This window comes from Pleurodeles waltl, chromosome 2_1 (genome assembly GCF_031143425.1).
Source record: "Pleurodeles waltl isolate 20211129_DDA chromosome 2_1, aPleWal1.hap1.20221129, whole genome shotgun sequence".
Taxonomy (NCBI): domain Eukaryota; kingdom Metazoa; phylum Chordata; class Amphibia; order Caudata; family Salamandridae; genus Pleurodeles; species Pleurodeles waltl.
Window position 1 is genome coordinate 909,263,088 of NC_090438.1, and position 144,179 is coordinate 909,407,266.

The following is a 144,179-nucleotide window of genomic DNA, read 5'->3' on the forward strand; positions in this document are numbered from 1 at the left end:
CTAAGTCCTTCAAATTTTGGGTCACTAAGATACCCAGGTACCGTATTTCCTGCTTATTTGTTATTGACCCTACTTCCATATTCCACTGCATAGTTTCTGTTTTCCCCACATTAATCCGGTACCCTGATATCCTTCCAAATTGTTCAGCCAGATCTTTGATTGTGTTAAAGGCGAGGGGCAGGTTGTTAGTATATATTAGTAGATCGTCTGCATATAAAGAAATTTTCTTTTCCCAGCCATTGCAGCAGAAGGGCGAGATAAGAGGGTTTTGACAGATTTTTCTAGCAAATGGCTCAATATACAGATTGAACAGTACCGGCAACAGGGGGCAGCCCTGCCTCGTACCTCTTGAAATAGTAATAGGGCCCGTAAGTTTACCGTTCACCAAAATCTTAGCACAAGGGGATGTATAAATCCGGTCAATTACCCCACAAAACTTGGAGCCTAAATTGGCCTGCCTCAAAACCGATTTCAAAAAATTCCAACTAACTTGGTCGAAAGCCTTCATTGCGTCTAAAATAATAACTGCCAAAGGCGACCCAAACGTTGTGGCCATATCTATTGCCCCGATCAGTTCGAAAGTTAATTCATGCAAATATCTGCCTTTAGAAAAGCCTTTTTGATCGGGGTGCACTAGATTGTTCGCTATCCTACTCAACCTATCCGCTAGAAGCTTAGCTAGCAGTTTATAATCTCTGTTCAGCAATGATATAGGCCTGTATGAGGCACACTTCGCTGGATTTTTATCCGGTTTCAAAATTAAGGAGATCACCGCTTCATTCCATGAAAGAGGAATATCATTGCCAAATTCCAGGATCCCTCCAAACAAATCTGTCAATACTGGAATAATTGAGTCCCCTAATACCTTATAAACTTCCACTGGAATACCATCCGGGCCTGGCGCCGTTCCCGACTTACTTCTAGTCAGGATTCTCCTAATTTCCTCAGCCGTTATTGGGGCGTTCAATGTTTCCTTCTCCTGCAACGATAAACCTAAAGATCTATCAGCCCCCATCCAATCCGTTACCATACCTTCATCCACCTCTAGCCTTTCCGAATACAGTTGTGAATTTTTTTTTTGAAAGGCCGATTCTATTGCCGCCTCATCTGTTCTTTTTTCACCTGAATGCTCCACTTCAACCTCCTTAATGTAGTTCCTAACACGATCAGCTTTGCCTTTCCAGGCTAACAACTTCCCCTCATTTTCCCCGTATTCGAAATGGGCCAGTTTGCTTGCTTCCCATTTGCTTTGAATTCTTCCCTGTAGTATCTTTTCCAACTGGCTTCTCAACTCATCCCAGCTAGCCCTCAAAGCCTCCGTCTCCCCTGCTTCAATTATTTTAGCTTTATATTTTCGCATTTCCTGCTCCAGCGCATAAATCTCTTCTTTCTGCCGTTTATGTTTCTGGATGGAACAACTCCTTAACTCCCCACGGATGACCGCTTTAAACGTGTCCCATACTAAAGATAAAGGAGCGGAGCCCAAGTTTACACTAAAAAAGAAATTGGCTTCCTTACGCAGCTTTAGCAATACCTCCTGATCTAATAACAGTGTCCGATCAATCGTCCACCGGTCACTACAACTTGTCTGACGAAAGCACATATTTAACACCATCGCAGAGTGATCTGCTAAATGCGAGGGAAGGTACGCAATATTCTTCACCTCCTCTCTCAAACGCATATCTAATAGAAAATAATCAATTTGCGACGCGTGTCTATATTTCTTATTAAAAAAAGAAAAGTCCCTGCTATTCCCTGCCTTTTGCCTCCAGATATCGCACAAACCAAATTCCTTCATCATTCTCCTTAAATACTGTTGCGACTTAGGTGTACCTCGTGATTTACAGTTATGCCTATCCAGCTCATTGTCTAATACCACATTGAAGTCACCCATCAAAATCACCGGGTCCGAAAATTCCAGAAGCTGAGAAAAAAGCTGCTTTAAGGGTTCTATATCATCACAGTTGGGCCCATAGTAACCTGCTAAGACCAGATTCCGACCCCCAAATTGTATTTTAGCTATCACCCATCGCCCTGCTAAATCTGATCTAGACTCCAAGATTGCCACACCCACCTGCTGTGCATGTTTAACTAAAATTGCCACCCCTTTATTATGATAGTTGTGTTCTGTACATGCAAATGTTCGAACCCATCTTAGTTTTTGTATTATGTTAGTACACTCCACCTTTGTGAGGTGCGTTTCCTGCAAAACAAAAATTTGTGCCATAGAGTCCTGCAGATACTGTAATATTCGTTCCCTTCTTCCTCACACCCTTAAGCCATTGACATTCCATGAAAGAATTTGAAGGTCTCCAGCCCAGCGGTCGTCTCTGCCCCGGCGGCCGGAACGGAGAAGCGGCGGATGATCATGGCGGTAACCGCCATGGTCATAATCCTCAAAAAAAGACCCGCCAGCCTGTTGGCCGTCTTACCGCCGCTTTAACACCGTCCGCCAGGGTTGTAATGACCCCCTTAGTCTCTTATCGGTTAACAGCTTTATCTCCAATCGGTTTCAAAGTCAATCAAGTTAGCAATGTCTTATCCAGTTAAAAGTCAATCGGGTTTGTCAATGTCTTATTCGGTAATGTTCATGGAGTCTTCACTTCTCAAGTGCCAAAGTGACGCTGTGCTTCTTCGTTCTCAAGACTGAGAGATAGGAATTCGTCTGACTAGTCGTTAGAGGCTATGTATGCCCACTCTGGGCCAGAATATCTTCTGCTCTGTATTCTTTTCCTTTTCAATTTTGCATCTCCTTTTGATTCTCTCTCGCTGGTGCCTTGTTCCTTGGCTGGGTCTTCCTCTTCACTTGGTGTTGTTATTGCTACAGACACTTCTTTTCTTTTCCCTTTCAACTTTGGCCCTTCGCTCTCGTTTGATATTTCTTTAGTCCTTAATTTCACTGGTGATATGCTTTGTCTCTGTTTCACACTGTTTTCACCTGAGGGACCTGCAACCGATTCTGGAAGAGGCTGAACAATTTCACTCTGTCCCGCCTCCTTTTTTTCCCCCAAGGAGGTCTATCAGGTTTTCCTTTTCTTTTCCTGTATCGTCTGCTTCTGGGAGAGCCCTCCTCTGATCAGGCTCTCCTTCTTCTTCACCTGTCGCAGGCTCTTCGCCACCTTCAGGATCTTCGTCACTTTCTGATGTTTCTCCTCCGTTCTCCTCAAATGGATCAGCTGTTTCTTCCTCAGAAAATATTTCCCCTTCCTCTATTTCTGCCTGTTCGCCTCCAGGTTCTCTTTGTCCTGTCTCGGTACCTGGTACTCTTTTGTCAGCAGCTGGTAATTTCAGCGCTTCGACTTCCTCTTCTGTGGGGCACATCACCCTTTTCGTGTGACTGGCGTGAATCCAGTTGGGAACTCCCGCACACTTCACAGCTGTGGTAGTTGTCAGAATCACTTGGAAAGGTCCTTTCCAACGGGGTTCCAGACACGATTTCCTCACATGCTTCTTTATCACGACCCAGTCACCTGCTTTCAGGGTGTGTCCTGGACCTTGGATCGGTGGTAAGGTGGTTGCCTCCACCTGGTGAGAAAAAGAGCAGACCAAATTAGTCAGACCTTTGCAGTAGTCCAATACCATATCATCAGTAATATTTACAAGTGCATTTGCAGGGACTGCTGGGAGTCTCGTGGCTCTGCCCATGAGGATCTCATGCGGCGATAGTCCAGTCTTTCTATCAGGTGTGTTTCTCATTGACATTAACACCAAGGGCAGTGCGTCAGGCCATTTCAAGTTTGTGGATGCGCATATTTTCGCCATTCTCGATTTCAATGTGCCATTCTTTTGCTCCACTAGTCTTGATGCTTCAGGGCGGTAGCTACAATGCAACTTTTGCTCAATGTTCAGTGCTGTACACAGCAATTTGGTTACTTCATTATTGAAGTGACTTCCCCTATCTGATTCAAAAGAGATCGGGAATCCGAAACGTGGTATCAACTCTCTCAAGAGTAGTTTTTCAACTGTGAGACTGTCATTCCTACGTGTAGGGTATGCTTCAATCCAGTGACTAAAAATGCACACAATTACCAACACATATTTCAAGCATCCATGCACAGGCATCTCAATGAAATCCATTTGCTTCCTGCTGAATGGCCCCCCTGCTCTTCCAATGTGACTCAAATTTACTACTGTTCCCTTCCCTGCGTTCATTTGTTGGCAAATGACGCAACTATGGCAAACTGCTTCAGCAACTTGACCGAATTTGGGATTAAACCAATCAATTTTGAATAGCCTAATCTTGGCATCCCTTCCAAGATGGGCTTGTCCATGATACAGTCTGGCCAATTGCGTTAAAAGACTGTCTGGCAGAACCAATTTCCCTTCACTTGAAACCCACAAATCATCTGGTTTCTTTATGCATTGTAATTTACTCCATGAGAGTTTCTCCTCCTTACTGACATTATTTTGTAGGAATTTCAATTCATCAATCGTATCTACAACTTTTAAAGCAAAGGCTTCACTTTGTTCAAGTTCTGGCTCATTGATCAAGTTCCATTCGTCTCTGAGCAATATACAGTTCAATGCGCAAAACCTTGCGACTTGATCTGCATATCCATTTCCCAGAGAAACGAAGTCCTGTGATTTCGAGTGTCCACTGCATTTGACCACTGCCACTTCCCCTGGCAACTGGATAGCGTGTAACAGTTCTCTTATTCTTTCACCATTTTTCACTGGTGACCCCGAAGAGGTCATGAAACCCCTCTGTGACCACAGTTGTCCAAAGTCATGCACTATTCCAAATCCGTACTGACTGTCAGTGTAAATGGTGACTTTCATTAGCGAAAAGTTGTCAAGCTCTAGTAAGGGCTACTAGTTCCGCTACCTGTGCAGAGTAAACTCCTTGAAGCCAAGATGCTTCCAGAACACCTGTTATTATACATACAGCATATCCTGCTTTCAATATTCCTAGTGCATCTCTTAGACATGAACCATCAACAAAAATAATTTGATCATTTTCTTCCAATGGGGTGTCTTTAATATCAGGTCTTGGCTTTGTACAAAATTCAGTCACCTGAAGACAGTCGTGCTCGATGTCTTCAGCGTTCTCAATTTCGACATTTTCACTGGGAAACAAAGTTGCTGGGTTCAACGTAGTGCACCTTTTCAGCTGCACATTAGGTAACCCCAAAATGATTGTCTTGTACCTTGTAAGCCTAGCACCGGTCATGTGCTGGGTTCGGGAACGTGTCAAAAGTATTTCGACTGAGTGGGGGACCATGACTGTTAAAGGATGTCCCATCACTATTCCTTCACTCTGATTTAGGCTGATACCAACTGCTGCTACAGCACGCAAGCATCCCGGTAAGGCTGCTGCGACTGGATCCAAAGTAGCTGAAAATATGCTACTGGTCTGTTTACGCCACCATGGGCTTGAGTCAAGACAGACAAGGAACATGCATCACGTTCATGACAAAACAATGTGAAAGGCTTTGTGTAATCAGGCATACTTAAAGCTGGAGCTCTGAACATGCATTCCTTTAATTCAATAAAAGCATCCATTTCATCTCTTTTCAACACTATTTCATCCAGTGCCTCTCTCTGGGTCAGTTTCAGCAAAGGTTTGGCTAGAGCCGAGAAATTGGGAATCCATTGGCGACAGTAGCTCACCATTCCCAAAAACTATCTCACCTCCCTCCTCGTTTTGGGTGGACTCATTTGAAGTACACTTGTTATTCTTTCTTTCATTATTCTTCTCGACCCTTTCTCTATTTGGTGACCCAAATATTTCACTTTCTTGTGGCAGAACTGTAGTTTTGAAGGAGACACTTTGGGGGTCATTCTGACTCCCGCCGGCCGCGGTAACCGCAGGGCCGGCGGGAGCCGCTAGAATACCGCTGCGCGGTCAGAAGTCTGCCGCGTTATTCTGGGTTTCCCGCTGGGCTGGCGGGCGACCGCCAGAAGGCCGCCCGCCAGCCCAGCGGGAAACACCCTTCCACGAGGATGCCGGCTCCGAATGGAGCCGGCGGAGTGGAAGGGGTGCGACGGGTGCAGTTGCACCCGTCGCGATTTTCAGTGTCTGCATGGCAGACACTGAAAATCTTTTTGGGGCCCTGTTAGGGGGCCCCTCCAGTGCCCATGCCATTGGCATGGGCACTGCAGGGGCCCCCAGGGGCCCCACAACACCCCATACCGCCATCCTGTTCCTGGCGGCCGAAACCGCCAGGAATAGGATGGCGGTATGGGGGTCGGAATCCCCATGGCGGCGCAGCAAGCTGCGCCGCCATGGAGGATTCCCCAGGGCAGCGGAAAACCGGCGGTACACCGCCGGTTTTCCGTCACTGACCGCGGCTGTACCGCCGCGGTCAGAATGCCCATGGGAGCACCGCCAGCCTGTTGGCGGTGCTCCCGCGGTCCCCAACCCTGGCGGTCTCGGACCGCCAGGGTTGGAATGACCGCCTTTGTGTCCATTCCTTCCCAAGTGGTTCAATAGGGCAATAGTGTCAACCGTACAGTCATTCTCTGTCTTGGATGCGATTAGTAAATCGTCAATATACTGTACCAAGGTTGATTCGAAAGGTAATTCCAAGGATTCCAAATCTTTCTTTAGGATCTGATTGAAAATTGATGGTGACTCCGAAAACCCTTGAGGAATTCGACACCAACTATAGACTCTGTCCAGGAATTTGAAGCAAAAGAAAAATTGGCTGTCCTCGTGAAGAGGCACAGAAAAGAACGCTTGTGACAAGTCAATGACTGAGAACCACTCTGCATCACAGGGAATTTGAAACATTATCACAGCTGGATTTGGTACTACGGGACAACATTTGACTATTATGTCATTTCTTTTCGTCAAATCCTGAACAATCTGGACCTTTCCACTCGGTTTTATTAGTCCCATGATTGGTGAATTACATGGACTACTTAACACTTCTTTCAGTACCCCCTGTTTCACAAACTCATCAATGAGTTGGGCGACTTTCATGAGGGTGTCTTGCGACATATGGTATTGTGGTGTCTGGGGAAAGTTTGCATTGGGTTTTACAGTCACTTTCACTGGTTCTGCTCCTTTAACCTAGCCCATTTCTTCCCCTGTCATGTCCCACACTTCCTTTCCTACTGTTTCCTGTAACTCAGCTGGAATATCTGCTTCAGTGAGTATCGGATAAAGAGTAATCAGGGGATACTCTTCGTCTACAGTTTCCACTTCGTCCCCCCCTAAACTGTCCTCTTCTTCCTCATCACTGTTCGTCTGAATTTTAATTCCATCATTTGAACACATAATCGAGCATCCCAATTTACACAATAAGGCCCGTATTTATACTTTTTTTGCGCCGCATTTGCGTCGTTTTTTGACGCAAAAACGGCGCAAACTTGCAAAATGCCATTGTATTTTGTAGGTTTACGCCATTTTGCGCCAAAATGCGGCGCAAATGCGGCGCTAAAAAAAGTATAAATACGGGCCTAAATCTCTTCCTAACAGGGATATTGGACTCGAGTCACACACCACAAATTTATGCAACCCTTGATAGTTGCCAATTCTGACTTGCTCTGGATCTGTGATTGGGTTTGTCAGGTACCTATTTGCTACTCCCACTACTTGAACTGTTCTCCCTGAAAGTGGCAAATTTGGTACTTCGATGCTTCTGACTGTAGAGCTTGTAGCTCCTGTGTCAACCAAGAATGAAACTCTGTGACCCATAACTCTTCCTTCCACATACGGTCCCTTTTGATCAACTTCCAAAGATGCTTCAAGCATACAATTTCCCTCCTCATCTGAACTTTCACTCTCCCATTCATTGTTTATTCCATTCTCACTGTGTAACGGGAATTGGTGTACTGTGTCATTTTTATTTACTCCTTGACCCGTGACCTGTTGAGGAAGCATTACCTGTTGCTGATTCATCTGTGCTAAGGGTATTTGCATTTGCTGATTAGGTACCATGGGAAACTGCTGTTGCATTGGCTGCAACTGTGCCATTTGTACATGGGGCATTTGCACCTGCTGTGGTTGTATGGGTTGTAAACCCTGCATCTGATTCATATTATTTTGAAAATTTGGATTTGGACCTCCCATTTTCGGTCCTCTCATATTCTGAAATGAATTGACATCATTGTTTTGCTGACCTACACTCTCCTGCACCATCATTGGGCACTCCCGTTTCCAATGCCCGACGATTCCACATGTGTGAAATGGCATCACCTTCTTCATTCCCTGTATACCATTTGGGACTACGGCAGTATTCAAATCAGGACCATTATTCACAAAACCTCCTCGACCTCTGCCTCTCCTCTGTGGCTGAAACATAGCATTTCCCTGCTGTTACAACTGCGGCAACTGTTGTTGGAAACCTTGCAAACCTTGTAAACCTGTCTGAGCTGCTCTAAGCTGCATCACCATCACATTTTCTTTCAACCTTTTCTGCTTTGTCTCAATCTCATCACTGCAGTACTTTGCATAATTCAACACCTCATCGATCGACTTTGACTGCCAACAAATCAAATGCATTTTAATCATCTGACTGATTTCAGGTCTCAATCCTTCCACAAATCTGAACATAAAGTGGAGCATGTCCTTTGCCTCAATCGCTTCCGTACCACTGTAATTTTTAAATGCCTTCAACAATCTCTCATAGTACGCATGTATTGACTCTTTAACTTCTTGTACTGTTCTGTCAATCCTCTGCCAATCTACATTTTTCGACGCAACCTTTGTTTTCAAATGTTCAATCACTTTATGTATAAACTCATTACCATGGGCGATGGTGCACCTGTGTCTCTGTCTCTTACTGGTTCACTTGTTGGCCAACCTACAGCCCTCTTACAATCTTCCCACAAATCAGCCGGAACTACGGTTTTGAATAAAGTGTTCAGGTCTTCCCAAAGACATTTTGCGAGTTTCACATATCTATCTGTTTGTTGATACCATTCGATCAGTTTCTCTCTTAATTTGGGGAAATCATCCGGAAAGGATTGAATATCGCACCTGTGCCACGGTATATGTACAAGTTTTCCCCCTGCTGTTTCTCTCATTGGCAACATGGTTATCAGATCATCATTCTGTTGTGCTTTTTCGTTCCGATCTGGTGTACTTTCCTTCTTTTTGTCCTTTTTCTTAACCCACCTGCTCTCCCACTTATCTAAACATCTACATACCTGCACACTTTGCAGTATCTCTTTAAGGTGTGTTTTCATCCCTGCAGATCTCATGTGTTCAAAATCCTTTGTCTCAAAGTCTAGCCTGTAACTTCTGCTCAAGTGTTTGGTCTTACCTATATCGATCTCGTTTCTGTCTGCAATTTCTTGTAACTTCTTATGTATGCTGCTTACTTCTCTTGTAATCCTAGGGCACATGTATCTCAGCTCCTCTTCTGTGTATGATTCTAGCCTGTTCAGACCCATCGTTCCCTCTACTAGTTCATCTGCTTCCATGCCCAATCTTATTTTATTCAAATACTCTTCTACCTTCCCGCTGGGTGTACTCTGTGGGGGGTTCAGACTGTTGAAGCATTGTGTTAGCTGTTGTGCGTTCAGTCCCATCAATGTAGCACTTACATCAACTGCTACTTATGGTTGCTGTAACGTTTCAGTTTTTGAAGTTAGCGGTATTATTAATGGTGGATTTGACCTTACTACAGTTGACGGAGCACAAGCTGGAATTGGACTGAATTCCAACTGGGACCCAGATCTGTTTAGCAGTGTACCCACTGGAGTCGTTTCTTGGGTATATTCTATGCATCTCCTTCCTGTCTCGTTTTGTGTCATTACCCCTTGGTCGCAGACATTCGGCTTTGCCTGTATGTACAATGGTACTGGCGGACCTACAGTGATAGGCAGAGATATTGCGTCTGGATTCTGTCTGTTCCCCGAATTCTGTGGCATGTTAATTCCCACATTATGGTTCATCATTGCTGGCATATCTAACTGGTTTTCTGCTGTTTGAATGTACCTCGGCACTTCTTGCATCTGCTTTTGAGGCATCAAAATTTGCGCTGATTCGGCTTGAATCAATGTCGGTCTTTGATAATTCTGTCCTCTCTGTGTCATTAACCTAGAAGTCATTTCCATATTATGCTCATCGCAACAGCGCCTTTGAACCTGCGGTTGATAATTATAGACAGGTTTCAATTTAGGCACGTCAGGATATATTCTCTGAATTTGTGGTATTTGTGATGAAAAAGGCATATCGGAACTACTCTGCATCTGTGATATTCTCAAATTCGGTGTTACATTACCCTGTACTGGTTCTGGAGGGGCAGTGCTGGTGCTTGGGCCATTTTCGCTCTCCACATATGGTGGTGGGCGATCATTTAGCAATTGTATAATGAACTTCTCATCGTCTGACTCGTCTGACCTTTTCGAATTTCTGTAGTTTTCTCTATCTCTGGACTGACTCCTGTTTGTTTTATAGATAGCTTTCCTTCCTTCCATCTCTGCTTCGTCAGTAATTGCTGGAAACATTTTAATTCCCTGCAATACATCTGATCTCCAAACCTTTTGAGTACTATCCTATCTAGCATCCGCAAGAGTCTTTTCTACTTTTCTCACTCTTGTCTCAAATTTCTTTTGTTGTTGATTTCTAGCCATTAGTTCCCAAATTGCTAATGCTTCAAATTGTGATGGTCTTGGAGGTACTTTCATGTCGTATATTGCGAATTTTAGATTCTCCAAAACTCTCAGGTTAAATGACCCATGGATAGGGAACGCTACACTTCCATGCTTTTCTGTTAACTTACACCATTGCTTTAACCAAAGCATGGTGCGACACCCTTTTCTTCAATCACGATGTAAGCTGGTGTACCCTCAGGTGGTGTTTCTTCTCCTACATTTGCTTTAATATGTACATCTCCCCTCAAGGCACTCTTAAATGCTTTGAAAAATGTAATCTTTCCGTCTTTTATTTTTTCTAAAATGTGTAATCAATAAGTCTCTTAAACTCCCGGAATACTCTTCGCTTGCCTTTCCCCACCAATTGCGCTTCATGGACTGCGTCCAATCCGTGCGCGACCCTTCTCGCCAACCAACCTATCCCAGCACGGCTCCTAGTGACGTCACACCAACACACTGCGGCTGACAAAGTCCCGCGGCTTGTCCTCCTTCATTCAGCTTCACTCAAAACTAATTTCTGCAATATATCGTGAGCACTAACCAAAAAGAAGAAAACAAATCTGTTGGTTTACTACAGGAAGGATAATACAATCGCTTCAGAAACCTTAGGGATTTTTCACTAGCCTCAGCAGTTATTCCATCTTTCTCGGTTTCCCACTTTCGCAAGTAAAATTTGACCCGCAAATTTTACTCTCAACTGATCAATGAACTATCCTAGCGTGCCTTAGTATTCGTCAAATCTCAAAGTCGAAAATTTTCTTTCATTCCTCAATATTCATACTGACTTGTTGACCACGCCCGATCAACCTACTAAACCGAACAGATTACAACATCAATCAAGTGTCTCATACACTTTTCAACATACTCCGGAGTCTCTTGGCCTCGCAGGGCCCGTCTCAACATCAACAACCACGTGGACAATTTTTCCTGCACAAAGCGCTACACACATATGAAGTTCGACGACTTCCCTACTCTCACCCACGACACCCCATACCGCCATTCTGTTCCTGGCGGCCAAAACCGCCAGGAACAGGATGGCGGTATGGGGGTCGGAATCCCCATGGCGGCGCAGCAAGCTGCGCCGCCATGGAGGATTCCCCAGGGCAGCGGGAAACCGGCGGTACACTGCAGGTTTTCCGTTTCTGACCGCGGCAGTACCGCCGCGGTCAGAATGCCCATGGGAGCACCGCCAGCCTGTTGGCGGTGCTCCCGCGGTCGTTGGCCCTGGCGGATTTTACCGCCAGGGTCAGAATGACACCCTTTATCTTTAATGTCTTTGTTGTCTGCACCTGCAGAAACTGACCTTGCTTGAAAAGGGATGAAACCGGCCTACTACGAAACCTTGAGATAAATGTATTAGTCATCTCTACTGGAAAAATACAACCTTTAAAGTAAAATGCTGTCTTTATTTAATGCAAATGAAAACTACGCAGTTAATTTTGAGACCAGGCAACTAGGCCTAAGCATATAACAGTTTTGACAAGACAAATCATAGAATACATTTGCAATTATGACGGATTACTACATTTGTCAATTCTTCATGATTAATTAAACTTGATTATAATATTGGCGAACTACTCCATGGGCACAGTTTCCCACGTACATTATTTTCTTTGCTAAAATCACACTACCTTATACGATTTTGATTATATAGTATATGAATATTTGTTAGACCATCTTTTCTACGTCATCACCATCAACACAGCCAATTACATTGGGGAACTGTGATACACTAGAGAACATAATTTTGGTTTGTTGAAATAATTGGGGGTTTGGGAAAAGATATATATTCATCAAGTTTGCTCACCCTGATGTCCACAAACCAGCAGGAGAACCTGGAAAAAAGCATTTTGTACAATGCCACGGCTGCAACATCCTGGTATCGGCCAGAAACTAAGAGGTGTAGGCAACAAAATATCTGCACATGTGGTGGGATTGCATTGCTTCTCAGTGATGGGGCCTGTAGCTGAAGTTGTAACCCAGCAATTAAATCAAATTTACCTGACTACTGAGTCTGTACCTTTCATAAATCTCATCCTCAGTCTGATCAAACAGGGTGACACTCACCCTAAAAATCCTCACCTGTCTCTTCGTCCTCTGCCTCCCTGACAAAATCCTCATCCTCCTCGCCAAAAGATACGAAGCCGCCATTGTGAAAAAGCCTGATGCATTTTGGATGTTTTTTTATATTTTACACTTGGTTACCACCTGATCTGAATCAATGATAACTGCATTTCCTAAATGTCCATTTTGAGACTAGTTGTAATAAGGAAATCTGTTGTACATGCAGTTAGAGAATCACAATTTTTAAATGCCTCTTTGCAAGTTCCGAGTTTGCTTTTTCCAAAATGCAATTTCTAATAGGTAGGAATCACATTTTGAACCACTTGAAATGCCTTTCGTACATTTTGCATTGCCTAACAGCCCAAAATTGCAATTCACACTGTTAGGAAATGCAAAATGCCTTTCTACATATGGCCTCATATTGTGCTTGACAAAGTGATAACTCAAAGGCCATTATCTGACCTTGTACGATTCTCTTGAGTGAGCATTACTTCACAAGACACACTCAGTATGACTGTAACCTGAATAACAAAGCCTCTCCTGTACTCCAGGGCCAGCACATCTAAGACCCATAAGGCACTAAGGGGCATATTTATACTCTGTTTGCACCAAATTAGCGTAATTTGTTTTTACTCTATTTCGGCGCAAAACTAACTCCATGTTTATACTTTGTTGCTAGACCCGTCTAGCGTCAAATTTATGGAGTTAAAGTCATTTTCTGGAAGTGGAGACCTACCTTGCCTTAATGAGATGCAAGGTAGGTGTTCCCGTGCAAAAAATGACTCTATGGACTTAACGCCACATTTAGGGGCATATTTATACTCTGCGGCATATTTAGACTCTGTTTGCACTGAATTAGTGTCATTATTTTTACTCTAATTCGGTGCAAAACTAACTCCATATTTATACTTTGATGCTAGACCCGTCTAGCACCAAGGTCCTGATTTATACTTCTTTGCGGCACATTGACATTATTTTTTTACGCAAAAGTGGCGCAAACTTACAAAATATTGGCCCTTATTTATACTTTTTGGTGCAAAACTGCACTAAAGCAGTTTTGCACCAAAAAGTTTAGCACCGGCTTGCACCATTTCTGTGCACCAGCAGGGCACCATATTTGTGGCCTGGTGCAAGCCAGTGCAAAGGTTAGGCTGGAGTCAAAAAAATACTGTCGTCGGGTGGGGCTGGCGGTATATAAGAAGGGGGTTTAGCACCAAAAAATGACTTTAGGCACGTTGAAGTAAAAAAAAATTACTAACCATTTCAGGGCCCCCTGTGACACTTGCAAATGCAATACTTACCTGTACTTATCTGTACTTACCTGGGATGGGGTACCCCATCCTCCGCAGTTCCTCTGGTGTGGGAGGGGGTGCCGCTGGGGCCTGGGAAGGGCACCTGTGGGCTTATTCCATGGTGTTCCTTGTTAAACACACAGCCAATGGCACTGATGTTAATAGTTACCTAGGGCAATTGTTTGCCTGACACTCGCCCTTAAACCTTTTTGAACAGTAGGTCTATTTTACTGTTTATAGGTATGTGCATATATGTATTTATGTTTCTAGAGCTACATGTTTAGTGCAGGCCAAGCTGTGGAGTAACAGAGTGGTGAACAGTAGGGCAGGCCCATGAATACAATTTGGAATAATTTCCAGTAAAGCAAATAATATTAGTAACATTAGATTCTTCTTGTGTACTATGGTCGTTTTCTTTGCTGAGATACATTTGTAGTTGCTTGCTGACTTTTAGGAGGTGAGAGAGCCATTTCTGCTGTTGATGGACATGTTCTAGTTCGTGGGTTTTTTAATGTAGCAGGACTGTTTTCTGTTTTGATGCTACCAGTATGGACTGGTTAGATTCTTGGCAACTTATGCAGTTGTTTTTTTCTTCTGGCATAGTGCGGTAGGTCTTGAAAAGGATGTGTATCTAAGAGGGGAGCCTAGGTGATTCCTTCAATGTTGAAATTTTAGTTTTTTCAGGTACTTAATGAAAGGTGCAGCATATAGGATAAGTTCAAAGTGTTTGGGATGCCATTGATCAAAGAATTACTTCCATTCACAAAGGAGTAGATCAAACAATGAAAGGTTATTGTAAAGTTGTATTCAAGTGGGAAAAAAATATTTTTTTCAGAAAAGAGAAGGTACCAAGATGTCTTGGTTTGCTTTCTGATGTATAAGGAGAGGTTTAAGTCTATCCCTACGGTGGGTATAAGGTGTTTTTTTATTGTCAACTAAAAGTGAAGCAATCAAAGTTCATGTCACAAAACAAACTTGAATCTCTGCTTGTTTGATGCACTTACTGACACAGAGGAATTTATTATATATGCCACATTCTGAAGCATACCTCTGTTTCTTCTCAGCTTTACAATCTTCATTTGCTCACTGTAGACAAGTGTATTAAGTTTAAAGATCTGTGCAACATGCACAAATCCATGACGCAGCCAGGACCTACATTCTTAAGGATGATTCTTAATCCTTACTCTCCCAACCATTCTCTACGCTCAAGCTGCCAGAATGTAACAGTGATTCCCAGAGTCAACGTGGAGAGACAAGAAGGATACTCATTCACTTTTTTGTGACCTAAATTGCAGAATTCTTTTGCTCCTTCGGTGAGACTATGCATCTCCTTTGTGAAGTTGTGTAAACTCTTGAAAACCTGGTCATTTTAATATCCATTAGTATGCATCAGCTGTTATGTTAACACTGCAACACCCTGTGGGCAGCCATTCATACAGATCAAACTAACATAACATATGCTTGACCTCTAATTCTGGATTCACTCAAAGCATGTGTTAAGAGTTAAAAATAAGGATGCAGTAAACTGAGTTTTTTTATAAACAATTTTTATTGAATTTTTCACACAGAAGTGCACATCAGGACACTGTAGGAAAGTAACATCTTTCTTGGCATGTTACCCCCATTTTTACCTGTATGTCAGCACGTTTTTGCCTGACTCCCTGGGATCCTGCTGGTCACGACCCCAGTGTTCATAGTTTATGGCCTAATGTGTGTGCCTGTGTAGTGCTTAACTGTGTCACTGAGACTCTGCTAATCCGAATGCTGTCTCTGATTTTAAATTTGTCACTGTAGGCTAGTGACTTAAATTATCAATTTCAATTGGCACACTGGACCCCCCTCATAAGTCCCTAGTCTATGGTACCTAGGTACCCAGGGCATTGGAGTTCCAGGAGATCCTTGTGGGCTACAGCATTTCTTTTGCCACCCATAAGGAGCTCAGAGAAACCCTTTCACAGGACTGCCAGTGCAGCTTGCGTGAAATAACGCACACATTATTTCACAGCCATTTTCACTGCACTTAAGTAACTTATAAGTCACCTAGATGTCTAACCTTCACTTGCTGAAGGTTAGGTGCAAAGTTACTAAGTCTGAGGGCACACTTGCACTAGCAAAGGTGCCCCCACATAGTTCAGGGCCATTTCCCGGGGCTTTGTGGATGCGCGGACGCCGTTACACGTGTCTACTACATATAGGTGAATACCTATATGTAGCTTCACAATGGTAACTCTGAATATGGTCATGGAAGGTGTCTAAGATCATGGAATTGTCCCCCTATTCCAACTTTGGTATTGGGTAGCCATTTCCATGCATGCTGGGGGCTCCACGTTGGACCCCCACTACTGCCAAACCAGCTCTCTGAGGCTTGCACTGCAGCTACAGCTGCGGCCATCTCACTGACAGGGTTCTACCCTCCTGGGGTCTGAGCAGCTCAGTTCCAGGAAGGCAGAAAAAAGCATTTCCTTTGGGTGCAGGGTGTTACACCCTCTCCCTTTGGAAATAGGTGTTACAGGCTGGGGAGGGGTAGCCTCTCCAAGCCTCTGGAAATGCTTTGAAGGGCACAGATGGTGCCCTCCTTGCATATGCCAGTCTACAACGGCGCAGGGACCCCCTGTACTCTGCTCTGGTGTGAAACTGGACAAAGGGAAGGGGAGTGACCACTCCACTGTCCATCACCACCCTAGGGGTGGTGCCCAGAGCTCCTCCAGTGTGTCCGAGACTTCAGCCATCTTGCTTTGCAAGGTGTGGGGGCACTCTGGAGGGCTCTGAGTGGCCAGTGCCAGCAGGTGACATCAGAGACCCCTCCTGATGGGTCTTTACCTGATAAGGTAGCCAATCCTCCTCTCAGGGCTATTTAGGGTCTCTCCTGTGGGTTCTCTTCAGATTCTACTTACAAGTTTCCAGCAGGAATCCTCTGCAACTACTACTTTATCCTCTGACCTCGGATCAACCGCAGACTGCTCCACAAGGGATACTTTTCTTCTGCAACTTCAGCTCCAGCCAGCAACTGCAACAATTTCCGCAGTGTGCACTCTCTGAGGACTCCCTGTTGTCACCCTGCACCAGAAGGACCAAAGAAATCTCCTGTGGGGTGACGGAGTCACTCCCCTGCTGAAGCAGGCACCTTCTAAGTCAATGACGAGTTCACTTAGACTCCTGTCACAGCAACAAGCGTGTTCCTTGGAAAACAGGGGGTCAACCCCATTGGCACAGACTGTCCTGAGGTCCTGCTAACTCAATTTGGAGGAGGTAAGACCTAGCCTTCATTGAGAGCGACAGTACCCCTGCGCAACGCGTCTTCTTCACCTCCTGAGGCCTTTGTGCACTATTTGCAAAATTCCTTCATGCACAGCCGGGCCCAGGTCCCCAGCACTCTATCATGCGATGCTCAACATGCTGATTTGACCTCCGGCGGCGTGTGCCCCTTCTTTGCAGTGTTGCACCAACTGTGTTTTGCACCTCTTTTGTCCCCATGTCCTGGAACTCCCGAGGGTGCTGTCTGGTGTCCTGAGGGCTCCCTAAAGTGCTGATAGCCCCCTCTTCCTCCTCAAAGAGAGTGGAGGCACCCAGCTCCCTTCTGGGTCCAGCCAGCACCATTTTGAAGCAAAACACAACTTTTTCGTAACCAAGGCTTGTTGGAGACTTCCAACACAAAATCATGTCTGCATCCATCTTCACACTGTGGGACAGCCATTGCATCATGCATGAACCCACTGGCATCTTCCTAGGGTGCATTTCTGCAGTCTTCGTCCAACCGGGGGCTCTTCTTTTGCACCCTCTTCTGGGTTGGCAGGGGCTCCTGTCCTTCCTGGAACTTCTTTCAACTTCTGGACTTAGTCCCCTTCTTTTGCAGGTCTTTAGGTCCAGGATTCCAGCAGTTGTTGTTTACAGATTTGGTTGTTTACTGCAATAATTCAAATCACACGGTGTAGTGTGTCCTAAGGAAACTTGCAATACTTTACTCCTGCTTTTCTGGGCTCTGGGGTGGGGTAATTTACTTACCTTTACCTTATTCTTACTCTTCCAGCGATTCTGCACACATTACACTTGTCTAGGGGGGAATTTGTGATATGCATTCCACTTTCTTAGTATGTGGTTTGTGTTGCCCCAGACCTATTTTCTCACATTGCATTCTATAGCATTTCCTATTGTTTGCACTATCCTATGTCTAATTACTTGCCTTATTTTGGTGTCTAGTGTATATATTGTGTATAATACTTACCTTCAGAAGGAGTATTGCCTCTAAGATATTTTTGGTACTGTGTCACCCAAATAAACTACCTTTATTTTTGGTAACATTGAGTATTGTCTTTACTTGTGTATGAGTACTGTGTAACTATAAGTGGTATTGCAGGAGCCTTGCAAGTCTCCTAGTTCAGCCTAAGCTGCTCTGCTATAGCTACCTCTATCAGCCTAAGCTGCTAGAACACCACTACATTTCACTAATAAGGGATAACTGGACCTGGTATAAGGTGTAAGTACCCAAGGTACCCACTACAAACCAGGCCAGCCTCCTACCGACACTCAAATAGTACAACAACATTAGGCATAGCAAGTAGGCAGGGTACCGGCCAAATGAAGAGGACAATATCATTATCCGGTGGACAGATAGTAGCAAAAATACAATGGATCACAGGCTCAGTCCAACTGTCTGGACCACTTCCCCCAGACTCATCCACGTTTCAAGCGACAACCCCTGGCTTCGTACACGGGTCATTGCTATGTGTCTTTGGTGCGGTGATGCATTATGATGTTACCATTAAATTCTCATCAGTATTAAAAAATACCCGGAAATTATGTTTCATAAAAGTACACTCTAACACCCCTGACCTTTTGTAGTTGAACTCTCACTCTGAGGAGAGACTGCTGGTTTAGGGATAACAACACTTTTGTTTATATGCGGCTGAGTCCCTCCTACAACAAGTCACAACTTTTCGGCCTAACTATACCGGCTCACAAGCAGTACCTCACCAAAAACCCAGACAGTAAAAGGTGATTTCTGGCAGCCTTACACATGGGCTCTAGAATGCGACATCTCAGGGGAGTTGTGGTGGCACCAAAGTTACCCTTTTCTTATGTTAGTAATAAGTCTCAGTCAGACAGAAGTGATGAAGGAGATGAAAGAAAGTTTTCAATAGGCTTATTGAAAAGACTGCAATCTAAAATAAAATGCATGAGCTGCAATGATTAGGATAATGCATATTAAAAGAAGCATTATTGTAAAGATGAGATTCGTGAATACAAGAACCCCCACCATCTTGCAAAGAACATGAAATGTAAAATCACTTGCAGAGAAAACGTAATTTCTAGCCCAATGAGAGCTCGGCATGATAAACCTAATCTGCCAGTACCATGTCCAGGAGAAGTGCCCCCCCAACCCTCATTACCTTGAAATGATGTCTAGGTCAGACTTGATGGTAACACGAAGACTGAGTTCTGCAGCAAGGTGTAGTGCAGCATAGGGTGGTGTCAATGGTATCTGATAGGAATCCCTCTGATAACTCTGTCTCTGTGAGGTACATTTATACAGATCATGTGGGACCCCTGAAGTAGATATGTTCCAAAACAATAGATAAGGAGGCTTACTGGTGGCAGTAATTATGTAAACAATCCCCAACATGTATATATTATGGGCCAGATGTAGCAAGCAGTTTTGCCCATTCTGTGTCTATGGGAAAATGTGTTCGTACATATGGCCCTATGTTCCTGTCACCCATAATTGAGAAGAGGACATGATGTGCCTACATATGTACTTCACTTGATTATGACGCTGATAGTGACACCTTCACAGAGTGACAGTGATAATGCAAAATCCAAACGTTTCTCTAACTATAAACATGTCAGCCATTTTAAAAGAAATAATAAAATAAATGGGCTAAAACAGAACAAACTAAGTAGGTTAAAAGTCACTAGGTGACGGGGACACAGACCTGCAAGCCAAAAGGCTAAGCTAACCTACTGGGTCACATTAAATCAACCAGGAACCAATACAGACCCAAGTCCATGCAACTCTTGTAATGAGACTCCATGAAACTGAGCCACAGAAGCTAAGACACCACTTGTTCATCATCGTTGTTTTTCCTAGTACTGAACCCTCCTGTCCTGTGTGTGCCAGTGGAATGATTGATGTAATCCTTCTGCATATGTCATTCCTCCTCACCTTTACCTGATAGACAAAACTCACAAAAAATGATTTAATCTCCCAAATGCACTGAACTTATCAAGATAAATTGACAAAGCTCTTTTAACATCCAGATAATGCAATAAACTTTCTTCATCCGAAGAAGGTGGTGGAAAGAAAGTTGGTACCGTGATTTTCTGGGAAACATTATGGGAAAAGGCATAATTTTCACTCCATCTTTTAGAAATATTAGTAAAGGAGGATATCATAACATAGCCAGTAGCTCACCTACTCTGCAGAGTAATGAGATAGCTTCTACAAAAGCCACCTTTTAGGAAGGGAATTTCAAATCAACAGACATCAGAGATGCAATATCATGTAACTGAAGATATCTAAAGCCTGGCAGAATGTTGCTGAGCAGAGATGTTTGATGAGGAGGTCTAGAGAGAGAACAATTCTTGAAAAACCAACATAAAAGGAAATCAGCATCCTGAAATGACTTGTCAAATGACTTCACAAACGTATGAAAAGCCTTTGTCACTAATTATTCAAGGCATATAGGGAAAGATTAAAGTAGGACCCAGCACATAGAAACTGTAAAATAGAAGAGAAAAAGAACATAAGACTCCATATGCCAAATTCAAAGCACACCATTTCTGCAAAGAAGCCCAATGCTTGGAATACAACTTCAAAGTGGGATTCCTATACCCTGGTATAGCCGCCACAAGATGTTGTGGGAGATCTTACTTCTGTAACCTAAAAGTTCAACTTCCAAAAGGAAGTAGGCAGTTTGAGATGTAGAGGTAGAGTCAAGGTACTGATAGGAGACAGAGACTGTAGAAAAATACTAAGAGGAAGAATAGCTAGACACTGACAGAGGGGAAAACCAAATGCAAGGCTAAAGGGAACTATTGCTATCACCTCTACTCAATCCTTCTGAACCTTGTAAAGGAGGTTTGGTATTAGAGGAAATTTAGGAAAAGAATATTTCAACCTCATGTGCCACTTCACCAGTACTATCCACTGCCAAGCTTCTGTTTCCGCATAGAAGGAAAAGAATCTGGGTAAACAGCAGTGTTATTTGAAGTGCAAGGTTCCACAAATGGGGTGCCAAACATCCTGCAAACCTTCCTAAATGTTTTTGGGGGAAAGATTCTCAGAATATGGGAATAATAAGCTCTGCTACTCTGCTTGCTCATTGTCCAGCCCCTTCCTGTGCACTTATAAAAGTACAATAAGGTGTGTTTCTTCCTAGGATCCCAGCTGCCTCAGAGTTTAATGACTTGGAATGTTTGCTTCTCTGTGGTATATATACCACAGTCATGCTACTGTTGAATCTCCCTAGGATATTGTAAAGACATAACTCCTTCTGAAAGTATTGTAAAGCTCGCAATACTGCTGTGAGTTCTTTCTAGTTTAAGGATGTGTAACTATCCACTGGTGTCAATCTGGCTTGCAAAAGGCCAAATGTCGAATGTTGCCTCCATCTTAGAGTCCTGACACCATAGTGAGCATGATCAGAGATGCTGGATGCATCAGGAACCCCTGGACAAATTTGATGTCTCTACTCACCACTGAATTTCATCTTTGGTGCTACAGGAATCAGAGTGTGGACTGTCAGAGAAACAGGAGACCTTGGCAGATGCTATAGCAGAGGGTGAAAGTGAAGTCATGCCCATTGCACAGTTAATAAACTGGCTGACATGTGAAATTGAACCTCTATCCATTTCTATGCAGCACTATACATGGATGGACTGTTCTTTCTTCGGGAAGGACAACTTTTCCTAGGTGTGTCTGCATTCTGGTTCCATTGTAAGTCATGTCTGTGGAAGGGTTGTGCTGGCATTTAGCAATATTCATTAAAAAATCAAATTGGTTCAGTAGTGATTTTATCATTCTCAGCAATTGCAGAGCTTAGATTTCTAATTTAGCATGGATCAACCAGTCAGAGGTAGGATTAAAGGGTCATTCTCTGGAGATAAAGATGAGCTACAGTTGAAGCCTCCACTTTTTAGTACTCTTGGAGCTCACCGGAAGCTAAATGGGAGAACCTTGAACTGTCAGTGTTGGGTCTGAATAATGAATCTCAGAAGGTGGTGGTGGCAACTTGTACAGGTATATGGAAACAATTGTTTTTCACTTTTGTGATAACCTTCAAGTGATTTTTAGGAAGAAGAAGAATTCTTCAAAGAGTTTCCATTGTGAATGGCATGTTCTTCACCCATCTGATCACTTTCTGAAGTTCTCATATAATCAAATATCCCCAGTCACCTTGACAAATATAATGACAATAGGATAGACAACCTTCCCTTTCTCTGTGTCTGAAATGCAATGATTGCATTCTTCTCTACTGATGTATGTATTTCTTTGCTCAGTGCTCTCCTCTTGATAGGATGTCTTTTTCATGGCCCCAAGACCCACAAATTGGAAGCTAATTCTTGCAATTCATTAGAAAGTGGTGAATTCACCCACCACCCTCAGCCAATATCTGCATGAACAGAAACATGGTTCTTTCATGGAGACTCTTGCTTTTGCTGCTTTGGAAAATCAACTAGAAAAGGATTTTCCCTATTGTTTGGAAAATTGATTAATGGATTTTTGACTTCCTGACAGTTGTCTGAAAGATGACTTCTGTTTAGATGATCCAAAAGGATTTTGATGCTTTGTGAAAGAATATGAATGACTCCTCTCCTTAAATATGTGAAGCATCTTGTCTTCCATTCGGTACCATAAAGCTTCAAGAGCAGTATACTTGTAAGCAGTGTTGGTATTGCACTCTTTCAAGAAATTGTTACAAAGAGCTGCAATAGTTGCCGCACAGGAATTCTACTTGCCATTCCAAACCTTTAGGTAAATAAGAGCATTCAGTCCCATCCTGAAATGCTTGAAGTTCTGAAGTCTGAAATCAAAGACTGCACAGTAAAAGCACTATAATGTCTGCATAAAGTGCCAAAAGAGAGCCTGAATATATCTTCTTGAAGGTGAAATCAGCCATCTACCAAATATTCTCTCCCATCAATGAATATCTTCTACCTAGCCTTTCAACCATCGAATCATATTCACATGTGCCATTTCTGGCAATTCATTTTTGGATTGAGATGCATGGCCAAACAATTGTGGCAGGATCATTTCACTCTTTCCAGACCAACATACAGATGGAGGGGCCCACCAAAATTAGAATCTTCTAAATCTACTACAGAAGAATGGCTTCTGAGGCCTGGTTTTTAATTGCAGCAAAACCCATGTTTTCACTAACATGGGGCAAAATGCCAGGGAGCATATTCTTGAAAAAGTATTTTCTTTTCTGGTCCCCAGGCAGCACTGCCTCACTGCTGTCATCCGATCCTGACACATTTGAATATAAATCATCAAGATTGGTGTACCTTCTATTTGCCAGAAACTCCTTTCAACTTCTAAGGAGATTCAAGACTCCATTTTTTTCTCTCCTCTTCATCAGTACTCTTGACCTGTCTGGATTATTTGGATGAGGGTGACCTTGACGAGGTAGAAGAAAATAGGAAAATATGGGGCATATTTATACTCTGTTTGCACCGAATGTGCGTAAAAATTTTTGACGCACATTCGACGCAAACCGTGCACCATGTTTAAACTTTGATGCCCGAGACCGCGGACGTTAATGTTCCTCAGTGTGCATCATTTTTTGGATGCGGGAAACTGCCTTGTGTTAATGACATGCAAGGTAGGCGTTCCCGCCCAAAAAATGACTTTAAGGCCTGTGCGCCTTATTTATACTCCAGCGTCATTTTGACGCACAGGAGGGGGCGGGCCTTAAAAAATGGCGCACAGCCTGATGTGCGCCGTTTTTTAATGCCTGTGTCAGGGCAGGCGTTAAGGGACCTGTGGGCTCACGTTCATGGTCTCTGACCATGGAAGGAGTCCAGAGGTGCCCTTCCCTGCCCCCAGGGATTCCTCCTGCCACAGTCTATCTCAAGATGATTTAAGGTAGGTCTGAAATGTCCTTACAAATTAACTTGTCAATCAGCTACATACTACTAGGCTCTTTCACTCTTCGTGTTCCCCAGAATTGTCTCCTCTCCCCTCAGACACACTTATCTTATTAGAGCATTTTGAATAATTGACCCCAGGGAACTCTGAGTTAGATCCCTGATCTTCAGACTCAAAAACAAATCCAGTGCATGAGGGGAGACTTCCTACTACTATGCATATGTTAAACCGAGCCACTTCCTTTCTGTCCAAACAAGGAAGTCAATCAGGTAGGAACCACAATCTACATTGAGGGTCATGAAAAGCTACCTTCTTGTGCAATGCTCCAACCAAAGCTAGTTCAAATCATCATTCCCCATGCCTGTTGTGCCTCCAAAGAATATAAGGTTCCCCCAAAAGTCAACCAGGGAAGGAATATAAAGGTCATGGGCGAGGCCCTTCCCTGGCAGGGAGCTCTACACCTCTACTGCCCTTGTCTCACTTGCGATAGGAAAAAACAGGAGGGTGCTAGGAATGCTAGTTCAGTTATGATGCCCATCTTCAGCTGGATGGGCTTGCATTTTCCCCACTCATGATGATTCCTGTCTGGAGCACCGTTGGTAGACAAACATCAAGAATCCTGGTTTACCTTGTAAATTAAGACCAGATTAAGTGACAACTTTATTACTTCAACCTTCGATATATGTTAGTGGTTATCAATTAAGGCCCTTTCATGACAATTGAGCAGCCATCGCATGTTTTTATTACTTCACAAAATATTTTTTACACGTGCACTGTAGAGCAGACCTTGAGTTGCATATAATGAAATATATCACAATATAATAAAGTACAGAACAATAACATTAAGTTCTAAATGAATATATCTGCTTTATTGTGGGCTACAGTGTTTCTGTGTCTGTTTGACACGTAGTCTGTAATATTTTACCAAAATCAGCATGAGTTACATACACTGATACTCATAGAAATGTAAACATCCACTGACTAAGGAATATTCATTCCTGTGTATTCATTTATTTTATTTATAGAACGTACATGATGACCCTTGCTGGTGTTAGAGCGTATTACAATGTTCACGGCGACCCTTAGAAAAAACACCACCAAGGTCAGGACGGGACATGGTATGGGAGATAACCCCCGAGACAACATCTCAAGGTCCACGACAGACAGGATCCCAGAAACAGGAACATAGCATGCGTGAAAGGAGCATTCGTTCTGACTAAGGAACAAATCGTGTTAGAAATGAAAAACTCAGATGACCAGTGTTGTGAATACTGTAGAACCACACGATAGAGCTCCATAAGGAGCCCTAAATGGACCACACACTAGATCACAAAGAAGAGCAATTCAGTAATATGCATGCCCGTGGGTGAGAGTTTTCTGGATTTTTTCTTGCGACATGTGTCAGGAGTTGCTTTGAAGGAAGAAATGACATAGTAATGGTTATCTGGATACCATATCATCAAGGCTGTCTGCAGTAAAAAAACAGATCACATCAGGCATCTTTTGTGCGATTATTGATGGAGGGTGATACAGGATATTTGATTATTCTCTCTCCCTCAGATGTTCTATATTAGGGGCAGCATTTTCTGCCTCAGTTTAGGGTTCGAGGGGACACGGGGTGCTGGGGCTGTGTCCGTAGCCACTGCAACTCTCCAGCCATGGTTTCACCGGGTGTGGATTTACGCCTGATAAAACTAGGGCCGCTGTTCCCAAACATAGCCGTTTCAGGCCAGGAAACTCGTGCTCAGAATGGGATCCTGCCGGGGATACAGCACGGGGCAATTAATAATGGGAGATGCTGTGGTTTAGCATTGGTTACAATGTAGACAATTGTGTTAACTTGTAATGCTATGATGTTGACTGCTACCAGTCGTACATGATGGGAATGCTGTTGACGTATCTCTGCTTTTTGTAAATTCCAAGGAGCGCGGGGAGAGGACTACTGGAGAAAATCCAACACTGCGCTGTTGGATCAAAACAATACGATTTCTGGTGTTAAATTAGTGTGAAATAATGGACTATGCTCTCTTCGTTGAAAGCCATGCTTTTCGTTGACATTTACACGTTCCGACTTTTTTTTTTTAGAGAAGTTCTCTCATACATTTGAAAAAAATCTGTTACCTGCCCCACAATCTGATAAAGAGATGCAATTTTTTGATGAAAATACGATTTACATTTATGTCTTCGAAGCCAGGAAATTGTGCTGCAGGGACAACAAGATTCTTTTCTATGTACAGGGATCAGGGAAAGCAGACAGGTAATCACTGGGGGGGGGTTGAGATTGGCTTTTCTTGAGGTGCAGCAGCTCTTCCGTTCATTGTAATGACACGATAAAGAATAGAAGCAGGGTAAAATATCCTTATAACAATATTGCATCTCCCATGATAGGTTTCCTAGCATGGGTCCCAGCAGATAATAATATGGTACTGGTGATTTGGACCGAAACAAGCCCCACCCCACCCACTCTAGCTACAGTCTTCGGATTTGTCTGGCAGCAGGGTTCGACCTAACCCAGATTCCCCTTCCTTCCATAGGTTCACCTTTGAGGCAGAATTTTCCAGGCGGTCTGGCAAGTTATAAAATGTAATCTGCACGATTCAAGGCTACAACCCTTGGCTTTGCTGATGCTTAGTATGCTGATGATGTCCCACCTTCTGGCAATTGATCATCTTCAAGTCATGACTGGTATCAAGAAAGGTATTTTTTAAAAAATTTTAAGAAGATACTAATAAGGACTTGTTTTTTGAGTTTCACTTTAATGGTATGTGGGTGCATCGCATTTGATGTGTGTTGACCCAGTGACGCCTGGTCAATGACTGCACAGTCGATGCAGTCACCCACTCTCAGATTTCCTTTTCCCTCACTGACATTGAGCATTCACACCTAACTATTCCCCTGAAGATCATTACAGGCGAGACATCCATCATCCAGTTCTTACTTGAAAAAAACTGAAACTCAAGCAAAAGAGAGACCCCCATCATTATCATATGTTCTTGTAATGGGCTGTATAACTATACCAGGTCTAAGAACAATGAGCATATCGACAAAACACAGAAGCACGTAATTCACATGCTCTCTAAAACAACATATCTCGGAGAAGTTAGAACATCGTGATCAAAAGCACCATGCGTGTGATTATCTAGTAGACTTCTAAAAGGGCAGATAGATCTAGATCAATGTTCAAGCCATATTGCAGTATTTTAAGCGTTTTATGAACTACATTTCCCTAGCCCTTTACTTCTTTTCAAGATCGCCACCTCTTCTACCTTTTTTTACTTCTTCTGTGTCAATGAATTTCAACTTATCACGTTACAAGCACACATTATGATAATGTATTGGTCTCTCTTTTACTTAAGTTTCATGTTTTCATTTAGCAATGTTGGCTAACAGTGTGGATGTAGGCACATGTGTTATACTGAGCTCACATCAGATTCTAAGGTCTGTCCTATTAGGTTGGTTGTATACCCTCAGGTGGATTAGAGTAGTGGTAAACCTGACTAGATGTGTGCGAGATATAGTCTAAGGCTCGAGACGTGATCGGACCAGCTTCCACGGGCTTCGATCTTTGTGAAAGTAATGATGATTTTTGTTCTTGTTTCTATTGAGAATAATGAGACGAATGCTAATTGTGCACAGAAGTGGTTTCTCTTACGTGTTTTAGTTTACTCTAGATTTGGTAATTTGTGAATTGGAGCAGTGGTAATTGTGTCTGGTATGCAAAGACAAGGTCCAGGATATCTGTGGCATCTAGAAATGATGAGAGTGGTGAAGGTTGTCTGTTTTTCTCCTTTATTTGGTAGGACTTGGCGAATGTATAGCGTGCATACAGGAGTTTTCACATAAGCATTATGGAGTTCAATTCGTGCTGTTTGATTTCTTGATTGGCGTAGTGGCAACATCACATGGTCCCTAAAAAGGTGCAGTCAGAGTTCTAAGCGTGTTTGGACCTGCAGAGTAAAAACTTTCGGTTTTGACAATTAGGTACAAGTGTGTTGAGTATAGAGGTGGTTTCGTAGGAGAATTTCTGAGCTCACGTCTGGGTTTGTGATTCTCCTATCAGGGTCTAGATTATCTTTTGTCCCTTTTGCTTTTTTACTGGGTTCGGCACTTAGGGTCTATGTATAATAGGATGTTTATAGTTTGATTTATGTTTCCTTTTCAAAAGAAATGGTGTTTGGGGCACATAAAGTATTTGAATGGGAACAATTGCTTCAGTTAATGGCCGATTAAACCTTTACAGGTCTGATTGTCTCCTCTGTCTATGGCAGGTCACGCTCTCTCACAGATGCACCTCATTAACTAAGGCATATATATATTGGTAGTACCTTGAAGTTTGAAGTTTATGCTTTATTGCGTAATTACTTAAAATCATTGCAACCGTACAAGAGGAGACATTAAAAACACCATAAAACAATTAATACATTCTTGCTTTCTTTGTGGTTTTTAGTCCAGTTAAGCCCTGGTCAGGTGTTGATCGACTTGAGATGTATAGTTATACTTACTGGAACAACACTGAGTTACTGACTGTTAAATTAGACATTTCCTGAAGAAAATCTAGGTGAAAAACATCAGAAAGTGATTTTTATTGTTTTTTTTAACTGATAAGATATAAATAGTTCAGTCCACAGGTGGGGTATGCAGAGTCCTGTTGGTGGGAATGCTGCGGCCATTACTCATAAGCCTGGAGCTGACAGTGTTAATTTCTTATGCCAGTCGAGGGCTTGTTCTCTCATCTTGTTTTTTTGTCGCGTGTTTATGGAATGTTCTGTTTTTAAAATAAATTTAGCAAAACAGGCCATGTGTTGCGGAGTCAAGCCTTTCAGACTAAACAGGCTAGCCTGCCAGCATGTTCTAATACCATTGGCAATATTTTTCAGATACAGCTTTCTCCAGGGTAGTGGAGCGGGGCAAATACAGAGGATGTGTATGAAGTCTCCCCGGTGAAGTGGCAAAGTCTGCATCGTCTGTTGATTGTGCGTCTAAGCCATTTTGGTTCGGCCTCCAATGAAGATAGTAGTCTGAGTCTGGCTGTAGCACCTTTATTTTTAGGGACTTTTTAAATATTTCTGCATTGTAAGGTTGTGCTGTTGGAGCCCTATATGTGTTAATTGTCATCCAAGAGTGTGGTCGATTTCTGAACTAATCTTTGTCCTTGCTCCAGGAGAGCATCTTGATTTGTTTACTTAGAAGTTGCTTGAAATTTTTATGGGGTAAAGACTTTTGCCATAGGTCCTCTGCCTGCAGATGCTTTATGGCAAAAGCGATTCCCTTTAGCCATGGATTTGGGACTTCCGCCAGGTTTGTGTTGATTTCTTCCCAAATCAGTGCCTTTAGTGTATTTGGTTGGGCCTGTCTTAGCATTGATGCATATTTGAGCAATGACCCATCTTGTACTAATGTTTGATCTTGTAATCCTAATTCGAACCTTATCTGAGCTGTCGAGGAGCTGTGTGGAAGGCTGAAGAGAAGGCGAAAGGCCTTGCTTTGAGCAATATTGATGAAGTTGTTCAGTTTGCTTGGATATATTTCCAAACCGTATGTTAGGGCTGGCAGGAATTTTGCTTTTATCACTGTAAGGAGTGGACACCAGATCGGAGTTTGTAGTTTTGAGGCCAGAACTAGGACTGATGCAAGTAGAGATGTCAACCTCGCTTTTAGGGTGTTAAGGTGCAAATGATGTGACCAGTGCTCCTGTAGCCAGAGGCCAAGGTATTTATAGCTTCTGCTTCTTTCCACAGGTTGATTCCCACAGAACCATTTATGTTTCTTAATTATCCATTTTCCAAAGATAATTACCTTGGTTTTCTCTGAGTTTCACACCAGCAATATTGATTGAAGGTGTTTAGCTCTTTTTGGAGTCCTGTACCTGAGAGATTCAGTAAGACTATGTCATCGGCATATAGTAATGCCGTTAGGGGATGGTTACTCAGTTTGGGGGGATGGAAGCTAATGGTGTTTAGTTGTGTGCACAGATCTGCCAGGTAAAGGTTGAAAAGCATTAGAGCCCTGCTTAACAGCTCAGTCTATCTGAATTCTGGCCGACACTCTTCCATTATTCCCAACTTTCACCCTTGTCCAATTTTCTCAGTACAGAAGCTGTATTCCTTTTAGCAGCTCTGGCGGGATTTTAAGGTTTGCTAGTTTCCCCCACAGCTTCTTCCGGTCCACTGAATCAAAGGCTTTGGACAAGTCCATGAAGCAGGTGTAAAGGGCCATTTTTTGTTTGTATATTTTTCAGCGAGCATGGCTAGCATTATGAGGTTGTCAGAAGTGCTTGCAGAGGGCCGGAAGCCAGTTTGATTCAGAGGTATTAGACTGAATTTGCTAGCCCATTCTTTGAGATCCTTGAGCAGGAGACCTGCAAATATTTTTGCGTCGCTGTCAAGCAGTGATATTAGTCTATAGCTGTCTGTGTTCCCATAGGGGCCCTTCTTGTCGATTGGGTGGAATATTGCCCCTTTCCAGGAATCACAAATTTTGTTCTCCATGCTGCTGATATTGAAAATGTTGCAGAGCAGGCCAGTCCAAAGGGCAGGGTCGTGATTTAATATTCCTGCTGGGAGACCATTTGGCCCAGGTGCCCTCTCTGTCTGCAGCGTCGTAGCTGTTGCTCAACGTTTTGTATTTCGAGTGATAATGGCTTTGCCTCACTGCTTGCGGTGGGAGATGGTCTCTCTGTGTTAGGGCTGCCATAAAGGATGGAGATGTGTTCAATTCACGTTCTCTCTGGAACCGCGTTACTTTGGATCCCGGTTGACCTGTGCTCCAGCTGATTGACATTAGACCACAGCGACCAACTGTTCTTTTCTTTAGTGGCTTCCACAATTCTGATCCATTCCTGATGTATGTGAACCTGGCTTGCTTACCATATTGCATTCTTGTAATCCTTTCTTAGTTCATGAAAAGTGCTCTGGTATCTGTTACCTGGTGGTTGATTCTTTAGGAGTCTGGCGATTTTGTTAAGCTGTTTTCTTTGTTGCCTTAATGTCTGCATGAACCAGCCTTTTCTGCTCAGTTGTGGGCCGGCCTTGAATGGTTGATTAGGCTCTAGCTGGTTCCTTAATGATATTAATGTGGCCTCCCATTTTGAAATTATGTCCATCTGTTCCGTTTGAGCCGACGTTAGGTTGGCTTTCCATACTTCATATTTCTCCGTGCACTTGTTGGACCAACTTATGCGATGAAGGTGGCTTCCTGGGGCTTGTTCACCTATCCTATGTAGTGGAGCAGCAAGAACATTATTGATCGCTATTTTCATTGTATGTGGGTGATGGTCACTTTTGCATCTCATCTCTATGCTGAAGTCTTGGAAGTACTTGAAGATGTCCGTTAAGACTAAAGTGTAGTCTAGGGTAGAAGCAGACTTCTTGGCGGTGCGGCTCGTATTCATTGCGATGTCTTTCGGAAATCTGCCATTTAGGGCCCTTAGTCATAGTGCCTCTAGGAGTCTGACCAGGGGGTGATCACATTTGTCCTTGTCCTTAAAAGGCAATTCTTGTGGTGAAATGCCCAGACGCTGGTACACGGCACCTTCTCTGGAGCTTCTTTTGCCATGATTGGCTATGTTAAGGTTAAAATCACCCGTGATGATCCAGGGGACGTTTCCGAATGCCGTTTTTCAGAGATAGCAACTCTTTTTTGGTTATGTCTAGCAGGTGCTGGTTACGCGTCATGTTAGGGTTGATGTAAATATTTATTATTAAGATGGACATGGGTATTTGTTTCAACATCCAGGGCCATATTTATACTTTTTGACGCAAAACTGCGCTAACGCAGTTTTGCGTCAAAAAAATTAGCGCCGGCTAACGCCATTCTAAAGCGCCATGCGGGCGCCGTATTTATTCAATGACGTTAGCCGGCGTTAGCCGCCGGCGCTGCCTGGTGTGCGTGAAAAAAAACAACGTAGACCAGGCAGCGCCGGCGTAGGGGGATATGGAGCTTGGGCGCCAAAAAATGGGGCAAGTCAGGCTGAGGCAAATTTTTCGCCTCAACCCGATTTGCGCCATTTTTTTCGACTCCCAACCCCCATTGAAATGACTCCTGTCTTAGCAAAGACAGGAGTCATGCCCCCTTGCCCAATGGCCATGCCCAGGGGACTTTTGTCCCCTGGGCATGGTCATTGGGCATAGTGGCATGTAGGAGGGCACAAATCAGGCCCCCCTATGCCACAAAATTTTTTTTAAAAAAAACTTACCTGAACTTACCTTAATGTCCCTGGATGGGTCCCTCCAGCCTTGGGTGTCCTCCTGGGGTGGGCAAGGGTGGCAGGGGGTGTCCCTGGGGGCATGTGAGGGCACCTCTGGGCTCCTTCCGAGCCCACAGGTCCCTTAGCGCCTGCCCTGACCAGGCGCTAAAAAATGGCGCATAAGCGGCCGGACGTCATTTTTTTTGACCCGCCCACTCCCGGGCGTGAATTTTGCCCGGGAGTATAAATACAGCGCACATGCCTCGGAGTCAGTTTTTTAGACGGGAACGCCTACCTTGCATATCATTAACGCAAAGTAGGTGTCCACGCTAAAAAATGATGCAAACTCCATGGACATTGGCGCTAGACGCGTCTAACGCCAAAGTATAAATATGGAGTTAGTTTTGCGTCGGAATTGCGTCAAAAAAACGACGCAATTCCGGCGCAAACAGAGTATAAATATGCCCCCCAATTTCTGATAATGATAGCTAACATGTGAGCTGACTTCAGGTCTATGATCTTGGCGTTGAAGGATTTGTGTGTGATTATGTAGATTGAGAGGCTGTTTTTTGGGTGCCCTTTGGCTTTAGGTCTGGCTGCCGGGCTTAGGAATTCTTCAAATCCAGCTAATGGATTTTCATATACTTTCCAGGATTCCTGTAGACAGATGATGTCGAAGTTGTTCAAGTAGGCTTCCAAATTTTGGTCTTAAATGGATTTTGCCGGCCCCTGCAATGTTCCAAGATATTATGTTTGTGACCCACAACTTGCTTTTGGACAGCAATAGTCCAGTTGAGATTGTTTTGACAAAGCAACTTCCAGATCTGACATTATGCTGCTGGGTTCCATCAGGATCGAGAAGTGGATCTGTACTAGCTGCATCCCTCGTCTTGCAGTCCACCTTCCTGACAATGCCTTCTCTGTGAGATGCCCTGGACAATGGATATAGTGATCTCTCTTGGGCTCTTAGTGAAAGTAGGGGATGCCCCTTTAGCGTGTTGCAAAAAAGATTGCTGATTAGCTGCTCGGGAGAAAGTTGTCCAGAAGTTGTCCCTTCTATTGGTCTCTTCTTGCAAGATTAGAAAGGAAGGGTATTTTTCTTTACACGCTTCCTTTAGCTCTATGCCCCGGTCTTCGAATATCTCTGATTTGGACCGTACTAATTGTGCTATCTCTGTGCTGTTGAAGCAGACTTTGGTACTTTCACTCCTATTGCCTTTTTTGGTGTTATAAGACCATGTATTGCAGATCTTTACTACTTATTGTTTCTAGTCTTTGGATTGTGCTACAGATTCTCAGGGGAGTGCATCGATTAAGGATGTCCCAAGGGCCGTGAGATTTGTAGGAAGGGCAAAAAGTAAGGGTGTTAGCACCCCAGACTTTTGGGGGTGTGAACTTAATTGTTGATTTCACGCCGTTTGTGGTGTGCAGGGCTGATGTAACTGCAGCGTCTATGGTTGTCTTTTCTACTGGTTCAGCGATCACTTGACTCGTGGTATTTGTATGAAACTGGTGATTTGGAGGGTTTGGGTAGGACACCATTGATTTTAGAGTCCAGTGTGTAGATCCCACATGTGTGGGATCACCGATCCACTTGCTGGTGCCCTCTCAGTCCCTACTGAGGAAAGATACTTGTGTGAGCGCCTTGCGTTGGTCTGAGTAGAGCTGGTTCATTTTTTTTTTTTTTTGTCCTCATTCAGCCCCGCCTTCTGAGACACCTCTTCGTTCCTGTAACCTTTTTCGCCCTCTTGACTAAGAAGAGAGACTCAAGTCAGGGGGTGCACCTTTGTAACTCCCGGTCCGCCTAAACAGACCTGCCGAGGCATCGAACGGTGCTTATTCATTGGACTGAGGCAAGGAAAAGATCATTGGGACAGTTTCACCTAGATACCCAGCAGCAAACTTAGCAGGGGAGCAGATTTAGGCTATTCCCTGCCAATTTAATAATGGTGACCACATTTCTACGCTTTTCTTTGAGCCCTGCACATTTAGGTCCATATTTCCCGCATGAAGAGCAGCATTCAACCAGTCTGTATAGCTCGGAGAGTGCTCCTTCAACCATTTTTTGCAGATTTCATTCCGACCCAGCACAATTACATAGATTGGTTTTGTTCACCCTTTTCCATATCCCCTCATCCTGGAGCTGCCCAAATATAATTAATGGGAGTGATACATTAATTTTCCAGCCTAACATAGATGATAATGCCCTAAAAACCTCCTCCCAAAACAACCGGATGGCGGGGCAGTCCCAGAACATGTGTATATCCGTTGCTCCTAGCCTGCCACATTTCGGACACTTGATCACCTCCCCCTTCTTAAATTTGGACAGTTTTGCCAGAGATATGTATGCTCTATGTAGAGTATAAAGATGGTTTTTCCTTAATGGGGCCGGCTTCACTACTTCATACAATGTCGTATACGACTTCTTCCACCATAACCCAATCTTGTCGCCTAGCATCACCTTGCCCCATAACTTGCTTTGTAGGTCAAAGTTCTCATCCAAAGTTTCTAATATTTCCCAATACCAAACCGCCACCCTCTTCCCCGAAGCCGAGAGTGCCAGGTCTAAAAAAGAGTCCTCCAGGGCATTTACCACTCCCAATCCCCCCTTAGTTTCTTTTTCCCACTGTCTTATCTGTAAATATTTTAACCTGGACAGAGAACCGTCCGTTATTCTTACCAATTCATCCCAAAGGCATAAAGTACCATCTTGCGCAATCTCCCCCCACCTTTCCACACCTGCCCTTTTAAGTGGTAATGCGAGGATATCCTGACAGCATTTTGGGGTGCCCGGGGAATCCCAGATAGGGGCCTGATAGCTATAATAATGTACATCTAACCGCCGCCTCAACTGGTACCAACTCCTTGCCATTCCTTGCAGCACTTTTAGTTTAACTTTTTTGAAGAATTTAGGGTCACCAAATTTAAATAAAAAAGACTGTAAGCCCCCTTTTTCAGACAACACCATAGCCTTGTACATTCTGCCCACTGCTGAACCATCTGGGGATATAAACAGCATCCTTGAGTTTTTAAACAAGAAAGCCCACGCATAATATGTCAAATCAGGGAGAGCCAGTCCTCCTTTTTCCCTCCTTCTGCGTAGCTTTTTCCATGATATCCTCGGCCCCTTTGAGTTCCAGATAAAACTACTTATCGCTTGTTGTATTTTATCTAGGTGCCCCTTGTGCATTGCCAAGGGTATAGCTGAAAACACAAAGTTCCATTTGGGCAGAATAAACATCTTAACTAGATTTATCCTCCCAAGAATCGTCAAAGGGAGACATGCCCATTTTTGTAGCATAATTTTACATTCTGCTAATAACTTTCGAGCATTCCTTTCCGCTAAGTCCTTCAAATTTTGGGTCACTAAGATACCCAGGTACCGTATTTCCTGCTTATTTGTTATTGACCCTACTTCCATATTCCACTGCATAGTTTCTGTTTTCCCCACATTAATCCGGTACCCTGATATCCTTCCAAATTGTTCAGCCAGATCTTTGATTGTGTTAAAGGCGAGGGGCAGGTTGTTAGTATATATTAGTAGATCGTCTGCATATAAAGAAATTTTCTTTTCCCAGCCATTGCAGCAGAAGGGCGAGATAAGAGGGTTTTGACAGATTTTTCTAGCAAATGGCTCAATATACAGATTGAACAGTACCGGCAACAGGGGGCAGCCCTGCCTCGTACCTCTTGAAATAGTAATAGGGCCCGTAAGTTTACCGTTCACCAAAATCTTAGCACAAGGGGATGTATAAATCCGGTCAATTACCCCACAAAACTTGGAGCCTAAATTGGCCTGCCTCAAAACCGATTTCAAAAAATTCCAACTAACTTGGTCGAAAGCCTTCATTGCGTCTAAAATAATAACTGCCAAAGGCGACCCAAACGTTGTGGCCATATCTATTGCCCCGATCAGTTCGAAAGTTAATTCATGCAAATATCTGCCTTTAGAAAAGCCTTTTTGATCGGGGTGCACTAGATTGTTCGCTATCCTACTCAACCTATCCGCTAGAAGCTTAGCTAGCAGTTTATAATCTCTGTTCAGCAATGATATAGGCCTGTATGAGGCACACTTCGCTGGATTTTTATCCGGTTTCAAAATTAAGGAGATCACCGCTTCATTCCATGAAAGAGGAATATCATTGCCAAATTCCAGGATCCCTCCAAACAAATCTGTCAATACTGGAATAATTGAGTCCCCTAATACCTTATAAACTTCCACTGGAATACCATCCGGGCCTGGCGCCGTTCCCGACTTACTTCTAGTCAGGATTCTCCTAATTTCCTCAGCCGTTATTGGGGCGTTCAATGTTTCCTTCTCCTGCAACGATAAACCTAAAGATCTATCAGCCCCCATCCAATCCGTTACCATACCTTCATCCACCTCTAGCCTTTCCGAATACAGTTGTGAATTTTTTTTTTGAAAGGCCGATTCTATTGCCGCCTCATCTGTTCTTTTTTCACCTGAATGCTCCACTTCAACCTCCTTAATGTAGTTCCTAACACGATCAGCTTTGCCTTTCCAGGCTAACAACTTCCCCTCATTTTCCCCGTATTCGAAATGGGCCAGTTTGCTTGCTTCCCATTTGCTTTGAATTCTTCCCTGTAGTATCTTTTCCAACTGGCTTCTCAACTCATCCCAGCTAGCCCTCAAAGCCTCCGTCTCCCCTGCTTCAATTATTTTAGCTTTATATTTTCGCATTTCCTGCTCCAGCGCATAAATCTCTTCTTTCTGCCGTTTATGTTTCTGGATGGAACAACTCCTTAACTCCCCACGGATGACCGCTTTAAACGTGTCCCATACTAAAGATAAAGGAGCGGAGCCCAAGTTTACACTAAAAAAGAAATTGGCTTCCTTACGCAGCTTTAGCAATACCTCCTGATCTAATAACAGTGTCCGATCAATCGTCCACCGGTCACTACAACTTGTCTGACGAAAGCACATATTTAACACCATCGCAGAGTGATCTGCTAAATGCGAGGGAAGGTACGCAATATTCTTCACCTCCTCTCTCAAACGCATATCTAATAGAAAATAATCAATTTGCGACGCGTGTCTATATTTCTTATTAAAAAAAGAAAAGTCCCTGCTATTCCCTGCCTTTTGCCTCCAGATATCGCACAAACCAAATTCCTTCATCATTCTCCTTAAATACTGTTGCGACTTAGGTGTACCTCGTGATTTACAGTTATGCCTATCCAGCTCATTGTCTAATACCACATTGAAGTCACCCATCAAAATCACCGGGTCCGAAAATTCCAGAAGCTGAGAAAAAAGCTGCTTTAAGGGTTCTATATCATCACAGTTGGGCCCATAGTAACCTGCTAAGACCAGATTCCGACCCCCAAATTGTATTTTAGCTATCACCCATCGCCCTGCTAAATCTGATCTAGACTCCAAGATTGCCACACCCACCTGCTGTGCATGTTTAACTAAAATTGCCACCCCTTTATTATGATAGTTGTGTTCTGTACATGCAAATGTTCGAACCCATCTTAGTTTTTGTATTATGTTAGTACACTCCACCTTTGTGAGGTGCGTTTCCTGCAAAACAAAAATTTGTGCCATAGAGTCCTGCAGATACTGTAATATTCATTCCCTTCTTCCTCACACCCTTAAGCCATTGACATTCCATGAAAGAATTTGAAGGTCTCCAGCCCAGCGGTCGTCTCTGCCCCGGCGGCCGGAACGGAGAAGCGGCGGATGATCATGGCGGTAACCGCCATGGTCATAATCCTCAAAAAAAGACCCGCCAGCCTGTTGGCCGTCTTACCGCCGCTTTAACACCGTCCGCCAGGGTTGTAATGACCCCCTTAGTCTCTTATCGGTTAACAGCTTTATCTCCAATCGGTTTCAAAGTCAATCAAGTTAGCAATGTCTTATCCAGTTAAAAGTCAATCGGGTTTGTCAATGTCTTATTCGGTAATGTTCATGGAGTCTTCACTTCTCAAGTGCCAAAGTGACGCTGTGCTTCTTCGTTCTCAAGACTGAGAGATAGGAATTCGTCTGACTAGTCGTTAGAGGCTATGTATGCCCACTCTGGGCCAGAATATCTTCTGCTCTGTATTCTTTTCCTTTTCAATTTTGCATCTCCTTTTGATTCTCTCTCGCTGGTGCCTTGTTCCTTGGCTGGGTCTTCCTCTTCACTTGGTGTTGTTATTGCTACAGACACTTCTTTTCTTTTCCCTTTCAACTTTGGCCCTTCGCTCTCGTTTGATATTTCTTTAGTCCTTAATTTCACTGGTGATATGCTTTGTCTCTGTTTCACACTGTTTTCACCTGAGGGACCTGCAACCGATTCTGGAAGAGGCTGAACAATTTCACTCTGTCCCGCCTCCTTTTTTTCCCCCAAGGAGGTCTATCAGGTTTTCCTTTTCTTTTCCTGTATCGTCTGCTTCTGGGAGAGCCCTCCTCTGATCAGGCTCTCCTTCTTCTTCACCTGTCGCAGGCTCTTCGCCACCTTCAGGATCTTCGTCACTTTCTGATGTTTCTCCTCCGTTCTCCTCAAATGGATCAGCTGTTTCTTCCTCAGAAAATATTTCCCCTTCCTCTATTTCTGCCTGTTCGCCTCCAGGTTCTCTTTGTCCTGTCTCGGTACCTGGTACTCTTTTGTCAGCAGCTGGTAATTTCAGCGCTTCGACTTCCTCTTCTGTGGGGCACATCACCCTTTTCGTGTGACTGGCGTGAATCCAGTTGGGAACTCCCGCACACTTCACAGCTGTGGTAGTTGTCAGAATCACTTGGAAAGGTCCTTTCCAACGGGGTTCCAGACACGATTTCCTCACATGCTTCTTTATCACGACCCAGTCACCTGCTTTCAGGGTGTGTCCTGGACCTTGGATCGGTGGTAAGGTGGTTGCCTCCACCTGGTGAGAAAAAGAGCAGACCAAATTAGTCAGACCTTTGCAGTAGTCCAATACCATATCATCAGTAATATTTACAAGTGCATTTGCAGGGACTGCTGGGAGTCTCGTGGCTCTGCCCATGAGGATCTCATGCGGCGATAGTCCAGTCTTTCTATCAGGTGTGTTTCTCATTGACATTAACACCAAGGGCAGTGCGTCAGGCCATTTCAAGTTTGTGGATGCGCATATTTTCGCCATTCTCGATTTCAATGTGCCATTCTTTTGCTCCACTAGTCTTGATGCTTCAGGGCGGTAGCTACAATGCAACTTTTGCTCAATGTTCAGTGCTGTACACAGCAATTTGGTTACTTCATTATTGAAGTGACTTCCCCTATCTGATTCAAAAGAGATCGGGAATCCGAAACGTGGTATCAACTCTCTCAAGAGTAGTTTTTCAACTGTGAGACTGTCATTCCTACGTGTAGGGTATGCTTCAATCCAGTGACTAAAAATGCACACAATTACCAACACATATTTCAAGCATCCATGCACAGGCATCTCAATGAAATCCATTTGCTTCCTGCTGAATGGCCCCCCTGCTCTTCCAATGTGACTCAAATTTACTACTGTTCCCTTCCCTGCGTTCATTTGTTGGCAAATGACGCAACTATGGCAAACTGCTTCAGCAACTTGACCGAATTTGGGATTAAACCAATCAATTTTGAATAGCCTAATCTTGGCATCCCTTCCAAGATGGGCTTGTCCATGATACAGTCTGGCCAATTGCGTTAAAAGACTGTCTGGCAGAACCAATTTCCCTTCACTTGAAACCCACAAATCATCTGGTTTCTTTATGCATTGTAATTTACTCCATGAGAGTTTCTCCTCCTTACTGACATTATTTTGTAGGAATTTCAATTCATCAATCGTATCTACAACTTTTAAAGCAAAGGCTTCACTTTGTTCAAGTTCTGGCTCATTGATCAAGTTCCATTCGTCTCTGAGCAATATACAGTTCAATGCGCAAAACCTTGCGACTTGATCTGCATATCCATTTCCCAGAGAAACGAAGTCCTGTGATTTCGAGTGTCCACTGCATTTGACCACTGCCACTTCCCCTGGCAACTGGATAGCGTGTAACAGTTCTCTTATTCTTTCACCATTTTTCACTGGTGACCCCGAAGAGGTCATGAAACCCCTCTGTGACCACAGTTGTCCAAAGTCATGCACTATTCCAAATCCGTACTGACTGTCAGTGTAAATGGTGACTTTCATTAGCGAAAAGTTGTCAAGCTCTAGTAAGGGCTACTAGTTCCGCTACCTGTGCAGAGTAAACTCCTTGAAGCCAAGATGCTTCCAGAACACCTGTTATTATACATACAGCATATCCTGCTTTCAATATTCCTAGTGCATCTCTTAGACATGAACCATCAACAAAAATAATTTGATCATTTTCTTCCAATGGGGTGTCTTTAATATCAGGTCTTGGCTTTGTACAAAATTCAGTCACCTGAAGACAGTCGTGCTCGATGTCTTCAGCGTTCTCAATTTCGACATTTTCACTGGGAAACAAAGTTGCTGGGTTCAACGTAGTGCACCTTTTCAGCTGCACATTAGGTAACCCCAAAATGATTGTCTTGTACCTTGTAAGCCTAGCACCGGTCATGTGCTGGGTTCGGGAACGTGTCAAAAGTATTTCGACTGAGTGGGGGACCATGACTGTTAAAGGATGTCCCATCACTATTCCTTCACTCTGATTTAGGCTGATACCAACTGCTGCTACAGCACGCAAGCATCCCGGTAAGGCTGCTGCGACTGGATCCAAAGTAGCTGAAAATATGCTACTGGTCTGTTTACGCCACCATGGGCTTGAGTCAAGACAGACAAGGAACATGCATCACGTTCATGACAAAACAATGTGAAAGGCTTTGTGTAATCAGGCATACTTAAAGCTGGAGCTCTGAACATGCATTCCTTTAATTCAATAAAAGCATCCATTTCATCTCTTTTCAACACTATTTCATCCAGTGCCTCTCTCTGGGTCAGTTTCAGCAAAGGTTTGGCTAGAGCCGAGAAATTGGGAATCCATTGGCGACAGTAGCTCACCATTCCCAAAAACTATCTCACCTCCCTCCTCGTTTTGGGTGGACTCATTTGAAGTACACTTGTTATTCTTTCTTTCATTATTCTTCTCGACCCTTTCTCTATTTGGTGACCCAAATATTTCACTTTCTTGTGGCAGAACTGTAGTTTTGAAGGAGACACTTTGGGGGTCATTCTGACTCCCGCCGGCCGCGGTAACCGCAGGGCCGGCGGGAGCCGCTAGAATACCGCTGCGCGGTCAGAAGTCTGCCGCGTTATTCTGGGTTTCCCGCTGGGCTGGCGGGCGACCGCCAGAAGGCCGCCCGCCAGCCCAGCGGGAAACACCCTTCCACGAGGATGCCGGCTCCGAATGGAGCCGGCGGAGTGGAAGGGGTGCGACGGGTGCAGTTGCACCCGTCGCGATTTTCAGTGTCTGCATGGCAGACACTGAAAATCTTTTTGGGGCCCTGTTAGGGGGCCCCTCCAGTGCCCATGCCATTGGCATGGGCACTGCAGGGGCCCCCAGGGGCCCCACAACACCCCATACCGCCATCCTGTTCCTGGCGGCCGAAACCGCCAGGAATAGGATGGCGGTATGGGGGTCGGAATCCCCATGGCGGCGCAGCAAGCTGCGCCGCCATGGAGGATTCCCCAGGGCAGCGGAAAACCGGCGGTACACCGCCGGTTTTCCGTCACTGACCGCGGCTGTACCGCCGCGGTCAGAATGCCCATGGGAGCACCGCCAGCCTGTTGGCGGTGCTCCCGCGGTCCCCAACCCTGGCGGTCTCGGACCGCCAGGGTTGGAATGACCGCCTTTGTGTCCATTCCTTCCCAAGTGGTTCAATAGGGCAATAGTGTCAACCGTACAGTCATTCTCTGTCTTGGATGCGATTAGTAAATCGTCAATATACTGTACCAAGGTTGATTCGAAAGGTAATTCCAAGGATTCCAAATCTTTCTTTAGGATCTGATTGAAAATTGATGGTGACTCCGAAAACCCTTGAGGAATTCGACACCAACTATAGACTCTGTCCAGGAATTTGAAGCAAAAGAAAAATTGGCTGTCCTCGTGAAGAGGCACAGAAAAGAACGCTTGTGACAAGTCAATGACTGAGAACCACTCTGCATCACAGGGAATTTGAAACATTATCACAGCTGGATTTGGTACTACGGGACAACATTTGACTATTATGTCATTTCTTTTCGTCAAATCCTGAACAATCTGGACCTTTCCACTCGGTTTTATTAGTCCCATGATTGGTGAATTACATGGACTACTTAACACTTCTTTCAGTACCCCCTGTTTCACAAACTCATCAATGAGTTGGGCGACTTTCATGAGGGTGTGTTGCGACATATGGTATTGTGGTGTCTGGGGAAAGTTTGCATTGGGTTTTACAGTCACTTTCACTGGTTCTGCTCCTTTAACCTAGCCCATTTCTTCCCCTGTCATGTCCCACACTTCCTTTCCTACTGTTTCCTGTAACTCAGCTGGAATATCTGCTTCAGTGAGTATCGGATAAAGAGTAATCAGGGGATACTCTTCGTCTACAGTTTCCACTTCGTCCCCCCCTAAACTGTCCTCTTCTTCCTCATCACTGTTCGTCTGAATTTTAATTCCATCATTTGAACACATAATCGAGCATCCCAATTTACACAATAAGGCCCGTATTTATACTTTTTTTGCGCCGCATTTGCGTCGTTTTTTGACGCAAAAACGGCGCAAACTTGCAAAATGCCATTGTATTTTGTAGGTTTACGCCATTTTGCGCCAAAAAGCGGCGCAAATGCGGCGCTAAAAAAAGTATAAATACGGGCCTAAATCTCTTCCTAACAGGGATATTGGACTCGAGTCACACACCACAAATTTATGCAACCCTTGATAGTTGCCAATTCTGACTTGCTCTGGATCTGTGATTGGGTTTGTCAGGTACCTATTTGCTACTCCCACTACTTGAACTGTTCTCCCTGAAAGTGGCAAATTTGGTACTTCGATGCTTCTGACTGTAGAGCTTGTAGCTCCTGTGTCAACCAAGAATGAAACTCTGTGACCCATAACTCTTCCTTCCACATACGGTCCCTTTTGATCAACTTCCAAAGATGCTTCAAGCATACAATTTCCCTCCTCATCTGAACTTTCACTCTCCCATTCATTGTTTATTCCATTCTCACTGTGTAACGGGAATTGGTGTACTGTGTCATTTTTATTTACTCCTTGACCCGTGACCTGTTGAGGAAGCATTACCTGTTGCTGATTCATCTGTGCTAAGGGTATTTGCATTTGCTGATTAGGTACCATGGGAAACTGCTGTTGCATTGGCTGCAACTGTGCCATTTGTACATGGGGCATTTGCACCTGCTGTGGTTGTATGGGTTGTAAACCCTGCATCTGATTCATATTATTTTGAAAATTTGGATTTGGACCTCCCATTTTCGGTCCTCTCATATTCTGAAATGAATTGACATCATTGTTTTGCTGACCTACACTCTCCTGCACCATCATTGGGCACTCCCGTTTCCAATGCCCGACGATTCCACATGTGTGAAATGGCATCACCTTCTTCATTCCCTGTATACCATTTGGGACTACGGCAGTATTCAAATCAGGACCATTATTCACAAAACCTCCTCGACCTCTGCCTCTCCTCTGTGGCTGAAACATAGCATTTCCCTGCTGTTACAACTGCGGCAACTGTTGTTGGAAATCTTGCAAACCTTGTAAACCTGTCTGAGCTGCTCTAAGCTGCATCACCATCACATTTTCTTTCAACCTTTTCTGCTTTGTCTCAATCTCATCACTGCAGTACTTTGCATAATTCAACACCTCATCGATCGACTTTGACTGCCAACAAATCAAATGCATTTTAATCATCTGACTGATTTCAGGTCTCAATCCTTCCACAAATCTGAACATAAAGTGGAGCATGTCCTTTGCCTCAATCGCTTCCGTACCACTGTAATTTTTAAATGCCTTCAACAATCTCTCATAGTACGCATGTATTGACTCTTTAACTTCTTGTACTGTTCTGTCAATCCTCTGCCAATCTACATTTTTCGACGCAACCTTTGTTTTCAAATGTTCAATCACTTTATGTATAAACTCATTACCATGGGCGATGGTGCACCTGTGTCTCTGTCTCTTACTGGTTCACTTGTTGGCCAACCTACAGCCCTCTTACAATCTTCCCACAAATCAGCCGGAACTACGGTTTTGAATAAAGTGTTCAGGTCTTCCCAAAGACATTTTGCGAGTTTCACATATCTATCTGTTTGTTGATACCATTCGATCAGTTTCTCTCTTAATTTGGGGAAATCATCCGGAAAGGATTGAATATCGCACCTGTGCCACGGTATATGTACAAGTTTTCCCCCTGCTGTTTCTCTCATTGGCAACATGGTTATCAGATCATCATTCTGTTGTGCTTTTTCGTTCCGATCTGGTGTACTTTCCTTCTTTTTGTCCTTTTTCTTAACCCACCTGCTCTCCCACTTATCTAAACATCTACATACCTGCACACTTTGCAGTATCTCTTTAAGGTGTGTTTTCATCCCTGCAGATCTCATGTGTTCAAAATCCTTTGTCTCAAAGTCTAGCCTGTAACTTCTGCTCAAGTGTTTGGTCTTACCTATATCGATCTCGTTTCTGTCTGCAATTTCTTGTAACTTCTTATGTATGCTGCTTACTTCTCTTGTAATCCTAGGGCACATGTATCTCAGCTCCTCTTCTGTGTATGATTCTAGCCTGTTCAGACCCATCGTTCCCTCTACTAGTTCATCTGCTTCCATGCCCAATCTTATTTTATTCAAATACTCTTCTACCTTCCCGCTGGGTGTACTCTGTGGGGGGTTCAGACTGTTGAAGCATTGTGTTAGCTGTTGTGCGTTCAGTCCCATCAATGTAGCACTTACATCAACTGCTACTTATGGTTGCTGTAACGTTTCAGTTTTTGAAGTTAGCGGTATTATTAATGGTGGATTTGACCTTACTACAGTTGACGGAGCACAAGCTGGAATTGGACTGAATTCCAACTGGGACCCAGATCTGTTTAGCAGTGTACCCACTGGAGTCGTTTCTTGGGTATATTCTATGCATCTCCTTCCTGTCTCGTTTTGTGTCATTACCCCTTGGTCGCAGACATTCGGCTTTGCCTGTATGTACAATGGTACTGGCGGACCTACAGTGATAGGCAGAGATATTGCGTCTGGATTCTGTCTGTTCCCCGAATTCTGTGGCATGTTAATTCCCACATTATGGTTCATCATTGCTGGCATATCTAACTGGTTTTCTGCTGTTTGAATGTACCTCGGCACTTCTTGCATCTGCTTTTGAGGCATCAAAATTTGCGCTGATTCGGCTTGAATCAATGTCGGTCTTTGATAATTCTGTCCTCTCTGTGTCATTAACCTAGAAGTCATTTCCATATTATGCTCATCGCAACAGCGCCTTTGAACCTGCGGTTGATAATTATAGACAGGTTTCAATTTAGGCACGTCAGGATATATTCTCTGAATTTGTGGTATTTGTGATGAAAAAGGCATATCGGAACTACTCTGCATCTGTGATATTCTCAAATTCGGTGTTACATTACCCTGTACTGGTTCTGGAGGGGCAGTGCTGGTGCTTGGGCCATTTTCGCTCTCCACATATGGTGGTGGGCGATCATTTAGCAATTGTATAATGAACTTCTCATCGTCTGACTCGTCTGACCTTTTCGAATTTCTGTAGTTTTCTCTATCTCTGGACTGACTCCTGTTTGTTTTATAGATAGCTTTCCTTCCTTCCATCTCTGCTTCGTCAGTAATTGCTGGAAACATTTTAATTCCCTGCAATACATCTGATCTCCAAACCTTTTGAGTACTATCCTATCTAGCATCCGCAAGAGTCTTTTCTACTTTTCTCACTCTTGTCTCAAATTTCTTTTGTTGTTGATTTCTAGCCATTAGTTCCCAAATTGCTAATGCTTCAAATTGTGATGGTCTTGGAGGTACTTTCATGTCGTATATTGCGAATTTTAGATTCTCCAAAACTCTCAGGTTAAATGACCCATGGATAGGGAACGCTACACTTCCATGCTTTTCTGTTAACTTACACCATTGCTTTAACCAAAGCATGGTGCGACACCCTTTTCTTCAATCACGATGTAAGCTGGTGTACCCTCAGGTGGTGTTTCTTCTCCTACATTTGCTTTAATATGTACATCTCCCCTCAAGGCACTCTTAAATGCTTTGAAAAATGTAATCTTTCCGTCTTTTATTTTTTCTAAAATGTGTAATCAATAAGTCTCTTAAACTCCCGGAATACTCTTCGCTTGCCTTTCCCCACCAATTGCGCTTCATGGACTGCGTCCAATCCGTGCGCGACCCTTCTCGCCAACCAACCTATCCCAGCACGGCTCCTAGTGACGTCACACCAACACACTGCGGCTGACAAAGTCCCGCGGCTTGTCCTCCTTCATTCAGCTTCACTCAAAACTAATTTCTGCAATATATCGTGAGCACTAACCAAAAAGAAGAAAACAAATCTGTTGGTTTACTACAGGAAGGATAATACAATCGCTTCAGAAACCTTAGGGATTTTTCACTAGCCTCAGCAGTTATTCCATCTTTCTCGGTTTCCCACTTTCGCAAGTAAAATTTGACCCGCAAATTTTACTCTCAACTGATCAATGAACTATCCTAGCGTGCCTTAGTATTCGTCAAATCTCAAAGTCGAAAATTTTCTTTCATTCCTCAATATTCATACTGACTTGTTGACCACGCCCGATCAACCTACTAAACCGAACAGATTACAACATCAATCAAGTGTCTCATACACTTTTCAACATACTCCGGAGTCTCTTGGCCTCGCAGGGCCCGTCTCAACATCAACAACCACGTGGACAATTTTTCCTGCACAAAGCGCTACACACATATGAAGTTCGACGACTTCCCTACTCTCACCCACGACACCCCATACCGCCATTCTGTTCCTGGCGGCCAAAACCGCCAGGAACAGGATGGCGGTATGGGGGTCGGAATCCCCATGGCGGCGCAGCAAGCTGCGCCGCCATGGAGGATTCCCCAGGGCAGCGGGAAACCGGCGGTACACTGCAGGTTTTCCGTTTCTGACCGCGGCAGTACCGCCGCGGTCAGAATGCCCATGGGAGCACCGCCAGCCTGTTGGCGGTGCTCCCGCGGTCGTTGGCCCTGGCGGATTTTACCGCCAGGGTCAGAATGACACCCTTTATCTTTAATGTCTTTGTTGTCTGCACCTGCAGAAACTGACCTTGCTTGAAAAGGGATGAAACCGGCCTACTACGAAACCTTGAGATAAATGTATTAGTCATCTCTACTGGAAAAATACAACCTTTAAAGTAAAATGCTGTCTTTATTTAATGCAAATGAAAACTACGCAGTTAATTTTGAGACCAGGCAACTAGGCCTAAGCATATAACAGTTTTGACAAGACAAATCATAGAATACATTTGCAATTATGACGGATTACTACATTTGTCAATTCTTCATGATTAATTAAACTTGATTATAATATTGGCGAACTACTCCATGGGCACAGTTTCCCACGTACATTATTTTCTTTGCTAAAATCACACTACCTTATACGATTTTGATTATATAGTATATGAATATTTGTTAGACCATCTTTTCTACGTCATCACCATCAACACAGCCAATTACATTGGGGAACTGTGATACACTAGAGAACATAATTTTGGTTTGTTGAAATAATTGGGGGTTTGGGAAAAGATATATATTCATCAAGTTTGCTCACCCTGATGTCCACAAACCAGCAGGAGAACCTGGAAAAAAGCATTTTGTACAATGCCACGGCTGCAACATCCTGGTATCGGCCAGAAACTAAGAGGTGTAGGCAACAAAATATCTGCACATGTGGTGGGATTGCATTGCTTCTCAGTGATGGGGCCTGTAGCTGAAGTTGTAACCCAGCAATTAAATCAAATTTACCTGACTACTGAGTCTGTACCTTTCATAAATCTCATCCTCAGTCTGATCAAACAGGGTGACACTCACCCTAAAAATCCTCACCTGTCTCTTCGTCCTCTGCCTCCCTGACAAAATCCTCATCCTCCTCGCCAAAAGATACGAAGCCGCCATTGTGAAAAAGCCTGATGCATTTTGGATGTTTTTTTATATTTTACACTTGGTTACCACCTGATCTGAATCAATGATAACTGCATTTCCTAAATGTCCATTTTGAGACTAGTTGTAATAAGGAAATCTGTTGTACATGCAGTTAGAGAATCACAATTTTTAAATGCCTCTTTGCAAGTTCCGAGTTTGCTTTTTCCAAAATGCAATTTCTAATAGGTAGGAATCACATTTTGAACCACTTGAAATGCCTTTCGTACATTTTGCATTGCCTAACAGCCCAAAATTGCAATTCACACTGTTAGGAAATGCAAAATGCCTTTCTACATATGGCCTCATATTGTGCTTGACAAAGTGATAACTCAAAGGCCATTATCTGACCTTGTACGATTCTCTTGAGTGAGCATTACTTCACAAGACACACTCAGTATGACTGTAACCTGAATAACAAAGCCTCTCCTGTACTCCAGGGCCAGCACATCTAAGACCCATAAGGCACTAAGGGGCATATTTATACTCTGTTTGCACCAAATTAGCGTAATTTGTTTTTACTCTATTTCGGCGCAAAACTAACTCCATGTTTATACTTTGTTGCTAGACCCGTCTAGCGTCAAATTTATGGAGTTAAAGTCATTTTCTGGAAGTGGAGACCTACCTTGCCTTAATGAGATGCAAGGTAGGTGTTCCCGTGCAAAAAATGACTCTATGGACTTAACGCCACATTTAGGGGCATATTTATACTCTGCGGCATATTTAGACTCTGTTTGCACTGAATTAGTGTCATTATTTTTACTCTAATTCGGTGCAAAACTAACTCCATATTTATACTTTGATGCTAGACCCGTCTAGCACCAAGGTCCTGATTTATACTTCTTTGCGGCACATTGACATTATTTTTTTACGCAAAAGTGGCGCAAACTTACAAAATATTGGCCCTTATTTATACTTTTTGGTGCAAAACTGCACTAAAGCAGTTTTGCACCAAAAAGTTTAGCACCGGCTTGCACCATTTCTGTGCACCAGCAGGGCACCATATTTGTGGCCTGGTGCAAGCCAGTGCAAAGGTTAGGCTGGAGTCAAAAAAATACTGTCGTCGGGTGGGGCTGGCGGTATATAAGAAGGGGGTTTAGCACCAAAAAATGACTTTAGGCACGTTGAAGTAAAAAAAAATTACTAACCATTTCAGGGCCCCCTGTGACACTTGCAAATGCAATACTTACCTGTACTTATCTGTACTTACCTGGGATGGGGTACCCCATCCTCCGCAGTTCCTCTGGTGTGGGAGGGGGTGCCGCTGGGGCCTGGGAAGGGCACCTGTGGGCTTATTCCATGGTGTTCCTTGTTAAACACACAGCCAATGGCACTGATGTTAATAGTTACCTAGGGCAATTGTTTGCCTGACACTCGCCCTTAAACCTTTTTGAACAGTAGGTCTATTTTACTGTTTATAGGTATGTGCATATATGTATTTATGTTTCTAGAGCTACATGTTTAGTGCAGGCCAAGCTGTGGAGTAACAGAGTGGTGAACAGTAGGGCAGGCCCATGAATACAATTTGGAATAATTTCCAGTAAAGCAAATAATATTAGTAACATTAGATTCTTCTTGTGTACTATGGTCGTTTTCTTTGCTGAGATACATTTGTAGTTGCTTGCTGACTTTTAGGAGGTGAGAGAGCCATTTCTGCTGTTGATGGACATGTTCTAGTTCGTGGGTTTTTTAATGTAGCAGGACTGTTTTCTGTTTTGATGCTACCAGTATGGACTGGTTAGATTCTTGGCAACTTATGCAGTTGTTTTTTTCTTCTGGCATAGTGCGGTAGGTCTTGAAAAGGATGTGTATCTAAGAGGGGAGCCTAGGTGATTCCTTCAATGTTGAAATTTTAGTTTTTTCAGGTACTTAATGAAAGGTGCAGCATATAGGATAAGTTCAAAGTGTTTGGGATGCCATTGATCAAAGAATTACTTCCATTCACAAAGGAGTAGATCAAACAATGAAAGGTTATTGTAAAGTTGTATTCAAGTGGGAAAAAAATATTTTTTTCAGAAAAGAGAAGGTACCAAGATGTCTTGGTTTGCTTTCTGATGTATAAGGAGAGGTTTAAGTCTATCCCTACGGTGGGTATAAGGTGTTTTTTTATTGTCAACTAAAAGTGAAGCAATCAAAGTTCATGTCACAAAACAAACTTGAATCTCTGCTTGTTTGATGCACTTACTGACACAGAGGAATTTATTATATATGCCACATTCTGAAGCATACCTCTGTTTCTTCTCAGCTTTACAATCTTCATTTGCTCACTGTAGACAAGTGTATTAAGTTTAAAGATCTGTGCAACATGCACAAATCCATGACGCAGCCAGGACCTACATTCTTAAGGATGATTCTTAATCCTTACTCTCCCAACCATTCTCTACGCTCAAGCTGCCAGAATGTAACAGTGATTCCCAGAGTCAACGTGGAGAGACAAGAAGGATACTCATTCACTTTTTTGTGACCTAAATTGCAGAATTCTTTTGCTCCTTCGGTGAGACTATGCATCTCCTTTGTGAAGTTGTGTAAACTCTTGAAAACCTGGTCATTTTAATATCCATTAGTATGCATCAGCTGTTATGTTAACACTGCAACACCCTGTGGGCAGCCATTCATACAGATCAAACTAACATAACATATGCTTGACCTCTAATTCTGGATTCACTCAAAGCATGTGTTAAGAGTTAAAAATAAGGATGCAGTAAACTGAGTTTTTTTATAAACAATTTTTATTGAATTTTTCACACAGAAGTGCACATCAGGACACTGTAGGAAAGTAACATCTTTCTTGGCATGTTACCCCCATTTTTACCTGTATGTCAGCACGTTTTTGCCTGACTCCCTGGGATCCTGCTGGTCACGACCCCAGTGTTCATAGTTTATGGCCTAATGTGTGTGCCTGTGTAGTGCTTAACTGTGTCACTGAGACTCTGCTAATCCGAATGCTGTCTCTGATTTTAAATTTGTCACTGTAGGCTAGTGACTTAAATTATCAATTTCAATTGGCACACTGGACCCCCCTCATAAGTCCCTAGTCTATGGTACCTAGGTACCCAGGGCATTGGAGTTCCAGGAGATCCTTGTGGGCTACAGCATTTCTTTTGCCACCCATAAGGAGCTCAGAGAAACCCTTTCACAGGACTGCCAGTGCAGCTTGCGTGAAATAACGCACACATTATTTCACAGCCATTTTCACTGCACTTAAGTAACTTATAAGTCACCTAGATGTCTAACCTTCACTTGCTGAAGGTTAGGTGCAAAGTTACTAAGTCTGAGGGCACACTTGCACTAGCAAAGGTGCCCCCACATAGTTCAGGGCCATTTCCCGGGGCTTTGTGGATGCGCGGACGCCGTTACACGTGTCTACTACATATAGGTGAATACCTATATGTAGCTTCACAATGGTAACTCTGAATATGGTCATGGAAGGTGTCTAAGATCATGGAATTGTCCCCCTATTCCAACTTTGGTATTGGGTAGCCATTTCCATGCATGCTGGGGGCTCCACGTTGGACCCCCACTACTGCCAAACCAGCTCTCTGAGGCTTGCACTGCAGCTACAGCTGCGGCCATCTCACTGACAGGGTTCTACCCTCCTGGGGTCTGAGCAGCTCAGTTCCAGGAAGGCAGAAAAAAGCATTTCCTTTGGGTGCAGGGTGTTACACCCTCTCCCTTTGGAAATAGGTGTTACAGGCTGGGGAGGGGTAGCCTCTCCAAGCCTCTGGAAATGCTTAGAAGGGCACAGATGGTGCCCTCCTTGCATATGCCAGTCTACAACGGCGCAGGGACCCCCTGTACTCTGCTCTGGTGTGAAACTGGACAAAGGGAAGGGGAGTGACCACTCCACTGTCCATCACCACCCTAGGGGTGGTGCCCAGAGCTCCTCCAGTGTGTCCGAGACTTCAGCCATCTTGCTTTGCAAGGTGTGGGGGCACTCTGGAGGGCTCTGAGTGGCCAGTGCCAGCAGGTGACATCAGAGACCCCTCCTGATGGGTCTTTACCTGATAAGGTAGCCAATCCTCCTCTCAGGGCTATTTAGGGTCTCTCCTGTGGGTTCTCTTCAGATTCTACTTACAAGTTTCCAGCAGGAATCCTCTGCAACTACTACTTTATCCTCTGACCTCGGATCAACCGCAGACTGCTCCACAAGGGATACTTTTCTTCTGCAACTTCAGCTCCAGCCAGCAACTGCAACAATTTCCGCAGTGTGCACTCTCTGAGGACTCCCTGTTGTCACCCTGCACCAGAAGGACCAAAGAAATCTCCTGTGGGGTGACGGAGTCACTCCCCTGCTGAAGCAGGCACCTTCTAAGTCAATGACGAGTTCACTTAGACTCCTGTCACAGCAACAAGCGTGTTCCTTGGAAAACAGGGGGTCAACCCCATTGGCACAGACTGTCCTGAGGTCCTGCTAACTCAATTTGGAGGAGGTAAGACCTAGCCTTCATTGAGAGCGACAGTACCCCTGCGCAACGCGTCTTCTTCACCTCCTGAGGCCTTTGTGCACTATTTGCAAAATTCCTTCATGCACAGCCGGGCCCAGGTCCCCAGCACTCTATCATGCGATGCTCAACATGCTGATTTGACCTCCGGCGGCGTGTGCCCCTTCTTTGCAGTGTTGCACCAACTGTGTTTTGCACCTCTTTTGTCCCCATGTCCTGGAACTCCCGAGGGTGCTGTCTGGTGTCCTGAGGGCTCCCTAAAGTGCTGATAGCCCCCTCTTCCTCCTCAAAGAGAGTGGAGGCACCCAGCTCCCTTCTGGGTCCAGCCAGCACCATTTTGAAGCAAAACACAACTTTTTCGTAACCAAGGCTTGTTGGAGACTTCCAACACAAAATCATGTCTGCATCCATCTTCACACTGTGGGACAGCCATTGCATCATGCATGAACCCACTGGCATCTTCCTAGGGTGCATTTCTGCAGTCTTCGTCCAACCGGGGGCTCTTCTTTTGCACCCTCTTCTGGGTTGGCAGGGGCTCCTGTCCTTCCTGGAACTTCTTTCAACTTCTGGACTTAGTCCCCTTCTTTTGCAGGTCTTTAGGTCCAGGATTCCAGCAGTTGTTGTTTACAGATTTGGTTGTTTACTGCAATAATTCAAATCACACGGTGTAGTGTGTCCTAAGGAAACTTGCAATACTTTACTCCTGCTTTTCTGGGCTCTGGGGTGGGGTAATTTACTTACCTTTACCTTATTCTTACTCTTCCAGCGATTCTGCACACATTACACTTGTCTAGGGGGGAATTTGTGATATGCATTCCACTTTCTTAGTATGTGGTTTGTGTTGCCCCAGACCTATTTTCTCACATTGCATTCTATAGCATTTCCTATTGTTTGCACTATCCTATGTCTAATTACTTGCCTTATTTTGGTGTCTAGTGTATATATTGTGTATAATACTTACCTTCAGAAGGAGTATTGCCTCTAAGATATTTTTGGTACTGTGTCACCCAAATAAACTACCTTTATTTTTGGTAACATTGAGTATTGTCTTTACTTGTGTATGAGTACTGTGTAACTATAAGTGGTATTGCAGGAGCCTTGCAAGTCTCCTAGTTCAGCCTAAGCTGCTCTGCTATAGCTACCTCTATCAGCCTAAGCTGCTAGAACACCACTACATTTCACTAATAAGGGATAACTGGACCTGGTATAAGGTGTAAGTACCCAAGGTACCCACTACAAACCAGGCCAGCCTCCTACCGACACTCAAATAGTACAACAACATTAGGCATAGCAAGTAGGCAGGGTACCGGCCAAATGAAGAGGACAATATCATTATCCGGTGGACAGATAGTAGCAAAAATACAATGGATCACAGGCTCAGTCCAACTGTCTGGACCACTTCCCCCAGACTCATCCACGTTTCAAGCGACAACCCCTGGCTTCGTACACGGGTCATTGCTATGTGTCTTTGGTGCGGTGATGCATTATGATGTTACCATTAAATTCTCATCAGTATTAAAAAATACCCGGAAATTATGTTTCATAAAAGTACACTCTAACACCCCTGACCTTTTGTAGTTGAACTCTCACTCTGAGGAGAGACTGCTGGTTTAGGGATAACAACACTTTTGTTTATATGCGGCTGAGTCCCTCCTACAACAAGTCACAACTTTTCGGCCTAACTATACCGGCTCACAAGCAGTACCTCACCAAAAACCCAGACAGTAAAAGGTGATTTCTGGCAGCCTTACACATGGGCTCTAGAATGCGACATCTCAGGGGAGTTGTGGTGGCACCAAAGTTACCCTTTTCTTATGTTAGTAATAAGTCTCAGTCAGACAGAAGTGATGAAGGAGATGAAAGAAAGTTTTCAATAGGCTTATTGAAAAGACTGCAATCTAAAATAAAATGCATGAGCTGCAATGATTAGGATAATGCATATTAAAAGAAGCATTATTGTAAAGATGAGATTCGTGAATACAAGAACCCCCACCATCTTGCAAAGAACATGAAATGTAAAATCACTTGCAGAGAAAACGTAATTTCTAGCCCAATGAGAGCTCGGCATGATAAACCTAATCTGCCAGTACCATGTCCAGGAGAAGTGCCCCCCCAACCCTCATTACCTTGAAATGATGTCTAGGTCAGACTTGATGGTAACACGAAGACTGAGTTCTGCAGCAAGGTGTAGTGCAGCATAGGGTGGTGTCAATGGTATCTGATAGGAATCCCTCTGATAACTCTGTCTCTGTGAGGTACATTTATACAGATCATGTGGGACCCCTGAAGTAGATATGTTCCAAAACAATAGATAAGGAGGCTTACTGGTGGCAGTAATTATGTAAACAATCCCCAACATGTATATATTATGGGCCAGATGTAGCAAGCAGTTTTGCCCATTCTGTGTCTATGGGAAAATGTGTTCGTACATATGGCCCTATGTTCCTGTCACCCATAATTGAGAAGAGGACATGATGTGCCTACATATGTACTTCACTTGATTATGACGCTGATAGTGACACCTTCACAGAGTGACAGTGATAATGCAAAATCCAAACGTTTCTCTAACTATAAACATGTCAGCCATTTTAAAAGAAATAATAAAATAAATGGGCTAAAACAGAACAAACTAAGTAGGTTAAAAGTCACTAGGTGACGGGGACACAGACCTGCAAGCCAAAAGGCTAAGCTAACCTACTGGGTCACATTAAATCAACCAGGAACCAATACAGACCCAAGTCCATGCAACTCTTGTAATGAGACTCCATGAAACTGAGCCACAGAAGCTAAGACACCACTTGTTCATCATCGTTGTTTTTCCTAGTACTGAACCCTCCTGTCCTGTGTGTGCCAGTGGAATGATTGATGTAATCCTTCTGCATATGTCATTCCTCCTCACCTTTACCTGATAGACAAAACTCACAAAAAATGATTTAATCTCCCAAATGCACTGAACTTATCAAGATAAATTGACAAAGCTCTTTTAACATCCAGATAATGCAATAAACTTTCTTCATCCGAAGAAGGTGGTGGAAAGAAAGTTGGTACCGTGATTTTCTGGGAAACATTATGGGAAAAGGCATAATTTTCACTCCATCTTTTAGAAATATTAGTAAAGGAGGATATCATAACATAGCCAGTAGCTCACCTACTCTGCAGAGTAATGAGATAGCTTCTACAAAAGCCACCTTTTAGGAAGGGAATTTCAAATCAACAGACATCAGAGATGCAATATCATGTAACTGAAGATATCTAAAGCCTGGCAGAATGTTGCTGAGCAGAGATGTTTGATGAGGAGGTCTAGAGAGAGAACAATTCTTGAAAAACCAACATAAAAGGAAATCAGCATCCTGAAATGACTTGTCAAATGACTTCACAAACGTATGAAAAGCCTTTGTCACTAATTATTCAAGGCATATAGGGAAAGATTAAAGTAGGACCCAGCACATAGAAACTGTAAAATAGAAGAGAAAAAGAACATAAGACTCCATATGCCAAATTCAAAGCACACCATTTCTGCAAAGAAGCCCAATGCTTGGAATACAACTTCAAAGTGGGATTCCTATACCCTGGTATAGCCGCCACAAGATGTTGTGGGAGATCTTACTTCTGTAACCTAAAAGTTCAACTTCCAAAAGGAAGTAGGCAGTTTGAGATGTAGAGGTAGAGTCAAGGTACTGATAGGAGACAGAGACTGTAGAAAAATACTAAGAGGAAGAATAGCTAGACACTGACAGAGGGGAAAACCAAATGCAAGGCTAAAGGGAACTATTGCTATCACCTCTACTCAATCCTTCTGAACCTTGTAAAGGAGGTTTGGTATTAGAGGAAATTTAGGAAAAGAATATTTCAACCTCATGTGCCACTTCACCAGTACTATCCACTGCCAAGCTTCTGTTTCCGCATAGAAGGAAAAGAATCTGGGTAAACAGCAGTGTTATTTGAAGTGCAAGGTTCCACAAATGGGGTGCCAAACATCCTGCAAACCTTCCTAAATGTTTTTGGGGGAAAGATTCTCAGAATATGGGAATAATAAGCTCTGCTACTCTGCTTGCTCATTGTCCAGCCCCTTCCTGTGCACTTATAAAAGTACAATAAGGTGTGTTTCTTCCTAGGATCCCAGCTGCCTCAGAGTTTAATGACTTGGAATGTTTGCTTCTCTGTGGTATATATACCACAGTCATGCTACTGTTGAATCTCCCTAGGATATTGTAAAGACATAACTCCTTCTGAAAGTATTGTAAAGCTCGCAATACTGCTGTGAGTTCTTTCTAGTTTAAGGATGTGTAACTATCCACTGGTGTCAATCTGGCTTGCAAAAGGCCAAATGTCGAATGTTGCCTCCATCTTAGAGTCCTGACACCATAGTGAGCATGATCAGAGATGCTGGATGCATCAGGAACCCCTGGACAAATTTGATGTCTCTACTCACCACTGAATTTCATCTTTGGTGCTACAGGAATCAGAGTGTGGACTGTCAGAGAAACAGGAGACCTTGGCAGATGCTATAGCAGAGGGTGAAAGTGAAGTCATGCCCATTGCACAGTTAATAAACTGGCTGACATGTGAAATTGAACCTCTATCCATTTCTATGCAGCACTATACATGGATGGACTGTTCTTTCTTCGGGAAGGACAACTTTTCCTAGGTGTGTCTGCATTCTGGTTCCATTGTAAGTCATGTCTGTGGAAGGGTTGTGCTGGCATTTAGCAATATTCATTAAAAAATCAAATTGGTTCAGTAGTGATTTTATCATTCTCAGCAATTGCAGAGCTTAGATTTCTAATTTAGCATGGATCAACCAGTCAGAGGTAGGATTAAAGGGTCATTCTCTGGAGATAAAGATGAGCTACAGTTGAAGCCTCCACTTTTTAGTACTCTTGGAGCTCACCGGAAGCTAAATGGGAGAACCTTGAACTGTCAGTGTTGGGTCTGAATAATGAATCTCAGAAGGTGGTGGTGGCAACTTGTACAGGTATATGGAAACAATTGTTTTTCACTTTTGTGATAACCTTCAAGTGATTTTTAGGAAGAAGAAGAATTCTTCAAAGAGTTTCCATTGTGAATGGCATGTTCTTCACCCATCTGATCACTTTCTGAAGTTCTCATATAATCAAATATCCCCAGTCACCTTGACAAATATAATGACAATAGGATAGACAACCTTCCCTTTCTCTGTGTCTGAAATGCAATGATTGCATTCTTCTCTACTGATGTATGTATTTCTTTGCTCAGTGCTCTCCTCTTGATAGGATGTCTTTTTCATGGCCCCAAGACCCACAAATTGGAAGCTAATTCTTGCAATTCATTAGAAAGTGGTGAATTCACCCACCACCCTCAGCCAATATCTGCATGAACAGAAACATGGTTCTTTCATGGAGACTCTTGCTTTTGCTGCTTTGGAAAATCAACTAGAAAAGGATTTTCCCTATTGTTTGGAAAATTGATTAATGGATTTTTGACTTCCTGACAGTTGTCTGAAAGATGACTTCTGTTTAGATGATCCAAAAGGATTTTGATGCTTTGTGAAAGAATATGAATGACTCCTCTCCTTAAATATGTGAAGCATCTTGTCTTCCATTCGGTACCATAAAGCTTCAAGAGCAGTATACTTGTAAGCAGTGTTGGTATTGCACTCTTTCAAGAAATTGTTACAAAGAGCTGCAATAGTTGCCGCACAGGAATTCTACTTGCCATTCCAAACCTTTAGGTAAATAAGAGCATTCAGTCCCATCCTGAAATGCTTGAAGTTCTGAAGTCTGAAATCAAAGACTGCACAGTAAAAGCACTATAATGTCTGCATAAAGTGCCAAAAGAGAGCCTGAATATATCTTCTTGAAGGTGAAATCAGCCATCTACCAAATATTCTCTCCCATCAATGAATATCTTCTACCTAGCCTTTCAACCATCGAATCATATTCACATGTGCCATTTCTGGCAATTCATTTTTGGATTGAGATGCATGGCCAAACAATTGTGGCAGGATCATTTCACTCTTTCCAGACCAACATACAGATGGAGGGGCCCACCAAAATTAGAATCTTCTAAATCTACTACAGAAGAATGGCTTCTGAGGCCTGGTTTTTAATTGCAGCAAAACCCATGTTTTCACTAACATGGGGCAAAATGCCAGGGAGCATATTCTTGAAAAAGTATTTTCTTTTCTGGTCCCCAGGCAGCACTGCCTCACTGCTGTCATCCGATCCTGACACATTTGAATATAAATCATCAAGATTGGTGTACCTTCTATTTGCCAGAAACTCCTTTCAACTTCTAAGGAGATTCAAGACTCCATTTTTTTCTCTCCTCTTCATCAGTACTCTTGACCTGTCTGGATTATTTGGATGAGGGTGACCTTGACGAGGTAGAAGAAAATAGGAAAATATGGGGCATATTTATACTCTGTTTGCACCGAATGTGCGTAAAAAATTTTGACGCACATTCGACGCAAACCGTGCACCATGTTTAAACTTTGATGCCCGAGACCGCGGACGTTAATGTTCCTCAGTGTGCATCATTTTTTGGATGCGGGAAACTGCCTTGTGTTAATGACATGCAAGGTAGGCGTTCCCGCCCAAAAAATGACTTTAAGGCCTGTGCGCCTTATTTATACTCCAGCGTCATTTTGACGCACAGGAGGGGGCGGGCCTTAAAAAATGGCGCACAGCCTGATGTGCGCCGTTTTTTAATGCCTGTGTCAGGGCAGGCGTTAAGGGACCTGTGGGCTCACGTTCATGGTCTCTGACCATGGAAGGAGTCCAGAGGTGCCCTTCCCTGCCCCCAGGGATTCCTCCTGCCACAGTCTATCTCAAGATGATTTAAGGTAGGTTTGAAATGTCCTTACAAATTAACTTGTCAATCAGCTACATACTACTAGGCTCTTTCACTCTTCGTGTTCCCCAGAATTGTCTCCTCTCCCCTCAGACACACTTATCTTATTAGAGCATTTTGAATAATTGACCCCAGGGAACTCTGAGTTAGATCCCTGATCTTCAGACTCAAAAACAAATCCAGTGCATGAGGGGAGACTTCCTACTACTATGCATATGTTAAACCGAGCCACTTCCTTTCTGTCCAAACAAGGAAGTCAATCAGGTAGGAACCACAATCTACATTGAGGGTCATGAAAAGCTACCTTCTTGTGCAATGCTCCAACCAAAGCTAGTTCAAATCATCATTCCCCATGCCTGTTGTGCCTCCAAAGAATATAAGGTTCCCCCAAAAGTCAACCAGGGAAGGAATATAAAGGTCATGGGCGAGGCCCTTCCCTGGCAGGGAGCTCTACACCTCTACTGCCCTTGTCTCACTTGCGATAGGAAAAAACAGGAGGGTGCTAGGAATGCTAGTTCAGTTATGATGCCCATCTTCAGCTGGATGGGCTTGCATTTTCCCCACTCATGATGATTCCTGTCTGGAGCACCGTTGGTAGACAAACATCAAGAATCCTGGTTTACCTTGTAAATTAAGACCAGATTAAGTGACAACTTTATTACTTCAACCTTCGATATATGTTAGTGGTTATCAATTAAGGCCCTTTCATGACAATTGAGCAGCCATCGCATGTTTTTATTACTTCACAAAATATTTTTTACACGTGCACTGTAGAGCAGACCTTGAGTTGCATATAATGAAATATATCACAATATAATAAAGTACAGAACAATAACATTAAGTTCTAAATGAATATATCTGCTTTATTGTGGGCTACAGTGTTTCTGTGTCTGTTTGACACGTAGTCTGTAATATTTTACCAAAATCAGCATGAGTTACATACACTGATACTCATAGAAATGTAAACATCCACTGACTAAGGAATATTCATTCCTGTGTATTCATTTATTTTATTTATAGAACGTACATGATGACCCTTGCTGGTGTTAGAGCGTATTACAATGTTCACGGCGACCCTTAGAAAAAACACCACCAAGGTCAGGACGGGACATGGTATGGGAGATAACCCCCGAGACAACATCTCAAGGTCCACGACAGACAGGATCCCAGAAACAGGAACATAGCATGCGTGAAAGGAGCATTCGTTCTGACTAAGGAACAAATCGTGTTAGAAATGAAAAACTCAGATGACCAGTGTTGTGAATACTGTAGAACCACACGATAGAGCTCCATAAGGAGCCCTAAATGGACCACACACTAGATCACAAAGAAGAGCAATTCAGTAATATGCATGCCCGTGGGTGAGAGTTTTCTGGATTTTTTCTTGCGACATGTGTCAGGAGTTGCTTTGAAGGAAGAAATGACATAGTAATGGTTATCTGGATACCATATCATCAAGGCTGTCTGCAGTAAAAAAACAGATCACATCAGGCATCTTTTGTGCGATTATTGATGGAGGGTGATACAGGATATTTGATTATTCTCTCTCCCTCAGATGTTCTATATTAGGGGCAGCATTTTCTGCCTCAGTTTAGGGTTCGAGGGGACACGGGGTGCTGGGGCTGTGTCCGTAGCCACTGCAACTCTCCAGCCATGGTTTCACCGGGTGTGGATTTACGCCTGATAAAACTAGGGCCGCTGTTCCCAAACATAGCCGTTTCAGGCCAGGAAACTCGTGCTCAGAATGGGATCCTGCCGGGGATACAGCACGGGGCAATTAATAATGGGAGATGCTGTGGTTTAGCATTGGTTACAATGTAGACAATTGTGTTAACTTGTAATGCTATGATGTTGACTGCTACCAGTCGTACATGATGGGAATGCTGTTGACGTATCTCTGCTTTTTGTAAATTCCAAGGAGCGCGGGGAGAGGACTACTGGAGAAAATCCAACACTGCGCTGTTGGATCAAAACAATACGATTTCTGGTGTTAAATTAGTGTGAAATAATGGACTATGCTCTCTTCGTTGAAAGCCATGCTTTTCGTTGACATTTACACGTTCCGACTTTTTTTTTTTAGAGAAGTTCTCTCATACATTTGAAAAAAATCTGTTACCTGCCCCACAATCTGATAAAGAGATGCAATTTTTTGATGAAAATACGATTTACATTTATGTCTTCGAAGCCAGGAAATTGTGCTGCAGGGACAACAAGATTCTTTTCTATGTACAGGGATCAGGGAAAGCAGACAGGTAATCACTGGGGGGGGGTTGAGATTGGCTTTTCTTGAGGTGCAGCAGCTCTTCCGTTCATTGTAATGACACGATAAAGAATAGAAGCAGGGTAAAATATCCTTATAACAATATTGCATCTCCCATGATAGGTTTCCTAGCATGGGTCCCAGCAGATAATAATATGGTACTGGTGATTTGGACCGAAACAAGCCCCACCCCACCCACTCTAGCTACAGTCTTCGGATTTGTCTGGCAGCAGGGTTCGACCTAACCCAGATTCCCCTTCCTTCCATAGGTTCACCGTTGAGGCAGAATTTTCCAGGCGGTCTGGCAAGTTATAAAATGTAATCTGCACGATTCAAGGCTACAACCCTTGGCTTTGCTGATGCTTAGTATGCTGATGATGTCCCACCTTCTGGCAATTGATCATCTTCAAGTCATGACTGGTATCAAGAAAGGTATTTTTTTAAAAATTTTAAGAAGATACTAATAAGGACTTGTTTTTTGAGTTTCACTTTAATGGTATGTGGGTGCATCGCATTTGATGTGTGTTGACCCAGTGACGCCTGGTCAATGACTGCACAGTCGATGCAGTCACCCACTCTCAGATTTCCTTTTCCCTCACTGACATTGAGCATTCACACCTAACTATTCCCCTGAAGATCATTACAGGCGAGACATCCATCATCCAGTTCTTACTTGAAAAAAACTGAAACTCAAGCAAAAGAGAGACCCCCATCATTATCATATGTTCTTGTAATGGGCTGTATAACTATACCAGGTCTAAGAACAATGAGCATATCGACAAAACACAGAAGCACGTAATTCACATGCTCTCTAAAACAACATATCTCGGAGAAGTTAGAACATCGTGATCAAAAGCACCATGCGTGTGATTATCTAGTAGACTTCTAAAAGGGCAGATAGATCTAGATCAATGTTCAAGCCATATTGCAGTATTTTAAGCGTTTTATGAACTACATTTCCCTAGCCCTTTACTTCTTTTCAAGATCGCCACCTCTTCTACCTTTTTTTACTTCTTCTGTGTCAATGAATTTCAACTTATCACGTTACAAGCACATATTATGATAATGTATTGGTCTCTCTTTTACTTAAGTTTCATGTTTTCATTTAGCAATGTTGGCTAACAGTGTGGATGTAGGCACATGTGTTATACTGAGCTCACATCAGATTCTAAGGTCTGTCCTATTAGGTTGGTTGTATACCCTCAGGTGGATTAGAGTAGTGGTAAACCTGACTAGATGTGTGCGAGATATAGTCTAAGGCTCGAGACGTGATCGGACCAGCTTCCACGGGCTTCGATCTTTGTGAAAGTAATGATGATTTTTGTTCTTGTTTCTATTGAGAATAATGAGACGAATGCTAATTGTGCACAGAAGTGGTTTCTCTTACGTGTTTTAGTTTACTCTAGATTTGGTAATTTGTGAATTGGAGCAGTGGTAATTGTGTCTGGTATGCAAAGACAAGGTCCAGGATATCTGTGGCATCTAGAAATGATGAGAGTGGTGAAGGTTGTCTGTTTTTCTCCTTTATTTGGTAGGACTTGGCGAATGTATAGCGTGCATACAGGAGTTTTCACATAAGCATTATGGAGTTCAATTCGTGCTGTTTGATTTCTTGATTGGCGTAGTGGCAACATCACATGGTCCCTAAAAAGGTGCAGTCAGAGTTCTAAGCGTGTTTGGACCTGCAGAGTAAAAACTTTCGGTTTTGACAATTAGGTACAAGTGTGTTGAGTATAGAGGTGGTTTCGTAGGAGAATTTCTGAGCTCACGTCTGGGTTTGTGATTCTCCTATCAGGGTCTAGATTATCTTTTGTCCCTTTTGCTTTTTTACTGGGTTCGGCACTTAGGGTCTACATATAATAGGATGTTTATAGTTTGATTTATGTTTCCTTTTCAAAAGAAATGGTGTTTGGGGCACATAAAGTATTTGAATGGGAACAATTGCTTCAGTTAATGGCCGATTAAACCTTTACAGGTCTGATTGTCTCCTCTGTCTATGGCAGGTCACGCTCTCTCACAGATGCACCTCATTAACTAAGGCATATATATATTGGTAGTACCTTGAAGTTTGAAGTTTATGCTTTATTGCGTAATTACTTAAAATCATTGCAACCGTACAAGAGGAGACATTAAAAACACCATAAAACAATTAATACATTCTTGCTTTCTTTGTGGTTTTTAGTCCAGTTAAGCCCTGGTCAGGTGTTGATCGACTTGAGATGTATAGTTATACTTACTGGAACAACACTGAGTTACTGACTGTTAAATTAGACATTTCCTGAAGAAAATCTAGGTGAAAAACATCAGAAAGTGATTTTTATTGTTTTTTTTAACTGATAAGATATAAATAGTTCAGTCCACAGGTGGGGTATGCAGAGTCCTGTTGGTGGGAATGCTGCGGCCATTACTCATAAGCCTGGAGCTGACAGTGTTAATTTCTTATGCCAGTCGAGGGCTTGTTCTCTCATCTTGTTTTTTTGTCGCGTGTTTATGGAATGTTCTGTTTTTAAAATAAATTTAGCAAAACAGGCCATGTGTTGCGGAGTCAAGCCTTTCAGACTAAACAGGCTAGCCTGCCAGCATGTTCTAATACCATTGGCAATATTTTTCAGATACAGCTTTCTCCAGGGTAGTGGAGCGGGGCAAATACAGAGGATGTGTATGAAGTCTCCCCGGTGAAGTGGCAAAGTCTGCATCGTCTGTTGATTGTGCGTCTAAGCCATTTTGGTTCGGCCTCCAATGAAGATAGTAGTCTGAGTCTGGCTGTAGCACCTTTATTTTTAGGGACTTTTTAAATATTTCTGCATTGTAAGGTTGTGCTGTTGGAGCCCTATAAGTGTTAATTGTCATCCAAGAGTGTGGTCGATTTCTGAACTAATCTTTGTCCTTGCTCGAGGAGAGCATCTTGATTTGTTTACTTAGAAGTTGCTTGAAATTTTTATGGGGTAAAGACTTTTGCCATAGGTCCTCTGCCTGCAGATGCTTTATGGCAAAAGCGATTCCCTTTAGCCATGGATTTGGGACTTCCGCCAGGTTTGTGTTGATTTCTTCCCAAATCAGTGCCTTTAGTGTATTTGGTTGGGCCTGTCTTAGCATTGATGCATATTTGAGCAATGACCCATCTTGTACTAATGTTTGATCTTGTAATCCTAATTCGAACCTTATCTGAGCTGTCGAGGAGCTGTGTGGAAGGCTGAAGAGAAGGCAAAAGGCCTTGCTTTGAGCAATATTGATGAAGTTGTTCAGTTTGCTTGGATATATTTCCAAACCGTATGTTAGGGCTGGCAGGAATTTTGCTTTTATCACTGTAAGGAGTGGACACCAGATCGGAGTTTGTAGTTTTGAGGCCAGAACTAGGACTGATGCAAGTAGAGATGTCAACCTCGCTTTTAGGGTGTTAAGGTGCAAATGATGTGACCAGTGCTCCTGTAGCCAGAGGCCAAGGTATTTATAGCTTCTGCTTCTTTCCACAGGTTGATTCCCACAGAACCATTTATGTTTCTTAATTATCCATTTTCCAAAGATAATTACCTTGGTTTTCTCTGAGTTTCACACCAGCAATATTGATTGAAGGTGTTTAGCACTTTTTGGAGTCCTGTACCTGAGAGATTCAGTAAGACTATGTCATCGGCATATAGTAATGCCGTTAGGGGATGGTTACTCAGTTTGGGGGGATGGAAGCTAATGGTGTTTAGTTGTGTGCACAGATCTGCCAGGTAAAGGTTGAAAAGCATTAGAGCCCTGCTTAACAGCTCAGTCTATCTGAATTCTGGCCGACACTCTTCCATTATTCCCAACTTTCACCCTTGTCCAATTTTCTCAGTACAGAAGCTGTATTCCTTTTAGCAGCTCTGGCGGGATTTTAAGGTTTGCTAGTTTCCCCCACAGCTTCTTCCGGTCCACTGAATCAAAGGCTTTGGACAAGTCCATGAAGCAGGTGTAAAGGGGCATTTTTTGTTTGTATATTTTTCAGCGAGCATGGCTAGCATTATGAGGTTGTCAGAAGTGCTTGCAGAGGGCCGGAAGCCAGTTTGATTCAGAGGTATTAGTCTGAATTTGCTAGCCCATTCTTTGAGATCCTTGAGCAGGAGACCTGCAAATATTTTTGCGTCGCTGTCAAGCAGTGATATTAGTCGATAGCTGTCTGTGTTCCCATAGGGGCCCTTCTTGTCGATTGGGTGGAATATTGCCCCTTTCCAGGAATCACAAATTTTGTTTTCCATGCTGCTGATATTGAAAATGTTGCAGAGCAGGCCAGTCCAAAGGGCAGGGTCGTGATTTAATATTCCTGCTGGGAGACCATTTGGCCCAGGTGCCCTCTCTGTCTGCAGCGTCGTAGCTGTTGCTCAACGTTTTGTATTTCGAGTGATAATGGCTTTGCCTCACTGCTTGCGGTGGGAGATGGTCTCTCTGTGTTAGGGCTGCCATAAAGGATGGAGATGTGTTCAATTCACGTTCTCTCTGGAACCGCGTTACTTTGGATCCCGGTTGACCTGTGCTCCAGCTGATTGACAATAGACCACAGCGACCAACTGTTCTTTTCTTTAGTGGCTTCCACAATTCTGATCCATTCCTGATGTATGTGAGCCTGGCTTGCTTCCCATATTGCATTCTTGTAATCCTTTCTTAGTTCATGAAAAGTGCTATGGTATCTGTTACCTGGTGGTTGATTCTTTAGGAGTCTGGCGATTTTGTTAAGCTGTTTTCTTTGTTGCCTTAATGTCTGCATGAACCAGCCTTTTCTGCTCAGTTGTGGGCCGGCCTTGAATGGTTGATTAGGCTCTAGCTGGTTCCTTAATGATATTAATGTGGCCTCCCATTTTGAAATTATGTCCATCTGTTCCGTTTGAGCCGACGTTAGGTTGGCTTTCCATACTTCATATTTCTCCGTGCACTTGTTGGACCAACTTATGCGATGAAGGTGGCTTCCTGGGGCTTGTTCACCTATCCTATGTAGTGGAGCAGCAAGAACATTATTGATCGCTATTTTCATTGTATGTGGGTGATGGTCACTTTTGCATCTCATCTCTATGCTGAAGTCTTGGAAGTACTTAAAGATGTCCGTTAAGACTAAAGTGTAGTCTAGGGTAGAAGCAGACTTCTTGGCGGTGCGGCTCGTATTCATTGCGATGTCTTTCGTAAATCTGCCATTTAGGGCCCTTAGTCATAGTGCCTCTAGGAGTCTGACCAGGGGGTGATCACATTTGTCCTTGTCCTTAAAAGGCAATTCTTGTGGTGAAATGCCCAGACGCTGGTACACAGCACCTTCTCTGGAGCTTCTTTTGCCATGATTGGCCATGTTAAGGTTAAAATCACCCGTGATGATCCAGGGGACGTTTCCGAATGCCGTTTTTCAGAGATAGCAACTCTTTTTTGGTTATGTCTAGCAGGTGCTGGTTACGCGTCATGTTAGGGTTGATGTAAATATTTATTATTAAGATGGACATGGGTATTTGTTTCAACATCCAGGGCCATATTTATACTTTTTGACGCAAAACTGCACTAACGCAGTTTTGCGTCAAAAAAATTAGCGCCGGCTAACGCCATTCTGAAGCGCCATGCGGGTGCCGTATTTATTCAATGACGTTAGCCGGCGTTAGCCGCCGGCGCTGCCTGGTGTGCGTGAAAAAAAACAACGTAGACCAGGCAGCGCCGGCGTAGGGGGATATGGAGCTTGGGCGCCAAAAAATGGGGCAAGTCAGGCTGAGGCAAATTTTTCGCCTCAACCCGATTTGCGCCATTTTTTTCGACTCCCAACCCCCATTGAAATGACTCCTGTCTTAGCAAAGACAGGAGTCATGCCCCCTTGCCCAATGGCCATGCCCAGGGGACTTTTGTCCCCTGGGCATGGTCATTGGGCATAGTGGCATGTAGGAGGGCACAAATCAGGCCCCCCTATGCCACAAAATTTTTTACAAAAAAAACTTACCTGAACTTACCTTAATGTCCCTGGATGGGTCCCTCCAGCCTTGGGTGTCCTCCTGGGGTGGGCAAGGGTGGCAGGGGGTGTCCCTGGGGGCATAGGAGGGCACCTCTGGGCTCCTTCCGAGCCCACAGGTCCCTTAGCGCCTGCCCTGACCAGGCGCTAAAAAACGGCGCAAAAGCGGCCGGACGTCATTTTTTTTGACCCGCCCACTCCCGGGCGTGAATTTTGCCCGGGAGTATAAATACAGCGCACATGCCTCGGAGTCAGTTTTTTAGACGGGAACGCCTACCTTGCATATCATTAACGCAAAGTAGGTGTCCACGCTAAAAAATGATGCAAACTCCATGGACTTTGGCGCTAGACGCGTCTAACGCCAAAGTATAAATATGGAGTTAGTTTTGCGTCGGAATTGCGTCAAAAAAACGACGCAATTCCGGCGCAAACAGAGTATAAATATGCCCCCCAATTTCTGATAATGATAGCTAACATGTGAGCTGACTTCAGGTCTATGATCTTGGCGTTGAAGGATTTGTGTGTGATTATGTAGATTGAGAGGCTGTTTTTTGGGTGCCCTTTGGCTTTAGGTCTGGCTGCCGGGCTTAGGAATTCTTCAAATCCAGCTAATGGATTTTCATATACTTTCCAGGATTCCTGTAGACAGATGATGTCGAAGTTGTTCAAGTAGGCTTCCAAATTTTGGTCTTAAATGGATTTTGCCGGCCCCTGCAATGTTCCAAGATATTATGTTTGTGACCCACAACTTGCTTTTGGACAGCAATAGTCCAGTTGAGATTGTTTTGACAAAGCAACTTCCAGATCTGACATTATGCTGCTGGGTTCCATCAGGATCGAGAAGTGGATCTGTACTAGCTGCATCCCTCGTCTTGCAGTCCACCTTCCTGACAATGCCTTCTCTGTGAGATGCCCTGGACAATGGATATAGTGATCTCTCTTGGGCTCTTAGTGAAAGTAGGGGATGCCCCTTTAGCGTGTTGCAAAAAAGATTGCTGATGAGCTGCTCGGGAGAAAGTTGTCCAGAAGTTGTCCCTTCTATTGGTCTCTTCTTGCAAGATTAGAAAGGAAGGGTATTTTTCTTTACACGCTTCATTTAGCTCTATGCCCCGGTCTTCGAATATCTCTGATTTGGACCGTACTAATTGTGCTATCTCTGTGCTGTTGAAGCAGACTTTGGTACTTTCACTCCTATTGCCTTTTTTGGTGTTATAAGACCATGTATTGCAGATCTTTACTACTTATTGTTTCTAGTCTTTGGATTGTGCTACAGATTCTCAGGGGAGTGCATCGATTAAGGATGTCCCAAGGGCCGTTAGATTTGTAGGAAGGGCAAAAAGTAAGGGTGTTAGCACCCCAGACTTTTGGGGGTGTGAACTTAATTGTTGATTTCACGCCGTTTGTGGTGTGCAGGGCTGATGTAACTGCAGCGTCTATGGTTGTCTTTTCTACTGGTTCGGCGATCACTTGACTCGTGGTATTTGTATGAAACTGGTGATTTGGAGGGTTTGGGTAGGACACCATTGATTTTGGAGTCCAGTGTGTAGATCCCACATGTGTGGGATCACCGATCCACTTGCTGGTGCCCTCTCAGTCCCTACTGAGGAAAGATACTTGTGTGAGCGCCTTGCGTTGGTCTGAGTAGAGCTGGTTCATTTTTTTTTTTTTTTTGTCCTCATTCAGCCCCGCCTTCTGAGACACCTCTTCGTTCCTGTAACCTTTTTCGCCCTCTTGACTAAGAAGAGAGACTCAAGTCAGGGGGTGCACCTTTGTAACTCCCGGTCCGCCTAAACAGACCTGCCGAGGCATCGAACGGTGCTTATTCATTGGACTGAGGCAAGGAAAAGATCATTGGGACAGTTTCACCTAGATACCCAGCAGCAAACTTAGCAGGGGAGCAGATTTAGGCTATTCCCTGCCAATTTAATAATGGTGACCACATTTCTACGCTTTTCTTTGAGCCCTGCACATTTAGGTCCATATTTGCCGCATGAAGAGCAGCATTCAACCAGTCTGTATAGCTCGGAGAGTGCTCCTTCAACCATTTTTTGCAGATTTCATTCCGACCCAGCACAATTACATAGATTGGTTTTGTTCACCCTTTTCCATATCCCCTCATCCTGGAGCTGCCCAAATATAATTAATGGGAGTGATACATTAATTTTCCAGCCTAACATAGATGATAATGCCCTAAAAACCTCCTCCCAAAACAACCGGATGGCGGGGCAGTCCCAGAACATGTGTATATCCGTTGCTCCTAGCCCGCCACATTTCGGACACTTGATCACCTCCCCCTTCTTAAATTTGGACAGTTTTGCCAGAGATATGTATGCTCTATGTAGAGTATAAAGATGTTTTTTCCTTAATGGGGCCGGCTTCACTACTTCATACAATGTCGTATACGACTTCTTCCACCATAACCCAATCTTGTCGCCTAGCATCACCTTGCCCCATAACTTGCTTTGTAGGTCAAAGTTCTCATCCAAAGTTTCTAATATTTCCCAATACCAAACCGCCACCCTCTTCCCCGAAGCCGAGAGTGCCAGGTCTAAAAAAGAGTCCTCCAGGGCATTTACCACTCCCAATCCCCCCTTAGTTTCTTTTTCCCACTGTCTTATCTGTAAATATTTTAACCTGGACAGAGAACCGTCCGTTATTCTTACCAATTCATCCCAAAGGCATAAAGTACCATCTTGCGCAATCTCCCCCCACCTTTCCACACCTGCCCTTTTAAGTGGTAATGCGAGGATATCCTGACAGCATTTTGGGGTGCCCGGGGAATCCCAGATAGGGGCCTGATAGCTATAATAATGTACATCTAACCGCCGCCTCAACTGGTACCAACTCCTTGCCATTCCTTGCAGCACTTTTAGTTTAACTTTTTTGAAGAATTTAGGGTCACCAAATTTAAATAAAAAAGACTGTAAGCCCCCTTTTTCAGACAACACCATAGCCTTGTACATTCTGCCCACTGCTGAACCATCTGGGGATATAAACAGCATCCTTGAGTTTTTAAACAAGAAAGCCCACGCATAATATGTCAAATCAGGGAGAGCCAGTCCTCCTTATTCCCTCCTTCTGCGTAGCTTTTTCCATGATATCCTCGGCCCCTTTGAGTTCCAGATAAAACTACTTATCGCTTGTTGTATTTTATCTAGGTGCCCCTTGTGCATTGCCAAGGGTATAGCTGAAAACACAAAGTTCCATTTGGGCAGAATAAACATCTTAACTAGATTTATCCTCCCAAGAATCGTCAAAGGGAGACATGCCCATTTTTGTAGCATAATTTTACATTCTGCTAATAACTTTCGAGCATTCCTTTCCGCTAAGTCCTTCAAATTTTGGGTCACTAAGATACCCAGGTACCGTATTTCCTGCTTATTTGTTATTGACCCTACTTCCATATTCCACTGCATAGTTTCTGTTTTCCCCACATTAATCCGGTACCCTGATATCCTTCCAAATTGTTCAGCCAGATCTTTGATTGTGTTAAAGGCGAGGGGCAGGTTGTTAGTATATATTAGTAGATCGTGTGCATATAAAGAAATTTTCTTTTCCCAGCCATTGCAGCAGAAGGGCGAGATAAGAGGGTTTTGTCAGATTTTTCTAGCAAATGGCTCAATATACAGATTGAACAGTACCGGCAACAGGGGGCAGCCCTGCCTCGTACCTCTTGAAATAGTAATAGGGCCCGTAAGTTTACCGTTCACCAAAATCTTAGCACAAGGGGATGTATAAATCCGGTCAATTACCCCACAAAACTTGGAGCCTAAATTGGCCTGCCTCAAAACCGATTTCAAAAAATTCCAACTAACTTGGTCGAAAGCCTTCATTGCGTCTAAAATAATAACTGCCAAAGGCGACCCAAACGTTGTGGCCATATCTATTGCCCCGATCAGTTCGAAAGTTAATTCATGCAAATATCTGCCTTTAGAAAAGCCTTTTTGATCGGGGTGCACTAGATTGTTCGCTATCCTACTCAACCTATCCGCTAGAAGCTTAGCTAGCAGTTTATAATCTCTGTTCAGCAATGATATAGGCCTGTATGAGGCACACTTCGCTGGATTTTTATCCGGTTTCAAAATTAAGGAGATCACCGCTTCATTCCATGAAAGAGGAATATCATTGCCAAATTCCAGGATCCCTCCAAACAAATCTGTCAATACTGGAATAATTGAGTCCCCTAATACCTTATAAACTTCCACTGGAATACCATCCGGGCCTGGCGCCGTTCCCGACTTACTACTAGTCAGGATTCTCCTAATTTCCTCAGCCGTTATTGGGGCGTTCAATGTTTCCTTCTCCTGCAACGATAAACCTAAAGATCTATCAGCCCCCATCCAATCCGTTACCATACCTTCATCCACCTCTAGCCTTTCCGAATACAGTTGTGAATTTTTTTTTTGAAAGGCCGATTCTATTGCCGCCTCATCTGTTCTTTTTTCACCTGAATGCTCCACTTCAACCTCCTTAATGTAGTTCCTAACACGATCAGCTTTGCCTTTCCAGGCTAACAACTTCCCCTCATTTTCCCCGTATTCGAAATGGGCCAGTTTGCTTGCTTCCCATTTGCTTTGAATTCTTCCCTGTAGTATCTTTTCCAACTGGCTTCTCAACTCATCCCAGCTGGCCCTCAAAGCCTCCGTCTCCCCTGCTTCAATTATTTTAGCTTTATATTTTCGCATTTCCTGCTCCAGCGCATAAATCTCTTCTTTCTGCCGTTTATGTTTCTGGATGGAACAACTCCTTAACTCCCCACGGATGACCGCTTTAAATGTGTCCCATACTAAAGATAAAGGAGCGGAGCCCAAGTTTACACTAAAAAAGAAATTGGCTTCCTTACGCAGCTTTAGCAATACCTCCTGATCTAATAACAGTGTCCGATCAATCGTCCACCGGTCACTACAACTTGTCTGACGAAAGCACATATTTAACACCATCGCAGAGTGATCTGCTAAATGCGAGGGAAGGTACGCAATATTCTTCACCTCCTCTCTCAAACGCATATCTAATAGAAAATAATCAATTCGCGACGCGTGTCTATATTTCTTATTAAAAAAAGAAAAGTCCCTGCTATTCCCTGCCTTTTGCCTCCAGATATCGCACAAACCAAATTCCTTCATCATTCTCCTTAAATACTGTTGCGACTTAGGTGTACCTCGTGATTTACAGTTATGCCTATCCAGCTCATTGTCTAATACCACATTGAAGTCACCCATCAAAATCACTGGGTCCGAAAATTCCAGAAGCTGAGAAAAAAGCTGCTTTAAGGGTTCTATATCATCACAGTTGGGCCCATAGTAACCTGCTAAGACCAGATTCCGACCCCCAAATTGTATTTTAGCTATCACCCATCGCCCTGCTAAATCTGATCTAGACTCCAAGATTGCCACACCCACCTGCTGTGCATGTTTAACTAAAATTGCCACCCCTTTATTATGATAGTTGTGTTCTGTACATGCAAATGTTCGAACCCATCTTAGTTTTTGTATTATGTTAGTACACTCCACCTTTGTGAGGTGCGTTTCCTGCAAAACAAAAATTTGTGCCGTAGAGTCCTGCAGATACTGTAATATTCGTTCCCTTCTTCCTCACACCCTTAAGCCATTGACATTCCATGAAAGAATTTGTAATGGTATATTCTGCACCCTCTGGCTTCCCTCCCTGCTAACCATCTATCAATCTTAGGTAGCAGATAGCTGGGCTGAACGAGGCACTACTTTTTACTTTCTCCCAACTCCCCCTAACCAACCCTAAACCTCCCCCCCTCCCTGCCCCCTCCCCCCCACCCCCACCCATGGAGAACCCCCCCCAACTAAGGACCATAATGATCCAAATTTTAGAGCGCCCCCCGGTTCCTGGGTGAATTTCATCATTGCACATTACACGCAGCTTTATTCAGTAGATTGCGCATTTTTTACCACAACCAATAATTCATCCGCTTCACTAATGTCTCTGATGTTATAAATTTTGTTGTTATACATGACCCTAAGGAAGGCTGGAAATTTCAGCTGGACCGAGACCCCCAAAGATTTGAAAATCTCCAACCGTTTCCCCAGTTCCCACTGCCTATCCATAGTCACCCTGGATAGGTCAGATCTAATCTCAAACACAATATCCTTCACTCTTAAGGACTTCTGTTTCAATGCTCTAGATAAAATCTTTTCCTTCATCTGGTACGACAAAAAGTTTATCAAAACTTTCCGAGGTCTACTACTGTTTGTTCATAGCTTAAAGGGGTCTCGATGGATTCTCTGAATATCCTTCCCGATTTCATCCTCGGTCTCCTCCAGATCCACAGCTGATTTGATTAGTGATACTACAAAGGCTTTAAGATCGCTCCCTTCCGCACCTTCTGGCACTTTCAGCAGTTTTAGATTATTTCTTCTTGAATAGTTTTCCATCTGCTCCACCCTGTTTTTTAGAGCCTGTTCGCTCCTCTTCAATGTATCGATCTCGCCCTTATGCTGTCCCAGCTCCTCCTTCATACCCCCTATCGCTTCTTCCAGAGCCTGCGTTCTTTCCATTACGCCATCAATTCTTTTTTCTAAGTTAGCACAAACCTCTCTTATCTCCCCCTGATTTACTTCTGAGTTCGCAAAGCCCTTTTTTACATCCTCAGAAATGGACAAGATTAACGCCTCCAACGAGGAACTCAGTAAAGGGGAGATCACCGAGGCAGCTTGAGGGGGCTCCAGCACTGCCAACTTAGGTGCGAAGTCTTGAACCTCTGAAGGGTTATCGTTTGGAGTCTGAACTAGTACTGGGGCCGTCTGTTCTTCTCCTGGCCGTGGCGGGGGGACCTCGTCCCCTCCCTGCCCTCACCCGTACCATTTTCCACCTGCCTGGTGGTAACCTCCATTGCAGCTCTAACCTGCCCAGGGATGAGTGTAACTACCTCAGGTCTCACTTTAAAAAAAGACCTTAGAGAGGGCGTCAACTTATCTCCACCCTTAAGCTTGCTCTCTCCCGCTTTCCTCCCCGCACTCCTGCCTCCTTCCCCAGATTTAGGATTTTTTTTGCTGATCCTCCCTTGTCCCCCTTCTCCTCTGTAATCGCAACCAAATTGTCCTGGGGCGACTGGACCGTCCCCTCCACTCTTGTTAAGTGAAGCGGGGGAGCAGGGAAGACGCCCCCCCCCACGCTGCCTCACCGTTTTCTTCCTGGCTCCCTTCTCTGGATTCTCTTTGGGTTGCTCTCCCAGCCGCAACTTCTTGGATGCTGCTCCGCCCGTTCTGTAGCTACCGCTGCCGCTATTCCCCACGAAGGGGAATTCGCGCCACACTTTTACGGGTCCGGCGCAGCTCCAGCGCGGCCCGGTGCCACCAGACAGCCCCCGCTGTCCTCCAGACTGCCTCGGGTCTCACTGATTGCGGCGCGCACATCCGTGTGCTTGCAGCCGCAGCCCGCTCGGCCACCGCGACCTGCCACGCCCCCAGGAACCGGAACAGGAAGCGCCCTAGCGCGCTACGTGACCTCCGTAGCCCGCCATGTTCTCCCGCTCAATCCTTGTCCCAGTAGAGCTGGTTCTTGTTATGTTCTTTTCACTTTTCCTTTTCAGTTGTGTCATTGAGCTGAGGATGGATCTATGATTTAATCCAGAACCGTCCATTTTCTCCATTGATGGAAGCTGAGTGGTTGCTTCTGGGGTTGCGGATTGTGTCTCGGTTTTCGGTCCTGAGTAGGTTGATTGTGATTCGTTTGGGTCTCCTATTGTGATTTTCGGACTGGGTGCCCTCATGATCATGTGTCCGGTTTGTCCTGTTCGTCCTTCTTCTTGCAGCCTTGTAGGATTGTTCCTGGGCAGCAGGGACAGCCGCTGGTCTGTTGTGGCCAGCGACTTTGAGTCACCGTGTTGGGCGGCTGTGGATTGCTTTTGTTTTGCCCTGGGGTTTTCTCTTGCTGAGCTGTGATAGCCATGGTTGGAGGGGTGTGAGTATTTACTTTCCAGCTCCATCACTGTTTTATTGTGCATTTTCCTGAGGCATTTTTTGTTTTTCCTGGAAAGGACAGGAATGAAGGGGCCTTTTGTGGCTTTGTCTTCCTGGTTTGAGCATTCAACTGAAGATCCTAAAGACTGTGCTGGATTTGCTGGACTTGATGTGTCCGGGGCAGAGTGGGTAAATGTTCTTTTTTGTGGGCACTGTGGGAGCTGCTTAACATTTCCCCGCTGGAGAAATTCCTGTTTTAGAATTGTCACTAATATGGACATGACTGATGGCAGTTCTTGGAGTTTATCCAAAACTGGGCTACAGTAACACTGGTATGTCTGATTAACCTTGCCCTTGTTGGCCTCTATGTGTGACTGTGCTCTTCGAATGAGCGCATTTAACTTGTCCAGCTTATTGTCTATTGCCATTGTGGTAGTTGCCAAACTGTGCAGAATTTCGATTTGGATATCTCATTTTTCTGTGTTAAAGATGGTTGCATTGGTTATGTCCGTTAATGTGTTGTTTAGGGCATCCCATTGGGTCAGCAGGGTGTCCTTCGTGTCCGTGAGGCTGTTGTTTTGTGCTGTTTCAAGTGCCTGTTCCCCTATAGTACTAGGATGTTTCACGCTCTTTTCTATGTGTGGGAGGAGAGCGTCCTCTCCCTCTGCACACTACTCCTCTTCTTTGTTGAAGACCTCCTCTAATTCAACCTGTGTAGGTGGTACCTAAAGGCACTCACTTAGTTTTTTCATCGATTCGTAACAGTTGAGTGTTCATGTCTTATGAAAGGTATGTGTGCTCGGTTTTATTTTGGCTGGCAATATGTACCTACTTTGCTTGTTTTCACTTTAGAATTCCTGTATTGTTGAAAATGGGACACTTGGGCCCATATTTATAGGAAAACAACAGAGCGCCAAAATTTGTAACGCTGCACTCCGTCATTTTCACAATGCAGCGGTGCGCTGTATTTAATTGAACATGGTGCACCACTGTGTTGTGCCCTTTGCTGGCGCTAAATTTAGCTGCCAGCGCCAACGCAGGCATCCTTGCTCCATTGTGCAAGGATGTCTGCATTGAGGGGTGTGATTGTTTATGTGTGGGAAGGTGTTCGTTCCTGCAAATAAACAATCCCTAATGACGGTTTGGCTCTTTAGTGTGTGCTGCAGAATGCAGCACACACAGAAGTGCAAAAGGGTAATTTTCAAATGATTGTTTATGTACAGGAAGGGACACCTTCCCGCACATGAACAATAATTTCTGACATTTTGCTCTTTCTATGCACCCCTTAGCGCCCACCTAATGCCACAATGTGCACACTGTATTTAAAATACAGCGCACCATGGTGGTAGTTAGGGGTCTAGCATCTGAATATTTTATGTTAGCTTGAAGCTTTGAAGGATAAGCGTAAAAAATGTTGACACTAATCCTACAAAGCTCATTGAGGGCCATTGTAATCAATGGTGTGCCTCCTTTTAATGCCTGCTGTGAGCATGCGTTAGCTGCTGAAAAAAATGGCGCAAAGAAATCTGTTAGATTTCTTTGCACCATTTTTCGGTCCCCCTAATGGGGAATGCCCCCTTTGCATATTTTATGTCTGGCGCAGGCATAATGTGGCAAAAAGGGTTGTAAAGTGGTGTAATGCATGCATTGAGCCACTTTGTAAATATTGCATGAGGATTTTGGCCTCGTTGGGTCACAGCATAAAAACAAAATGACACTAATGAGGCGCAAGAAGGCACAAAGGGCTCTTAAATATGCCCCTAAGTATGCAAGTTACATCAACTGTTGTCTTGAACGTTTCAGGGTGATTTGCCAAGTGTGAGATGAGAAAAATGGAGTGGGTCACAAAATAATTTATCTCGCTCTGTCTATGGCGATTTTGCAATCTTTAGACACAACTACAGCACTACTGCTGAAACAAATTACACCAAATTTAGCAGAAAGCTAGATCCAGGAAGTGTTGGCAGCCATTTTGGGACTCTGACTCACCCTAGAGGCAAAACAAAGTTAAAAATAAAGAAAAGGTGGTAGGGTAGGAATACCCTGACACCCTAGCCCTGGTGCTGTGTTGCCCCTGGGACTGCACTTGGGCAAAAATACCCTTTTAAAAACATTTTTCAACAAAAAGCATGGAGGACCCACAAATCCAGTGACATTTAAAAAAAATGATGGTTCCTTTGTTTGATATTTAAAGAGCCCCTGGGTGAGCCAGATCGCAGAGACATGCGGATATTAAAGAGGGGGAGGAGGAGGGTACACACAGCCACTCTTCTCAGATTTTATTGAGCCCCAGGGACCACCACTTTCATGGGGCTTTATTAGTATGTATTGAAGTGGGGTCACATTGACCCCCTCCATGTCCTTAATAAAGCCCCGGGGTTTGTATCACTAACAGAGGGAGACTACATGGACTCCGCCTCCTGTTTGTGTTATAGCCCCGGGTATCACCACTTACCCGGGGTGCACTTGTTTTTTTTGGGAGGGGGGCTGCACAGGCCCCTTCCTGGGCCATATACCGCCCCAGGGACCGCTATCTCCAGGGGCATAGACAAATCCTCCAATGGGAGGGAAGCCATGCAGCCCCCTGCTTGCCCATTTTCAGTCCTATGGGCCACCACCTCCCCAGGGCTTGCCTTTTACGGAGTCCCCAGGGCTAGCTCCTGCTATCTCATGGAGTGTGCACCCTCAAGAGATAGCTGCTTGCTCTTATCTTGGTGTTCTTTATGCAGCTGTAGTGTAGGAGATGCATTACACATTTACCCAAAGAGGTAGCACTTACTAATTAGCTAGTAGAAAGTACTCAAGCTGGGTAGACATTTGGTGCAAAACGGTGGCCTGTTCTTGGATAAATAGGCAGGTCAAGATGCCTTCTGGTACCGTCGCTCATTTTACAGAAATAAAACTCCAAGTAGAAGCACTTACAAATATAACCAAAGCAGGTGCCCCAGATGAGCTCCATGTCTGTAAAGTACAAATCAACTTAACTTGTTGCGCATGGCCAAGGGAAAGCAAATGTGTTTTCGCTTCAGTTTCACCTTGAAAAGTTATCTGAAATCCTTGTTGGAGGTGTTTGAACCAGTGCTCTATCGATCATAATATCTTATGTAGTGACTGTGACAAGTGGTCTTTTGCTTATTTTGTGCTCTTGAGAACAGAGCACATTGGTTTCCCTTTTAACTATTTTAAGTATGTAAATTGAGCTAGAAGACCAAATTGGCCAGGAAGGGGGGTCCTAAGTGGGATTGGCTGCAGGCCAGGCCCAGCGGCCAATGCCCACTGTGCACAGCTGAAAGCAGTGTTTGGTGATTGGGTGGGTGCTTACAGAGGGCTGGCTGCGCATAGCCAAAGGCAGGGTGTGGCTCATGGTTGGGTGCTTGCAGAGGGTTGGTAACAGGGCAACCAACCTCCACCACGCACTGTTGAAGGCCATGTGTGGCGGTGGCTGGATTAACGTATACTAATTAAATGCTACTTAAGTTTAAGAAAAACATAGAAATTCACCAAAAAAAAGTTACAGGATCATTATAGTTAGGCAATAGAATTGAATAAAACATAGACATTCACTGAAGACACACAAAGTTTTGGAGGAACATTATAGTTAGGTTCTGAATTTACACCTAGAAATTCAACTGTTATTTGAAGTAACAAACTCATGCCTAAGGTAACTATAACTCGCGCCCTCACCATGCAGTATTAATTATCCCATATTACATCACTCATATGATCTTCTATGACATCATTGATAAGATCAATGTAATATAGCCCTCTGTTGTTATAGTTTGGATTATTCCCAGGTATAGTAATTCCTCAGATTTTTCACCATTGATAACTTTGCAAATAAAAAGAAAATGGGAGCACACTGCCTCACATCATAGCACTCCGTTCACCCCAACATATTACAATAAATGCAGTTCATGATAACACTTATGGCTTGATTACAACTTTGGAGGACGGTGTTAATCTGTCCCAAATGTGACGGATATACCACCTACCGTATTATGAGTCCATTATATCCTATGGAACACGTAATACGGTAGGTGGTATATCTGTCACATTTGGGACGGATTAACACCGTCCTCCAAAGTTGTAGTCAGGCCCTTAATTCAGTAACAGCCTATATTTTGCAACCCATGTTGTTGCAGAAAGTGCTGTGTATCTCAAGATGCATGTTTCAGGATAGTTGTCCTCGATCTGTAGAGAGCACTATGTCATGATGGGCGTACTGGAAATGCTGCTCAAAGTGACCTCACGTTTTTGTACCACTTACTGAGGGCAGATGCATCACTCACAGCTCATTAGCTCAAGGGAACTTTTTCAAACAAAAGGATTGTAGGAGCAAAATACCTCACATCTCAGTGTTCAGTTTACCCCAGTGTATTATGGTAAAGGCAGTTCATGATCATATTTACTACAGTAAGTGGGAAGGGTATGCCCAGACGTGGGTCCCGTGCTTCCCATGCCACTGGATTCAAGCTAGCCTGGCTGATGAGGGGTGAAACCCCGAAACCGGTCCCAGGATGCTTGTTTCCGGTCCAGTGAGGACCTGGCTTGGCAGTTCGGGCTGGACTGTTCCCATGAGGAACAGGGTCAAGACTGATTTGCATATGGCTGGGTCCAAACTGGGGTGGCATGGTGAGCAAAAGAACGATGGATTAAACCCAGATCTGTGACTGGGGGTGAGTGTTTGACAATGTTCAGCATTCCGTCCATCACTTGTTGTTTTTGCATATTTACTACAGTAGCAGTCTTTAGATTCTCACACATGTTGTTGCAGACATAGATAGGTAGTAGGTTTTGTCATTCCCTACCTATTACAACTCAATTATATTTAAACGGTAGAGAAACATATCTAGACTTTTCTATATAGTTTTCCAGTAGTTATAGAGAAGTGCACGTTTATTTTTCAAAAGTAGTGCAGTAATTTGTAGGTGTAACCATGGTCCTCTGTAGATGGTTTTTGAAGACTGAAATATGTTAAAAATGGAAAGTACACTGTAGTACACTAGATGTGCCCCACCTGGTTTGTTGCCTTTTTTCAGTGATGGAGCTGCTATGGTTCGCAACATCGAAGCTCTTAATATCCGAGATCCTACTTGTCCAGGGGATACATCTGATGTGGACTGACTACGCCATTATTCTTCTGGCAAACCCTGTGCTCCTCACTGTCAAGAAGTGTCTCCCCTATGATCTCAACTAGTCACAGGGATCAATTCCTCAGGGGCCCCACCTTGTACTATTAATGTGTTCCCTAAACCATCTTTTAATGTTGACTCGTGTAAGCTGGGTTGCAGTACTGCCCCTGGGAAACTATTGTCTTGGAACGTAGCGGGCATTAAGAGAAAACTATCTGACCCAGAGTGGGGGGCCTACATTGATTCCTTTTCCATATGCATGTTCCAGGAAACCTGGTCCAAGGACTGTGTGTATAGACAAGGCTATTGCAGTTTTACTAAAAAGGCAACTCAATCTACTAGGTGAAGGGCGATTGGGGGGCTATGTACTTGGGTCAAGTTGACCGAGTTGGGCAGGGTCAAGGAAATTGCTGTTGATTCCTGTGATATATTATCAACAGTAATATGGCCAATATCAGGTATTCCCGTAATTTGTATCAACATTTATAATAGACCAGGTCCTTCTAATCTTCAGTCTGATACTATCCACCTTCTGCACAACCTTCTATCAGAATCCCATTCGAGATATCATGTCATCATTGCAGGTGACTTTAACGCTCAAATTGAACTTGACTCAGCCTTTTCTGAGTCTATCCAGGCCGAAGACGAAGTGTGGAACGTCCCCCCACTTTCATTCTACTCAGTTTCTTGTATCCCCCCCTTCTAGGGTGATGCAGATAATAGACCTCGCTGTCACAGATGGCCTCTGTTTTGGAAATGGTCAATTTCCAAATGATAACCCTGCCAAACCTACCTTTTTTAGAGGCTCTTATACCAGTACTCTGGATTATGTCATTCTTGATCTACGAGTCTGGCATTTCATAATTGATGTGAAGGTTGGCTCGAGGAGTACCAGTGACCACGCCCCCTTACAATTTGTATACAACGCAACGCTCTTTAAAGGGTACGCTCCTCTTCCTACTTTGGTCGTTCCCAAAGCTCCACTGGAATTATCCAGTAACAGGCGTGCGGTTAGATGGTCTTCGTTTACGAAATCCAATCATCTTTGCGACAAGCTTTGCGCCCTAGTTCCCTGCCACCAGCTTTTCGATGATTTTATTGCATTCTCTCCCTCAAAAGTCATGTCTTCCCATGAGGCTCTTTTTGTGGATCTTAATGAGCTTTTTACTAAAACCCCTCTAACACACAAGAAACCTCTTGTATCTAATTGCAATTGGTTTGATAAGGAGTGTCGGGAAGCCAAGAGCCTTCTGTCCAAAGCCTTAAAGTCAAAGAATAGGGATGCCATTGTACATGCGAGACGTAATTACGTTTCTACCTGTAAGTCATCTAAACTTAAACACGAGGAAAATCTATGGAAATGCTTGGCGGAGGCGGCCAGTGCTCGTAATATCAAACTTTTTTGGTCTCTGGTCTCCCGTAGAGATCCTGCCCTTTTACCCACTCCTGAGTGTCACATTGATGCAGAAACCTGGCTCTCTCATTTTAGGGATCTGTATGGGTCCTGCCCGGATCTGGACAACTCTCCTCCTAATCTTTCATCGTGCCTTTCTGCTGTCTCGCCTTTTACATTAAAAGAAACAGAGTTGGCTATTTCTGCCCAAAAAACAGGGAAGACTCCCGGTCCAGACGGCATCCCTTCGGATTTGTATAAATCAGATTTATCCGTATGGACCCGGTATATCAACAGGGTTTCGAATAGCGTCCTGACAACTAGTTCTTACCCGGACTCGTGGAAGGTGGCAATTATCGTTCCCATCCACAAAAAAGGAGACAAGAGCACCCCAGGGAACTATAGACCCATTAGTCTATTAGATAACCTGCAAAAAACTTTCTCTTTCCAGCTCCTAGCTAGACTAAAGTACTGGATATCGAAAAATTTGGTTTTAAGCCATCTACAGGCTGGATTTAGGGACAAGGTCGGTACCATCGATCAGGTCTTACGATTTACTACCATCAAATGGAAGATCGTAGACGCTGACCGAGGCCACTTATTCGTGGCATTTGTTGATTTGTAATCTGCGTTTGACCTTGTCCCGCGTGCTAAGCTCTGGGAGGTTCTGAACTCTACTGGAATTCAGGGCTCTATGATTAACATTATCAAAGATCTATACTCTGACAACCATGCCAGAGTTCATTGGGGTTTGGCTGGTGAATTGTCCTCAGCTTTTCCTACAGACCGCGGTGTGAGGCAGGGGTGCGTTCTGGCGCCTACTTTATTCTTACTATTCATCAATGCATGCATCCCATATCTTTCAGATCCTTATGGCGACGCTACAAGTTTGGGTGGGCAAACGTTCCCTTGCCTTTTGTTTGCGGATGACACCCTGTTACTTTCACGAACTGCAATGGGGCTCTCAAGATTGCTCTCCCGTTTTATGGACTTCTGCAAGGACTACGGGTTGGAAATTAATTCAGTAAAAACTAAATACATGGTCTTTGGGGACAATAGGAGCAGAATGAAGAGGCCGGTGTACTAAGAAGGTGTCCCTCTGGAAAGAGTGGGCACCTTCGATTACTTGGGCATCAAATTGGAAGATTCACATTTTTGGCACGCTCAGCGCCAGAAATCCTTACTGTGCTTGAAGCAAAGAGCGGGCGGCATTGTTAGATTTGCCTCTAGATCGCCCAAATTTGCAATGTCTCCTGCCCTTGAAATATACAAATCTCAAGCTGGGAGGGGGGGCCTTTATGTTGCCGAGCTCTGGGGCCATTGTAGCCTGGTGAACTTGGCAAGGGCAGAAAATCAATTTCTGAAAATGCTGCTTAAAGTTCCCTCTAGTACTCCATCTCTGCCCATTCAAATGGATCTAAACCTTTTTTCTATCTCGCAGATTTCTGCCCTAAGGCCCTTGTTATTTTGGATTCGGCTTTGGTCAACAGATGCCCTATCCCCATTTCGCTGCGGGCTTCTGCCTTTGGTGGGCCATAACACTATCATTAAAACCAAATGGTGTGTTTATGTTAAACAGTCTCTAACTCACCTAGGATTAGGGTCCTACTGGATGGACCCATTCTCCATTCCCCAAAATGCTGCACAGGTACTGAAGGATGCTTTTTGGCACAATGTTCAGATTATGCACTTTGCTAAGACTGTCCCACTCTCCATGTCGGACAAGTTCTTATCAATCAAATGCAATTATGAATTTGAGCCCTTCATGGATATTGCACTATCTCCATTCGCACAAGCTCTTTTTGTTAGATTTAGAGTAGGGTCTCTCCCCTTATGTTCTTTGACGCACAATTGGCCTAGTTCTACCAATAGTTCTAAGTTTTGCCCGATGGGTTGTAAAAGGGAAGAGACTGTTGCACATGTTTTCTTTTTTCTGTCATGCATACCTCAAACAAAGAGCCCTTTGGATTATCCCGCTTTGCAAATCTATTTGTGTCAGGTCTCATCTTCATGCTGAAAGAATTCTAAAATCTGATCCATCTGTCCAAGTAGTTTTTCCAGTGGCAAAATTTCTCGAAGCAATTTGGCGCCTTAGATTAGTTATTTTAAAGAAAAATATAGGGTAGTTAGTTTTTATACTTATTTATGCACATCTACTCACTTGTGATGAACAATTTTAAATTTTTCCTCTTAGCATAAAGTTATTATTATTTTTTTTAATTATATTATATTATTGAGTATTTATGGATCTTGGGAAGTGGCCCCTTGTTGAGAGGACCCCTTTATTGTTAAAATACTCATTCTTGATTCTCCGGTGGGATTTTAACCTTCTTGTAACTTTTAATTCTCTACAGTGTATGTATTTTCTGCGTTTTTTAATATATTCAACTGTCATTGTTTGTACTGTACTTTTATGGTATGTTTTCTTACTTACCGAAATAAAGTTAAATGATGATGACACTAGATTTGTCAAATATAGGGTACTACAATGCATTTTTTAGTTTGTTTGAATATTTATTTATTTATTAGGTACTACGTTACTCCTGAGGCTGTACCATGGTATATCTATTTTAATATATAATAGGAACTTGTACATGTTTCCCTACCCATTACCACCTTTATTAAGAGGTAATAGGTAGAATAAAATTATGAAACCTAAGACTTACCCACATCTAAGTGTGAAACGCAGAACACAGGCAAAGTGTACCTGGAACCAACATGGCTGCTTTTACCTTTTGTAGAAGCAGTCATTAATCAAATTTTGAGTTATCATCTCTATGTACCTCAGCACTTTTGCCAAATGCATAAAATAGAATGACTTTTTATAGAAAATATGGTAACAGCAAATATCACTATGTTAAAATGTCTTACAACTTAAAAATACTTAATCTACTTACCCATAGGACCCAAAAGGATCATCTGTACACCATAATGTCTATTCCTGCTGATTTTCATGTAAATGAAAGTCAGCAGTTTTCACTCTGCACAAGGTACGAAAGTCTGCCTGATGTCAGTGTGTTTGACTGTGTTCACTGGGATCCTGCTAACCAGGACCCCAGCGAATATGCTCTCTCTCCCAAAACTCTGTATTTTATCCACAATTGACACACTGGTGCCCCATTATAAGTCCCTAGTATATAGTATCTAGGTACCCAGGGCATTGGGGTTCCAGGGGATTCCTATGGGCTGCAGCATATATTGTGTCACCCTTAGGGAGCTGAAGCAAAGGGCTCTGAAGGGCTGCCATTGCAGCCTGTGTAAAAAGGTGCAAGCACTCTTTCACTGCCACGTTTCACTGCACCAGGTGACTTATAAGTCACCCCTATGGCCGGACTTGCAGCCCAGAGGACAGGCTGTAAAGTACTTTTGTGTGAGGGTGCCGCTGAACTTGCGGAGGTGCCCCCACAAACTCCAGGCCCATTTTCCCAGACTTGGTGAGTGCGAGGATTCCATTTTCCTTGTGTACTGGACATAGGTCAATACCTATGTCCAGCTACATAATGATAACTCCAAACATAGGCATGTTTGGTTTCAAACATGTTGCAATCATACCCCAAGGCTTTTGTAAGCATTGGTTGTATGATTCCATGCACTCTGGAAGGCTGCTTAGAGGACCACCAGTATTCTCATTCCAGCCTTCTGAGGGTTTCCAGGCAGCCCAAGCTGCTGCCACCTCCCACAAAGGTTTCTGCCCTGCTGTTGCTTGAGAAGCTCGAATCCCAGGAAGGTAGAACAAAGGATTTTCTTTGGAAGAGGGGTGTTACACGCTCTCCATTTGGAAATAGGTGTTACAGGCTTGGGAGGGGTAGCCTCCCCTATCCACTGACAATGCTTTGAAGGTCTACACTGGTTCAGGGACCCCTTGTCCCTGCTCTGGTGCGAAACTGGACAAAGGAAAGGGGAGTGACCACGCCACTGTCCATCACCACCCCATGGAGGGTCCACAGAGTACCTCCAGAGGGTCCCTGGGTTTTGCCATCTTGGATTCAAGATTGGCAGGGAACTCTGAGAGCATCTAAGTAGCCAGTGCCAACAGGTGACGTCAGAGCCCCCTCATGAAAGGTGGTCATCCAGCTATGTGATCAATCCCCCTTTCAGGGCTATTTAGGGTCTTCCTCTTGGGTGGCTCTTCAGATTTGGATTGCAAGACTCCAGCAGGAATCCTCTGCACCATCCACTTTGACTTCTGACTGAAGAAACTGCATCTGTACGTTCAAGGACTTGGCAAGCTGCAACAAAGAAGCAAGACGCCTTCTGCAACTGTGTGCCCATGGCTCCTTCCAGCACCTGCAACATTTCCCTGGTCGTGAATCCTCTGAGGACAGCCTGTCTTCAGCCTGCATCAGAAGGAAGAAGGAATCTCCTTTGGGGAGAAGGAGTCGCTCCCCTGCTTCTGCAGGCACCAACTGCGATGACAACTGGCTGCTTGGATCCCCTCTTCTGTTAAGCTGCATGGATCCTGCATCACAGGTGGTGGACTGAAGTGGTCCAATTAGTCCTCTCTTCCAGCTGTCCACCTTAGGTGGAGGTAAGCCCTTGCCTGCCCATGCAGGACAGAACCCCTTGCTCCCGTCCTTTGCGCCTCTCAAGGCTTGTTGGCATCCTTTCCACAAGACCTTCTGGCATCTTGAAGCTCCGGATCCCAGCACTCCTTCCTGTGATGCACAGCTCCCTGAGTGGTACTCCGGCCGCATGGGAGACTTTTTCGTAGGCTATGTGGGCATCTCCTGCAACTCTCCTGTACCCATCCTGTGGGAGTCCTGTGGGTGCTGCCTGGGCTTCTGTGGGCTCTCTGTGTTGCTGAGGGTCCCCCCTGACTACTCCTCCTGGGTAGAGTCCACCTGGTCCTTCCTGCTCCTCAGCAGCTCCACTTTCTGCGAACTTCAACTTTTTGCATGTGCCAAGTCTTGTTGGTGGATCCCGACTATGCAAACCAGACTGCAATCCTCCTTCCAGTGTGGGACATCACCTGCATCCTTCATGAACCCGACTTCATCTTTTTGGGTGCAGTGCTGACTCTTCTTCACCAGTGGTTCACTTTTGGTATCTTCCTCCTTGTGGGTAGGGATTCCTGCCCTCCCTGGACTCTGCTGTGCTTCTTGGACCTGGTCCCCTTCTTCCACAGGTCCTCTTGTCCAGGAATCCACTGTTTGTGTCTTGCAGTCTCTTCTGGGTTTCTGTGTGTGTGTGTGTTCTGGGAAACTTACTGTGATTTACTCCCGCTTTCCTGGTCACTGGGGTGGGTTGTGGCACTTGCCTTTGGGCTTCCTTAGTATTCCCAGCTCCCCTCTACACACTACACTTACCTAGATGGGGGACCAATTTTCCCATTTAATTTTTTAGTATATGGTTTGTACTCACCCTAGGCCTATTTCTCCCTATTGTGATTTTCACTAATTGCACTATTTTCTAACAGTTTGTATGCCTATAGTTCCATACTAGTGTATATACTTTGTGTATTACTTACCTCCTAAGGAAGTATAGTCTCTAAAGTATTTTTGGTATTTTTGTCACTAAAATAAAGTACCTTTATTTTTGAAACACTGAGTATTTTCTTTCATGTGTATGAGTACTGTGTGACTACAGTGATATTGCATGAGCTTTGCATGTCTCCTAGATAAGCCTTGGCTGCTCACCCACAGCTACCTTTAGAGAGACCTTCTAATAGACACGGACTACACTACACTAACAAGGGATACCTGGACCAGGTATGAGGTACAAGTACCATAGGTACCCACCACACACCAGGCCAGCCTCCTACAATATACAATTCATGAAAACACTTCAGTGACAGTCTTCAGTCTTTCACCCTTGGTGCAGCCAGTGCTGTGTATCTCTAGACATGTGTTTGACTATAGTTGTCCTTCATCAGGAGACAGCACCACATTGTTTAGGGGTGCTTGAAATGCCTTCCAAAGTCTAAAGCTTTCTCAGGCCTCTGTACTACTCATTAAACGAAGGTGCATCAACCAGAGGTCATCAGCTCGTTAGCTCAAGCAAGCCATTTCAAACAGAAAGGGTGGGAGCACACTGCCTCATATCGAAGGTCAGGCACAGTTTATTATTTATATGTCTGTGGAAGACGACCCCCGGGACTGTAATCATAAAGGGAGTGATGTCTGATGTGCCCCTCTTCTTGAGCCTCCAGTGACCCTGAGGAGCCTGCTCCTGGCCCAAATTCCATTATATGGTGATGGGGGCTGCACAGCCATATTACCTGAGTCTCTAAAGATCCCAGTGAGCCTAACCCCTGGACCAAAACTTTAGGAAATGGGAAGGGGGGCATGGAAATCCTCCCTGATCCATTAATAGCCCCAGGGGCCGCAACTCCAGGGGCAGGCTCAGTAGCTATGTCCCAAGTGGTAGAGCAATGCCCGCTCCTGCTTTTTGCAGGGGGACTGACTGATGCTGCTGGGGCCTTGGTGCTTCCCTAGTGGCCTCTAGTGTGAGGGCACCGCCCAGGGCACCCACCTTTCATAGTATAGGACCCAAGGGGATAGGGGTCCCCAGTTCTGAAATCAACCCCAGGAGAGGGGCCGCATGCCTCCTCCTCCTGAAAGATGAACGGGGTCCTCAGGGCCTAACAAGGCTTGGGATGGGGGCTGTGTGAAACCCATCCCTGTTTAATATATATGATCTACCATGGGGATTGGGGTCCCCAGGGCCTAGATAAGCCATGGGAGGGGGTTTATCTGACCCCCTATCCTTTTAACGTTTATGTAGTAGGGCACTCGTTTTGGTAAAGATGCTCAGTATTTTAGGAACTTGGCTTTCTCTGAACAGTAGTGTACAGATTGAACACTGTACTCAGTGATAGCTTTCCATATATCTGTAGTTGATTGGCTATGTGAACTATGTTAACTGTGACATGTATGCCAGAGGCGCAACGTTTCACATAATGCATGCTTTCTACACCTAAGGGAGTTGGATCTGTGATGCACTAATGATACCTCCTATTCTCCTGAACTATTTTGTGCTTACTTCAGGGCCACAAATGCCATACTAATTTATGGAGGGAAATGCAGAAAAACAAAGCTTAGATGATGTTGTCAGTGATGTCATCAATGATGCAATTTGAGATGTCCTCAGTGGTGTCATAAATGAACTCATGGAACATGTCATCAGTGATGTAATATATGAGGTCATAATCAGTGCATGGTGCTGCTAACTATAACTGGGGAATATCTGTGTTTCTTTTGTTGTTTGTTTTGGTTCAAAATGTTAATGATGTCATTGACAAATTCACATAACTAGAACATGTCTTTCTGTCACATCCATATGAGTACTTGGGGAAACATAAATCAAAAATGCCTGCACATCTGGTCACTTTGAAAAATAGGTGAGGTTTCATTGAATTGGCCAGTAGTTCAGAGAAAATTAAAATTAAAATCTTCCTGGAGCGTCAGAGTGATAAATTAACTATCTACAGTCTGCCCTCTGAATCTGAGATCAATCAGACCAACAACAAAGCAAGAAGTATACAGATGCACCGTCTGTTATCATTCTCTCATAACTTACATAATAGCAGGAAATGGGAAAACTGTCATTTGCAGCTTATAAGTAAGTTTTCCAGGGGAGGAATTGTTGTACAATTGTTAGATATGTGCGGATCAGTCCTAATCAGTGGATGCAAATTTAGAGAAGTGTGCACTAATTTCTATTGGTTTGTGTCTTCCAGACATTTAATGGTTTTAAATACTACAGGCTCAATTATTTCCCAGTACCCTCAGTATGTAATCTGAGTGATGTGCACAGAACAGTCACTTGATATTTCAAAACAAATAGCAGGGTTACTTCTCTATGGAAACGGGCATTGTGGTATGAGTGGTGTTTGGTTTTCAATTTTCATTCTTTCCATTCTAGGATCATGGTGAAAGGTGTGCACCTGCAAATTGTGCCCAGTTTACCATCAATAGCACAGTGACATCATATTTGTTTCTGCAAATTTACCATGTTCTCTTATGTAGGCTTGGTCAGTCCCAATATTTTATTCTCTTACCAGGCCATGTGCTACCACTCACTCTAACTCTATCAGCTTGCTTAGGACTGTTGTGATATACCAAGTGCAGCTCTCTATGAAGCTCTACATATGAGCCTTCTGATGACTCAGGTGTATTTGACAGTGTTTGATCTTGAATTGAGCAATCAAATTGTTTGGTGGAATTAGCACAGAAGTGTGTGTAAATGCGTTCTTGTATGTATTAAAGGTGTTTGTAAACTTCCGTGACTTATAGAGTTTACCTTGGAATGACTGAAAGGTTCAGCTTTTATACCTTTGTGATGTCAAGCATTTTAATGTTTCACACCTCATGCTTGCTCCTGAGAGTAGTATGTTGACTTGGGATGTTTTGTTGGATACACCACTTTAAGACATGGCTTATGTAGATGTACCGGAATCTATGCTACTTTTGAGATTTCCTTTGCATTCTGTGGTGCCCAAATGTTCTATTTTAGTGCTTTGTTTTGCCCCAAGCACAGAGCTGCCTGCGGTCATTGGTTGGAGGTAACTTGCAAATATAAGTTGTTTTCTTCTACAGTGCTCTTTTCAAGATTTGTGTGTATTTATATATGGGCTATACCCCAAACCTCATACGGTCTGTAGGCCAAGTTTTTCATTGGATAGGACTGTACATTGTGCAAGCCTTTGAGAGCAGATATCAATTATTTACATTTGAGGATGCGTACCAGCCATGTGAAAAGGCAGTTCTTCACTGATGTGCCGCTGTGAACATAAACTGACTTTATGTTTTAGCTATTATACATAAGGTAGGTACAGGTGCTATTTATTTTCTCTTTCTGGTTATAGCTCAACTTTGCATTTTGCTTTGGTGCCACCTTGTAAGTACTCATTAGTACTGTACAATCTTCTCTCACACAAAGTGCAGAATATTACACACCACTAGCATTGGGAACATTGCACTTCAATAATGGGACATCAGTTTCCATGATGACTGTCATGGAGAAAGTAAAGTCTAGACTGGTCATCACTCAACTTGATTGTCCCGCTCTGCCTTGTTTTTCCTTGTTAATTCCCATTTAAAATTTTGGGATATGATACAAAGAAATCAGCTGAACACAATTGTACTAAATTTTGAAGAAAGTTAGAACTCTATTCAGCAAGCATGCTTTTCATGATCGGGTGTAAAGACATGTTTGATAAATTTGAATTTAAAGAGGTGCTCAGGATGGGTTTATAAAGGTTAGAAAAAAAATAGGTCCATCTGGATTGTTGGTTCTGCGTCATCCTGCCGGACTCCTGTAGGACTGCAAATTAAAAAAATACAGGAAAGGGATTGGCCAAAGGAGCTTTATTTCCCCCTCTGCTATAAGTGGGTGGGGTAGACATACCCTTATGCTCCTGACACTTCTAGGGAGGGTCCAGATAAACCCCTCTGGTGCAAAAATAAAAAATACAAATTTTGCTGTGGGTACCACAGTACTCACATGAGACCCAGCGTGTCCCTACTGAGAGGAATCGCAGCACTCACATGGGAAATGTAGTGCCGGACTATACAAGCTTCACTGGGTGAAGCTTGCACAGTCCCATGGTATCATGGTGGTGACACTTAGTCATAGGGCCACAGGAGTACCAGAGGACTGCACAAAAAATATAGATATGGGAAAAATATGAGTTTGGGGTTTGGAGAGTTGGCCAGCAAGGAGTGATTGGCCATCTGCTGGGGGGTTGAGCCCCTGTAGGGAATGGGAGGCAGGGCCTGATCGCAAGCTAGGCCCTGTGGCCAAACCCATGCCACAAAAGGATGAATTATATGCTCAATGGGTGATTTGGGAGAATGATAAAAAACAGGATGTTACTGAAAAAACTACGATTATGTATGGTAATAAGGCTTACTTTACAGTAAAAAATTAGAATCTCACTGAAAAAGCAAAGGTTAAAGGAATTGAATAGTTTGGAATGGTAAATAGATCTTACCATACGTTTTATTAAAAGAACAACAGAAATTCACTGAAAGAAACAAATATTTAAGTGATTTTAAAGTTATATAAGCTAAGGATATTTCAGCTTATTAAAAAAAAACCCTAGAAAGTAATTGACAAAAACAGAGGTTAAATAGATGTTATAGTCAGGCATTGAAAGAATACAACAACTAACATTTAAAATCCACAAAAACGCTGAAACGCATTAGTTATTGTTCCTTGGGTCCCCGCCATGTGATGCACATGCAATGCATATGACCTAACTCATTACATCACTCCTGACATGTTAAATGAAATCACTGATGTTATTTGTGATGTCATCAATGATATGATTATTGTTTATATCTCTTTCAGACATCATTCCATGGATTCAACAGTTTGTTATAAGTTTTCATACTGGAGGGTATTTTAAAAAGTACTTGTAGGTCCGAATTTCCATAGCCTCTGTAGTACATATAGGTGTAATTTTTATGAAAACAAAGAAGAATATGAAACATTTCTTTGAAACTATCCACATTAAGAACATATTATGCTCTTTACTACTGATATTGTGGTTCACAAGGAACCTAATCATTCTGTAGACATTAAGGAGATCAGCAACTTAATTAAATCTTGAAAACCATTCAAAAGCAGTGTTTAGTCTTTATTTACCTTAACATGACGTTCCAGGTTAGTTAGGATTGTAAGTGAACTGCTAAACAATTGTACATCTGCTAAAGCATTGACTACCCAGTCCTATGTACAGCACTCCAGAGTATGTATAAGTACCCTGTTCGCATTTTTTTAATGATTAGAATGGTGTATGTTATTTTAACAACACTTACAATCAAACTGTGACTTGAACCGTCTGTAAGTGAATCACCCTTAGATAATGCATTCTGCAACAATCTACATCTCAAAATGTTAATTTAAATTATTGACATAAATATAAGCACCTTAAAAATCTTTCATGTTTCAAATATGATTTGACATCCGGCCTTTATATTAACTCACAGCATATTTTAAATGTATGAAAGCAACTTCCACTAATTGTAGGCAGTCTCTACATTGATAAATGAAGTAATGGTTCCAGTTAAAGCTACACTAGTAGCTAAAATGTGAATCATTTAGCTTGTAATAAAACTGAATAAAATGTTTTCAGTATTCCACTGTTTCTATTTTGTACATGTACACATGTATATAGTTATTATACGCTGTATATGTTCATAAGCCCTTTACTACCTACTTTTATCTTAATGACCTAATGATAAAGTGGTTTATAGAGCTTTTTGACAAACATCATCTTGGCTGATGTCATCAGTTATATCATCATTGATGTAATCAAGGATGTCGTTTGAGATGTCTTAAGTGATTTAATGGAGCACATGTTTTAGTTAGCTCAGTTTACTGTAACTGGTGTATTTCAGTGATGGTTTCTTTTGGGTTTTAACCATTAGTTTTTGTATTGATCTTCTCCCTCGTCTCCCTCATATCTCCCCCTCTCTCTCACCTCTATATCTCTATCTTCCCCTCTATATCTCTATCTCCCCCCTTTATATCTCTATCTAATTCCCCCTTTATATCTCTATCTCCTCCTCTATATCTCTATCTCCACCTCTATATCTCTATCTGTCTCCTCCTCTTATCTCTAGCTCTCCCTCTATATCTCTATCTCTATCTATCTAACCATCTATATCTCACCCTCTATATCTCTGTCTCTCTGTCTCCACCCCCATTCCCCCCAGTAAAGCAACAACTAAAAATGCTGTATTACAAATAAAGTAAAAAGTAATCTAAAAGATGCGGATAGGTTTGTGTGGGGGTTGTCTGCCAATGGGGGCTGGGTGGAGCGCCTGCCCACCCACCAGGTCCTATTGCCAACTCCACACCACGCACAGCCAAAGAGTAAAGAACTTGATTGGGGGGTGGTTGACTGCCACAGGAATTGACACACAGCCTTCTGTCTATGTATGAATCTAAAATTAGCCAATGAGATGCTGATTTTCTATCATAGGTACTGCTGTACCGCTTTTTAGGTACCCCAGTACAGCAACTACTAAAACACTGTATTTTCACCAAAAACTGTAAATTCCTTTGCTATTTGGATCTGTGGGAAAACCTCTGGGCTCGAACTGTAAATAAAACAACTCTGTCATAGTAAACATAACTTATTTTTTAGTAGTTCTGTGTCCTATTGTACTCCAGCAGGACCCATAACAGGAAATAAAACCTAACTGGGGCTTCTGTGAAACCCTATCATTGGTTCTAAAGGTCCTGAAAACTTATCATGGTTGCTATGTGAGTTAAAAATATAAATAAAACAGACATTTGATGGGCCACGCTGGAGACACCACTCGAAAAATTCCACACCCTTTAGAAATAACATCAAATGGTTTTGAAAAGTACATCTGATTCTTAGCTGTCATGGCATCAGTTAGAACTAGGGACTAGCAAACACCAAGCGCATCATCCACCACGCCTATACAAGGTACATCGTTGGAATATGTTGAAGTCACTGTGCTCCCCAGCACTTCTGAGCTACCACAAGAAACAGTCGCTAGCAAAGAAATCACTCATATGGCAGTTTTTTTTTCACCTTCCAGCTGGCAAAAAGAACGAGTGCACATGAGAAGACATGCACTTGATGCCAGAAGGTACTCCACAGAAGGAAGGCTGGCCCATATTTGATGGGGACCAATGGAATGTGAATGCACCTCAGAATGATGCAGCCAAACTCCATAGTGAATTTAGAAGTACAGCTCCAGGCGAAGTGCTGGAACAGGAAGAAAATAATGACAACATACAGCATTTTGAAATGCACTGCAGGCACTGTCATAATGTTATAGCCTAAGGTGAGATACGTTGAGAAATGTATTCAGGTGCCATGGAACAGCACCTGCAAACAGAAAAAATATGTATAATATAACAGAAGGAATACTCCTTCAAAAGAAATTTAAAGAATATCAAACATTTTCCAAAACTGAGGTGTAAAGGTGTAAAACAATGAAAGTTGTTTAAAACAGGCATTAGTTGCAAACTGCAAAAAAATGAACACAAAATCTGTAAAACACAGACAATAAAGTACATACTTGGTTCCACAGATGGAGTGGGATGCTCATGGAGGTGTTGGCAGGGCTTGGCCTCAGACTATGCCCTCCACCCAACCCTCCATTATGCATGGTTGAGGACAGTGTTTGCCAGTAAGGGGTCAAGGGCTTCAGCAGCAGAGGTTTGCCCACCCAAGATGGGTTGGGTGCAGGGCATGGTTGCAGGCCCTGGGCTGATCCCCCCAACTGCGTACTGCCTACAGCTGTGCTCAGTAGGAGAGTTGAATAAATATGATCAAAGTACTACACAAATTCATTGTAGAAAACCAAAGCTTAAAGTGACATTTTAGTTAAGTAAGGTAGCAGTTTTTAGCATAGGTTTCAAATAACCCCAGAAATTCACTGAAAAACAAAGGTTATGGTGTCATTGTTGGGTGTTGCAATAATATAAAAAGTTGTCCATAAAACAAAAACACACTGAGATTCACCAGTTATAGTTTACTTACCTAACCAGACCTTGCACCCCATCATGCCATGCGTATGACCTCAAATATTGCATTGGTCATGGTATGTTAAATGGCATCATTTATCAGTACTGGTATCAGTGTAATAGTGGATGTCATCAGCAAGGTTAACAATGTGATTTACCATGTCATGAGTGATGTAGTAGGTGAGATCGTAAGCAGGGCATGGTGTTTGGCATAAGTTGCTTACTTTTTTAAACAGTGAATAGGAATGTGTTTACAAATTGCACTGTTTCTTTTCACAGATGGCACTAATATGTTTTGGAAGTGGTATAAGATCTTTTCCGTTTCACCAGGGTTCATGTCCTGAAAACATGTCACATTTACACACAAATGCTCATATAACTCATTTTGTGTAAGGCCAGTTCAATCTTTGGCAAATAATTTTAATTGAAAAGTATTTTATTGTGCCCAAGGAACCTCCGTGTTTGTTTATGCCCAGGGCCACATGCACACACAGCTTGAAACTTCCGCCAGTCTCTCACAACTACAGACCTTTTGAAAAAGCTGCTGCACAATTTGTGAAAATTACTTATTTTTTGGCAATTTCTGTTCCTTTTAATAAAATGCATTTTGGATATTGAATGAATAAAATGCTCCAGTCAACAAAAGAAAGAAGGTAACAGTTATTTAGCTGTCTGTTTGGTAAATAGTGAATATTGTCTGCTATTGCTGGTTGCTGGGTAAATAAATGATTTAGGGCCAGATGTATCAAAGATTTTTACTCATTCTTGGTCTATAGGAAAAGGAGTTCGTACATATGGCACTTACTGTTTGGAAGGCAGTCTTGCAAATAGCAGAGAAAGTTCACTATCTGCTGGCTAAATATTTCAATTCCTGCACTGTTTGGTGGTGGTAGTGCAAATAGAAGAAAATGTTAATTTCTCCTTGGCGCTGGCTAAATGGTAGAGATTCTGCACTGCTTGATTGGTGGCCATACAAATAGCAAGGACACATTATTATTTATCTGGCCACTGTCAAAATAGCAGAGTTTATGTATTGCTTGGCTGGCAGCCATGGAAATAGCAAAGATACTTCATTATTTACTATATCTGTTGCTAATTAATAAGCACTATGTACTCCTTGGTCTGCAGTCAAGCAAACAGCAAAGAAATGTCACTGTTCACCCAGCTTATGGCTAGCTACCAAAAAGTATACACTATTTGTCCAGTGGTTGTGCAAGTTGCCACAGCTTCACTCATGACCTGCCAAAATAGCAGACATTATGAACAATTATCCAGCAGCCATTCAAATAGCAAAGGAAACTTTATTATTTACCTGATTGCTGGCTAAACTGCAGAACTTTAGTGGGGGGCCTTACAAATAGCTACAAAAATCTCTATTTACCTAGACGCCAGCTGAATAACAGGCATTTTGCGCTATTTGTAGGGCAGCCTTTCAAACATCAAAAACTTTACTATTTATGCAGCACTGACTAAATAACAGAAACTATGTACTGCTTAGGCATCAGCCATACATATAGCAAAGATACTTAATTATTAACCTACTGGCCGGCAGACAGTATGGTTATTTTCATCAGCAGCCATTTAAACAGCAGAGAAACTTCACTATATGAGGCCCTTAGTCATTCAAGTCTAATTCCTTAAAAACGAAGTGTAAGGACCAAGGATATATCCTGCATAATTGGATTTCCAACACAGTTGGTTTTAACACAATTGGGCCTACTACTGCTAGCAACACTTCTAAATGTGATTTATGCCCATACTTACATGTTTGTGTAAGTATCTGTCTATTGGATTGCATGGCTGGGTGGCACCGAACAGAACGTCCCAGGGTGAACCCCCCCATGCTTGGCGACCAGGGCCCGCGCCGGGAGGTACGGTGCAGAGACCACAACTGAACTCTGCAAGTCGTGGCCAGATCTCAATCTATTGACTATTGCATGATCAGTCATTACCCCTGGCTGCAAATGGCCTAGTATCCTGGAAAAAGGGTGCTATCATCTCCAGCTCGTGACTGAGCGGGGTAGTAGGAACTCGTTGGAGGGTGGGGGAAGGTTTGGACCCAAGGTGAGGGTGGTGTCTATGAGTGCGCTGACCACTAGCCTGCCTAATATGAGTGCATTGCATTAGGGTGCATGAAGCAGGTGTGAGCTAGTCCATGCTATTCTGGCCTGCCTGATATCCATGGCAATGCATAGCAGTGTAGAGTGAATGAGTGGGAATGCCTGTGACTGACTACACCGCAAGGTGGCATGGTGTATGTAGGAAAGTACCATCTTGCATGGCATGTTACCCCCATTTTTACTGTATATATGTTTGTTTTGCCTGTGTCAATGGGATCCTGCTAGCCAGGACCCCAGTGCTCATAAAGTGCGCCCTGTGTGTGTTCCCTGTGTGGTGCCTAACTGTATCATTGAGGCTCTGCTAACCAGAACCTCAGTGTTTATGCTCTCTCTGCTTTTAAAATTGTCACTGCAGGCTAGTGACTAATTTTACCAATTCTGATTGGCACACTGGAACACCCTTATAATTCCATAGTATATGGTACCTAGGTACCCAGGGTATTGGGGTTCCAGGAGATCCCTATGGGCTGCAACATTTCTTTTCCCACCCACAGGGAGCTCAGACAATTCTTACACAAGAATGCATCTGCAGCCTGAGTGAAATAACCTCCATGTTATTTCACAGCCATATTTCACTGCACTTAAGTCACTTATAAGTCACCTATATGTCTAACCCTCACTTAGGTAAGGTTAGGTGCAAAGTTACTTAGTGTGAGGGCACCCTGCCACTAGCCAAGGTGCCCTCACATTGTTCAGGGTAATTTCCCCGGACTTTGTGAGTGCGGGGACACCATTATACGCTTGGACTACATATAGGTCAATACCTATATGTAGCGTCACAATGGTAACTCCGAACATGGCCATGTAACATGTCTAGGATCATGGAATTGTCACCCCAATACCTTTCTCGTATTGGGGGACAATTCCATGCATCCGCGGGTCTCCAGCATAGAGCCCGGGTACTGCCAAACTAACTTTCCTGTGTTTTCTCTGCAGCTACCGCTGCTGCCAACCCTCAGACAGGTTTCTGCCCCCCTGGGCAGCCCAGTACCAAGAAGGCAGAACAAATAATTTCCTCTGAAAGAGGGTGTTACACCCTCTCCCTTTGGAAATAGGTGTGAAGGACCTGGGAGGAGTAGCCTCTCCTGGCCTCTGGAAATGCTTTGAAGGGCACAAATGGTGCCCTTCTTGGGTAAGCCAGTCTACACCGGTTCAGGGATCCCCCCAGCCCTGCTCTGGCGCAAAACTGGACAAAGGAAAGGGGAGTGACCTCTCCCCTGACCAGCACCTCCCAGGGGAGGTGCCCAGAGCTCCTCCAGTGTGTCCCAGACCTCTGCCATCTTGGATGCAGAGGTGTGAGGGCACAATGGACATCTCTGAGTACCCAGTGCCAGCAGGTGACATCAGAGACCCCTCCTGATAGCTGCTTACCTTTCTCTGTAGCCAATCCTCCTCTGAGGACTATTTACGGTCTCTCCTGTGGGTATCTCACCAGATAACAAATGCAAGAGCTCACCAGAGTTCCTCTGCACTTCCCTCTTCGACTTCTGCCAAGGATTGACCGCTGACTGCTCCAGGATGCCTGCAAAACTGCAACAAAGTAGCAAGAAGACTACCAGCAACAATGTAGTGCCTCATCCAGCCGGCTTTCTCAACTGTTTCCTGGTGGTGCATGCTCTGAGAGCTGTCTGCCATCACCCTGCACTGGAAGCCAAGAAGAAATCTCCTGTGGGTCGACGGAATCTTCCCCCTGCCAACGCAGACACCAAACTTCTGCATCACTGGTCCTCTGGGTCCCCGCTCATCTTGATGAGCCTGGACCCTGGAACACAGGAGCTGGATCCAAGTGTCCCCGACAGTCCAGTGGCCCTTCTGTCCAAATTTGGTGGAGGTAAGTCCTTGCCTCCCCACGCCAGACATTAATTCTGTGTACTGCGTGAACTGCAGCTGCTAGGGCTTTGTGCACTTTTACAAGACTTCCTTCGTGCACAGCCTAGCCCAGGTCCCCAGCACTCTGTCGTGCATTGCCAAACTTGCTGAGTTGGACTCCGACTTTGTGGGACCCTCTTTTGTTGTGCTGAGTCAACCATTGTGCTCAGATTTCTGAACACCTGTTCAGGTGCTTCTGTGGGTGCTGCCTGCTTCTGTGTGGGCTCTCTGTGTTGCTGGGTGCCCCCTCTGTCTCCTCCTCCAAGGGGCGACCTCCTGGTCCTTCCTGGGCCCTGGCAGCACCCAAAACCTTCAACTGCAACTCTTGTAGCTAGCAAGGCTTGTCTGCGGTCTTTCTGCATAAAAACAACTCTGCATGCTCCAGCACACTGTGGGACATATTTTGACCCAAGAAGAAGTTCCTGGCACCTTCCGTTGTTGTAGAATCTTTAGCTTCTTCCAACCGGAGGCAGCCCTTTTGCATCTTTATCCAGGGTTTAGTGGGCTCCTGCCACCCCGGACACTTGCGTGACTCCTGGACTCGGTCCCCTTCCTTTGCAGGTCCTCAGGTGCAGGAATCCGTGTTCAGTGCTTTGCAGTCTGTTGTTGTCTTTGCAGAATCCCCTATCTTGACTTTACTGTCTTGCTGGGGTAGTAGGGTAACTTTACTCCTACATTTCAGGGCTTGGGGTGGGGTATCATGGACACCCTTAGTGTTTTCTTACACTCCCAGCGACCCTCTACACACTACACTAGGCCTTGGGTCCATTTGTGGTTCGAATTCCACTTTTGGAGTATATGGTTTGTGTTGCCCCTAGGCCTATTGTCTCCTATTGGATTCTATTGTGTCCTACAGTGTTTGCACTACTTTTCTAACTGTTTACTTACCTGATTTTGGTTTGTATGTATATTTTGTGTATATTACTTACCTCCTAAGGGAGTATATCCTCTGAGATACTTTTGGCATATTGTCACTAAAATAAAGTACCGTTATTTTTAGTAACTCTGAGTATTGTGTTTTCTTATGATATAGTGCTAAGTGATAGAAGTGGTATAGTAGGATCTTTGCATGTCTCCTAGTTCAGCCTAAGCTGCTCTGCTATAGCTACCTCTATCAGCCTAAGCTGCTAGAACACTTCTAATCTACTAATAAGGGATAATTCGACCTGTCACAAAGTATCCACTATAAGCCAGGCCAGCCTCCTACAGTGTACACATTGTTTCTTGGTCTGAGAGCTATCACTGATCACATTGGGTTTTACCTGTGCGGTCTAGGACATGGAACTATCTAAAAGTGCTTCTGTTCTCTGTTTGCACACATTGCTGCTATCATTGTGAACCAGGGTGTATCCTAGAATCATATGAAATTGAATTGGGAAAATCGCTAGTGTGTGTCTCGTGCTCACAGTCTTTTGGCACCGCATGAGAATGCTGGGAGTAAAAGTATTATTTTTCTCACATGTACATACTGCTAATGTAGTTTTAACACAGTTGAGCCTAGTACTGCTAGTGGTATTTATAAGTGTGATTTATGCCGAAATTTGCATGATGTTCATGTTGGGTTGATTGTGTGTTGAATACAAACTTCCTTTACATACACCTTGTGTGAAGTCTCTTTTGTGGCACTCAATGTATTTGTTGTTTAGTAGAGCTGTGCCAGAGCTTTACACATTGCCCATGTAATACGCCTGACTGCTTTGTTCCAAGCTATCCAAGAGTGAGTGCAGGGTATATAGTGATTGTAATCACCTACCTTTGATGGGAGTGGAAGGTTCTGCCTGGCTAGGGCCCTACTTCATCTAACCATATTGTGCTGCCTCCAACACTCTTGTTAAGTCCTCTCTAGTTAGTTTTTTTAACAAATAGTGTAGCACTGATTTCAAACACCTAGTATTCAGATTACAGAGACAAGTATAGTCACATAGGTGGTCATTATGACCTTGGCGGTCAGGTTACCGCCACACCGGCGATGGAGGTAGTACTGTTGTCACACCGCCGGTAATGATGCCAAATAATGACCATGGCGGTCATCCCTTCCATATTCAGCCAATGTACCACATCAACCGCCAGCTGGTACGACCACTGAACACAGCGATAGCCACCTACAGGCAGACGGAAGACAAGGATCCACCCACCATATGATGACATAGCACACCTCCAGGATTTCCGCAGCGGTAGCAATGAGACCAAAAGCCTGACCTCACACCGCCCGCGTTGATCATCATTGGTTCCAATACTCCATAGAGGGCCATGTTAGCCAATGAGAAATTGCATAGCAGTGCAGACCGCCTCCCGCCATGACGCAAACGCCAGCGGAGTGAGGTCACTTCCACTTGTCCCTGCATACAGGACAGGCGGTTGCCATTTTCTGATGCCAGTACACACGTAGAGATTAATTAGTGTGTCATTGTAGTCGAATGTACACACCTAGACAATTCCAGTGTCCAACATACAGGCATGCTGTGTGTACACTGCTGTAGTGTGTTTATGGTTCTTGTTGTCACTTCCTTCTTACTTTTGGATCCCTTAGGTACCACCCTCTGTGGAGGAATAGGAGGAAGAGGCAAGCACCCATGTTCAGACCGCTTGTGTGCTTGGCTACACTGAAGGTCAGGCACATCATACTCACCTATCATCTGGATAGGGTCACAATCACAGAGCTGTGTACACAATAGGAGCCTGATCTGCTGACTGCTATCCATTGCTCCACAGCGATACACCCTCTAGTGCAGGTACTCCCAGTGCTCCATTTCCTGTCAACTCAATCTTTCCAGGTGACAGTGGGCTTGGCTGCAGGAATATTACAACCGATGTTCTCTATTGTGCTTACAAGGGTTTTGGCAGGCTTGCTCAAACACATGTGCAGCTACATCGCGTTCCCCAGGTAGATGACTTACCCACTGTGAAGGATAGATTCTATGCAATGGGACATATACCACATGTTATTTGGGCCATTGGGGAGAACCCATATTGCCTTACTCCTCCCAGGGCCAATGAACAAATGTACAGGAATAGGAAGAGTTTCCACTCACTCAATGTCCAGATGGTGTGCCTTGCTGACCAGTACATCTCCCACGTTACTACCAAGTATCCTGGGTCGGTGAATGATGCCTTTGTTCTGAGGAATAGCAGTGTCCCACAGCTGATGGCACAGCTATAGAGGCACAGAGTGTAGCTTATTGGTGAGCCTGAGTCCCCACCCAATGTATGTCAGTGTATGCCTTTAGGAGTCATACCCAATGCTATTGTGCAGGGCTAATGTGTGACCCTCACTTCTTGCAGGTGATTCTGGCTACGCAAACCTGCCCTGGCTCCTCACCCCTGTTAGGATGAGAACGGGGGCTGAGAATAGGTACAAGGATGCTCATGGGCATACCAGGAGGATTGTTGAAAGGACCTTCGGGCTCCTGAAGGCTTGGTTAAGGTACCTCCATCTGACAGGTGGATCCTAATGCTACTCCCCTGAGAAGGTCTGTGGGACTGTTGTTGTGTGCTGCATGTTGCACAATTTGGCCCTCAGCCAGCATGTGCCCTATCTGCAGGAGGAGGGGGTGACAATCCAGCTGGGGCAGCAGTGGACACTGATGACAGTGGGGAGGAGGGAGAGGAGGAGGATGTGGACAAGAGGACACATATGATCCAGCAGTACTTCCAATGACACTCAGGTAAGACTGTTGAACTAAACATTTCTCCATTTTAGTTCTGTGCTCTGTGGCTGTAGCAGGATGCTAGCCATTACCTTTGCATCCAAACTGGCTGTCACCCATGCCTTCCCTTATTGCAGATTTTGCTGTGGTTACAACTGTGTAATGCTGTGATGTGTACAGACTGCTGAGACACATTTGTAGGATGGATCAACATATTACTGGACATTTTCACAGGATCATGCAGTTATTTACAATTCTACACATTGTACATTACATTCAGATAAAGCACTGTTACTCAAGTTGTGTTCAAGGATGTTTATTAAAAATTTGCATACAGTGCAAAGTGCAATAGATTGGGGTGATGGTTGGGAATAGTCCAGTGTAGTGGGCCAGTCTGCTTGTAGTATAGGTTCAGTGTCCAATGGGCCATAGGAAGGGGAGCAATGGCAGTTCAAAGTGGACAAGGTGACACAGTGGTACACAAGGGAGACATTCAGGAGGGTCTCATTTCCTGGCGGTGGTCATGGTCTTGGCAACTTCTCTGGTGTCAGTCTGGAATTCAGGGACCATTTGAGGGATGGTTTACCTTCTGCAGCGAGAGTGGTGCAGGCGGCCCGTGGGTCATGTGGCAGGGCTTCCTGTCCACTAGCTGCAGCAGATGTGGAGGACTGGTCAGTACACTGGCTAGTGGAAGGGGCCCGCTGATGTGCTGTGTAGTCCCTCATAATGTTGGCCAGAGCACCCAACAATGGAGACCATGGTGGTGTTCAAGGCCTGCGATTCTTGCTTGATCTCCTGGTGGAAGGGGCCCGCTGATGTGCTGTGTAGTCCCTCATAATGTTGGCCATAGCACCCAGCAATGGAGACCATGGTGGTGTTCAGGGCCTGCGATTCTTGCTTGATCTCCTGGTGGTTTTCTCCCAGCAGCCGCTGGTTCTCCTGCATGATGTTCATCACGTGACCCATCTTGTCCTGGGATTGTTGGTAAGCCCCCAGGGCATTAGTGAATGCCTCCTGAGCATTCGGTTCCCTGGGCTTGTCCCCAACCTGGCGCACATCTGTCCTCCGACCATCCCTGGCACCCCGTGCCTGTGTTCCCTGAATGATGTGCCCACTGCCACTGACTCCAGGACCCTCATTGTCTTGCCTGTGAAGTGTGGACTGGGGTCCCTGTATAGGTGGGCACACTACCGATTGGCGTGTGGGAACGTTGGGTTGCTGCTGTGGTGTTGGATTCTGAGGGGGAGGCTCTGTAGTGGACTGGGGTAGCCGACTGACCAGTGGTTCCTGATGGGCCAGGGAGTTCACCCATATCCAGAGCTCCAGAGTTGCTGTTATCACTGGGGGCTGTGATTTCAAATGACCATAAATGGGTTGATGAAATAGGTTTAGTATAGCACTTAAAAATGAATCCCCTGGAGACTGATCTGTATGAAAATGGCCACGGCTTGGGAGCTAGCCAATGACGAGAAGCAGAAGAGAGAATTAAAAAGTGACCTATGGTGCCAGGGAATGCTTAATGCATTAATCGGACTAATGTAACATCTTCAAAATATTCTCTTGAGTGGTACAGAACCTCTTCTGAGGATGTCTGCTACATCTAAGGGTAGTTTTAATCCTATGAGGCCAAGGGAATGCTTAATGCAACAACGGGACTATGGAAATATCTTCAGAATATCCTTGAGTGATACAGAACCTCTTCTGCGGATAACCATTACATTGAAGTGTAGCTTTAATCAGCTTTAACCTCTGAGGCCATCCTCTAGTGGGTGCAGGATAACCCTAAAAGGTTGCCCTCTTTAGCCCTGCAGGCCTTCGTAGGTCTACATTTAGGATTTACCAGTATATCATTTAGGAGGATCACAAGAGGTGCCGGCCCTCTGGCATGTAACTGCAAAGAGGATATTCCCCACAAGGACAGGTCATCCAAGACCAAGGAGAGTGTACAACTGTGAATTGAGAAATTAATTGCTGATTACTGATCTGCTGATTTGTCTGCACTCTTTTTTTCAAACTGTAAGGGGGTGGAGGTGGGGGGGTATATGAATACATTATTTTGAATGAAATGGTTATACCTACTCAAACAGTTAATAATACAATTTAATTTCAGTGACTGTCTCAATTGCACCACCAGTTTACAATTATTGTGTCCTTATGTACTAAACAGTAGATAATAAAATACTAAAATAGTTGATGTATCATTCAAACTCGTATATATCCAACTATGCTGACACAATTAACAATACGGGCGGCACACGGCCGGGCCCGGAGACCTTTTCCGACCTACCGGCCTTGATATTCTTTCGAGCGAACTAATTAGACGACAACAAGCCTTCCCCACGAACTTTTCAGGCTTATTTTATGCCTTTACGTGGTCGTTTTGCACTTTTTCATTTCTACATCATCAGGAATATCACATTGCCCTGAGGAAGCCCCTTCTGTTTGGGGCGAAACGCGTTGGCTGCTTCCGTGTTTATGCATCTTTTGCCACAACAAGCCCCGTTTGACAACAATAAAACACTTTGGGAATACAATCTGAAAAGATCTTCGTATATTTTCTCTACAACATTGTACTGCTTGTATTTATTGTGATTTTTGGACGTCTTCTCAGTGGTGCACCCCCCATAAAAAACTGTATTGTAGTATTGGGGCTTTTTGCCTTATTGGTCCTTTTTTGCAGCAAGGACCAGGGTGGAGTTGCACACCATATTCACCTAATTAATGTTATTTCACGGTTGGATACTTCTAGGGATTGATGCGTGCTCTTTCCAGGCCTGCTGCATTTTTGTTCTTGTAATTTATATCCAACTATAGCATCCCATCACTGTTTCTCAAATAGAGAATCTTAAAAAGCAGCAACCAACACATTTTAAACTATTCATCTTTTAATGTGATAATCCTGTAACCATAACCAAAACACATTGGCTATTGTCATCTTAAACATTTACAAGGAAACATTTAAATGTATGTGTATTTTTAAACTTGAAAGACATTATAAATGTTCCTGTATCTGATAGAAAACTGTGCTTTTCTTTAGTAAAAAGTATGTTAATCTCACAGCATGACTTACTGTAAGGTTCAAATAGGAATACAGTTAACAACTTGTAATGTCATATATTAATCTGTCATGAGGTTACTTTATCTCTTACACAGCAGAATAGTTTAGCTTAGGCCTTCAGCTTGTTCCCTTTTACTCCTAGGCATGCATTTTTATTCTTCTATTTTAACAAAAGCCATATTTTAGTGGAGATGTTTTTATTAATTTACCAGCATGTCCTTTTACATTTACTTTTGTTATTTATTTCTCTGCACAGCATTTTCATTCTGTGCTTCAATCAAGATTGTATGTGATGAGTTACAGGTCATTGCTGGCACAAAGCGTTCATCATATCCCCAACTTTTTCATAGTCATATCTTTTTGCCTTCTGACCACCTGTTTTTATGGTATGCTGGACTTTGTTTTCACTTGTTTATTGTCTCCGTGCACTTAACCACTGCTGATCAGTTCTTAAATGTTCCCTATGTAAATTGTACTGGTGATTGGTTTATCAATGTATGGCATATTTGATTTACTAATAAATCCGTAGTAAAGTGCACTATGTGTACCCAGGGCCTGTAATCAAATGGTATTAATGGGCCTGCAGCACTGATTGAGCCGCCCACATAAGTTGCCCTGTAAACATGTCTCAGACCTGCCACTACAGTGTCTGTATGTGTAGTCTTGCACTGCCAATTCGACCAGACCCAAACCTTCCTTTTTACTACATGTAGGGCACCCCTAAGATAGTCCCTAGGTAGCCCCATGGGCAGGGTGCAGTGCATGTTAATGGCAGAACTGCACCAAGGTGTTCTACATGTCCTGTCAGTGAAGTACTGCCAAATTCGTTTTTCACTTTTGCAAGACCTATCCCTCTCGTTTGTCCGCATGGGGATTGTTTTTAAATATCTTTTAAGTGCAGCTTCCCATTGGAAGCAGAGAGAGATATAGAGTTTGGGATCTTTGAACTCACAATTTAAAAATACACCTTTTAGTAAAGTTGGTTTGTAGGATGTCAGTTTGAAAATGCCACTTTTAGAAAGTGGGCATTTTCTTGCTTATTCAATTCCATGCCTCTGTCTACTTGTGTATTCCATGTCTGGGTCAGACTGACAGTGGGGCTGTTGTGAATTCCCTCTAGACAGTGACACAAAGGGAGCTGGGGTGTAGTCTGCGTATCCTGATGAGCCATCTGAGCTAGAGTGGAGGGAGGAGTGGTCACTTACACCTGAAAGGGTTGTGCCTATCCTCACACAATGCAATCTCCAACCCCCTTGGAGTGTTTGGGGCCAGGCCTGCTCAAGACAGGATCTTGTCAACTAAAGAGACGTTCTTTTCAAGTTTGCCTACTTAAAAAGGCAGAACTTGGCATAAGTAGTGGACCTAAAATCAAAGACTTTCCAAACACTTCTGGATCAAGAGGAAACTTTGCCATAGAGAATGGATGAAGGTGGAGCCCTGCCTCAGCTTCCACCAACTTCCGGAACCGACTTCCGGACCCGACTACCCCCGCACCAACTTCCGGAACCGACGCCAGCAATACTGCACTCTTGATCTCATCGCGAGGATCACAATACCCTGCATTTCCAAGGTACTGTTTGCGGGTCTTCCCAACGCCATAGCTGACCTGTGACCAATGGATTTATTGTTCGCAACGCCGTGATAGCCCCAGACAGAGATATCAACTTTAAGGAACTGTATTTTTAAGTTAATTCTTGCAACATTCATAGCTTTATTACTGTATGTTTGTTCTTTCTTGTTTTGGTCTTGTTTTACACATATTGACTATTTTTCGAAAACTGGTGTGGTATCCTTTTGTAGTGTTTTCTCAGTATTGCTGTGTATTATGTGCAAATGCTTTACACATTGCTTCTGAGATAAGTGAGCAGTGGTTATCTGAGCGTGTGTGTGTGCGTTGCTGGGCATGCCTGCAGTTACTGCTTTTGTCTTAAGAAGGTGAAAGTCTGGACTTTGCTGTGTATCCTGCTTGTGAAGTTTCTCCAAGGGCTTAGAGTAGTGCTTGCATCCTGTTGGAAGACTCAGGGATATCAAAGACTTCAGTTTCATCTGCCCACAGCACTGGGAACAGTGTGTGTTGTGCTGCAGCAGAAGAAAAACGGCTGCAACACCGTCAACAATGCCGCTGACTGCACTGTAACCTGATGATGCCATTCAGAACTGTGCCCCATGTCGCACCGCAACCCTGGTCTTATTGAATGCTGCCACCTGATGCCGTCTCTGAGCTGCTGCTTGCACCTTGAACTGTGGGCCACTCACTCCTCATCGCCTTGCTCACATCGTAGCCTTGGTATCCCTGATGATGCCATTCCACACCGGCACTGATGCCGCTGCCTGCACCGTGGCCTGTGGACACCACTAGGGAAGTACACGAAGCACCATCACGGACCACAGCCATTGTAGTGTGGTCAGTTTTATGTATCCTTTGCAAGTTAGCTTTAGGCATTAGGCCTTTGTGCACTTTGCCCTGGATGTCTTTTATTCCTTTGCTCACAGCATAGAGCCTCTGTGCACTTTGCTCTAAAAGCTTGTTATTCAGCTTCGTACTGTTCTTTTTCAAATAGCCAGTTCTACGGTCTTGTTTTATTTTTTATATCACACTGTTTAGCCTACTTCAGCACTGAAGTTTTCAATAACACATTCTTGTTGACTCTGTGCTTCAGTGAAGGATACAGTCTGGTACATTGCCGATAGACGTGGTAGGAGTTTAGTCTTTGGCATTCTTGCGTAGGGACATTTTGTGATCACACTGACATGTTAGTTATAAAAACACTTCCTTGTCCTAATACACGCAAGAGGGAGATTCCGACCAGGGAACCACAACTAGATGCTGACTGCCTCGTTGCAGATGCTGAACCAGATCACAGGCCTTTGCTCAGGTATGAGGGTTGATGGCTTCCCGAGGACTCTAACAGGCAAGTTAGACGCTTAACATGCTGTGCTCAAAATAGAAATAACTGAGAGAGAGAGAGTAGAATTTATTAACACCATGATAGCATTATTCTTATGTTTCACTCTCCTCGTGACTATTTCAATCCTACTGTGTTGTATGGTTCTGGTTATCGTGGCTCACGCCTTAATATCTAAAATGCAGTTGTTTTTATTAAAAACAATCTACAAAACTTAAACTGCCTTTGCCATTTGTATATGAGATCATACTGTAAATGAGAGAGCTGGTTGGGACCTGAGTGACCACGACTTCTCTGAGAAGTTCCAAAGATGTCATGCGCTCGGCTGCCCAAACATCTCTTCCCCTTGGGAGGGATGAGGCACTGCTAGTTAGCCGGAGCAAAACCGGATTTGAGGTGACAGAGGTCCTTCCAAGTAGGTAAGACTTAGTCCCCCACACCAAGAACAACCCTGCTACCTAGAAATCCAGTAGTCTCATTTAGGATAATGAGAGCCTACGCAACACCATGTGTCCACCGACGCCAGAGCCATCAACCGCAGCATCGCCAACAGATGGCCCTGTCTACACTGCGACCTGTAGGTACCGCATGGAGACAACCCGTGTTGTACTGCTGCCTTGGGCCGCTGCCTGCACCGTGACCTGGAGACACTGCCCCACTTCACACTGCAGTCCTGGTCTCACTGACACCACAGGATGCCCTTACAGAGCTGCTGCCTTCACTGTGACCTGTGGGCACCACCATACATCGCATCATCCCACTTTGCACCGCAGCCCGGACGCCATCCATGCCAGCGCTCCTGACATTGTCATCAGCCTGGAGTTTGATCCACAATGCATGTGACTTCAGGGACCTGACTACCCCCGCACCAACTTCCGGAACCGATGCCAGCAACACTGCACTGTTGATCTCATCGCGAGGATCACAATGCCCTGCATTTCCAAGGTACTGTTTGCGGGTCTTCCCAACGCCATAGCTGACCTGTGACCAATGGATTTATTGTTCGCAACGCCGTGATAGCCCCAGACAGAGATATCAACTTTAAGGAACTGTATTTTTAAGTTAATTCTTGCAACATTCATAGCTTTATTACTGTATGTTTGTTCTTTCTTACACATATTGACTATTTTTCTAAAACTGGTGTGGTATTCTTTTGTAGTGTTTTCTCAGTATTGCTGTGTATTATGTGCAAATGCTTTACACATTGCTTCTGAGATAAGTGAGCAGTGGTTATCTGAGCTTGCTGTCTCCCTTATCCTTAAAGGAGTGAGGGTTCCTTCTTGGACAGGGTGCAAACTGACTGCCAAATAGACACCCCATTTCTTACACACAGAAATATGTATTGTCATGTCAGGGCAGTTTTCTCAGAACACCAGATGTTTTATTGTAACTACCCCACTGACCTAGGAATTCCAACCAGTTGCCATTGTACACTGCACATTGCCTTTGCAGTTTCTGCTGAAAACTGACACAGATCCTCCCTCAATGTGATAGAATTTGCAGTAGAGCAAGAGGCCTCTTTCCCTAAAATCAGAGGTATGGGGTTCTCCCAGGGGACCTGATGGGCAGATTCGGGGTTATACTGCCATGCTCTTGTATAGAACATTAGTAGTGCAGGTAGGGATTTGAGAACCATTGTTGTGGCAGTATGGTGGGACCTTTCCTATATTTCACTTTTTGTTGTCACTGTCTTGCTTTTATTATGTTTTATCAACCATATAATTGCAATATATGCCTTTTTTTTTAAATAGAATGCAGTTGATTCAATAAAACGTATTGAACCTAGTGCTGCTTGTTTTGCCTTTGTATGTGTGAGACATATGGGTCTGAGAGAAAGGGTTAAGGGTTAAGATCTGCTCCACCACGGTTTCCCTGAGAAATCCAGATATTGTGCTCAGGGCTGCCACAAATCACCTTTTACTCTTGGGTACTGGTGAGGTGCTGCTATCTGGCTGGAAGGGTTAGGTCGACAGCTATCATATTGCTCTGGATCAGACTCAGTCCCCCGCACCCAGTGGTGTTGCCGCCCAAATCCAGCATCCCCATTACTAATAATGCAAATCTTTACGATAAATCTCTCTGAAGCTCTACACCCCTAAATTGCTTTTCCCCAGTAAGATCTTCGAATGTTTATGGTTCTCATTTGAATATGGACATAGTCATTGATTGAGTAGATCAGTCCAACAGTTCCTGCCACTACAAGTTCACACAGGCAAATTCTATGGCTCCTAATGACAGATTGAGCCGTGCATTCAGTGGCTCAGTCCTCTAATAAGTATGTCCCATTTTATCAGTTTGGTGAAGTTGTGGCGCTTGAGGATGTGTTCTGCAATCCTGTTCTTGTAGCAACAATTTCACTGATGTGAGACCAGGAAGGCAGCTTTGTTAGGCACACAGGCTGCTGGATGGGGTATTAGGAGGCCTGTATGATAAGTGTGCATCTTCAACAAGTGTGGCTTTCTACAGTGGATGCAGGAGTGTGCTTGATCTCACCTGTTGCAGCCCCCGGGCCAGATTTCCAGCATGTTTTCAGCAACAGCACTTGCTGCCTCCCGGGATGGATCACAGCTTCTGCATTTGATGGATACAGAGGCTCTTCTTGCATAGAGGCCCCGCCTTCAAGCAACAGCTCTCCAATCTCCTAGCACATGGCATGAGTGCCAGACAACACAATGTTGATCTGTAGTTGAATGTCCTAGCTCGGCACTACAGGAAGTGTGCAGGGAACCTGAGAGATCCCTCAGGACACTGGTCAGCACCTGGCTTCACTCCCTCTGGCATTAAAATTACTCATGGCTGGGACATGCTGGTCATATTCCCCTGCAGGTCTAAGCACTTTCCTTCCCTTTCTGAGAGAGAATACAGGCTTTTAGGCACTAAATAGACCATCAACCATGTTTCAGACCCTCTGCCCTCAGCATTATTCTTGAACCACTGTGCCAGCATCAAACAGCATCTTCTATCATTCAGGGATCAGGATCAAATAGTTATGGTTGTTTTATTCACTTTGCCTTTTCTGATATTCAGTAAATAGATACCATCAGTTCTATAAGTAGGCTGAAAATGTAGGAGTTTCTAGGGGTTAACAACATAGGAAGCATTAATAAGAACCATATACAAGAGGGATATAATACATTTGGCCAAGAATCACATAGGTCTCCTACTTTTCCCGGTCTTCCTTATCGTCTTGGCTGTTCTATGCCTTCTTGCCTTGGTCCTCCTCTTGGGCTTGTTTCAAGTCCTCATTTTCTGGGCAGTTTTGGTCCTCCTGGCTGTGGTCCTCCAGTCCTGGTCACCTTGGTATCAGTTTCCTGAATCTGGTGCTCCATGTTCTAGTCCTTCCTGGCCCTGATATTCCAAGACCTGCCTCTTCCTTTTCCCGGCCTTTCCTTTTATTGTCTCTTCCTGGGTTTCCTAATCCTGGCCCATTTTTTCTCATTCCTACTGATGCTCTCCACTATCATCCTATTGGTCAGCTGAATCCTCTCCACCTGGAGGACTTGTCCTGGTCTTCTTGCATCTGGCACTTCCAGTCCTCCTGGTATGGGTCAGCCTGATCTCCTTGACATGGTCTCTGTCCTCTTGGTCCACCTGGCACTGCCTCTTCTGATTCTGGGTTTTCTTGTTAGGTTCTCTTGGGCTGGCCATCTCATCACCTTGGTCCTCTTGGATTTGGCTGTCCTGGTCCCCCTGATCCTCATTACTCTGACTCTACTAGGCCAGGCTGTGGTCTCCCTGCTCCACTTGCTAATCCAGGCACTGATATGCCTAGTTTTGGCCCCCTCTCATTTAACTAGCCTGTTCTGCTAATTCTGATCCTTCCAGTCAACCTTATTGTCCTCCATATGGTCCCTTGTCTTAGTCCATCCCCTGATCTAACTAGTGTTCCTAGTCTTCCTACATCTGGCCATGATGGTCTTCCCCAGGCCTTAAAGTGCTGCTGTTACTTGTCATCCTGTTTTTCCACAAACTCCTTAGTCCTGATTGTTCTGGTTATCGTCTCTACGGCATCAGCTTAGTCATCATGGCTCTTGTTACTGTAGTACTTTCTCTCACTATGCCAGGTCTTGATCCCCCCGGGCCTCTGTGCCTTCATCTTCCTGATCCCTTTGATTGTGGACCCACTGATACATAATTGCATTTATTGAAAATAGTTTTTTCTGTTTGTCACAACTCTTAGCTTAATTCGTGCACTTACTTTTCTAATAATGTTCGTATGCATGCGTATGCATTTATTTTCAAAAGCTTCTAACACTTTCTCGCACCCTATTACAAGATGGCTATCGTTCTCCCATTGCATGGAGTCCCTTTTTCATGACGAGCTAAATAAAATCCTCCCTCACACGTTTTATCAGGACGCTGGTCAAATAGTACTCTACTACTTAGCAACTGAATATTCAGATATTTAGCCAGCCGCTGGCTAAATAGCAGAGATTATGTACTATTTTGCAAGTTGCTCAGTGAATAGTCGGTCGGCCGGCAGAAACCAAAAGCATCAGGTAGTTATGTGCGTTTGAATGAGTTCAAGGGGAAGAAATGGAAATTTCAACAAATGCATCGCCTGCAGCTGCAACATCCTCCTCAACTGGGAGGTGGGAGGGCACGGCTAAGACTACAGTATAGATAATTGAACATTCAACTAAGAATAGAGGGGGAATACTTGAGAGTAAAAATCAAAATATTAAGGCAGCCAACGGCGGTATCAGAAAACCGGTTTGAGTGCTGCATGATCATGGCAGTAGAACACACTGAACTGTACCAGATGGTTCAGAGCTATCGTTCATTCAAAAATGCCAGTATTTTGCAGCATGTAGATTGCTCATCCGTTCAGCACTCATTCAAATATGGCATTGAAAATAAACAGCGGAACAAAAGCACAGAGAGGTGGCATCTATCTACTGGAATGTTTTGCAGGTCAGCCTGTGCTGAAAAAATAACAATATCGTTACTCTATAACATATTGCGCTTCAATAAACAACGCAATCTCTTGTGTGGGCGATATAATTTGGTCTCCATGTGAGCATCGATACTACAGTTATATGTTTTGTGGCGATCTTGACGAGGCTACATATATCAATAGTCAAAGCATCAACACAGTTTTAGTTAAGTGGAAAACAGATGCAGTTTTAAATAAGGCAACTGCGCTGTGAATAATGGGAAAGAGATACTGTGTTCCAAAAAGCTGCATTCAAAGATTTTACACCTATAGCCTTCCTGTCACTTATTTCTTAATTTGTCAGCAAAGTCTTAAACCATCTTTATACATAATGAAAATTCTTGTGTCATGCGTTTAAATCCTAGTTTATCAAACAAACACACCTAGAGCTTTTTTCTGCAAACAAACAAATGTACTACCATCTGAAGTGACAAAAGCAGAATGACGTGTAATTCAGGATATATTTCCTGATATTTCGTGAATCCATACCTCAGCTGAAACACATCACAGTTACCACCAAAAGAGTGCATGAGTAATAATAACTCTTATGCATGAAGAGTCTGAGAAATTAATTAGAAGACAACTTTCAGGGATAAACGTGTTGTTATTGTTTGAAACAGTTTTTGAATGAGTCACGTGTTGAACATTCAGACGGATCCATTTGCAGCATGGGGTAGGACGTTGATATGACCAGCAGAACATATCGGGAAAGTTCGTCTTGTTAAATGAACATCCAGCGCTATTAAATATCAATAATCAGCTCCACAACCCGTGCTTAATTTGAGCCCTTGGGTGTAGATGGGGCCCACCAGCACTCACTTTTGGGGACTGACAATCATATGGCCTCATCAAACTTTGACCCAGAACAAGAGACAGAAACACAAGAGTAAGAGAAAGATGGGGAAATGGTAACAAAGCAGGGACAAAACAACAACCTGTAACAGAGGCAGGAAGTGTCTGGTACTGGATTTAAGTGACTTGAGGTGGAATGAAGACTATACAGCCTTTGTATTCACCAGCCCCACATTCGATAGTGCAAGCTGCAGGCTTTTGATAAACTTTGGATCCCAGCATTTATTCTTTTACAAATTAAACACTGTCTAAAATCCAACTAGAATAAATTTGGATTGTTCCATTGATGCATACTCTGTGCAGGAATTAGTCATATATGTACACAGTATGTCGAGGTATTTTGGGCACAAGTGAAATTCATTCAGATTGGTAAACAGTTTCTAAACCCTTAACATCCATGCATGACATCATACTGTGGAACTGACTTAGAGTTTAGTAGTGGAAATGCCACCAGTTGCTGAGGTGGAATTTCCCCCTCCTTAAAGATGGCTGGGAAAATACGCCATATTTGAAAATAATCTGACAAAGGTTCAGAATGTTCGGTCATTGGTGGCAGTACACTGGGTAGTAAGCCTTTGGTGGAAGTTCTGCCAATATGGTAGTACATTTTCAGTGTTCACCAATCTAGTCTCTCAAACATGTATGGGTACTTTCCTGCCTACAAGGGATAACGGACGTTGCACTGTGGCTGGTTAGAGGGAATCTAACTTTTGATACCCCGGTCATTTATAGATGGGAGAACCACTTTGTTTATGAGGAGTCACAGCCATATTGGATATCAGAAAACACTTTTGCTGGTCAGCTGCTCAGGCCTGCAGTCTCTATGGTGCCAGAAGAATTGCCCTATGTATGTTGTAGCTTCTGACTCTGTTTTCAACTCTTCTAGCCTGCCATGCAAGAGAAGGCTGCCAGAGGCACAAAAACAATATTTCCCACACTCTGGGACAAACCTGTGTGTCAAGTAGACTTCCTTTTTTGCAAAATCAAATCCCTGCTTTGGGGGTTTGTAATGGAAAAAGGAATGCAAACCAGTATTTCATGTTGTCACAACGTGGCTACCATAACTGTGTATATTTGTGTAAGCGACTCTCAAATAGCTGCTAGAAAAATATTTTAGGCAAAAGTTGACTTTAAATACTCTGGAGGTATATATTGCTAAGTCTAGATTTACAAGATATTCATATATATCTCATAAATAGCTCCACTTCTATATATGAATGTCTATGTATGTGGGTCCGTGGATATATAGAGGTAGTGATAGATGAACAGAGATAGGGTTGCCACCATTAAATTCATACCTTAAAAGTTTTAGTTTTCAATGCAGGTTATAGCAACTTAAATGTCCTTGTGCCACTGTGAAATATACTTTTGTATCACCTAAAAAAGAGGGGGAGATTATTCCTCTGTACATTCTCCCTAGCTACATACACTTCATCACACAAAGTACAGTAGCTTGATATTGGTATTGTCACATTCACGGCCCTCCATCCCAGTTGGGGGCATGCCAGAATTACTGTTCTGATTTAACTACGGGAGGATAATCCCTATGTAAGAGGAAGCCTCACACATTTGATAGTATCATGCTTCATCCTTGACAGCTTCTCCCCACACTTGCCGGACAATGTCACCAGGGTGGACTCGAACCTCCAGACGTCCTCTGACTGGAGGGAGTTTTTATGTAAAAAATGCTGGACATATGCAGGATCCAGATTACTTAAAAATGCTTTGAGAAATCACAGTATTTCACCTTTAATAATGGTGTTCTCAGGTATTATTAAAAACTGAATCATGACCTTTATTGAGGTCAATGTCTCAATCAGCCTAAGCCTTGTTTATTCTCGCATACTAGTGCAGAAACTCAGTGTAACAAAATAACCCTGGTGAATCCTACCTGAGTGCACAAACTGGAAATTAACTCCAGACTTTAGGGGATACCACTTCTTGGTCTGGAAAGGGGCATGTACTTTAAAGTCACACATTTGTCAAAAGGCCCACAGTACTTTGTCACCTATGAGACCTTGCTCCCAGCCTCTGAATATACTGCCTTTATAGTGGAACGTTATACTCATACACCTACAATGGAACCCACTCAGGCCTATTAACACAATAGCATGTACAATATTTATATTATTTTGAAAACTGCTTTTACTGACAATGATTTTTTGCCTTAGGGTAACAGTATTTCATCTGGATTACCATTAGTATATTAATGTTCATAATTATGTACACATTTGGTAGTAATATGTTGCTCGTATTTTGCCTTGAGTATTTAATTGAATAAAACTTTAAAAGATTGTGCTTGAAATCAGGACATGGTTTCAACACCAGGAGTGCTTTGTTTGTCACTGAACATGGATGGTATTGTTAAAAGTCAATTTTTCACTTCACTGGTCACTCGTGAACAAACCAATCAATTTTGTCGAAATGCATTGGGTGTTTGTGTGCCATTACAAATAAAGAGCATTTTGTAATAGGCTGACTCAGATTTCCTGTTACTGGTCCTCTTTGATCTGTCCAACTAGGTCTGCTGCTTATGGGCCTCATCATTCTCAACTCCATGGTTTTGGTCAGTGCTCTCAGGCTCTCCAAACCTCCTTGTCTAGCTGATGAGGGCATTCCATTCCTCCTTCCCCTGATCATCCTGTTCTTCAGGCCCTGGTTCAATGGGTCCTGATCCCTCTGTTCCACATCCTCCTATTCCTTGTGACTCTTCTCTTCCTGGCCCTGGGGCTCTTAGCACTGTTTCTCTTGGTCCCATTCATCTATTGCAATTTGTTAATTATCCCCTCTGACATTGGTCACCCTGGGACTTGTGGATTAAGACCCCTTGGTCCCGGTCTTCTTGTCCTGGTCCTCTAGGCATTATAGCCTTCCTGATTTTCACCTCCTGGTTTTTATCCTCCTACTGGTCATTCTCCTCCTTCCCTCCCCAGCCCCCTTCACAAGAACTTTAGTTGGATGCAGCATCCAAGCTTATCACTCAGATTCTTATTTATTTATTGACTTATTTACCTATTTGCATTAAACATTTCTTTTGCCGAGGCCACATTGTTAAGGACTAAAATGAGGGTCCAGTAGAGACAGGGCCCAGACCACTTAAAACACTGCTGCACGTCAAACATTAAACTACAATTGCTAAGGTGAAATTTAAAGTATGCTGGCATAATTTCGTGAATTTCATGTTATGCTTGTTATGTGAAATTCCAGATATTACGCCATTATGCCTCTGAGTCATTCTGTGCCATTGTGGTAAAAATGTACTGCAAACTCACAATTCATAGTAACATAGAATGAGAGCAGCTGTTCGCTGTGATTTTGTTTAAATGAGTGCATGTGCCAAAAATGAAAGCATGTGCGAAAATATAGCATAAAATGAGATTTACATAATTATGTGTATTTTTTAGGGTAATTAACTTAATTATCTAAATTTCACACATGTCTACTCTTGACATGGGACCAATATACCTCCATGTCTGAAACCCACTCTGCTGGATAAACAGTGTGACAAAGTACGTTTATTCAGCTGATAGCTGAATAAACAGACATACTTCCTGCATAAATTACTTAGCTGCTTTCCTTAACTGTCTCCTGCATTCACTTCCTCTGATCCACCAAAGCCCCATTACTGTGCCTCACCCAATTTACTTTCCGCAAGTGCGCCAAAGCATTGTTCCCCTTAGTATAAATAGTATCAATTGTCCTAAGTAAGTATCCCTTCTTTTGTGGCTTGCAATACCTCCAGTCTCTCTACACTGTTTGCTGCTGCTTGTTGGCTGCTGATTCGATGCCAGGTCTGACATAATAAGCAAACAAGATCCTCCTTAACAAAAAGCCCAAAACTAGCACAATGTCTTCCATATGAAGCCTAAAATGTGTCCGCAATCAGAAATCATCAAACGGAAGATCATGCACATCATAACAATATAGCGTCATGAGTGTAGTAAACATTTGTGACCTGCATTAAAACATGATCATTATTTTTTACAGCCAGATATTCTCAGACTGCACAAAATGTGTGCCATACCATTAAGATTTTGAAAAAGAAGTTTGAATCCTATAGTTCATTTTTTAAATACTATATTAACATAAATTTACTTTTTCAACACTGGTTAATCTGTTTGTTCATCTTCAAAAATACTTAGAAAACGTCCCTGCAACATCATTACAAGATGGCTACCACTCTGCTATTGCCTAGAGTCTTTTTTACATGCTCAGCTAAATAAAGACAATTATTCACAACATATATCAGCATGCCAGTCAAACAGTACATGATGTCTACTACTCAGTCTGTGAAGTGTTAGATATTTAGCTGGAAGCTGACCAAAAATTATTTTGCCGGTTGCTAGGTAAATAGCTGACATTATGTTCTATTTGGCCAGAGGCTGGGCAAATAGCCACCTCAAACATTCTGCATCTACATCAGAAACCATAAGCATCAGTGATATGCGATTTAATGAAAACAAGGCAAGACATTAATTGTAGCAAAATGCATCGCCTGCAGCTGCAACATGCTCATAAATTGGGAAGCACTGCTGACACTGCAATAAAGATCAAAAGATATTCAATGAACAATCAAGGGGGTAAAGAGAGTAAAAATCAAAATATGAAGTGAGGCAACGGAAGTATTAGAAATCCAGTCCTAGTGCTGCTTGATTATGGCAGCAGAACACATTGAATTGTACCAGATGGTCCTGATGTATCTATGATTCATGAAAAAAGTCAGTTTATTGCGGCGTTTAGATCGCTCATCCTCTCAGCACTCCTTCCAATATGGCAATATAAGCAGCAGAACAAAAGCAGAGAGTGGTGCCATCGATTTACTGGAATATTTTGCAGGTCGGACTCTATGGGAAGCCGTTCATGTCAAAATTACAGCTCCCTATATAGGACACCTCCTGGAATGCATAGCGTGTTGCAAAATGAAATTTAACATACACCAGAATGAATGTACTATGTGTCAAAATAAATATGATACCTGGCAGAGTGAATCTGACTCGAACCAAAACAAATATGAAACCAGGTAAAGTGAATATGCTGCTTGGTGATTATTATGAATAACTCACACTCAGAATTGAATAAGAGATATACTGAAATATATATCAATCATACTGAAATAAATATGGCCCTCATTGTAAATAATAAAGCAATCAATGAAACACATACAATATTTGTAAAAAAGAATGAGACATTTCTTGAAATGACTGATATATGCCAAGAGGAATATAACACACATTGGAATGAAAATGACAGCTTGAATGCATACATATACTGAAGTGAAAATGCATTATTCTGAAAGGAATATAATGTGCAATGAACATTACATTTATAAAAAAATGAATATGGTTTGCATTGAAAGTAATATGATATACATTGACATGATTATAATATGTATTGCAATTGGTATGAGTCATGTTAAAATCAATATCATGCGTTAATATGAATGAGACATCTATTGAAAGGAATATGACACATGCTAAGATGAATATGACATGAAATGAATATGAGCCCTTTGGAAATTAATTCAACATGCCTTAATCTGAATATGATCCATGCTGACATTAAAATGAAACTTGTCAAAATTAATGTTATGCTTTGAAATCAATATGAAACAGAGCAACATGAATATTGCATATATTGAAATGAATTTGACCTATGTTGAAATGGATATGACCCATATTAAAATTATAATGTCAGGTGTTAAGATGAATATGGCATCCACTGACACGAATATGACATTCATTTTAAGCAACATGACACATGTTAAGATTTATATGAACCATTTTCAAATGAATATGATATCTGATGAAGTTGAAATGAGCTATATCAAAATTAATATGACATTCATTAAAATTAATATGACACTTATTGAAATGGATATGAAACTATATGAGATAAATATAGCATGCTTTGAAATGAATAAAGTGCATATCGAAATGAACACAAGCCATGTGTAAATTAAAATGCTCACTGTTTAAATATGGCTTGCCTTGAATCGATGTTGATTTGCTTTAAAATTAACAATACATATTGAAATTATATTACATATTCTGAAAGGATATGATATGAACACAAATTAATTAACTAAATTAAATATATGTTTTCGACCATGTGCTACATTTAGTTTTTGCCGGCTTTTGGACTCTGAGCACTTTACCACTGGTGACCAGTGCTAAAGTGCAAGTGCTCTCTGTCTAAATTGACCTGATGATTGGTTTATCCATGATCGGCATAGTTGTTTTACCCGTAAGTCCCTAGTATAGTGCAACATGTGTGCCCAGGACCTGTAAATCAAATGCTACTATTGGGCCTGCAGCACTGATTGTGCCACCTACATGAGTAGCCCTGTAAACATGTTTCCGACCTGCTACTGCAGTGTCTGTGTGTGCAGTTTTAAACTGTCATTCCAACCTGGCAAGTGCACCCACTTGCGAGGACCAAACCTTTCCTTTTGCTACATGTAAGGTACCCCTAAAGTAGGCCCAAGGCAGCCCCATGGGCAGGGTGCAGTGTATTTAAAAGGTAGGACATATACTGGGGTATTTTACATGTTTACATGATAATGAAATACTGCTGTAGGAAAGTACCAAGGGCCAGATGTAGGAATATTCCAATTTGCGACTTGCAAATTGCGAGTCAAAGCGGCTCGCAATTTGCGTGTCGCAAATTGGAATGTAGGATGGTGTCCCTGACACCATCTGCGACTCGCAAGGTGGTCGCAAAGGCCCAGCTCATTAATATTAATGAGGTGGGTCGCAATTTGTGACCCCCTTGAGACTCGCGACACTCACAGAGATGGTGGCCTGCTGGAGACAGCAGACCAGCATGTCTGTGACTGCTTTTAAATAAAGCAGTATTTTTTTGTTGTAATGCAGCCCGTTTTCCTTGAAGGAAAACGAGATGCATTAAAAAAACTAAAAAATGAAACTTATTCATTTCATTTTTTCAGAGCCGGCAGTGGTCCATAGGACCATAGGTCCATAGGACCACTGTCTGCTCTGAAAAAATGTTTGCAGTTCCATGCACAAAGGGGAAGGGGTCCCATGGGGACCCCTTCCCTTCTGCTAATGGGTTACCACCCATTTAAAATGGGTGCAAACTGCGATTGCTTTGCGACCGCGTTCGCGGTCACAAAGCAATCTGGCATTGCACAGCGACTCGCAATTAGGAAATCTGGTATTGGGGAGCCAATTCCATGCATCCTGGGGGTTCCACCATGGACCCCCAGTACTGCCAAACCAGCTCTCTGAGGCTTGCACTGCAGCTACAGCTGCTGCCACCTCACAGGCAGGGTTCTGCCCTCCTGGGGTCTGAGCAACTCAGTCCCGGGAAGGCAGAACAAAGCATTTCCTCTGAGAGTATGGTGTTACAACCTCTCCCTTTGGAAATAGGTGTTACAGGCAGGGAAGTGGTAACCTCCCCCAGCCTCTGAAAATGCTTTGAAGGGCACAGATGGTGCCCTCCTTGCATAAACCAGTCTACACCGGATATGGGACCCCTAGTCCCCTGCTCTGGGGCGAAACTGGACAAAGGAAAGGGGAGTGACCACTCCCCTCTCCATCACCACCCCAGGGGTGGTGGCCAGAGCTCCTCCAGTGTGTCCCAGATTTCAGCCATTTTGCTTTGCAAGGTGTGAGGGCACTCTGGAGGGCTCTGAGTATCCAGTGCCAGCAGGTGACATCAGAGACCCCTCCTGATGGTCCTTACCTGATGAGGTAGCCAATCCCTCTCTCAGGGCTATTTATGGTCTCTCCTGTGGGTTCTCTTTAGATTCTGCTTGCAAGTTTTCTTCAGCAATCCTATGCAACTACTACTACACCGTCTGACCTCGGATCAACTGCAGCCTGCTCCCGGAACTGCTGTAACAGCAACAAAATATCCACAAGGGATACTTTTCTTCTGCAACTTCAGATCCAGCCGGCAACTGCAACAGTTTCCACAGTGTGCATACTCTGGGGACTTCCTGTCTTTATCCTGCACCAGAAGTACCGAAGAAATCTCCTGTGGGATGACAGAGTAACTCCCCTGCTCATGCAGGCACCTTCCAAGACGAGGAGCGGTACCCTTGGACTCCTCTCACAGTGACGAGCATGCTCCTAAGGACACCGAGGGTGGACACTATCGACATAGGCTATCCTGAGGTCCTGCTGGCGCAATTTGGAGGAGGTAGGACCTTGCCTTCCCTGTGAGTGACGGTACCCCTGTGTACTGCGTCTTCTTCGCCTCCTGAGGCGTCTGTGCACTATTTGCAGAATTCCTTCATGCACAGACTGGCCAAGGTCCCCAGCACTCCATACTGTGACGCTAACTTTGCTAGGCCACATGTCCACAAATGCACAGGGAAGATACTTTCTGTGCCCACCATGACAGCCCTTTCATTGTCACTCAAGTTTAAGGGTGAAGTCTGTACTATGATAGTTGCCTGTAGGGACTGTATGCATTGAGTCAGTGTTGCAGACTGTAAATGTGTTTGTCCAGTCAGGCCTAACGGGTTTACCCTTCAGAAACCACATTGCTGTGTGGTGTTTCATTGTGGCTTACATCACAGGACATGTTGCTGGAGCATCAAATACCTGATGTCATTAGGTTTGCTTAGTCATTGTAGCCCTTGAGCAGGGTAGTGGGTTAGTCTGCAAATGAATCCAAAAGTGTGTAGTCATGTCCCTATACTTATTGGCATGTGTTTCACACTTGTGGTGTGTTGACAAATTGCCCATTTTATGCTTGGTGTTTCTGACGTGTGTGACACCATTTGAGCAAAAACTTGTGTTTGTAATCACTTAATTTGTCTCCTGCATCCATATAGGTAAACACCCATCAAAAGAAGGAGATTTGGAGAGCCATCGCCCAGGAGGTGCAGACCCTGGGGTTCCATGGCCGGCAAAGTGCCCACTGTTGCAAGAGGTGGAAGGACCTGAGGTGCTGGGCCAGAAGATCTCAGAGATTCATATGGGGCTTTCCTCCCAACGTAGTCGGGCACACCTCGAAGCATGACCCCCCCTAAGGGCCCGCATTCTGGCAGTAACATACCTGGACCTTGATGGGCATTTGCAGGGAGCACAGCAGCCACAATGAGTACCGGACATATTACTGCCTGTCACACAGCCAAGTTAATGTGTTAGGTTCTGACATCTCCGCCTGATGACTGGGGATGGACCATGGGTGACACACAAGATGAGTAACTGTTTGTGTAGATATGTAATTTGGTGCATATTGATGTGCCTTGCCTAGTAGCCCAGGGACATAGATCACAACTGAGTACAATCCACAAAACAATTGCTTTGTACAGTGATCAATCAAGGAAGGTTTGTTGTTGTAGTGGGTCTAAATTCTACGCAACAGACCACTACTTCTCTGTGTTACAGTTCAAAGAAAAATAAGTGATGGATCATTGTCCTCAGCCATGGGTCTGGTTAAGTGAGTAAATTGGCATCTGTTCCTAAGAGGCCACTTGTTTTCAGTGTGTGATGAGTGTTGGTGCCTCACTACTGTCTGACATGTGAAGGTGGCATCACATATGTGACAGAGCATGCATTGTTCTTTGGGTGCAGCTACAGATCAAAACTTTCCCTTGGTAAGTGGTGAATGTCCATTGACATGATTTATGTCCCTTTTTCACTGTTGCCAAAATCCCTTGTGCTGACATGTTAGCATTTGTCCCATTCTCTTTTAACAAAATGTGTACACTGCTGTTTCATGCTTCGTCTACCTATGTTCACAGGAAGATTCTGTATTCCCTCACATATACTTGCATGCCAACCTGTCTTTGGAATTGGACATATGCAATGGGGCTATATTTTATGTGGTGCCACAGACAGGATTGTGTCACCATTGATTGTTGGCTCACACATACTTTCACCCGTCATTGCATGTCATTTGGCATGTACAACTTCAGTAGCAATGAGAGATATGACATGTAGGACTAGAGTTTTTACACACAATGTCCATTTCCATTCCATTGATGTGGCATCAAGTGGCAAAGTGCACTGCACATGTTAAATGGGAAAGATTTGTTGCCTGACTGTTAGCACACATCATGGAGTGATTTGCAGTTTTGTTGGAATCACGTGTGGTTGGGTAGAACCATTCATCCACGGACATCTGGGTTTGCGGGACGAAAATGGAGACACTGATGTAGCTTCCCATTGGGCAACATGTCCAGGGCCTTCTACAAGTTCTTGTAAATCCCTGGGCCTCTCCAATATACAAAGAACTAATGGCTTCTACTGATGCAATCAGAGTTTGTCATTGTAAGGGGTGCCATATAGTAGTGGTGATTTTCCGGGGGCTAGCTGTTTTATTGTGTTATGTATTTCAGCAACATATCTTCCTGTCAATTTGCACATTTTGAGTACAGTGTACATTTCCTTGCCAAATATGTAGTATATCTGAACAACATTAGTACTACCTCCATGACTCAATTAGGACAAATTACACATAGTGAAGTGTGCATTGTTGACATGTTTCCAGTGTGATGTGAGTATTTCCATGTCACCTTCTTCAGGATACTGTACTTCTGTCAGCAACATGGCAGGATTTGGAGCATTATTTCTTATTGCTGTGTTATTGAGTATGTGACAAATAGATGTCTGCATGACCTTGTGTGGGATCTGTTGGAATAAACTTGGCGTTGGCCTTCTATTGTATGACAACAGGTAACAGGTATGCTCCATGAGGCAAAGCATTGAAGGTGATGTGGTCTTCTACTTGTTCAATGGTTATTATGATTGCACAACTTCACCCATGCAATTAGAGATCTGAGACCTGATTTTTCTGTGGGCAACTGTTGACAGTTCATATGACATACATGCATATGTATGATTCATGTAGGAGTCACCTTGAAGTAGTTTGTTGCTGGGGCCTACTTGACGTCATGGTATTGTTTGTAAATCACAGCTTTTGTTCAGGTGTGATCAGGAACACGTGGAGACCCTTTTCCCTTTTGTATTTGGAGCATCATCCCAGGCAAGTGAAGGTGACAGGACGAAAACAAGTGGGGAAGCATCTGGCCACGGTACATCCAGTCATGACACCACCGACACGGAGGGACCCAGTGGCACGGAAGGTGAGGGAAGTGCCACCGAGGACACAGGTTCAACCTTGTCATCTTTAGATTCTACCTCCAGTGGCCCCTCCCTAGTGGTAGGGGACCTATCAAGACCTGTTCCTGTACCACCCTTGTCCGTCACCCCCAGTGCTAGCACCTCTCTTCCTCTTTACTCCCCACTGAATTGGCCATGCCCGCTCACCTAAGAGGGTGGGCGTCTCCTTTGCCCTAGGTACCTCAGTGCCGGCCCCTGTTATCCTGCTGCCCTGAGTGAGGAGGCTATTGACCTCCTGAGGAGTATCAGGAGGTCAATAGCCTTCTGTGGGGCAGACTGCCATTGTGAATACCATCCAGGGATTGGTAAGCCAACTTCAGACAAATGCTTTCCTGAAAGACATTCATAGTGACATGTCAATCAATCAATCAATCAGGTATTTGTAAAGTGTACTACTCACCCATGAGGATCTCAAGGCGCTGAGGAGGGGGGAGAAAACGGGAGTGTTCCTACTGCTCAAACAGCCAGGTCTTTAGAAGTTTCCTGAAGGTAAGGAGGTCTTTGGTCTGGCGCAGGTGGGTTAGAAGAGTGTTCCACATTTTGGTGGCGAGGTGCGAGAATGATCTACCACTGGTTGTAGTTCTGCGCACGCGTGGGACTCTTGCGAGAGCGAGGTCAGCGGAGTGGAGATGCCGGCTCGGGGTGTAGAAGGAGAGCCGTCTGTTGAGGTATTCTGGTCGGGTGTTGTGCAGTGCTTTGTGAGCATGGGTGAAGAGTTTGAAGGTGATTCTTTTGTTGACTGGGAAACAATGCAGGTTTTTCAGGTGGTCTGTGATGTGGCAGTGGCGGGGGATGTCCAAGATGAGGTGTGCAGAGGCGTTCTGGATGCATTGCAGCCTCTTCTGGAGTTTGGCCGTGGTTCCTGTGTAGAGGGCATCGCCGTAGTCCAGTTTGCTGCTTACAAGGGCTAGGGTGGCTGTTCTGGTTTTGGTGGGTATCCATTTGTAGATCTTTCGGAGCATGCGGAGGGTGTTGAAGCAGGAGGAGGAGATGGCGTTGACTTGTTGGGTCATGGATAATGGGGAGTCCAAGATGAATCCTGGGATGTGTGCATTGTCGGTGGGAGTCAGAGCGGCTCAGAGAGTGGCAGGGCACCAGGAGTCATCCCATGCGGAGGGGGTGGAGCCGAAGATGAGGACTTTCGTTTTGTTGGAATTGATTTTGAGGCATCCATTCGGCGATGGCCTTCATTCCTTCATGGAGGTTGGTCTTGGCAGAGTCCTTGGTGATGGACAGGATGAGCTGGGTGTCGTCAGCATATGAGTTGATATTGAGGTTGTGGGATCGGGTGATGTTAGCAAGCAGGGCCATGTAGACGTAGAAGAGGGTCGGGCTGAGGGACGAACCCTGGGGTACGGAGCAGATGATTTTGGTGGCCTCTGAGCGGAATGGGGGGAGGTGGACTGTCTGGGTTCTACCGGTGAGAAAGGAGGTGACCCAGTCCAGAGCTCTGTCGTGGATTCCTGCATTGCTGAGGCGTGAGCATAGGGTGTGGTGGCAGATGGTGTCGAGCGCGGCCGAGAGGTCCAGAAGGATGTGGGCTGTGGTTTCACCTTTGTCCAGTATGGTTCTGATGTCGTCGGTGGAGGCGATGAGGGCGATTTCGGTACTGTGGTTGCTGCGGAATCTGGATTGGGAAGAGTCCATGGTGCAGTTTTCCTCGAGGAACCGGGTTAGTTGTGTGTTGACAGCCTTCTCTATGAATTTTGCCGGGAAGGGGAGCAGGGCAATAGGCCGGAAGTTCTTGAGGTCTTTTCGGTCTGCCTTGGATTTTTTGAGGAGGGTGTTGATCTCTGCGTGTTTCCAGCTCTCCGGGAATTTGGCAGATTCGAAGGAGCTGTTGATGATCTTCCGTAGTTGGGGTGCGATGACGGAACTTGCTTTGTTGAGGATGTGGTGAGTGCAGGGGTCATGTTGAAGATATGGTGAGTGCAGGGGTCATATGGAGAACCGGAGTGGAATGTGTTCACGATTTCGATGGTGTCTGGCCTACAGAAATCTTTTCAGGCTCTGGCCTCCTCAATGATGACAGAAATCTATCCCCAACCTTCCCTCCCACATCCTCTTTCTTCCCTATCCAATGCACATCCGCATGCACCAACCTCAACACACACAAGCAGCACACAGCAACACAAACTCTACCAGGCACCCTGGCATGCAGGCACTCCACATTCACTGACAGACACCACATCAGCCACCATTTCAACAGACACTCTGTAGGAGGCTGGACTGGCTTGTAGTGAGTACCAAGGGGTACTTGCACCTTGCACCAGGCCCAGTTATCCCTTATTAGTGTATAGGGTGTCTAGCAGCTTAGGCTGATAGATAATGGTAGCTTAGCAGAGCAGCTCAGGCTGAACTAGGAGACGTGTGAAGCTACTACAGTACCACTTAGTGTCATATGCACAATATCATAAGAAAACACAATACACAGTTATACTAAAAATAAAGGTACTTTATTTTTATGACAATATGCCAAAGTATCTTAGAGTGTACCCTCAGTGAGAGGATAGGAAATATACACAAGATATATATACACAATAGCAAAAATATGCAGTATAGTCTTAGAAAACAGTGCAAACAATGTATAGTTACAATAGGATGCAATGGGGAAACATAGGGATAGGGGCAACACAAACCATATACTCCAAAAGTGGAATGCGAACCACGAATGGACCCCAAACCTATGTGACCTTGTAGAGGGTCGCTGGGACTATTAGAAAATAGTGAGAGTTAGAAAAATAACCCTCCCCAAGACCCTGAAAAGTGAGTGCAAAGTGCACTAAAGTTCCCCTAAGGACAAAAGAGTCGTGTTAGAGGAATAATGCAGGAAAGACACAAACCAGCAATGCAACAACTGTGGATTTCCAATCTAGGGTACCTGTGGAACAAGGGGACCAAGTCCAAAAGTCACAAGCAAGTCGGAGATGGGCAGATGCCCAGGAAATGCCAGCTGTGGGTGCAAAGAAGCTTCGACTGGACAGAAGAAGCTGAGGTTTCTGCAGGAACGAAAAGGGCTAGAGACTTCCCCTTTGGTGGACGGATCCCTCTTGCTGTGGAGAGTCGTGCAGAAGTGTTTTCCCGCCGAAAGAAGGCCAACAAGCCTTGCTAGCGGCAAATCGTGCGTTTGGCGTTTTTGGACGCTGCTGGGGCCCAGGAGGGACCAGGAGGTCGCAAATTGGACCTGAAGAGAGAGGGGACGTCGAGCAAGACAAAGAGCCCTCACTGAAGCAGGTAGCACCCAGAGAAGTGCCAGAAACAGGCACTACAAGGATGCGTGAAACAGTGCTCGCCGAAGTTGCACAAAGGAGTCCCACGTCGCCGGAGACCAACTTAGAAAGTCGTGCAATGCAGGTTAGAGTGCCGTGGACCCAGGCTTGGCTGTGCACGAAGGATTTCCGCCGGAAGTGTACAGGGGCCGGAGTAGCTGCAAAGTCGCGGTTCCCAGCAATGCAGCCTAGCGAGGTGAGGCAAGGACTTACCTCCACCAAACTTGGACTGAAGAGTCACTGGACTGTGGGGGTCACTTGGACAGCGTCGCTGGATTCGAGGGACCTCGCTCGTCGTGCTGAGAGGAGACCCAAGGGACCGGTAATGCAGCTTTTTGGTGCCTGCGGTTGCAGGGGGAAGATTCCGTCGACCCACGGGAGATTTCTTCGGAGCTTCTGGTGCAGAGAGGAGGCAGGCTACCCCCACAGCATGCACAAGCAGGAAAACAGTCAAGAAGGCGGCAGGATCAGCGTTACAGAGTTGCAGTAGTCGTCTTTGCTACTATGTTGCAGGTTTGCAGGCTTCCAGCGCGGTCAGCGGTCGATTCCTTATCAGAAGGTGAAGAGAGAGATGCAGAGGAACTCGGCTGAGCTCATGCATTCGTTATCTACAGTTTCCCCAGAGACAGGGACCCTAAATAGCCAGAAAAGAGGGTTTGGCTACCTAGGAGAGAGGATAGGCTAGCAACACCTGAAGGAGCCTATCACAAGGAGTCTCTGACGTCACCTGGTGGCACTGGCCACTCAGAGCAGTCCAGTGTGCCAGCAGCACCTCTGTTTCCAAGATGGCAGAGGTCTGGAGCACACTGGAGGAGCTCTGGACACCTCCCAGGGGAGGTGCAGGTCAGGGGAGTGGTCACTCCCCTTTCCTTTGTCCAGTTTTGCGCCAGAGCAGGGGCTAAGGGGTCCCTGAACCGGTGTAGACTGGCTTATGCAGAATTTGGCACATCTGTGCCCAACAAAGCATTTCCAGAGGCTGGGGGAGGCTACTCCTCCCCTGCCTTCACACCATTTTCCAAAGGGAGAGGGTGTCACACCCTCTCTCAGAGGAAGTTCTTTGTTCTGCCATCCTGGGCCAGGCCTGGCTGGACCCCAGGAGGGCAGCTGCCTGTCTGAGGGGTTGGCAGCAGCAGCAGCTGCAGTGAAACCCCAGGAAGGGCAGTTTGGCAGTACCAGGGTCTGTGCTACAGACCACTGGGATCATGGGATTGTGCCAACTATGCCAGGATGGCATAGAGGGGGCAATTCCATGATCATAGACATGTTACATGGCCATATTCGGAGTTACCATTGTGAAGCCACATATAGGTAGTGACCTATATGTAGTGCACGCGTGTAATGGTGTCCCCGCACTCACAAAGTTCAGGGAATTGGCTCTGAACAATGTGGGGGCACCTTGGCTAGTGCCAGGGTGCCCTCACACTAAGTAACTTTGCACCTAACCTTTACCAGGTAAAGGTTAGACATATAGGCGACTTATAAGTTACTTAAGTGCAGTGAAAAATGGCTGTGAAATAACGTGGACGTTATTTCACTCAGGCTGCAGTGGCAGGCCTGTGTAAGAATTGTCAGAGCTCCCTATGGGTGGCAAAAGAATTGCTGCAGCCCATAGGGATCTCCTGGAACCCCAATACCCTGGGTACCTCAGTACCATATACTAGGGAATTATAAGGGTGTTCCAGTAAGCCAATGTAAATTGGTAAAAATGGTCATTAGCCTGTTAGTGACAATTTGAAAGTAATGAGAGAGCATAACCACTGAGGTTCTGGTTAGCAGAGCCTCAGTGAGACAGTTAGGCACCACACAGGGAACATATACATGCACACCTATGAGCACTGGGGCCCTGTGTGACAGGGTCCCAGTGACACATACATATAGGCCACAAACCTATGAGCACTGGGGTCCTGACCAGCAGGATCCCAGTGACACATAACAACCATACTGAAAACATAGTGTTTTCACTATGAGCACTGAGGCCTGGCTATCAGGATCCCAGTGAGACAGTGAAAACAGTGACAAACACCCTGACATACACTCACAAACAGGCCAAAAGTGGGGGTAACAAGGCTAGAAAGAGGCTACCTTCTCACACACTCCCACTGACCCACACACCACATCCACCATTCCCATAGACACCACAACAACACCAAGTGACACATCCATCACACCCACCATACACCCAGACAACGCCTGTGAGAAAGTTGCCTCTTTGTAGCATGGTTCCCCCAGCTTTGACTTGTTTGTGAGTGTATGTCAGTGTGTTTTTACTGTCTCACTGGGATCCTGCTAACCAGGACCCCAGTGCCCATAGTTTGTGGCCTACTGTGTGTGTTGTCAGTAGTGCTTAACTGTGTCATTGAAGTTCTGCTAACGAGAACTTCAGTGCTTATGCTCTCTCTGCTTCCAAATTAGTCACTATAGTTTAGTGACTTCATACGCCAGTACCAATTGGCACACTGGACCCCCCCTTATAAGTCTCTAATATATGGTACCTGGGTCACCAGAGCATTGGGGTTCCAGGAGATCCTCATGGGCTGCAGCATTTCTTTTGCCACCCATAAGGAGCTCAGACAAACCATTTCACGGGACTGCCACTGCAGCCTGAATAAAATGGTGCACACACTATTTCACATCCATTTTCACTGAACTTAAGTAACTTATAAGTCACCTATACGTCTAACCTTCATTTACTGAAGGCTAGGTGCAAAATTACTTAGTGTGAGGGCACTCTTGCACTAGCAAAGATGCCCCCACACAGTCCAGGGCCAAATACCCAGACTTCGTACGTGCGGGGCCACCATTACACATGTGCACTACATAAAGGTCACTACCTATATTTAGCTTCACAATGGTAACTCCGAATATGACCCTGTAAGGTGTCTAGGATCATGGAATTGTCCCCCCATTCCAAATCTGGTATTGGGGGGCCAATCCCATGCATCCTGTGGGCTCCACCATGGACCCCCAGTACAGCGAAACCCGCTCTCTGAGGCTTGCACTGCAGCTACACCTGCTGCCACCTCACAGACAGGGTTCTGCCCTCCTGGGGTCTGAGAAGCCCAGTCCCAGTAAGGCAGAACAGAGCATTTCCTTTGGGAGGAGGGTGTTACGCCCTCTTCCTTTGGAAATAGGTGTTTCAGGCTTGGGAGGGGTAGCCTTCCAGAGCCTCTGAAAATGCTTTAGAGGGCACAGATGGTGCCCTCCTTGCATAAGCCAGTCTACACCGGTTCAGGGACCCCCTTTCCCTGCTCTGGCACAAAACTGGACAATGGGAAGGGGAGTGACCACTCCCCTGTCAATCACCACTCCAGGGGTGGTGCCCAGAGCTCCTGCATTGTGTCCCTTGCATTAGCCATCTTCTTTTCCAAGGTGTGGGGACACTCTGGAAATCTCTGAGTGGCCGGTGCTAACAGGTGCCGTCAGAGACCCATCCTAATAGGTGCATACCTCGGTAGGTAGCCTATCCCCCTCTCAGGGCTACTTAGGGTCTCTTGTGTGGGTTCCTCTTCAGATTTGGCGTGCAAGTTTCCACTAGGAATCCTCTGCAACTCCTGCTTCATCCTCTGACCTTGGATCAACCGCAGACTGCTCCAGGAACCGCTGTAACTGCAACAAAGTATCCAGAAAGGCTACTGCGACTCTAAAACTTCAGCTCCAGCCAGCAACTGCAACAGGTTTCATGGTGTGCACACTCGTGGGACTCCCTGTCTTCATCCTGCACCAGAAGGACCAAAGAAATCTCCAGTGGAGTGACAGAGTCACTTCCCTGCTCCAGCAGGCACTTTCTAAGACAACAACAGGTTCTCTGGGACTCCTCTCCTGATGACGTGCGTGCTCCTTGGAACACAGGTGGTGGACACCTTTGACACATACTGTCCTAAGGTCTAGCTGTCCAAATTTGGAGGAGGTAAGAGCTTGCCTTCCCCGTTTGCGACAGTACCCCTGTGTACCACGTCATCTTCACCTCCTGAGGCCTCTGTGCACTATTTGCAAGAATCCTTCATGCACAGACTGGCCCAGGTCCCCAGCTCCTGTCCTTCCTGGAATCTTCGGCGACTTCTGGACTTGGTCTCCTCTCTTTACAGGTCTTCAGGTCCAGGAATCCACCATTTGTTGCTTGCAGTCTTGCTTGGTTCTTGCAATAACTCTATTCAAGGCTTTTAGTGTGTCCTAAGGAAACTTGCAGTACTTTACTCCTACTTTCCTGGGCTCTGGGGTGTGGTATTTTACCAACCATTGTGGTTTTCTTACACTCCCAGTGCCCCTCTACACACTACACCTGCCTAGGGGGGAATTAGTGATTCACATTCCACTTTCTTAGTATATGGTTTGTGTTGCCCCAAGGCCTATTTCTTCCTATTGCATTCTATGGTATTTTATATTGTTTGCACTATCCTATGACTATTTACTTACCTGATTTTGGTGCCTAGTGTATATATTGTGTATAATACTTACCTCCAGAAGGAGTATTGCCTTTAAGATCATTTTGGTCTTGTGTCACTAAAGTAAAGTACCTTTATTTTTGGTAACACTGAATATTGTCTTTTATTGTGTATAAGTACTGTGGAACTATAAGTGGTATTGCAGGAGCTTTGCATGTCTCCTAGTTCAGCCTAAACTGCTCTGCTACAGCTACCTCTATCAGCCTAAGCTGCTAGAACACTACTACATTTCACTAATAAGGGATAACTGGACCTGGTATAAGGTGTAAGTACCCAAGGTACCCAATACAAGCCAGGCCAAATGTTCATTGTATGGATATGTGGGTGTTGATCCAATTGGGGTGTCATTGCATTGTGTTATACTTGCTAGGGTAAGTATTTAGGGGGTCATTACGACCCTGGCGGTCGGTGGTAAAGCGGCGGTAAGACCGCAAACAGGCCGGCAGAAAAAAATTGAATTATGAAGCTGCGGTCATCCGCCACTTCACCATTCCGACCGCCATGGCGGTGAAGACCGCTGAGCTGGTGATTGCGGTCTCCAGCCCGGCGGTCGTCACTAGACCTCCGACGGTATCAGGACCCTACATACCGCCATGGATCTCGGGTGGTTGGTAACCGCCATGAGATCCATGGCGGTAGGCACTATCAGTGCCAGGGAATTACTTCCCTGCCACTGATAGGGGTCTCCTCCACCCCGCTACCCCCCACAAATCCTCCCCTCACACCCCACACACCCCTGCCACCCCCCAAAGGTGGCACAACCCAACTCCCCCCCACCCCGACCCCGAACATGCACATATACACACTCCTACACGCACACACCCCCAACATGCACATATACACACCCCTACATGCACACACACCCCAACAATACATACCCGCACACATACAGACAGACATGCACACCGTCCGACCCGCACACATTTCCCATACACACAACACCCCCCGCACGCATACACTCACTCATTCACCCCCTCTATACTCTCACATGCACACCCCCATGCATGCACACAACACACAACACCCCCCCACCCCGTTCCCTGACGGACGATCAACTTACCTTGTCCGTTGATCCTCCGGGAGGGGACAGGATCCATGGGGGCAGCTCCGCCATCAGCACACCGTCACCAGAACACCGCCACACCGAATCATGGGACGTGATTCAGTGGGCGGTGTTCTGTTGATGTGGCGATGGAGGTTGAGCAACCTCCACTTTCCCGCCGTCCACCAGTATGGCTGCTGGCGGCTTTCCATACGAAAAAGGCCGGCGGGCTGCCAGCGGTCATAATACGCAGCGCGGAAGATCGCCACCAGTGGCGGTCTTCAGCACGGCGGTACCTCAGCGGTCTTGCGAAAAGACCGCCAAGGTCGTAATGACCCCCTTAATCTGGTGTTGGCCACTGTCAGCATGTATGGTGTAGATTTGTCCCCTGATATAGATTGTACTTTTGTTTCATGTGTGAGAGCCAGAGTTTTGTTTGTCCACACATAGAGGGTGTGTTGTGGTAGCTTCCTTTGGATTTGACTGACCATGTGTCCACTTTGATGTGTGTACCTTACAGCTACATCATCTAGATGTCTGGACCATGATGTTGCCATTGTATGTGCTTTCCTGACTTGCACTAACACATTTGGCAGCTAGGCATATCACTTGGCTCAAATATTGTTTGTCCCTGAGATACATGAAGGGTCAGTTCCTATGCAAATGCTGATTTAGGGGCATGTGCAAAGTGAAATGTGTCCATGAATGCTCCTGATGTCGCTATCACTATTATGCAGGTATTATTGGCATTGTGAGCTTTGGATATTCGTGTCACAACCTATTGTGCATCCCATTGACCTTCCATTGTGTTGCAATGTGGGTGCTGTGTGGGTCCATCAATGAGCAGCACCTGCAGCAGGACGTGTGTGTGATGGGCTCCATGGCGGTACAGGTCATGTAACACTGCCTGCAGGTGAGTTGCTTCCTTTATGCTTTCCGTTTCCACCTGCTGGGATGTGGTGGTTGGACTGCCACAGTCACGCTGGTGGTAGGCAACATCATAAAGTTTCCATCTGAAACACCGGCTCCATCGGCCTTTTTGGCCTGCCTCGCCACCGCGGTGGTCTGCGCTGCCTGTTGGTGCTGGCGGGACTGCGGCAGCCTTTCCCTATGGGACATCTTAATACTGTGGTCTGACTGAAAGCAGATGGCGGTCACACCGCCGCCATGGAGGTGCAGAAACCACCAAACTTGTAATGCTACCCTTTGAGAATATGTAACATTAATTTCAATATGTAATATTAATTTTAAAGCAAATCCACATAAGTTCAGAGCAAGCCATATTCATTTAAACAGCAGTCATATTCATTTAAATATGGCTTGTGTTCATTTCAATATTTGCCTAATTCATTTCAAAGCATGTTACATTTATCTCACAGTTTCATTTTCATTTCAAAAAGTGTGATATTCATGTTACAGAATGTCATATAACTTTTGATGTGGGCCATATTAATTTAATCAGGTGTCATATTCATTTCAAAGTGGCTCATATTCATCTTAACAAGTGTCATGTTCCTTTCTATGAATGTCATTCATTTCAATGGATGTCATATTCACCTTAACACTTACATAATACTTTTAAGACAGGTCATATTCATTTCAACGTAAGTCATATTAATTTCAATATATGCAGTATTTACTTTGCTATTTATCATATCAATTTCAAAGCACAACATGTTAATTTTGACAAGTTTCATTTTAATTTCAGCATTGGTCATATTCAGTTTGTGGAGCTCATATTTGTTTCAATGCATGTCATATTCATCTTAGCATGTGTCATATTTTTTTCAATGGATGCTTCATTCAGATTAACACATCTTAATTTTAACATGAATCATATCCATTGCAACATATATTGTAATCATGTCAATGTATATCATATCACTTTCAATGCAAGCCATATTCGTTGTGATAAATGGCATGATCATTTTAGCGTTACTCGTATTAATTTTAAAACATGTCAAATTCATCTCAATGAAGGTCATATTCATTTCAACGCAGGTCATATTCATTTTAACATGAGTTATATTATTTTCAATCAATGTTAAGTTTATTTCAATGGATGTCATATTCATATTAACATGCAACGTATCAATTTTAACATATATCATATTAATTTGAATATGTTTCATATTAGTTTGAACATGTGTCATATTAATTTCAAGGCGTGCCATATTCATTTGAACAAATCTCATGTGAATTTCAGCTGGGGTCATACTCATTTGAAGACATGTCAACTTCAATTCAATCGGGTTGCATTAATTTCAACACAAGCCATTTTCATTTTCAATCATCTCCTATTCATTTCTGTGTGTCTCATATTAATTGCCATCTCTGTAATAATTATTTCAACACAATTCAAATTAATTGCAACATGTTTAATGTTTATTTCAATGTACATTGTATTAGTATCAATGTGCATTGTTTTCTTTTCAGAATATAATATATTTGTTTCAATACTTTATATTATTTTCAATCTGCCATATTACTTTCACTGTATGTCATATTTCTATTGGCATAAGTCAATCATTTCAAGAAATGCCCCATTCTTTTTGGTGAATATTGTTTTTGTTTCAGTGATTGCTTTATTTTTTACAGTGAGGGCCATATTAATTTCAGTATGATTTATATATATTTCAGTATATTTCTTATTTAATTTGGTGTGTGTGTTATTCATATTAATCACTAAGTAGCATATTCATTCTGCCAGGTTTCATATTTGTTTTGGTTCAATTCAGATTCACTCTGCCAGGTATCATAACTATTTTGACACATAGTACATTAATTCTGGTGTGTGTCATATTTATTTTGCAGCACGCTATGCATTTTAGGAGGTGTCGTATATGGGGAGCTGTAATTTTGACATGAACGGCTTCCCAAAGGATTCTGCTAAAAACAATGATATTTGACTCTGTTTATCAGGCAAGAATGTATTAAATTAAGAGCTCTCTTTTCTGCAAACAAATATATAGATGAACTAACATCTGAAGTGACGAGAGCAGAATGATGTTTAATTCTGGATGTTTTTCCTGATAATATTTCCTGAATACATAACTCAGCTGAAACCCATCACAATTACTACCAAAAGACTGCAGGAGTAAAATAACATGTATGCAGGAAGCACCTGAGAAATTACAAAATCACTTTTCAGGATAAATGTGTCCGTATTGCTGAAAACGTCTGTGGGCTGAGTGACCCTTTTGTAAATTCAGCTGAATCCTTTTGTAGCATGAAGTTAGGATGTTGCTATACAAACTAACAGCAAAAAAACTAAAGGGAATTATTACTTATTAAATAATCATTGAAAACCACTAGTCAGAGCCAAAATCATTGCTTATTTTGAGCTGATGGTTGTAGGTGGAGCCCACTGGCACCCATGTTTGGGGATACACACACACACATTTTCCTCTTTAACCCCTTTGTTGCCAGGCCTTTTCCCCCTCATGTGCCAGGCCTTTTTTTACCTATTTGGAATAGTTCTTGCTTAAGCCATCATAACTTTTTGTCCACATAAGCTACCCATGCCAAATTTGAGGCCTTTTTTTCCAACATCCTAGGGATCTACAAGTGCGCAGACTTTGTGGGTTCCCCTGAAGGAGGCCAAGAAATTAGATAAAATACAGTGAAAATTAGTTTTTTTTCAAAATAATGGGAAAAAGGGGCTTCAGAAGAAGGCTTGTGTTCTTTTCCCTGAAAATGGCATCAACAAAGGGTTTGCTGTGCTACAATCACCAGATTCCCAGCTTTCAGGAACAGGCAGACTTGAATCAGAAAACCCAATTTCTCAACACAAGTTTGGCATTTTCCTAGGACATACCCCATTTTTTCATGATTTTTTGTGCTTTCAGCCTCCGCCCAGTCAGTGACAGAAATGGGCAAGAAACCAATGCTGGACCCCAGAAACTTAAACATTTCTGAAAAGTAGACAAAATTCTGAATTTAGTAAGGGGTAATTTGTGTAGATCCTACAAGGGTTTCTTACAGAAACTAACAACTGAAATAAAAAAATATTGAAATTGAGGTAAACAAACAGCAATTTTTCTCTATGTTTTACCCTGTAACTTTTTCCTGCAATGTCAGATATTTTAAAGCAATATACCGTTACATCTACTGGACTCTTCTGGTTGCGGGAATATATAGGGCTTGTAGGTTCATCAAGAACCCTAGTTACCCAGAGCCAATAAATGAGCTGCACCCTGCATTGAGTTTTCATTCTATACCGGGTATACAGCAATTCATTTGCTGAAATATAAAGAGTGAAAAATAGCTATCAAGAAAACCTTTGTATTTCCAAAATGGGCACAAGATAAGGTGTTGAGGAGGAGTGGTTATTTGAACATCTCTGAATTTCCGGGGTGCGCATACTAGCAAGTGAATTACAGGGCATTTCTCAAATAGACGTCTTTTTTACACACTCTCTTAAATTTGGAAGGAAAAAATTTAGAGAAAAACAAGGGGCAATAACACTTGTTTTGCTATTCTATGTTCCCCCAAGTCGCCCGATAAAAATGGTACCTCACTTGTGTGGGTAGGTCTCGGGCCTGCGACAGGAAATGCCCCAAAACACAACGTGGACACATCACATTTTTCTACAGAAAACAGAGGTGTTTTTGCAAAGTGCCTACCTGTAGATTTTGGCCTCTAGCTCAGCCGGTCCCTAGGGAAACCTACCAAACCTGTGCATGTTTGAAAACTAGAGACCTAGTGGAATCCAAGATGGGGTGACTTGTGGGGGTCTCACCAGGTTCTGTTTCCAGAATACTTTGCAAACCTCAATATTTGGCTAAAAAAACACTTTTTCCTCACATTTCGGTGACAGAAAGTTCTGGAATCTGAGAGGAGCCACAAATTTCCTTCCACCCAGCATTCCCACAAGTCTCCCGATAAAAATGATACCTCACTTGTGTGGGTGGGCCTAGCGCCCGCGACAGGAAATGCCCCAAAACACAACGTGGACCCATCACATTTTTCTACAGAAAACAGAGATGTTTTTTGCAAAGTGCCTACCTGTAGATTTTGGCCTCTAGCTCAGCCGGCACCTAGGGAAACCTACCAAACCTGTGCATTTTTGAAAAATAGAAGCCATGGGGAATCAAAGATGGGGTGACTTGTGGGGCTCTCCCCAGGTTCTGTTCCCAGAATCCTTGGCAAACCTCAAAATTAGGCTAAAAAAACACTTTTTCCTCACATTTCGGTGACAGAAAGTTCTGGAATCTGGGAGGAGCCACAAATTTCCTTCCACCCAGCATTCCCCTCAGTCTCTCGATAAAAATGATACCTCACTTGTGTAGCTAGGCCTAGTGCCCGTGACAGGAAATGCCCCAAAACACAACGTGGACACATCCCATTTTTTCACAGAAAACAGAGGTGTTTTTTGCAAAGTGCATACCTGTAGATTTTGGCCTCTAGCTTAGCCAGCACCTAGGGAAACCTACAAAACCTATGCATTTTTGAAAACTAGAGACCTAGGAGAAGCCACGATGTGGTAACTTGTGGGGCTCTCACCAGGTTCTGTTACCCAGAATCCTTTGCAAACCTCAAAATTTGGCTAAAAACACACTTTTTCCTCACATTTCGGTGAGAGAAAGTTCTGGAATCTGAGAGGAGCCACAAATTTCCTGCCACCCAGCATTCCCCCAAGTCTCACGATAACAATGATACCTCACTTGTGTGGGTAGGCCTAGCGCCCGTGACAGGAAATGCCCCAAAACACAATGTGGACACATCACATTTTTCTACAGAAAACAGAGGTGTTTTTTGCAAAGTGACTACCTGTAGATTTTGGCCTCTAGCTCAGCTGGCACCTAGGGAAACCTACCAATCCTGTGCATTTTTGAAAACTAGAGACCTAGGGGAATCCATGATGGGGTGACTTGTGGGGCTCTCACCAGTGCAAACCTCAAAATGTGGCTAAAAAACACTTTTTCCTCACATTTTGGTGACAGAAAGTTCTGGAATCTGAGAGGAGCCACAAATGTCCTTCCACCCAGCGTTCCTCCAAGTCTCCTGATAAAAATTATACCTCACTTGTGTGGGTGGGCCAGGTGCCTGCAACATAAAAAGGCCACAGACTTGTAGAGATTATGGGGATAGCACAGCAATTAGATAAGCACATATTCTTCTTTTATACATCTTTAGGCTGACTCACACAAGTGAGCAGTCATTTTACTTGGGAGACAGAGGGGAGTGTTGGGCAGTAGGAATTTTGTGCTGGAGCGGTGATCGTACAAAGAAAAGTCCCCTACTAGGCGCCAGGGATTGTGTGGTATGTGTGTGTATTTGGGGGCACCCCTTGGGCAAGGGTCGCCCCCCCAAGGGGGACAGAGATGGCTAATACGAATTTTCCCCCCTTTGGGGGGGGGCGACTCTTGCCCAAGGGGTGCTCCCAAACATACAAAACACACACACACCACACAATCCCTGGCGCCTAGTGGGTTTCGACCCCCACGGGGGCTAGTTCGGCCAAAAACCTGGCCGATCTAGCCCCAAGGGAGGCCGAAACATATAAAAAATTATTGCCCCCAGGGTAGCGACCCTTGCCTAAGGGGTCACTGCCCAAAAACATAAGGAAAATAAGTTCTCTGGTGTCTAGTGGTTTTCGGACTCCCCCAGGGGCAGAATGGCCAAAAAATCAGCCGATCTGCCCTTGGGGGGGGGGGTGAAATAGGATTAATTATGTCCCCCAAGGAGAGCGACCCTTGCCCAAGGGGTTGCTCCCCAAAAACATAACCAAAATTAATTCACTGGTGTCTAGTGGTTTTTGGACCCCCACCCACCCGGGGGCAGATTGGCCGAAAAATCAGCTGATCTGCCCCCGGGGGGGCCGAAATAGGATTAAATATAGCCCCCAACGGGAGCAACCCTTGTCTAAGGGGTCGCTCCCAAAACTAAGCCAACAAAAAAATCCCTGGTGCCTAGTGGGGATTCCTGCTCCACGATTGCGGGCCCCGCCCGCGATCGTGGAGCAGGAATCCACTGAAAACAGGCACGGGGGAAAGGAAAAACCCTTTCCTTTCCCCCGTGTCTGTTTTCCCCCCCAAAACCCCCAAAAAGGGAGGGACTCACCTGTTTAAGGTCCTCTCCCTCGACGCGCTGGAAGCAATTTGCTTCCAGCGCGTCCTCGGCAACACTTGATGACGTCGGCGCGCTGTGAGCGCGCTAACGTCATCAGATTGCCGGGGGGGGTCGGGGTGGAAGGGATTCCCCTTCCATCCACTACGGGGGGTGTGGATGGGGCGCCCACGGGGGAGCGCTAGTGCTCCCCCCATTGGCCGGGTGCAGGACGAGGTTATCTCGTCTAAGGCACCAGGGAACCAGTGCCTTGGACGAGATCACCTCGTCCAAGGCACAGAAGCAGCTAAACTTTGAGAACAAGAGACGGAAAAATAAAAATTTGGGAAAGGAGGAGGAGCAATGGTAACAACGAGAGCAGTGATGAAAAAGAACCTGAAATAACAAGTGTCTAAAAGTGGATGAAAGAGACTTGCAGTCTAATCAAGACTATGCAGCCTTGCTATTCACCAGCTCAACATTCTATAGCTTTGCCTGCCAGCTTCTAACCAAAACTTTGTAACCCAGCATTTATTCTTTTGCAAATTAAGCACTGTCTAAAATTAAACTAAAATAATGTTGGATTGTTTCCTTGAAACATATTCCTTACAGGAATTCTTTATACAGTATATTCACATAATATACTAAAGTGTCTTACACACAGGTGAAATTCATTACGATTGCTAAACGGTTTCCAAGTCTTTACCAACCATGCATGACATGACTCATATTTAGGCTTTAGGTGGTGGCAATCCCACTAGTTCATTTTCTTCTCCTCAAAAATGTTTGGGAAAAAATGTGCCATATTTGAAGTAATCTGACAAAAGCTCAGAAAATTCTGTCATTGCTGACAGCTCACTTGGGGAAGAGGGCAAACTTCTGTTGGAAGATCTGCCAATGTGATGCGACATTCTCAGTATCCATTAAGTCTCACAAACATGTGAGGGTACTTTTTCACATCTTAAGGATAAGAGGTGCCGTCCTGTGGGTGGTATTAGGGAATTTAACTTTTGAGACTATTAATGTTTATTTTTTTGGTTCATCTTTTTGTGTAACCAATAATATTGAGTATGAATAATATTTATGTTAGATCTAATGTGGAAATAATAAATTTACGTGAAAGACCTTGAAACTTCCAGTGTACTACGTATTTAATAACATTCTTCCTCTGTTTTTTCCGTGGCCTTGTTAAGCTTCACATGTTCATGAATAGTTTATGTTGATAGTTATGTTCAAATTGGATCACTGACATATTATCAATGCACACAATGTTGAAACACAAATATCGGAAAATAAAATTCAGTAACAAAAATATTGCCTTGCTGTACAGAACTAATAAAACCACAAATATTGACGACACAGATTGTTCTTAAAAATCTCAATTTATACTTAAAAAAAAAAACTATTTAAAATAAAAATATTGTCACCTTTAAACATATATGTCACAAATATTGATTCACAGACTATCTGCTACATTATCACCAAAGTAATTGCATTATCATTAATAAATATAAAAACCTTTTGCCTAAAATAATTTAAGCCTCCTTATCATAAAGAAGAGTCTGGACTCCGTGGCAATGCAATCATGGTTTATTTATATAAAAATGGATATTGGCATCCACACCAACGCGTTTCAGTCGTAGCCTTGTTCACGTGACACATACAACCATTCAATGCACATATATAACCCTATTAACAAACATAAAAGACAGACCAACCTAAAAACAGTGCTAAGAATCAAAGCTAACGTGGCAGCCATAATGGAATGCTTCTGCTATCACCCGAAATTATGTTAAGCTCACCAAGTCCCTAATGCAACACTTATATACGGATATACGAGGCAAGCATTAGCTCCTAGGAACCCACAACCAAAACCTAAAAGATATAGGCGGTCATTACAACATTGGTGGTAAAAGGCGCTCACTGCCGTGCAGAAGACCGCCAACACACCGCCGCGGCCGCGGAACTCCGCCACAGCTATTATGGCCCACATCTCGGAATCCGCCAAAAGTCAGACACCCACACAAGTCCGCCACACCAAAGGTCAGTGATAAACTGGCGAAAACAAAACCTCCACCGTCACGCCAACAGAAATACGCCCACACTATACTGACACACGAATCCACGCAGCGGTCTTTCAACAGCGGTATTCAATTGGCGGTACACACCGCCGCACTCAAAATACACACACTCTTACAAAACACAGCCACATTGGACAATTCGAAATACACACACCTAAGACACATACACACACCACTCCCACACA